Here is a 144,179-nt window from a genome sequence, read left to right as displayed (position 1 = left end):
TGTAACCCTCTAAGGGGATGTGGTAAGGCCGAACAAGCAGAAGTAGTAATCCGTTGGAAAGTGTCGAGCTTGATTGGCCGTACTTCGCAGAAATTTTGTGAGCCAAGCAAGATTATGAGGCATCTAAACGGATGACATGAGAGTACGGATCGTTGGTCGTATTAACAACGACAGGGCCTTTGGTCAAATTGATAACTTAAGCAACCTTACATACAGTTCCGGCCGTTCAGCCATCTCCAACACATTCAATTCTCAATATGAATTCGTCCTTCCCAAATGAAGTCGAACCTACTTCTAAAACGGAATGTTGGCCTACTAAGACCTAATTGTATAATTACGCTGTAGGGCACAGTACAGGGTGAGATGAAAAAACTGCAATCAACTTCAGACTGGTGTCATTTCTAAGCCACTCGTCCGATAGCTGTTAAAATTATACTTTCCAGAAAAAAAGTTATTCCTGATGGAATTCAAGCGCGGTAGCGTGATTTCTTTATATTTGGCTGGAAAACCACAAGTAGGTATCGTTAGAGCACTCCAGCATTTGAATGTGAATAAATCTTGTGTGTCTCGTACCATCGCTCATTACCGTGATGCTGTTAGCGTAACCCGACGTCAAAGAAGTGGACGGAAGAAAACATCAGCGGAAATGGTTCGAAAAGTAAAGAAGCGACTTGATCGAAACACGCGTCGCAGTGGCCGAAAAATGGCTCTTGAGTTGAACATATCGCAATCTTCCATTCGGCAAATATTGAAAAATGAGCTCCGGGTAAAGCCATTGAAATTCCAAAAAGTTCAAGAACTTACACCGCAACAGAAAGAAAATAGACTCAAAAGAGCTAAAGAGTTGCTTCGCTTGGCCGAAAGTGGTGAAATGCAGAATTTGGTTTTCTCCGATGAGAAAACATTCCTTGTCCAGCAGTTTGTAAACAAACAAAATGATCGTTTTTATTTGCCAAAGAGGTCAGCTGAAAATGTGCACCTTCGGTTCACCACCAGAACTCAAGCGCAGGCCATAGCGATGGTGTGGGCCGCCATAACAGCCAATGGTCACTCTCCGCTCGTATTAATCGACCGTGGCATCAGAATAAATGCCGAATATTACCGCGAAAATATTCTGGAGGATGTAATATAGCCTTAGGCACGCAAACATTTTGGCAGCAGACCTTGGACATTCCAACAGGACTCAGCACCATCGCATTCAGCACGCGCCACAGAATTATGGTTACAAAATGAGGTTCCTCGCTTCATTTCCAGCGCATAATAGCCACCAATATCTCCGGATACGAATCCGTTGGACTATTATGTCTGGAGTATTTTGGAAAACAAGGTTGGCACTAAAAAACACCAGAGTGTCGATCACCTCAAACAAGCGCTTCACCGGGAATAGGCCAAAATACCGCAGAGCAACATTATGGCAGCGTGTGACGGTTTCATTGGCCGTTTGAAGGCCATAATTCGTGCCAAAGGTGAACAATTCGAACAAATCAAAATTTATTCTAAAGTTGATGCTATTTCCGACATTTTTTGCCTTCATTCAATAAAATTTAAAATAAATGTAAAAGTTATGGCTTTTGACTTTGTTGTGGTTTTTTATCTCAACCTGTAATGGCTCTTCGTGGGTTACAAGCAGATTTTCAGTGCCGCAGAAGCGTACATTTTGCTTATTTACTTACGCGCCTGAGATGAAAAGCCTCATCATTCATGATTATTTTTGATGAAAAATCATCTACTTCTTGGAGGTGATAAAGATGGCTTGAGCGTATATTAGATTTAATTGGTGGTCAGCATCTAACAGCTGATGCACAATCTGGACTTTGTACGGAAACATCTTCAAATCTTGTACCAAAATTCGCTGTATAGACCTTCAGTCGACGACCATTTGCGTGGCACATCGTCTGGTCGGTGGCGCTTCCATGACATCCTCGGCTACAGCAGCAATTTTCTGTGCAGAACGGATGCTTCGGGGTCTGACACACATCTTTTGTTGTGCCAGTCTCTTCAAAGCGAGCGTTTACACGTCGCAGTGTTTCACCAGTAGGCGTTGGACGGCCAGGAAATCTGCGACGAAATTCACATCATGCCAAAGTCACCGACTGATTATTGATCAAATCAATATTCCGTGTTCTGGAGCAGTGTAGCGTAACATTGTTTATTAACGTGAATTTTTCATGTATTTTTGTATTTTTACTACAAAAATGTCAAAACAGAACTGACAGTAAGGAGCAGTTGTAGAACTTATAGCATTTTCTCATAGAAGGATATTTTTTGCGCCCCCTTGTATGTACTTTGTTATGTCTAAAAAATATTATTTCGATGCGTTACAAACGGAATGACGAACTTAACATACACTCCATACAACGTATGGTGGAGGGTATAACAAGGAAAATTCGTGCCTATAACTTTTATATATTACACTTAGTTCCCCGATAATGTGTATCAATTACCCTATTTTGATACTATCCCATTACAATTGATATCTCTCTCATTCTAAGTTTAAAAGAATGAAAAACAATAAACCCTCCAACAAAGCCCAAGCCGCTACGTTCTTAAGAACCAAACACATTGTCAAGCACAATGGAGATATTTTCTTCAAGGCAACTCTCGCTCAAGCTCGAAGATAAACACCACAAATTCCATTCCAAATAATTGCAAAGTCATGAAACATCCAAGCTTCAGCTTTGATGATTTCAAAGAGATGCGATAGACGACATTATTGCCTACTCCTACTTCTACACCTCTGCGCGCAATGGCTTTTTGAGAGGAATTTATTAAAAGCTTTTGTTTTCACAATTTAAGTGAAAATAAACCAACAACAACTACAAGCCGTAAATGCCGAGCATTTATGTAATGCATCATGGACAGATATCGATCAACATTGATCGATTAAAGTAAACAGCAATAACAGGAACAACAACAACAACATTATCCCTAACAACCTCTAAAAAGGCAAAACAACCCAGCGACCATTGTTTGGAAACATCACTCAAAGTAAAAGTGAACGGTGGTCCCGTCCGTCACCAGTCGTTTTTCGTCCGTTCCCTCGTGTTCCCGCTTAAAAAGCTCCTCAAAAAAAAAGAAAAAGAAGAAATGTTCAGAAATGAAACCCGAAAAGAACGGCCAATGATTGACACATTGAGACAATGGGAATACAAGTGAGTGAATCTAATCCGAAGATAGGTCTATTCTGTCGCTCTGTCTGTCCCCACAGCAAATTGAATTGGAAGTACATAAATACTTTCTACTTATTGCCACCATTATTACAAAGTGCTCTGCCGCAATGGTAAGCGGCCAATGCATGAACAACTAACCAACAACAACAACAAAAGAGCCACTCAAATAACCAGGCCATGATAGATGGCAAACAAAGCATGAAATTAAACTACTTAAAGGCTTTTTCCTCTGAAATCATCAAAAAAAAAAGAGAAAAAAAAACAATTGCATACGATCGCTCTACGTTGCGCTGCGCTCAATCGCTTGATCGATGTATTCATCTAGGCATTTCATCGAAGTAACAAAAAAAATACTGATTTTAATAATAGAAATAAATTCCAATGTAATGTGACATTATGTCGTACAATGGAGTAAATACTTTGCGGTTGATGGGGGGTTGGTATGGCAAGGACGGGCAACATAAAATTCCCTTATGTCGATGTACAGGGTGAGATGAAAAAACTGCAACAACTTCAGACTGCTGTCATTTCTAAGCTACTTGTCCGACAGCTTTTAAAATTATTCTAGTGACAGCTCATTATTTTGTTACAAGCGTTCAAAAGCATTTTGGTGAGAATTTTCCAGAAAAAAGGTTATTCGTGATGGAATTCAAGTGTGATTTCTTTATTTCTGGCTGGAAAACCACAAGGGCCTATCGTTAGAGCACTCCAGCATTTAAATGTGAATAAATCTTTTGCGTGGTAGCGGTAGCGTAGCCCGACGTCAAGGAAGTGGACGAAAGAAAACAGCAACATTAGCAGAAATGGTTCGGAAAGTAAGGAAGCGACTTGATAGAAACCCACGTCGCAGTGTCCTAAAAATGGTTAGTGAGCTGAACATATTGCAATATTCCATTCGGCAAATATTGAAAAATGAGCTCGGGGTAAACCCATTGAAATTCCAAAAAGGTGCAGAACTTTCAGCGCAACAGAAAGAAAATAGACAAAAGTGTTGCTTCGCTTGGCCGAAAGTGGGGAACTGCCGAATTTGGTTTTCTGCGATGAGAAAACATTCGTTGTCCAGCAGTTCGTAAACAAACAAAATGATCGTGTTTACTTGCCAAAGAGGTCAGCTGAAAATGTGCACCTTCGTTTGGCCACACAGAACTCAAGCACCGGCCATGGTAATGGTGTGGGCCACCATAACAGCCGATGATCGCTCTCCGCTCGTATTAACCGACCGTGGCATAAGAATAAACGCCGAATATTATCGCGAAAATATTCTGGAGGGTGGACACGCAAACATTTTGGCCGCAGACCTTGGACATTCCAATAGGACTCAGCATCAACGCACTCAGCACCCGCCATCCAAGAATGGTTACAAAATGAGGTTCCTCGCTTCATTTCCAGCGCACAATGGCCATCTCCAGATACCAATCCGTTGGACTATTGTGTCTGGAGTATACTGGAAAGCAAGGTTGACACTAAAAAATTGCAAAGTGTCGATCTCCTCAAGCAAGCGTTTCGGCTGGAATGGACCAAAATACCACAGAGCAACATTCGGGCAGGACAGGCCATAATTTGTGCCAAAGGTGACCAATTCGGACTAATCTAAACTTATTCTAAAATTTGATGGTATTTCCGACATTTTTGCTTTCATTCAATAGAATTTAGAAAAAAAATGTAAAAATTATGACGTTTGACTTGGTTGTAGTTTTTTTATCTCACCCTGTGTCTTGACATCTGTTATGACTATTTAAATGTTTGACCCTCTATAGAGTAGGTACCGAAAAAATGGGTCAATATTGTCCATTTTGTATCGAACCTAAATAAATATGTTAAAAATATTGCGACGTGCCAGGTTTGGACTATATCGGTTACTTCCTTCACTCTATATGAGATATGTGATAATTTCAAGAAAATGTTAACATGTGCGTGAGGTGAGATAAAAATATTGGAAATCAGAAAATCCAACATTTTTATCCAATGTACCAGCAGAAAATGTCCGATCTCTACTATCTTTACAACAGACCTTGTGTTGATGGAAATATTGAGGTGTACCAAGTGCGGGGAGAGGTACTAGAAAAAGTGAGCCGATAGATCTTTAAACCAGAAAATGGATTAATAAAAATATTGTGATGTGTGAAATTTGAAGACAATCGGACTCTTAAATCACATTTTAGAAGAGTCATAATTATTCGACATTTTTTGCACTTTGTGGGGGAAATTGTCCATTTTCGCACCTTATCTAGCACTGATGCAAATATTCGGATTGGCAAAGTTGCACCAAATCGGGTTATCCTTTTTCTGTGTATGCATTAATTTTTTTTTTTTTTTTGAAAATTTCGACCTTTTATGGTTGAGGTACCAGAAGGAGTGGACCGATGAACCAAGTTCTGACAGACGGACGTACATCGCTAAATCAACTTCAAATGTCCTCAAACGGATTTGATCAAAAGAGACCTTGGGTCTAAAGCCGTTATTTCGATGAGGCACGTTTTGGCCGTATCAAATGATATATAGGTAAGATTTAGACTTTCGAAGACATGTAAAGCCATACGGAGAATTTTACGACAAATAATTTTGTAGACTATTTTGACTTGCTACAACTTTTAACCATATTTTCAAATATAGATAAAAAGTCCACCTTTCGAATCGTTTAAAATTTAACATATGCCACTAAAATAATCCTCGTAATTTTTTATGCAATATTGCTTCAGAAACTATATACCTAAAATCAAAGGATTCCAAGGAATTTTAATCCGAAAATTTGAAAAAAAAGAGGGGGAACTTGATCGCTCGATTTAGGTTATTTTTCGATTTAAACTTTCAAAACACATGTCTCTTCTTTTTAGCTCTACTTTCATAATCTTCTGGATTGTCCCCGTAATTATTGAAAAAAAAAAATAATTTAGCCCCAGAGTCATTTACCACCAACCGATAGCTGGAAAAATATTTTGACGCTGGCTTGTGTGTATTGACACAAAAACTTCGGGAAAGTAGTCTCACACCTTAGCTCACTAGAACTCGATCAATAACAAGAATTTCGCTCCGAATAAAGTAAGTACTAGGTAATTTTTGCAATTAACGGATTAGTTGGCGCTTTGGACCCTGAATGCACCTGGATTAGTCTCAGCCAAAATAAGTAGATTTTAGGCCTTTAAAAATCGATCTCTCTTTAACTGTTGGGAACATAAATATTTGTTAAAAGTTGTATATCCACATCAACAACTCGTCCAATTTTATTATTTTAGATATAATTCGTTTACCGAAGCCGATCTCACAATCTTTGGTTTTGTACGGGGGCGAGCATGGTCTGTACCCACATTAAATATTAATTGGTAATGAGAAAAATAAGTTATTATATTTTTAAGGTATAATCTATTATTTTAAATCTACTGCAGAATCTTTCCAAAGATAAGTATATGCAACTGATTCCGACAAGATTTTATTTATTTATTTATTTATTTTTTTTTTTTGGGAGACGGAGCCGTTTTCGCGGATATTTTTAAAGTCAGGGTCCAAGGTCCGTGTTAAATCCGAATATACTAATATAATTTGAAAGCTAATGAAAGTACCCTTCCAACAAGTGTCCATTGTAGGTCATATTATTTAAACAGTTCAGGAGTTATATCTAATTATCGATTTTTTTATAAAAACCCGAATTAGTCGAACAAGGGCCCATTAAGGGAGCCTATAAAATACATACATAAATCTTAGCTTACACTCCAACCTTTCTAAAACTTTAGAAATTTTAACATAATCGACTCTTCCGGGCTCAAACACCCATATCTCTGGATCCAAGAAAGATAATAACACATACTGTATATTCAAAAGGTTATAGTGTCAACTATAATTTGGTATATATTTTTGTAGACTCCCAAAATTGGTCCTTTTTCGGCTATTGGGGGATTTATAAAAAAATCTGGTCCAAAAAATCAATAATTTTGATACTATTTTCAAATGATATCGGTTATGATATGTAGGTCCGGCTCTAACCCGGGTCCCAATTTTTATTTTAAAAAATCCCAATTTTACTATCCTTGAGTTAAGTCGTTCCCTCCATCTTGTCCTCTCCACACACACGTTAGACCAGACTACAAATTTCCACTTCAGAAATGAGACCCCTTAAAACAAGTCACAATTTTCTTCCACAACCTTCCTCGTTTCGAAAAGTAATATGCAAAGCAACATCACATATCCATCTATCCACCCTTCCATCCAGTCATGACACATTGTTCCTTCAAAGATTTTGTAACGTTGTCTTTGGTGTTGTACAGTTACCGTTTCATCAACAACAACAACAACAAAAATCTGGTTAATTGAAAATTGAAAACAAAAACAACGGTGTTTTTGTAACGCCTTTTATTGCTTTTTTGGATGAAATTATGAAGCGAGCAACAAAAACGAAAGCAACAACCTCAACTTCCATTGAAAATATGAAACTGTGAAGGAACCATGAAAAAAAGTAGAGAATATTTCAATTTGATTTCAATGAAATGAAACGAAACGAAACACATGACTCGAAGAGACAATGACAGTCATCTAGCCAACGAACGGATTATAGACACCTACGCACGCGTACAAGTCGATTATGATTTGAAGTGATTGAAAAGTGGATGGTTGGTTGAATTGATGGACGAATCGAGACAAATATAAAAAAAAAAACAAAAAACAAAAAAAAAATAAACTTCAAGATGCTAGAAAGGACGGATGGTTGGATGGATGGATGAATTGAGAATTAATTCGTTACATGACACATTTGATGACTCTTGTCAAAAAGAAACTTCAACAATAACAACAATGTGTCAGAGAATTAAGTAGAGAATAGGAGGTGATGTTGTCCCGCACTCTATCTGATGATGGTGATGTCGCTGATTAGGTGCCACAACGCAGCGGTGGTTTGTGTACTTGAATAGCTCTTTAATTCTTCACAGCTCAAGAAAAGATGATTAGTTTTGTTGCTTTTTTGTTGGATGTTTTAATCCGCGCCACAAAGAAATATAGAAATCCATTGCCATCTGTCAATACTGAAATTAAATATTTGTTCACTTCAAACAAATATGGCAAAGAAGGAAGTGATTTTAATTTGATAAAACAATGAGAGCCATAAATAAGCCAAAGAATCAAATATTGCATATGTTGCCGATTTGCATCTAATACTTCTAAAAATGACAAACATTTTATTTTAATCCGTGAGGAGTGGGAGTAGAGATGGTCGAATGTGGAGGATTGACATGTATGAGAGCAGAATATAATCATGATTTTTTATTAAAGTTAAATAAGAACAAGTTATGAAAGGTTAATGGACTGCGACCATGTCTTACCCTACAATATTTTGCAGATCAAACGAAAATATATTCTGATAATAGCTATAATATCATATCGGAAGGATAAAAGGATCGGAAAATGTATCTGTCGATATTGTTAGGCACTGTATACCCTCAGCCGTATGCCGTATACAATAAAGTGAGCTTGAACTATTTAAGATCATTTCGAAAATAATTATATACCATATAAATATATAAATTTAAATATTATATTTTTTCTTTTTGTCCATTTTTACCACTTTATTCACATAAATATCAATTAAATCTAGAAATGTGCAGAGTTTGATTGAATAGCGGATTCCGTTTATCAAATATGTGATTATTATTTTTTTAAAATTTGAATACTTTGTGGGGAGGTACCAGAAGAAGTGAACCAGAGACGTACGCAGAAATGTGATTTAAAATCATTTTTTCTCAATTTTAACCATTTCGAAGAAGCCCATATTCATTTCGCCCCTTCGTACAATCCAAAAGTGAACCTATACAGTGTGAAATAAAAAAACTGCAACAAAGTCAAACGCCATAATATATATATTTTTTAATTTTATTGAATGAAAGCAAAAAATGTAGAAAATATCATCAAACTTTAGAATAAGTTTGGATTTGCTCGAATTGGTCACCTTTGGCACGAATTATGGCCTTCAAACGGCCAATGAAACCGTCACACGCTGCCCGAATGTTGTTCTGCGGTATTTTGTATTTTTTAGTGCCAACCTTGATTTCCAAAATACTCCAGACATACTCCAACGGATTGGTATTTCGAGATTTTGGTGGCCATTGTACCCTGAAAATGAACCGAGGAACCTCATTTTGTAACCATTCTTAGGTGGTGCGTGCTGAGTCCTGTTGGAATGTCCAAGGTCTGCGGCCAAAATTTTTGCGTTCCCAAGGCTTTAATACACCCTTCAGAATATTCACGATAATATTCGGCATTTACTCCACGGTCGATTATATACGAGCGGAGAGCGACCATCGGCTGTTATGGCGGCCCACACCATTTTTGCGTTCCCAGGGCTTTAATACACCCTCCAGAATATTCACGATAATATTGGGCATTTACTCCACGGTCGATTATATACGAGCGGAGAGCGACCATCGGCTGTTATGGCGGCCCACACCATTACCATGGCCGGCGCTTGAATTCTGGTGGCCAACCGAGGGTGCACATTTTAAGCTAACCTCTTTGGCAAGTAAACACGATCATTTTGTTTGTCTTCCTCATCGGAAAAAACCAAATTCGGCAGTTCACCACTTTCGGCCAAGCGAAGCAACTCTTTAGCTCTTTTGAGTCTATTTTGTTTCTGTTGCGGTGTAAGTTCTTGCATTTTTGGAATTTCAATGGCTTTACCCCGAGCTCATTTTTCAATATTTGCGTGCTACGCTACCAGTATCACGGTAACGAGCGATGGTACGAGACACAAAAGATTTATTCACATTTAAATTCTGGAGTACTCTAACGATAGCCACTTGTGGTTTTCCAGCCAAATGTAAAGAAATCACACTACCACGCTTGAATTCCATCACGAATAACTTTTTTCTGGAAAATTCTCACCAAAATGCTTTTGTAGGCTTGTAAACAATGTAATGAGCTGTCACTGGGATAACTTTAACAGCTATAGGACGAGTGGCTTAGAATTGACAGCAGTCTGAATTTGGTTGCAGTTTTTTCCTCTCACACTGTAAATGTTCGGTTTCCTTTAAATTTTGCCAGTCCCATATTTTTATCTGTATTATTTGAAGTAAAATATTTATCTGGTACCCTACACATGTTTCCACATTTTCCTAAAATTTCCACGTATCTCATATGAAGTATAGGAAGTAGAGGATATAGTCTAAATATGGCATCGGAACCTCCCCATGAAGGGTCAACAGTTCGAATAATAATAACTCAAGGCTGGGGGTACACATCTGTCGGCAAAACCGACTGATACTATTTAACTTGTTAATAACAATGTCTTTATAGGTTTGGAATGTATCGAATTCTACCTTCACATTATTCGTCTGTTTCAGATCTGCAAGAATGTAAAAGTTTTTACTACGATAACCGATTCTAAACCCTTTTTGTACCTCTTCCATAAAATTAAAAAAAAATCGTAAAAAGATAATATATTTAGAACTCATATTTACTGTTAGCCCCAAAAGAAAGATGTATATAAATACATGGTCAAATGTCGAGGACATATAAAGTCGCGATACCGACTAAAGCTTTTTAGCGGAAAACTGTACCATCTAAGTACTTTTCAGGTTAAAAGTCATCCCCTTATCATAGGCAAATAGTAACGTTATCATTCTGAATTAATCGAATGAGTTCGAATATTTTCTATAATTCAATGTAAATATTTTCGCACTGCAATTTTCGTAATAATCGTGCATGTTGTAATTTATTTATGAGATGCTGGTTCGGAGAACGGGCGGATAGGGGGGCTACTCAATAAAATCTCGCACAAATTAAGCGCCGTAATAATTGGCCACAGCCAAGAAGATTGCAATATTTGTTATTCGTCTACCGATATTTGAATATAGAACTTGGCGAGACTGCGAAATGGAGACAGACGACGACATACAAAACAGATAGCCTCGCTACCACACCTCCACCAATATTTTAACGGCAGCAGCAAAAACAACAACAACAACACCATTGACGTTGTCATTGTCAATACACCAATAATTGAAGCAGCAACAACAACAGACGACAACGACATGAGAGCACCAGTATAGCAACGGCAACATATATACATTCACACACACACTCACACACATATATACCAAGTTTACGCTCTGCTGCTCTTCGTTAAATATCTGATGTTGTTGTTGCCATTATGTTATGTTGTTTTTGTTCAGACACGACGACACGATGTTGGTTGGATCCAGTAGTGCCGTCGTTGTGGTGGATAGACAGACGGATGGATGGATGGTTGAGTGCTTGGTTGGTTGGTGGATGCATGCATAAGCAAACAAACAGACAAACACACAAAAATACTACTGAGTGGCTCATGAGTGTGTGTGTATGTGAGTGAAGAGAGCGTGCATGCGCCAAGTATATGATGTTGTTGTTGTTGTTTTATATGGGGATGGGGCTATTATTTAATGTATTTGACTTTATGTACAAAACGAACGAACGAACAAATGGACGGACGGTCGTTTGGGCCAGACAGACGAAATACAAATGGAGAGCCACACACCAACATCACCACCGCCACACCACACGGTTTGTTAGCTGGTGGCTGTCTGGCTTGACTTGGCTGGTGATGATGTCGTTGTTGTTGCTTCTCCACAATACACGATGGTGCTTCACAGGTCTGTTTGTCTTTTTGTTGCTTTTTTTCAGTTTCGTTTTCTTTCGTTTCATTCGCTGATTCCGCTTTAAAATTAAGCGGGCGGGTCTTCTGTAAATAACGCCAGTTACCAGTTAAAAATTGACTTTAAACGCAAAATGAAATGGAATACAACAACACGAACAACAGCAGCAACAGCAACAACAACAGTAAGTATGCGGGCAATGAAGCTCCCATGAAAAGCAAAAACAACAACAAACCTAAGGTGATCCGATGATAGCTTAGAATCACAGCTATGAACGAGGAACGCAATAGAAAACAATTTCTACGACGACATATTCTCTCTCCCCAACAACGAATCAACGTAACGGAAAATAACGCGTTCTATTCTTAAGGTCGTTTGCTTTTTTCTGCGATTGGGAAGAGTGTGGGAGAGGGGGGTAACATCATGAAATCATCCGGTAGATAATTTGTTTTTTTTACTCATTTGTTCTTCGCAATATTAATATCTGATGAAATATTTTTGTACAGTGGATTTGTGATCGAGTGAACCAGATTCAGCTCATAAATATAAATAAATTACTTTTCTTTGGGAGACCGTAAATAATCTTTATTCAAATCGAATTTCGAATATTTATTGAGTAGACTCTACTACATCCCATAAATACTGGAAGTTTTACCTCATAAGAAACAGGCGCACTGTAAACATCAGAAATTTGGGCTTCTTTAGTCATACTCCAAGAGATCTGTTTTTCAGATTAGAACCTTTTTTTAGGAACTTTTACTCTTTAAATAGAACTGTTCGAGACTTCAACAACTTTTTTTCGTACAAAAACATTTTGGTGAGAATTTTCTGGAAAAAAAGTTATTCGTGATGGAATTCAAGCTTATTAGTGTGATTTCTTTATATTTGGCTGGAAAGCCACAAGTGGCTATCGTTAGAGCACTCCAGCATTTAAATGTGAATAAATCTTTTGTGTTTCGCACCATCGCTCGTTACCGTGGTAGCGTAGCCCGACGTCAAGGAAGTGGACGGACAACATCAGCAGAAATGGTTTGTAGAATAAAGAAGCCACTTGATAGAAACACGCGTCGCAGTGGCTAAAAAATGTCCCGTGAGCTGAACATATCACAATATTCTATTCGGCAAAATATTGAAAAATGAGCTCGAGGTAAAGCCATTGAAATTCCAACAAGTGCAAGAACCTACACCGCAACATAAAAGTCGTGAACTACCGAATTTGGTTTCCTCCGATGAGAAAACATTCGTTGTCCAACAGTTTGTAAACAAACAAAATGATCGTGTTTACTTGCCAAAGAGGTCAGTTGAAAATGTCGGTTGGTCACCAGAACTCAAGCGCCATAACAGCCGATGGTCGCTCTCCGCTCGTATTAATCGAATGAATAAATTATGAATATTATCGCGGAAATATTCTGGAGGGTGTATTAAAGCCTTGGGCTCGAAAACATTTTGGCCGCAGACCTTGGACATTCCAACAGGACTCAGCACCATGGCACTCAGCACGCGCCACCCAAGAATGATTACAAAATGAGTTTCCTCGCTTCATTTCCAGGGCATAATGGCCACCAAAATCTCGGGATACCAATCCGTTGCACTATTGTGTCTGGAGTATTTTGGATAGCAAGGTTGGCACTAAAAAGTACCAAAGTGTCGATCACCCTAAGCAAGTGCTTTGCCGGGAATGGGACAAAATAACGCAGAGCAACATTCGGGTAGCGTGTGATGGTTTCATTGGCCCTCATTCATACCAAAGGTGACCAATTCGAACAAATCTAAACACATTTTAAAATTGATGCTATTTCCGACCTTTTTTGCTTTCATTCAATAAAATTGTAAAAAAATGAAAAAATATGGAGGTTGACTTTGTTGTTGTTGTTTTGTTCCCAACCTGTATATTTTGTAGGGTTATAAACGGAATGACAAACTTTATATATCCGCCATACTATGATGGAAGGTATAAAAAAAACTGTTAAAATTTCTTTCAGCCAAAATGTACCTCGTCGAAATACCGATTTTAGATTAAATGTCTCTTTGAACGAAATTAGGTAAAGAACATTTGGAGTTGATCTATTCTTATCCGTCTGTTCGAATGCCCGTCTGCCTGGAAGTACAGGATTCAGTCATGTTAATATTTTTATTAAAAAGACCAACTTTTTTGAAGTCTCTCCAAAGAGTTGAAAACTGCCAAAAGAAATAAATACTAAATGTCACAAAAATTATTTGATAATGGAATTTCTGTTGGGAAGATTATGTTTTCTTGATGATAAAATTGTAAAAAATATGAACTTCATATAAATGGCAAAAAAAAAAAAAATAGAAATCTGAAATACTTTTGTTGGGTGAAGTCTCGACGGAAAAGACAAAACATTTTTAGAAGGAATATTTTGAGGCAAAATAATACATATATTTTTTTATTAAATTGAGAAATACATATTTCGCAAATTGCTAGTTTTCAAATTCTTTAAGATCTGCACGAGAAATCTAAGCTCTTTAAGCTATGCACCAGGGATGTAGTTCTCTAAATAACTTTTCTGTAGTTTTTAGTTTATTTTACATGAAAAAGTCTTGATCTCCTGCCCAAATAGTTTCGATATGCATTCCTGTGCTTTTTTCATCCATAAATTATGACAAAAACTTTAACCAATTTTTAAATATCGTATTGGCTCTTCTGATTATTTTAGTACGGAAAAGTAACATTTCAAAGGTCAAATTCGCCCTTAACCTTGGGTTTGTATAAGAACAATTACCTTGAATCGGAGTCTAAATAATCTGAAAAAAAAACATATCTGTGAAAAATATTCATGATTCGTCAAATATACTTATCCCGCAGAGCAAAAATATGTATAAAATTGAATGGTCATCTCCTCACATTTATATTCACACAAACCCACTGTAGTGAATCTGTATCGACTAAAACAAGTTTTGACGCCTTAAGGAAATTGTATTCCATACCGGTAAACGGAAGTTGCCGGAAAAAAAGCATTGCCACACAAGAGATTGCTATCAAATTACGCACAAACACACACACACACATACGCTTACAAATACATTGTGGTCATTGGAAAATATTGAAGATAATGGCAATGTAATACAATCACATATCCGCTGATGAGAAAACATAGGCAATGAAAAGTTTATTATCTATATGATAGTAAATGTGATGAAGTTACTCCCGTCAAGGACCTTTAACATAGCGAGCATTTTTTATCAGGGCAACAATATTTTATTAGTTCAACATTAGAAATTTGATAATTTCGATCATTGATCTTTTAACATGTCACGTAACAATGATTGTGGCAAGCCTATTATCCCCGACCACGGCAACATCCTCTTGAATTTTTCTTTCAAGTGCAACAAAATGACAATTCACAAACGAACGGTACTTTCCTTTCGAAATTGGACGATAATCGATGAATAAACGGCCGATGGACGGACCGACCAACCGACTATCATTTGAACCGATGAATGCACTTTTTCTTGCATTTGAATGGATTTGCTTCTTTTTTTGTGTGGAACGATTAAACTTAAGCCGCACAACATCTGCATTTGTTGCTCCCCAAAGGAGGAGAAGCACCAGCCAGCACCATCAGCACACAGTGTGGCACGTTCACGAGCGTGAATACCAATGTGCCACCATTCGTGTTTTTTCTTTTCTTGTCTTTGGTTTGTCTCCCATGCCTCTATCTGATACAATTCAATGTTGTGATATATTTTTTTAATTAATTTATCATGACCGCAAGAAAGTCAGGCAGGCAGTCAGGTAAACAGTCAGTCAAACAACAAAAACACCAAGTCCAACGACAGCAGCAAAGGAAATCAGTGCGGTATTCAAGTCCTGAGGGTATTGTCTGAATACAAATGAAAAAGTGAGAAAATAATTTAGTTTGGAAAAAAGCCGAGTGAGTGGCAAGGAAATATGCAATGCATTTTGAATGCAATGTCGCCTTGTATAATGAAATTGATACCGTTTTTTTTGTTGTTACGCTGATGAAAATTAAAAGGATGTCCACGAATGGGAGAAATTAGAGAAAATCCATCTATGCAAAATCTCGGGGACAGGATAAAATTAACTAGATTATGAAGATCTTATATATGGTAGCTATATCGAAAAATGGATCTATATTCCAATTTTCTAGGAAGAGGTGTACGTGATGACGAACCAAGTTAAAACTATTACTTAAAAACTTTGAAAAAAGCCAAAAAAATCGTCTGTTTGCCGATAGATGTATGCCCTCAGCCAAAGTTCGATTTTTTAAATATATTTTGACTTCTGTTATGATTATTCAAATTGTTGAGCCTTTATGGGGTAGGTTCAGAAATAATCGGCCAATAATGTCAATTTTGTATCGGACCTAACTAAATAAGATATAAATATAACGACGTGATATATTTGGACTATATTGGTTACTTCCTTCACTTTCTAGGAAATAATTTTTTGAAAATGTGCGTGAGGTACCAGATATAGTCGATCCATTTTCATATTCCATCCAATGCAGATACAAATATTGGTATGGGCAAAATTACAAGAAAATCGAACACTTATATCCAATTGCCATCTCAAGTTTCTGGTTGAGTGAAATATTTAGATATAGCGAGTTGTAAAGAATCGCTAACTTGTTTCGCAAGTTTAATAGATTAAAATATTGAATATTGTGGCCCTTTGTAGGTGAGGCAGCAGAAGGGATTCGCAGATATGTACCATCTTCACAACAGCTCTTGTTTTAGCAAAAATGTTTGCCGGTGTGAAATTTAATGAGAGTTGGATGCTTATTTCGCTTTCTTTGAGGGTCTTGTTTTTCAAAAACATGAGACGGAGGTACCAGAAGTAAAGGTCCGATTTCTAACATCTCTCCAACTGATATTGTGTTGATGGAAATATTGAGATAAACCAAATCTGAATGGAATCGGATGTTAATTTCGCGCTTCATGGATATTCAAACTTTTGACCCTTTATGGGGGAGGTACCAGAAGAAGTGTAGCGTTATATCCCATCTATACATCAGATCTAGTGTTAGTAGAAATAGATAACAGAGATATAACAGATATAACAGAAATTTTGAAATGTGCCAAGTCTGAATGCAATCGCGTGTTAATTTCGCATTTTATGAGCTTGATGATTATTCAAATTTTTGACCGTTGGGGGGAGGTACCAGCAGGAGTGGACCGATTTATTTCATCTTCACGCAAGAGCCTGGGTTAATTTAATTTAATAAAAACATTGTGATTTATTATATTTATAAAAGTTATGATTTTTCAAAATTTTGACCCCTTGTGGGGGAGGTACTTGATGGAGTTGACCGATATTGTCCGTTTTCGCACCTGACCTAGAACTGATCCAAATATTAGGATTTGAAAAGTTGGTGCAAAATCGGATTATCCTTTCTCTTTCTGTGCAATAAAATATCTTCTTTGAAAATTTCGACCTTTTATGGGAAGGGTACTAGAAGAAGTGAACCGATATTACCCATCTCCGAACTCGATCTAAGTTTGATAATAATATTATGATGTACCAAGTTGCGACCAAATCGGATACTCCCTTCGAGAGTCATCGTAGATCGATTCCACATGTCCTGAATCGGATTTTGTTCAAAGAGACCTAGGGTCTAAAACCGTCATTTCGATGAGGCATGTTTTGGCCGTATCAATTGAAAAAAAATTGAACAGTGTAATATATATCATTAATAATTCTTATAGTATTAAAGGTTTTAGACTCAAATCTTTTTGAACGGTATCCCTTTCGAGTGATGTGGAGTCTTCTATCATGGCAGATTCTCATGACAACTGTCAACATTGCAAATCAAAATATTTCTGAGTTCGAACTTGGGTCCATTGCCTTTGGGATGTTTCCAACACAGGTCAATATTTAAAAGACGATGTGATACCTCCCTTAATTATAATACCACAAAAAGTGTCATACGTGTTCCATCTAAATTAAGGTTTAACACCAAGTTCGATGAAGTCAAATTCAGGAAAATTTGTCTCAATCCAGCCACGTCATACGGTTCGTCTGTTTATCTGGAAGAACTATTTCGAAATGAACTATTCGAGAAATGGGCTACACCTAATTGATTCACTTCGTATTGACCATTTCTAACATAGGGGCAATATTTTCAACCTTTTATAATAAATTTAAGTCAATTCAACGATGTCATGCCTAAGTGTTCCATACGCCATTTGGAGTTATTAAAATATGAGTGAATTCTATGGTTTTCAGAATTCTTGTTCTGTTTTCCTATATCTGCTCTCATTTTCGAGATATCCACAGGACTTTCCAGTTAAAATATGGAATTTGGTAAATTCGCACGATCCGTACTCAGAAGAATTCCCGATATATATATTGCAAACAGATGGAATAATTGGTGGTCCTTGTTGGTCCTTTCTGACATATGTTCTGAATTTCGCCAATTTGGTCAATTGTGAATATGGGTCTTATAGACTCACTCTCCCCGCTAACTTTCTCTCCTTCTGTCACTAATTTTTAAATAGATTTCAAAATAAATCAGCAAAATTATGTGTAATCCTAACTAAGATTACTTTGGTATCAAACCTTTTGTTCCATTTTACAAAATTTACAATAGTTTGGAAAAATATCCAAATTCGAGTACCTATTTCTCACCTAACTATTTGAGGAACATAGGACCTCAATGTCCAAAGTGAGCATTTCTTAATATTTTCACACATTAACGGAGGACAGGATTTGGTAATGTAATTTATGATCCACGTATATGATCGGTTACTGAGGATATTCAGATGATGGTAGAATGATGAGCAGAATCAGATCGAGGTGAACCGATTAAGGAATCTTTATCAAAAGTTAGAAACAAAACTGTCACATAAATAACCTCTCCACACAATGGCGAAGTATATCTGTACAAAAATATGAATGTCAACTCTAAAATGCTACATTAAAAAAACCCAATTTTGTCTCTAAACATACTCCTCTAACTAAGTTGTAAATCATACAGTTTATGACTTCACCCTTTTGGCCGACAAAAAAAAAAACGAAAAACAAAATCAAATCAAACGAATCCGCTCGCTGCTTCACATTCCCAATTGAATCCAATCATTATAAATTCAATGCAAATTAAATGTCCCCCAAACCAAACACTGGCTGGTCTGGCCCATTGCACTGGCAACTCAATCGCCAAAGCCAAGGAAGAAATGAAAGTCCTGAACTGTGGCAATGCGACGAACATCATTCGGTGAAGTAAATTAAACGACAAAGAAAACGAATGACAAATAGTTCGACGGTGTCTTATGTTTTAATAAATGATACCTTTCTCTTCACCCAACAACAAATATCACAATGACAACACTACTACTACAGACAGTTGAAGAACGAAGAAAACAAACAACAGAAACGATGCTCTCATCCAAAAAAAGAAAGAGTCCCTGTGTCCACTGGATGTCCAACATCCACGGCTGCTTTGTTTTTAATATTCAAAGTAACACCGTTTTGGCTTCGCTAAACATGGTCATAATGATGGGTTTCCTTAGCGTTTTTTGTTTTTTTATTTTGGTGTCAAAACACAGCAGCGACGCTAACAAACTGGATTTGTCCAAAAAAAAAAATCCATACCACGCGAACCACCAAACCAGCCAGACACCAACAACACATGAGTTGGATGTGCATAGAATCATATGTTGGCAATCACAGCCATGGATGGCTACAACCAACCAAAAAATAATAGCAAAAAATCCGAAAAGCCTCTCCAGTGAAACAGTAGCCGAAAACTTGTGCAAATTTCCATGACAGACATGGACATTTACGGACCACTCAAACAACACTCACTCGCTCGCTAACTAACAACTCTTGGTCATTGCGGCCCCCGTTAGTTTGTCATTCATTCATGTATTCATTCATGCATGTAACCATCACCCATCCACAGCCATCTATCCATCCATTCGTCCAGCCGACCATCGTGATTTTGTTCATTCACCACCACCACAGCACAAGTTTGGCCATTTGTGGTCACAGCGAAGTGATACCATTACAAATTTCAATGGAAAAGGTACTTCCACCAGTCAGTCGGTCCACACAGCTGTCAACTGTGCGGACGACCATCTATTAAATCTTCAGATATGTCAGTGGTGTTCGCATCCAGACTGGCGTCGCGGCACCGCACCACGATGATGACAATGCGCCTCCTTTTCCTTTGCCAAAGCGATGATGAAGACCAATGCTCCAAATAGCAAACCAAAATAGTAGCAGCCAAATGCCATAGATATACTCGTACTCCTTCAGATTTGATTGATCTTCATGTGGATCACTTTGTGGATGCCTAGCTGAAGTTTTGTGAACCCTTTTCGAGAAATGCTTTCTTTTTTCTTCCCTGCCCCTGTGGTGTTCCTTGATAGCTGCGGCATGTATCAATTGCCACTGTTGCCAGTGAATGAAGGAGAGGGTACTTTGGCATCTGACTAACTTTTAGTGACAGCTGACAGACAATGAATGACATGTTTAGGCTAAGCTAATGTCAAAGCACAGCAAAACATGCATGGTCAAAGGAAAATTCTAGCCACAGCACCTAACCCTAAAATGTTATATTTTTTAGGAGATCATCATTTGCGGGAATATAGATCAAAAGCAATTCATTTATCTTTATTTTCTTTCAATCTTCTTCATCCGTAAATTCTTTTCCAATAAAATTTAATGGAATAAAATTCAATTTAGAAATTAAAACAAAATATTTTTGTTTTTTTTTTTTTCTTGTAGATACTACTATTGACTATCATCCAATTTTTCGTATTTACGTCCTTCTGCAATCAAATGATCGACGCCGCTTAAATGAAACTCCAATCACAACATCTTTGATCCAACTGATCTACAAAAGTCAAAAGCATTCGAATTTTATGTAACCAACAGAGATGTTGTCAGTCGTGTAAATGTATGTGCGCAGTTGAGTACTGTTTTTTGTGAGTAATTTTAAAAACGTGAGGCAATTTTAAGTGTGTCTCTAAAAGAGAAAACATTTAAGTTATACTCTTTGCCAATACAACTGTACGGAGAACAAAGTAAATAAACCTGTCTCCCTAACAAACGATCCAAAGAGAAGCCCACGTGAAATGATTGTAGAGAATATATAAAATTAAGGTATGACAAATATAGACATGGTTCTCTGCTGGGTATGTTATTTGTTGCCTTCAGGATATTTCTTTCTTTAAATATTCTATGTCAAAATGAAAATTTGGACAAAAAACCGCGCTAAACAATGACCTTTTAGAGAAGCGAGAAGATGGGTATCTCCCCCACATATCACCAAATTTTTTAAAAGTAATAAGTGGAACGAAGTTCAATTATTAGTACAATTATTTTCAAAATTGTAGGTCAAATGCTTAAATGAAAAATATGGGATACATTTTCTGATGATTCCCCCACGAAGAGACACACCATTTTGAATAGGCATAAATGGTGAGATAAAAAACTGCAACAAACTCAAACACCATAATTTTTACATTTTTTTAATTTTATCGAATGCAAGCAAAAAATGTCGGAAATAGCATCAAATTTTAGAATAAGTTTAGATTTGTCCAAATTGGTCACCTTTGGCACGAATTGTGGCCTTCAAAATGTTTGCTTGCACAAACCTTTAATACACCCTCCAGAATAATTTCGAGATAATAATCGGCATTTATTCTGATGCCATGGTCGATTAATACGAGCGAAGAGCGACCATCGTTTGTTATGGCGGCCCACACCATCACCATGGCCGACGCTTGCGTTCTGGTGACCAGCCGAAGGTGCACATTTTCAGCTGGCAAGTAAACACGGTCATTTTGTTTGTTTACAAACTGCTGGGCAACGAATGTTCTCTCATCGGAGAAAACCAAATTCAGCAATTCACCACTTTCGGCCAAGCGAAGCAATTCTTTAGCTCTTTTGAGTCTATTTTCTTTCTGTTTCGGTGTTGCACTTTTTGGAATTTCAATGGCTTCACCCTGAGCTCATTTTTCAATATTCGTCGAATGGAATATTGCGATATGTTCAGCTCACGAGCCATTTTCAGCCACTGCGATGCGGGTGATACTACCAGTATCACGGTAATGGGCGATAGTACGAGACACAAAATATTTATTCACATTTAAATCCTGGATTGCTCTAACGATAGCCATTTGTGGATTTCCAGTCAAATATAAAGAGTGTCACTATCACGCTTGAATTCCATTACGAATAACTTTTTTCTGGAAAATTCACAAAAAAATGCTTTTGGACGCTTGTAAACAATGTAATGAGCTGTCATAGGAATAATTTAAACAGCTGTCGGACGAGTGGCTTAGAAATGACAGAAGTCTGAAGTTGGTTGTAGTTTTTTCAGCTCACCCTAATTCGCATAAAATTTGAATCTTCTCTTCGATTTCTCTTAACTTTGTCCATCCATATATTTCCACCGTTTACTCCTTTTGGTACCTGCCAGAAATGTCTAATTTGTTTTAATTCTACATAAATATTTTATTATTATTATTATTATTATTATTATTATTATTATTATAATTATTATTATTATTCTTATTATTATTATTATTATTATTATTATTATTATTATTATTATTATTATTATTATTATTATTATTATTATTATTATTATTATTATTATTATTATTATTATTATTATTATTATTATTATTATTATTATTATTATTATTATTATTATATTATTATTATTATTATTATTATTATTATTATTATTATTATTATTATTATTATTATTATTATATTATTATTATTATTATTATTATTATTATTATTATTATTAGTATTATTATTATTATTATTATTATTATTATTATTATTATTATTATTATTATTATTATTATTATTATTATTATTATTATTATTATTATTATTATTATATTATTATTATTATTATTATTATTATTATTATTATTAGTATTATTATTATTATTATTATTATTATTATTATTATTATTATTATTATTATTATTATTATTATTATTATTATTATTATTATTATTATTATTATTATTATTATTATTATTATTATTATTATTATTATTATTATTATTATTATTATTATTATTATTATTATTTTATTATCAGTATTTAAGACAAAAAATATTTTTGGCAGCGAATTTTGACAGTATTCTCCGATTTTATCACCTTTGTCGCAAATTAGGCGTATGATTGATAATTAGGTTTTGGTTAAGTATACGCTGTCAACATGAATTGAGTTTATATCCTAGTCATTCCTTCGTCGTTTAAGGATTATTGTTCCATCAGAGCATAAAAAGCCTTTTGAATCATAACACCCAGTTGAGGCATTTTCCGTCGACCTTTAATATTGCGTTTAGCTATTTCTCCCAAGTAATTCCAACTAATTCTCTTAGAGCCGTTCTCTTTACCATTTAACTCACAACGGTTTGCATTTGCCTCCTTCTCTTTTCCTAAATTAAATTCAACTGAGAAATTGGGTCTCACTTACTCTGTACTCTACGTTTACGTTTAAGTGAGCACAACTATTTTCCTCTCAAACTCTATGTATCTCTTGCAATTGATCTTCTCACACAAAAACAACAACAGCGACAACAACCAAACAACCGCACAACGACGATAAACAAAAGCATGCTACAAATACATGTTGGGCGGAAGATACTCCACCCAATTTCGGATGCAAAAAAGTAACAACTTTTAAATGGAATGCCAGCCAAGCCAGCCAGTCAACCAGCCAGCTACGTAGCTAGCAGGCAACCATCAAAACGTGCTCCAGCCACCTCTGTTGTCTTTGGCTGCTGTGACGCAGATGTGGCAGCAGACAACAGTCGAGCAGAGAGTTCGCCCCATAGTTGGCTGTTGGAGCAGCCAGCCAGCCAAACTGAATTACGACGACGAGACTACAAAAACAGTTAACTGAATAACTGAACATTCATGACTTTGGCTATGTGCTGTGTGGTGTGTTCCTCGTGGGGTCTTGTTGTTGTTATTGTTGGTTGGCTGATCGGTTTTGTTTGGTTCATTCATTCATTGACTAACTGCTGATGATGGTTTTGGGGATTTGTTTGTGGGGTAGCTGGGGATGGCTGGTTGGAAGGATGGAAGGAAGGAAGGCAACCAAAAGGGAGTAGTGGCTGGCTGACTGGCTGGCGCGCACAAATGTTTTGGGTGATTTCGATGATCTTTTTTTCGTTGTGTGCCAGCAAAAAGGATGGCTGGCTGGCTGGTTGACTGGTTGGCGGCTTGTAAGCTTCTGCCTCGGCTGGTAGAGCTTCTTAAGCGTTGGCGTAGCCATTGGCAGAGGCAGTACGTAGTATTAGAAGTTGTGTGGTGGTTGTTATTATTTTGTAATGATGCTGTGTTGCTGGAGATAGATGGATGGTTGGATGGCTGGCTGGTTGGATGGTTGGTTGGCGGGCGGTTTTGGTTGCGCTTGATTTGAATTGCTTGTAATTGTAACAGTTTTATATGTAAGTCGTCTGCTTGTGCTACACCTTTCCGCTCTCGTTGCAAACGATGATGATGGTGGTGGTGGATGGATGGATGTTGGAGCCGTGTTCGTTTGTTCGTTCACTCGTCGTTGTCTTCTTCAATTCTGTTTGCTTCGAATATTGTGGCTGCGGCTAACTTCTGACTTGAGATGAATAGAAGAAGGTTTATTTTTCGTCGTTTGTAAGCCATGATTGCGAGCGCGGCTGGTCTTTGACGTTGGCTGCTCTGCCATGACTGTGTAGGTAGGTAGGTCGGCTGCTTGGTCGATCGCTTTGTGTGTGCTGCAGCGCGCTCTATGTAGCTCCTCAACTGATATTCACTTCATAGTTGATCTCGTTCGGCATTGTCGTCGTTGTTGTTGTTGATTTTGTTGGGATGTGTGCTGAGTCTGTTTTAGTTTTTTGTTGTGTTTTTGTTCCAGTGAGTTTTGTATTTTGTTTGGGGTAAAGCTGAAGCGTTAAGATTGTTATGAATTCAGTACTTCATCACGTACCTGTAGAGAATGGTCGTCATTACGGGTTATAATCCAGTTGTTACACATTTTGTTGAACTTAGAAACCGAAAACTGTGGAAAACCTCTGCGCTTTGTTGCATTTGCATTGGAGTGATGAGTGTGGTCGAGTGCGCATCGAGTGAATGAATGAGCGTCGTGCAGGCAAATTTGCAATTGGTCAAAATAAAATCAAAACAAAAAACTGAAACAAATGTCAAAACCGATTCTAGGGGAAAAAAGTATTGAAAATTAAAAAACAAAAAATAATTAAAGCTTAAAGAGCGCCTTTCTTCCACCCTCTTTCCGGCTGCTGTAACAACAAACGAGAGTGAGCGTAAATACGTTCGTGTGTGACGGACGGACGAACGAACGGGTGGTGCAAATGATGATCGTGACAAAAATAAAGCGAGCACATTTAGTCAGTCTATCATTTCGCGTTTCATAAAGAGGATATTTAAAACGGATAAAGGCAAGAAGATTTCAATACGAAAAGAAGAAATAAAAAATATTCGAACAAAAGAAAAGGAAATTGAATTTTTAGTGGAGGACAATTAATTAAAATTTGCAATAATTAAAAAATTCTTGAAAATAAAATAATCCTCTTTTGTGGTGCTCTCAAACTCTAACCAACAAGTGTAAAAAAAGGAAATCGACCACAACAAAATAGTTCCCATGCATCTGAACCGGACCAACGGATATGCATAATAAACGCAAGAAACCCAATAAAGATTGCCGCCCATAAATAACGGTTACCCAAGTGTGCGTGTGTCCGAGTGTAACTTCCAACTTCCGGAAAAATATGTTTGTGACTCGATTTGCAGCTACATTATCTGCACTTAACAAACACATCTCAAGGATGCCCCTCTTAAGCTAATGAAAACTCCCCGCAACCCCCAACAGCCCATCAGCCCCATAAAAGAAACACCTGTAGTGCAATTTTTTTCATATTTTCCTGTTGAAGATTGTCCCCCTCCAGACATCCTATTCAAATAACTGCTCTTCAGCTCTTGTGAATCCGCGAGTGTTTTACGTTTTTCATTTTTTTGTTTTGCAAAAGCGGATATCCGTTAAATCATTCTCTCTATTCCTACAACACTGCTAAACACAAGAAAATATTAAAAAAAAAAATAAAAACAAACCAACCAACCAAGAAGGAAAGCACGAAAGAAAAAAAAGTTCACAACGAAACCCCAGTGAAATAGTGGTGCTATTATCATTACCGATAGTTATTGAATAATCAGGCTGAGGCTCCCAGCTCTCTTAAATAATTTATGCGGATATTTATAATTTGCATGTTGTGGAAAATTGATCGTCGTCAAGAGACATCATCATCAACATCATCTTTGCTGTCGTCTAGCTCAACAATAACAACAACCATCATTTTTCCGTTTACGTTCCTGTCATCCTCCACAATTCTGCTTTCTGCTGATGTTCCTGTTCTGCCCGGCTTCCATGAAAGAATGTAAGTTTTCCACACCTCTTCATCTCTTTATCGATTCCCCCGACGTCGTTCCATCACCCTCCTCATCGCATTGTATTCACAATTTGTTATTCCTCACTATAACGGTACATTTCGATTAGAAGAATTTAATTTTTTTATGCAAATTTTCCGTTTCAATATAACAATAACAGCAACAACAAACCGCAAGGGCGGATATAAAAACCGTGTTGGCTGGCTTTATGGAAATTATATCGGAATTTTGTTTTCGTTTATTTTTCCAACGAATCAGAGGGCATTTCGTTCTTCTTTTGTCTCTATGCGAGCATAGGTGTGAGTGTGTGCATGCATGCATGTGTATGTGTGTGTGTTTGGTGTTATGAATCTCCATGGATATGTGTGTGTGAGTGTTTATGAGTAGAATTTGAAATATTTATGGTGACATGGAATTGATGTCATATGTAAAATTGTTATGATTTGTCCATGAATATGTGTGTGTGCGTGCGTGTGTTGTCTGTTTGACAGAGGATGTTATAAATCTTTTTCATGGCACAGCTATGTGGAGCATGGAGGCAGTTCTTGGCAATTATTAAGAAGATATTTAAGGTTAGGTTAAGTCCTTAATCAATGAAGAGAACTTTGCTGCATAATTTGTTCGTAAAGTAAAATTCTAAGGGGAGTGAAGATTGTAACAAGGAAAGTCCCCACTCTCCTCAAATCAATAAAAAAATAGATAGAGATGCATTCTTTTATTAACAGAACTGTGACGTTTTCATAAGCTTAGGAGAAAACATATAAGTATATATTATTCTGATCACTCCAAAAAATAATATAAATAGACAATTTGGCTATGACAACTTTCCTTAATTCCTTGATGATATTTGAAGATACCGACCGAAATATTTAAAAAAAATTGAAAGGTCAAAAAAAGTATTTTTATTTGTTTATTTATTTATTATTATTATTATTATTATTATTATTATATTATTATTATTATTATTATTATTATTATTATTATATTATTATTATTATTATTATTATTATTATTCTTATTATTATTATTATTATTATTATTATTATTATTATTATTATTATTATTCTTATTATTATTATTATTATTATTATTATTATTATTATTATTATTATTATTATTATTATTATTATTATTATTATTATTATTATTATTATTATTATTATTATTATTATTATTATTATTATATTATTATTATTATTATTATTATTATTATTATTATTATTATTATTATTATTATTATATTATTATTATTATTATTATTATTATTATTATTATTATTATTATTATTATTATTATTATTATTATTATTATTATTATTATTATTATTATTATTATTATTATTATTATTATTATTATTATTATTATTATTATTATTATTATTATTATTATTATTATTATTATTATTATTAGTATTATTATTATTATTATTATTATTATTATTATTATTATTATTATTATTATTATATTATTATTATTATTATTATTATTATTATTATTATTATTATTGTTATTATTATTATTATTATTATTATTATTATTATTATTATTATTATTATTATTATTATTATTATTATTATTATTATTATTATTATTATTATTATTATATTATTATTATTATTATTATTATTATTATTATTATTATTATTATTATTATTATTATTATTATTATTATTATTATTTTTGGAAAACCTGTATCCTAACTACAACACTATGTGTTAGGGGTATTATAAATTTAATTGGGTTTGATGTAACACCTCGAAATATTGATTTTCCACATAGGAAAGTATATAAGGATCTTCCTATCTCGCCAAGACGAGTCGATCTAGCTATGTATGTCCGTCCGTCTGTCCGGCTGTCCATGTTAATTTGTAATCAAGCTACAGATCGCAATTATGAACCGATCCTCACAAAATTAAAAATGGAGGTAGGGTTAGGTTCAGAATATTGTTTTTGGAGATGATCGCATTTTTAGGGGTTGAAATGCGCCAAATTGGAAAGAAAATTTTCCTGATTTTGCAGTCGCTCTATAGGCCACAATTCAAAACTAATCGACACGGAATTTCGCATCAGAAGAGAGTTTAGGACAGGGAAGAAATCTAGCATTTTTGATGAGCATTGGATTATATTTAGCTGTAAAATCGACCACAACTTTCGTATGAAATTGTTTTGAATACTTAACAACACTACGGAATTCGTATATATTGGCCAAATTCTCCGGTTCAAAAACCTAAGGGTAACTTCTGGGCAGAGCCCTTTGACATTATTTCAAAAACGAAAACTTCCAAAATGGATTTGGATATAAGTGGACTTCGAACATATTGTAGTGTTGGTCAATACCCACATAATAATTTAGTAGTTGAAATGCCGACGGCAACAAGATGTGTGTCCAATGTACATATGTGAGAAGGTTTCTACAAACAAAAACAAGTCGTGTTTGATATATACTCTTAGTGTGGCATCGTTTTATGGGTGGATTAACATAAGGAATCGACCAATATATTTTCAACTCTCTATGTTAAATTTATGATTTTTCATATTATTAGAAATTTTTGGGATAGGTACCTGATCATCCAGAACATCCTTGTTTTTCAAAAACATTGCGATGTGCCATTTTTGACAGCCTTCTGATGCGTAAATTTTTTCATTCAGAGCTCCAAATAATTATTATTTTATGATTATTATTTTAGGATGTGGTTTACGTGATATTAAATTTTCCTGGTCATATATAACCGTGGCTCCGTATTTTGAGTATTTTTATGGCTCGGTTCGGATTTTCAAAAAAAAAAAAAAAAAAATAGTGGGCAATCACATAGTATAAAAAATATTTATATAAATATATTTGATGTAACCTCCATCGATTAGAAAAAATTTTAAAGTTTTAGACATTTTTTGAAGCCTAGTTAAATATAATTTATATCATAAATTTCAGGATTAACACTACTAGCCAAAATCTCCAACGGAATTTAAATAAGTCTTGGCACGTAAAGGCCATATATCCATTTTCAAATCAACTTACCTATAATTTGAGCGTTATAAGTTAACGTGGACCCATCTATTCCTTTTTAATATGCAAATTCCCTCTTGTATCGTGCGAGCTCTTTCGTGATTTCAACAGACGGACACTCGGTAGGATATGGCTAAATCATGATTTTCTTATTATCCAAATAGTCGGTTTTAATTTCGTTTTTGTTGTTTCTTAAAAAAACACGTTTAAATATAAGTAGAGAATAATATGTATACTTTATGGAATGCATGATATATATTTAGGAATGCCGAATTGAGACTGCTCTCCATTCTATGTTGAAGGGTACAATATAGTTCATTTTATACCCTCCACTATAGTATGGAGGGAATATTAAGTTTGTCATTCCGTTTGTAACACCTCGAAATACACATTTTCGATCCCACAAAGTATATATCAGCATAAAATTGCCATGTCGATTTAGAGATTTCCATCCATCTATGAAATTTCCATCCATCTATGAAGTTCCCAATGGGTACTGCAGTCTACACCAGAAAATTGTCTATGCAAGTCGAGGTCTTCGTATAGGTTCCATATATCAGTACATCTCTATATTCGGTATTTTGACGATTTAAAGTACAATTGTTTTAAATTGCGTATTTAAAGTTCGTAATGGATGATACATCGTGTGACAGAAAATTGTCTATGTAGGTGCAGGTCTTCGTATAGCTATATATTCGGTATTTTGACAATTTTAGCTACATTTTTCAACGGTATGGTCTAAAAATGCATACTAGAAGTTCTTCCTTTACCACCTAGAAGAAAAATGTTTATATTGGTCCACGATAACGTATAACCCACATAGAAGGGCCCCCCGATATTCGATATTTTGACAAATTAATGGACATTTTTTACGGGAGTTGTTTTAAATTTTGTATTTAGAGATCTTAAAGGGGATTACATCCTATGACAAAAAAATGCGAATGCAGGTCACGTCTTCGTATAGTCTTCATATAACGGTACCTCCATATATTCGATATTTAGATGATTTTAGCTACATTATTCCCTAGATTTTTTTTCAAGTTTCGTATTTGAATACGGTATTCGTATTCGTATATGAATGGCTTATGGCAAAAGTTGCCAATGCAGGTCTATGTCTTCGGTCCAAACGGTGGAGCGTATTCAATTCGGGTATTCGGCCTGGCCGTACTTACTGCTTTTTTCTTGCTTCTATTTGTTCATATACGCGGAAAATATGTAGATCGTACGACAAGGGAAAAAAGTATTTTCAATATTCTTAAGGTTTTTTTTTAATTCAATCAAAATTAAAACACTATTTTCAGGCTATTGTGCGTTTTAGAAAAGTAAAATTAGTTTATTCATTTGTTCTAAATCCCATAAATATATTGAACTAAATTTTTATTGCGAATCAGTATTTTTCTATGATTTTTGCTTAAATAAATCGATTTCATGTGCAACTTATTGTCTTCAATTCGCAATTTTTATTTTATTTCTAATAGTTGTTTATTTAACTAATTAGGTAGTAAGACGCATTTTTTACACTCTGCAGGAGGATGTTTGATGCATTATAAATCACTATAGACTAAAAGTATACCATTAAATACCCAAATACTATATTGTATTACCATTCACTCGTCGCTACTCCCCTCCCTGGTGTGATGATTGAAAAGTGAATCTGATGTTATTCAATTTGTTCAACATTTATTTCCTGCTATCGCATCTCAAGATCGCCGAACATTGAAATAATTCAATTAAATACACATGTGCAAGCACTAATTGTCCAAACTAAATGGGATGGTATTTATTTAATGAATTCATATCAGCGGGGCAAGATGGCTGGCAGGTGCGGCGTGGCGTGACGCCGCGATGTGATGAAGATTGCATTGCAAATCAGACCCTTTCCATCCACCAACCTGCCAGCCAAGGCAACTTAATATTGATGTTTATGGCAGTTTAATGTGATTTGTTTTAATTTACTTTGTTTGCCTTAAATTCTTAAATAGAGTGTAAATGAACATGATTTTAAAATACTGAACTACAATTTAGCAAATCAAGATGCAAATAATTATTGCCTTAGTTTTTGTGCATTTTTGAAAGTCTCTTTTTATCCGCATTGCAGTTAACAATTTTATTTCCAAGTTAAATTGTATGAGTTTTTTTTTTACAAATTTATTTTGTGATGGAAACATCGTTTAGTATTTATTTAATATCACTATCATCAACATCAACAGCCGAAGCAACAGTAACAACAACAACAACGACGGCAGAAGCAAATAATAGCAAGCAATTATATCAACTGAAAAATGAAGAGTCTATTAAGTGGCGTTAATTGAAGTTTGGCGAATGTTATTTTAATATGTTTGCATTGGTGTTGTTGTTGTTGCTGATGTCGTTGTTGTTGCTATTTCCATTTTTATTGTGTGTGCAAATTTGAATGTTTATGTTGATTAATATTGTTGTCATTTTTTTTGAAGAAGCAAACTGAGCGTCTGATATTTAACACTTAAATGAGGTAGAAGGGTTATTTTGGGCGTTTGTAATCCGGAGTTTAAAAAAAATACATATGTCAGTTAAAATAGTAATAAATGTTGCTCTACGGTAAGTTGCCTATCAAGAGTAGTTCACGTCGATTCCCGGAGATAAGGACCTTACTCAAAAAAAAAAAAAAACGCAGACGAGTTAGTCTGTAGAATTGGAGCACCAGAAGGTGTTTAACATCATTAATTTTAGACCAGCACAAATTAGACGTGATTTGATTGGAATATGCAGTACATCATGGATTACCTAATCAAAATATAGATTTAGACGCATAGAGTATATAACATGTCCAGACTTATCACGTGCTTATTCGCTTCTGACATATAGTAAACAAAGATGGGAAGGAGCATATACTGCAACATCCTTTATAATTTAGCAAAACAGAGTCTAGGACATTCTTGAGGGTATATTAACTTTGTTATTCCGTTTTTAACTCCTCGAAATACTCATGATTAGCGTAAAATTCTAAGGCGGTCCGTCTATCTGTCCGTCAGTTGTAATCACGCTATTTTTCAAAAATATTGAGATAGAAGGCTAAAAGCTTGCACACATGTGTATTTTGCCAGAAGGTTAAGTTCGTAAATGGGCAATGTCGGTCCATATTTTGTATAGCCCCAATCTAACGGTATCTTCCTTTTTTCAGTATTTTGACGATATTAGCGACATTATTCACAGGAATTGTTTCAAATCTGGTGTTTATAGTTCGCAAAGGTCGGTCTACGACTTCGTATAGACCACAAATAACCGTATCGCCCTTTTTTCGACATTTTGATGATATTAGCAACATTATTCGCCAGTATTATTTCAAATTTTGTATTTTAAGCTCGTAATGAGTACTACAATCTATGACGAAAAATTACTTATGAAGGCCCACATCTTCATATAGTCCCTATATAACGGTAAACCCCAATATTCGGTATTTATATGATTATAGAGACATTATAGAACGGAACTGTTTCAAATTTGGCATTTAAAGTTCATAATTGGTACTACAGTCTCTGACAAAAAATGCGAAAATGCGTATGCTGGTCTACGTCTTTGTATAGCTGCATTATAACAATATCTCCCTATATTCGGTACTTCGACAATTTTAACGACGACTTCATTTACCCCACTTATAACGGTACCGGTCTTTTTCGGTTTAATGATATTAGCGACATTATTCACCGGAATTGTTTTAAATTTCGTATTTCAGGTTCGGAATCGGTACTACAGTTTATGACAAAAAATTACTTCCACAGCTCTATAACGGTTTCCATTTAAACGGTAGTTTTTACTATTTTTTTTACATTTTTCAAGATCCTTCCAAGTGGTGGAGGGTATTAGAAATTCGTCCCGGCCGAACTTAGGTTATTTCTTACTTGTTAATCTTAAGTGCTAAATCCTGGAAAACAATCGAAGATTTCATTGATTACATAAAAGGTACGCATTTAGAATATTATCAAGCCTTCCTTTAATTGTAATATATATTGACCTGAGTTATGATTATTAAAAATTTTGATCCTTTTTGGGGGAGGAACCAAAGAATTGCGCTAATATTGTCCATTTAGTGTCTGTCTTATTTCGACGTGTCAGTTGTGGAGTATACAGGGTGAGATGAAAAAACTGCAACCTATTTCATACTGCTGTCATTTCTAAGCCACTCGTCCGACAGCTGTTAAAATTTTTTCAGTCATAGCTTATTATATTTTTTATAAGCGTACAAAAGCATTTTGGTAAGAATTTTCCAGAAAAAAAGTTATTCGTGATGGAATTCAAGCGTGATAGTATGATTTTTTATATTTGGCTGGAAAATCACAAGTGGCTATCGTTAGAGCTCTCCAGCATTTAAATGTGAATAAATCTTTTGTGTCTCGTAGCTCGACGTCAAGAAAGTGGACCGAAGAAAACGGCAACAATAGCAGAAATTGAAAGCGACTTGATCGAAACCCGTGTCGTAGTGGTCGAAAAATGGCTTGTAAGTTGAACATATCGCAATATTCCATTTGGCAAATATTGAAAAATGAGCTCGGGGTAAAAAAATTGAAATTCCAAAAAAAAGCAAGAACTTACATCGCAACAAAAAGAAAATGTACTAAAAAGACCTATGAGTTGCTTCGCTTGGCCGAAAGTGGTGAACTGCCGAATTTGGTTTTCTCAGATGAAAAAAAATCGTTGTAAGCTCTTTGTAAAAAAACAAAATGACCGTGTTTACTTGCCAAGGAGGTCAGCTGAAAATGTGCACCTTCGATTGGCCATCGGATCTCAAGCGCTGGCCATGCTGATGGTGTAGGCCGCCATAACAGCCGAAGGTCAATCTCCGCTCGTATTAATAAACCGTGGCATCAGAATAAATGGTGAATATTAATTGCGAAATTATTCTGGAGGGTGTGTTGAGGGTGCCGCAGACCTTGGACATTGCAACAGGGCTCAGCACCATCGCACACAGCACGCGCCACCCAAGAATGTTTACAAAATGAGGCCTCTCGCTTTATTTCCAGCGCATAATGGCCACCAAAATTTCCGGATACCAATCCGTTGGACTATTGTGTCTTGAGTATTGTGGAAAGCAGGATTGGCATTAAAAAAATACCCAAGTGACGATCACCTCAAGCAAGCGCTTCGCCGGGAATGGGCCAAAATACCGCAGAGCAACATTCGGGCAGCATGTGACGGTTTCATTGGCCGTTTGAAGGCCATAACTCGTGCCAAGGTGACCAATTTGAACAAATCTAAACTTATTCTAAAATTTGATTCTATTTCCCATTTTTTTTTGCTTTCATTCAATAAAATTTAAAAATTATAGCTTTTGGCTTTGCTACAGATTTTTTTTTATCTCACCCTGTACATAACCAAAGTGGAGTAGGGTCAAACAGTAGGCTCCCTATGAATATTGTTTTTTTTGCAAATCGATGGTAACTTTGCCTGTGCATTTGGCATATTCCTCAATTTATTTGACAAATCATTTAAAAAATGTGCCTTCCCACCCAAGTGATGTTGCTCAGTGTTACTTGTCTTCCACTTATCACATTTGTATAAAAATCTTCTAGTACTTAAAATGAGCTCTCTATGGACCACTTCCTTATCAAATGTATATGTTAGGGTTAAAAAAGGAAACTGCAAAAAAACTGTAGATTTAATTACCTCGTATTCCTCCTGAAAACGTTAGAAACAATGAATGATAGTTTATGAAAGCTTCGCTTTTATGGAAGTTCCGCACACTAAAATTTAGGTGTCCCAGTATAGAATGACAAAATTACTGTCACAAAATCTTGCGTTACAAAATGTACCAAAAAAGTCGTTTGATGGGTAACCACTATCAAGGTTCGTTTTAATGTCAACGGTTGTCTAAATAAAACGGCAACAATGATGATTTGTCATATATATATATATATATATATATATATATATATATATATATATATATATATATATATATATATATATATATATATATATATATATATATATATATATATATATATATATATATATATATATATATATATATATATATATATACATAATTTTTCATATAATATATAATGTTTCCCAGAGATTTAGAGAGAGAGAGAGAAGATGATAATACCTTCCTCGACTAATTCGAATCCCATTATTATTTAAAATTTATTAGAAGGGTATTTAGGGTCTGAAAAAAAATTTTGTATCCTTCTGTCACTTTCCAAATTCAAATACTCTTCTTTCTTATTCATATTCCCCTCCAACAAAAAATTAGGTCAACCATTCATTTAATAAAATTAAAAATTACAATTGCACAATTTCAAAATATTTTCAACGCTTTTGATATGACCTCTAGCTGGAGCTGCATCTATATCGAAAATGCAAGGCGCAACAAAAGATCTTGTGCGGATTCCGTTTGTAGGTTATATAATAAATATAAATAAAATATCAAGTCAATGCAAGCAGAAATATCAAAATCCTCTAAATATTGCATTAAATGCAATATCCCAAGCAACCACAACCCTCCCCACTCCTCCTCAGCTGCTCAACTACTCACTGCACTGAATATATCCATCCAATCAATAATCGATCGTGGACAAATGCAAATGGGCTCTGTCTTACTTTTCATGCTAATCAAATTCTAAATTCACAAAAAAAAGTGAAAAGCACCTTCGTACGTTCGCGTTTTGCGTTCACGTTCCTCGGAGACGAGCAGTTCTCAGGGTGGGCAGTGTGGGTGGTGGTGTGCAGGCAGCGTCACGGTGCACCATGACAATATTCACTGCGTCGGCGTCGCACCGATTTCAAAATGATGTTCTACTTGCATTGCAAATTCATTTCTTTCTTAACCTATTTATGTTTATTTATATTCAATTTGATGCATTTTGTGGGCCAGTGGATCGAATGATCGCCGCGGAAAGTTAGATTTTCTGTTCTCAGAGCGTTTGAAATGTGCGTCATATTTTTTATTGGGGGGAGAGTTGTTGTACGGTTGAGGAGGAGGATAAGGGGTCGATCTGTCATTTGAATGCCCCGGATACAATTCTTGGCGATGGTGGTGGTGGTGTAGTTTTGCATAAATCCAATAACAAATTTTGTTAAGAATTCGATTCTGCATTCAGATTTTGAGTTCTTTTTATTTAACTCTGAGGTGTTAAATTTCGTTTGCATTAACCAGCCGCCACATTTAATGGTTGTTTAAACATTTTAATTCCTAAATGGGAATTTCTGCAAGCGTTCCCTTCTACTATCACTATCATCCATCGCATTCCCTCTCTAATGAAGCTGCAAAAGCAAAGGCGTTTTTGGTGTCCGGTTAAAAGCTTAAACTTTTAACATTCCCCCAGTCGTTTTGCCGTTTCGTCATTTCTCCGTTTTTTTTTTTTTTTTGATGATTCATATCTTTCTTTCGAAATTGTTAAAGGCCAGGTTTTTTTAACGGATTCACAATCGCAAGTGCTACACATTAAATGGTCTACGAGTCTTTCACTCGTCGTCGTCCCCTTCCCTTGGCACAGCAGCGTTTAACCACTTTGTAAGGCAATTAATTTCAAATTTAAAAATAGTAAAACTATGAATGAAATTATTGTGTGTTTTTAAGCATTCGTTGTTGTTGTTGTTGTTGCTAACCGTGTTAGATTTGTTAACAGCGATAAGCACAACAAAATGATCTCGATTTGTTTTAATGTAACCACCTCTTCATTAAATGGCAGGTGCGTATTTTGGAGTTAAGAGGAAATGAGAGAGAAAAAAAAACAGATGAAGGGAAAGCTATCCGCTTTGGATAGGACTGAATCATGCTACAAAGCTTTATTTGAGCTAGTCTTCAATAATCCACAAGACCTAGGCACATGCAGTCTTAGATAAAATATACATAAAATTCCATTTGTAAATTTTGGAACAGAAGAAATTGTTTAAAAATCAGATGACAATTTCAGTTTGATACAGCGGACTGTGCGGTATTTGTCATTCCGTTTGCCAGACCTCCAAGTATTTTTTGGAGACTACATAAAGTACATATATGTATATCATTGATCAGCCTTAACTTCTATGTCCATCTAGAAATTTTCTTCCATCCACCTGTTGAAATCCCGACAGAGCTCACATTATATATGATCTTTGATATTGGTCCGAGGATGTTTAATATTGAATCGGGGCTTAACTCTAGTTTAGTAAAAACTCTTCAATTTTTTCGAAATTTTTTTCAGTGGTAGGTATTTTTACCCTGATCCCGGGAAACTATTTTTTGTTGGGGGACGGACCTGGGACCCCAGATTGACCCGAAAGTCCTGGTTCAAGACCCGACTAGACCCGGACCCAATTACCCGATATATACAATATAGATATCGTTGGAAAGCTTATGAAAACACCTATCCAACAAGTGGTCACATAATGGTTCGGAAGTGGTTACGGTTCGGAAGTTATAGTTTAATTATCGATTTTTTGGACCCGGAAGGACCCCAAAAGGATTAAGGGTAGTATTGAGATACGGAGAAAGTTTTCGAAATTTGTATTCATGTGCACGAAAAGTACTAAATGCTACTAAATTTGGTACAATTTCGATTTGGATGAACCGATAGGGCTGGAATTGTGAAATTTAAAAAGAGGACTACTATTGCATTTTAGGAATTAAGTTAGTTTTGGAAAATCGTACAAATGTGTACTAAATGATGCTAAAATTTGGTTCAATTTAAATTTTGGGAGGACCAATAGAGTTGGAATCCTAAAATTTGGAAATAAGATTGCTATTGGATGTAGATAGTTACGAAAATTTTTACGTATGTGTAATAAGTGGTACTAAATATGGTACAATTTGGATTTAGGTGAACAAATTTAGGTGAAAAATTTGGATTTTGGTATCCTGAAGTTAAGAAATAAAATTACTGTCGGAGTGTAGGATTGGGATATGGGGGAATTTTTAGAAATTCGTACTGATGTGTACTAAATAATACAAAATTTAGGTACAATTTAAATATTGGGTGAACGGGTAGAGTTGGAATCCTGAAAATTGGAAAAAAGATTTCTATAGGACTGCATGATGTCGTTAGTTAGGAAAACTTGAACTAAAGTGTATTAAAAGGTACTAAATTTAGTACAACTTGGATTTGTTTGGACCAATAGAGCTGGTATCCTGAAAATTGGAAAAAAAAAACATTACTGTCGGAGAGTAAAATAAGGATATGTAGGTAGTTTTGGAAAATTATACGTATTGTACTAAAATGGACTAAATTAAGTGAAATTTGTATTTGGGCGAACCAACCGGGTTGGAATTCTAAAATTCGGAATTGGGATTACAATGGGAGTGTAGAATTAGGGTATGTAGGAAGCTTTGGAAATTCGTACTTATGTATACCAAATGGTACTAAAATTTCGTACAAATTGTAAATGGGATGAATCGATGGAAATGAAATTCTGGAATTTTGGAATGAGAGTCACTGATGGAGTACGGGATTGATGCAGGAAAGGGTTATTGAAAATGTTCTAAAATGTTACTAAACTTCTAAATGGTACCATTTGGTATTATGTTACCAAATACTGCTGAAAACTTGAAATTTTGTATGAGAGGTTAGAAAAGTAGTTTAATATATGAAGGTTGCTTTGGAAATGTCTACAAAGTGAGGAAATTATATAAATGGTAATAAATTTGGAACAGTTTAATTTAGGGTGGACGGATGAAGTTTGAATTTTGAAATTTTTGTATTTGTGTCACTGTCTGTCTATCCCTGTGTCTGTGTTTGAGAAAAACGTCCTATGTTTGTACGAAAAGAACAAAATGGTACTAAAATGGGTGTTGAATGAAGGATTGGGGCTGAAATCCTGAAATTTAATATTGAAGCTGAAATTTGATTTGAGATCTCTCTTGGTATCTGGATTTAAGACATGGCAGTGGTTTTAGAAATGTGTACTATAATTGTACGAAATGTACTAAGTGGTACTAAATAGGGTATTGGGTGAAGGGAAATTTGATATATCACCATTGGTGTCTGTGGTTGAGAGAAGGAGCCGGTTTTATATGTACGTACTATAATTGTACTAAATGGTACTAAATTTGGTTATTGACGTACGAAAAGTGCAAAATGTTGCAAAATGTGCCATTGGGATAGACATAGAATTCTGAAATTTGATATCGAGATCACTATTGGTGTCCTTGGGGGAGAGAAGGATGTTGTTTTGGACATGACATCCAAATTCCAGGCATGTCGAAAACAACACCCTCCTCTACCCCAAAGGACATCAATTGTGACCTCTATACCAAATTTCAGAATTTTATCTCCATCCCAACGGCACATTTGCGCCTTAGCTGAAATTCTGAAAATTTATATGGAGGCCAATGTTGGTATAGAGTTTAGCGAGAAGGAGTTGGATCTGGGAATGCGTACTGTGATTGTTCGAAAAGTGTTAAATTTGCGGTTAAGTGAATGGGTAGAGCTTGAACCCTGAAAGTTGATATTAAGATCACCGTTGGTTTCCAGGATTCACATATGGTGAGACCAATTATTATCAAAAAACGTTGAAATAGTTTTGACCAGTAAAATGTTATGTGGAATTATTGTGCAAGGATTTAACCAATATGCTCTTCGGTAACGAAAAATACTAATTTTGGACTATCCTTTTCGATAAAGGAACAATTTCAATATAAATAAAGTGTTATCGAACTGGCGCGGCTGAGAAGTTATTGCGATGCTTGAAGTTTTTTTTGAAAATGTTGTCCAAGGAATTATGAACAACTTGTCCATTTTAATAACTAAAATGAACTTGTGAAACGAATCTAAAATTTTAGAGTGGACTTTTCGCTGACGAAGTAGCCGACACTTGCCAGTATATAATATACAAATTTCCAACTTCCACGAATACCCCTTCTTAAATATTTCTCAAACTAATGTTTGTTCGAACATTTTCTATGCTCCAATTCGTACCATAAACCAAATCTATTTTTAAAAAGGATGACTAACAGTCCGCTGATCTAATTTTTGAAGGCTTATTTCTGCGTCTTAATTTTCTTTTCTTGTTCGTCATCACGATCATCATGATCATCATCAAACATCATTTCGGTGTAATATTGGTTTGTCGAGTTTTATTTCCCACAATTGCACCGACAAATATTTCAGAGTTATGGATTGTGTGGCGGGTCGGTCGGTTGGTTAACTGCATGAAATCATGTGTGTAATAAACTTATCTGCGATTAGTGGTGGTTTAAGACCAAACATCAAAAACCGACAGACAGACAGCAAGACTGAGACAATTACAACAAAACAACAACAGCCGAAGAAGAAGAAGTCGAATTCGAAATCATAGCCATATAAGCAGCCGCAGCCGAGTGGAAGTTGCGGTAGCCGCCAAATACCGCTTCAATGCAATTTCAATTCGTAAACAATAACAACAACAACAACAACGAACTACGTAAACACCATTAAAATGATTTAACTTTTCCGGTTAAAAGAGCAATTATCGTCTTGAGCCGCTAAAACCAAGTCGAACAACAGTAGCAGCCGTAATAACAATAGCAACAACAACAGCACCAACAATTATTTGAACTACAAAATCATACGAAAAATATGTACGAATTTACAACATCATAATGTGGCTGGGCGGCAGAACGACGGGAGGGCGAGCGGTCGGTCGGTCAGTTGCAAGAGTAAAAACATTGAAATTACTTTTCAAAAATTACAACAACAGCAGCAACAACAACTGAAACATTAGTTGTATTAAAAGAAAACGAAAAAAAAAAGAAACTCAAGAAATAATGAAAATTTGTTTTTTGAAATTGAAAGGTTAAGCATTGGCAAATAAAGCGATCGACGTAACCGAACTTGCCCACAAAGTGTAGACGGCGACGGTAATCGTTCGTTTACGCACTTTCAGTTTCATTTTTTGGTTATTTTTTCATTGTTGCGGTTGTTGCTGGCTGTGTTGTTGCTGTTGTTATGAACGACATTTGGAAAATCCGAAAATAAAACCAAATTCCATCGAAATGACCCCATAAAACAAACAGAAGTTTTATTAGTTAATTAAATGCACTTGCCGACCGTCGCATGCCAGAATCATTGGACCATGGCTAGCCGCATTGAATGTGATGTAATAAAAATATTGGAAATTAAAAAAAAAAAACTTAATCCGACAGGTAGCTGGAGAGTGTAATTTTCGACTTCCATGTTTTGACTGTTTTATTGATGGCATATGGAGGATAAGCGGCGCATGTATGACACAGATTCGATAAGATGTTGATAAAATCATTATTGGCTGGAATCAAAATCTACAAATAGTAGTTTCGATCGCATCGTATAGACCTGAAGCTAAAAAAAGGATTTTCTCTGTGAACAATTCTTATTCTAACGGGTCCAGAAATGCTAAATTTTTTAAAAATATTTTCGACTTTTGAACCTTTGTAATATACACACAACTTTCAGGTTTTGACACTTAAAAATCTCAGAACACTTATTAGGAATAATGTTTTTGCGTTGCAAATGTTTAGAAAACCCTTTTTTTGTGCCTGACACATACTACCTTAGTCCATGGTTTGGCATCTAAACCCCCCAAAATACCACCTAGGAAAGAAGGGTCAATATAGTTCTGTGTTTTGATATCAACATTTCGGAATCATGATGCCACATGTAAACTAATTTACATTCTGGCATTTCGAAACAAGAACATCGAAACAAGAACCTCTAAGGATCCATCCAGGCAATGAAGTCTAAACATTGAAAATCCGAAATTTTAGATGGCCTCCGGGAAAAAAACTGTATGCAAAAATGTACAGCTTATATTTTGGCCTTATCAGAAGTTCGCAGAAATATTTGGACATTCCAAAAGGCCTCTTAGCCCTTAAAATTGTTTTAAAAAAGGAGCACATTGGAAAAATTTCCGCCAGAGGCTGCATAATGCATTACGGAATTACAAAATCGTAAAACAAAACCTCCTGCAGAATAATTACAGGCATAAGTCCCCGATTTGGCATTTAGAATCCTCCCAAAGGCCTATATTTTGACATTCTAGAATTAAGGTTCCCTAGAAATATATTTATTTATAGGACCAAGTAGAATAAATTTGTTCCAATAAAGTTCCGCATTTTGGCATTCGGGAATTCCGAAAGAATTCCTGGGAAATATTTACAGGTATAATCCACAGAATATAATTGTTGGTATAGGTCAACGTTTTACCATGCCGAAATCTCAGAAAGCCTCATAGGACAGAAATTCTCCGTTTTGTAATTCCGACAACCCTTAGAATTCGAAATCTCTGATGATCCTTTTGAAAGAAGTCTGGTAAGGTTCACGTATTGACAGCTCAAACACTCAAAAGTAAGCATACATACGCGATTTATTAATCCGGTATATTAGATGTTGTAGAAAAATTATAAGGCATTGGTCTAAGTTTCGACATTCAGAAATAAAAGATCTGCCGAATACTTGATTACATATGGGTCCACGATTAGCCATCTTAAAATCCGAATGAAAACTAATTTTCGGTATTGCTTCGCATTTTGGAATTACGAAAACTTTTTGATCTCTTGGAAACGATTTTTGCCATAGATCAGCTATGGACTACCGGAGAATCATTACCGGCATAGTTCTACGTTTGGCCGAAACCTCCGGAAACATCATATGAAATATATTGCTGGTGTATCTGAGAAACCCTTAAAACCCAATCAACGACAGGGTGAGATGAAAAAACTGCAACCATCTTCAGACTGCTGTCATTTCTAAGCCACACGTCCGACAGCTGTTAAAATTATTCCAGTGACAGCTCATTATATGGTTTACAAGCGTACAAACCATTTTGGTGAGAATTCTCCAGAAAAAAAGTTATTCGTGATGGAATTCAAGAGTGATTTCTTTATATTTGGCTGGAAAACCACAAGTGGCTATCGTTAGAGCACTCCAGGTAGCGATACAGGTAGCGTAGCCCGACGTCAAGGAAGTGGACGGAAGAAAACAGCAACATCAACAGAAATGGTTCGAAAAGTAAAGAAGCGACTTGATCGAAACCCGCGTCACAGTGGCCGAAAAATGGCTCGTGAGTTGAACATATCGCAATCTTCCATTCGAAAAATATTGAAAAATGAGCTCGGGGTAAAGCCAATAAAATTCCAAAAAGTGCAAGAGCTTACACCGCAACAGAAAAAAATAGACTCAAAAGAGCATAAAAGTTACTTCAGTTAGCCGAAGTTGGTGAACTGCCGAATTTAGTTTTCTCCGATGAGAAAAAAATCATTGTCTAGCAGTTTGTAAACAAACAAAATTATCGTGTTTACTTGCCAAAGAGATCAGCTGAAAATGTGTACCTTCGATGGGCCACCAGAACTCAAGCGTCGGTCATGGTGATGGTGTGGGCCGCCATAGTAGCCGATGATCGCTCTCGACCGTCGCATCAGAATAAATGCCGAATATTATCGCAGACATATTCTGAAGGTTGTTTTAAAGCCTTGGACACGCAAACATTTTGGCCACAGACTTTGGACATTCCAACAGGACTCAGCACCATCGCACTCAGCACGCGCCACCCAAGAATAGTTACAAACTGAGGTTCCTCGCTTCAATTCCAGCGCACAATGCCAACCAAAATCCCGGATACCAATCCGTTGGACTATTGTATCTGGAGTATTTTGGAAAGCAAGGTTGGTACTAAAAAATACCAAAGTGTCGTTCACGTCAAGCAAGCGCTTGGCCAGGACTGGGCCAAAATAACGCTGAGCAAAATTCGGGCAGCGTGTGACGGAACTTATTCTAAAATTTTATGCTATTTCCGACATTTTTGTTTTCATTCAATAAAATTTAAAAAAATGTAAAAATTATGGCGTTTGACTTTGTTGCAGTTTTTTTATGTCACCCTGTAAATATTTTCTATATTTTCTAAAATCAGTAAAAAATTTTAAATGTTCCAAATTTAATCCATGCCTCCCTTAAAATTGATGTCATTACTATTTGATAGGTACTGCAAACATCCAAAGAAGTTTTTGATACTCCCTCTTCTCTTACGCATTGTCATCGACGAATTTAGTTCAAGTTCAGTGTGCAGATACTGAAGGTATTCACTTTCTTTACAACAAATCACCCAATTTGGTTTACGGCCCCAATCATCACATCCATCCACCACCGCCATTAAAATAGATGCCCTCCAATGTTTATTCAAGCTCAGTGTTCGATACAGTTTCTTGTCACAATTAACAATGACAACAACAGCAAAGCTACCGCCACCAAATAAATTCAAACTTGAACTGAAAAAAAAAAAAAAAAACACAGCCGCCGCCTGACAATCAGACAAACATCAATTTCATTGCTTCTAAATGAATTTGCATTAAAACACGCAATGCGTGGTGAAGAAAAACGAAACCACTAATAGAGGCAAAAAACAGACACAACATTGTAACAAGACCACCGCAGCACTCAGTGATACCGCAATGCAAGCCCATTGATATTGCTGGGCCCAAAGCCCAAAGAAAAAAATATTTTGCAGATCATCCAAGGAAATAACATCAATAATCATAAATGATGGTAAACAAAAACAAAACCTAACCAAGAAACTTTAAAACGACATTCATACACATTTTCGGCTAAAGATCTGCTTTGGGGTCTAGCCCAGCTGCTAAATGTCGTTCCATTATTATTTCATATATTTTTTGCACACAATTCCGAAAGCCTTTGAAAAACATTCCATGAATGAATTCCATTTCGTACGTATGACCATCATTCATTGTGGAGACGATCCATTCATTCGACACACACACACACCGATATACAGTCGAAAGAAGGCAGGTACTCCCTCTTGAAGGTTAGCAAAGTCATAGACGCAGTAGCTTTAACAATCAAACCAAATCAAATGGCATAATGCAGATGGAAACTTTAATTAAACCCTCACTCATGTGGCTGTGGCTAAGTAAAAAAGAGCAACAACAACAACACATCGCCACCAACATCGACCAGATGAAATAATCAAATCAAAATTGGGACAATTTCCACGCTGCTGAACGACTAATCGCATTTCGGAACAATTTATTGATGATGGAATTGACCACGAACACTCACTCGCCATGCATGTGGCCACGGTCACCAGACCAACAAATACCGTTGTCCATGTGTTTGTGTGTGTATGGATATCCACAATTACCACTTCCACCCAAAATAATGATGACAACGCCAATAACAGCAGCAGCAACAACAACAGCAGCATCAGCAACAACATCTGTATCTAACACTTGACCCCTAATTTAATGTGTATTGACTAAGAAATCTTCATTCAGTCGAAGACTCACTCACCATCCCTCCCAGCTCGCACACAAACACACATACATACCCACCTCGTCTGTGGAGCACATCATTGCACACGAATCGGCCAAGACCAAAAATCAATTGTTACCGTTATTATGATTATCATTTTTTTCCTCTCGTTGTTACGGTTAGCACACCCGCTAAATATTTGTTTCGGTTTTTTTTTTGTGGTGTTTTCCGTTGTCGTAGGTTATTGTTTGGGTTGGAAACCAAAATGACGAGGGATGTTTAATAATTTGGTAAAAATCAATCTTTGAATTAGTGTCCACAAATATTTGACAAAAATTGGACAATACAATTAAATAAGTCTGTAAATATTGGGAAATTTTCCAGCCCCTCAACAATTTATTTCACTTATTCGATAAAGGGAAAGATCTCAAAGCTGACTTTCCTTGAGGGCAGAAGTTGAAGAGTCGACTTTGATTAATGGCATTGAAAAATCAAAAGTCAAAATCGAATTTTGCATCTGATAAAAATCGCAAAATCGATTTTAAGATCATAGATTTTGCAGTCGACATCCATACGCATCTATAGTTCCGGTCTTTCAGATGCGGCTGGATAAATACCAGACCAGACTAGAAAACTCTATCGAATTTGTACAAAGAGTGAAACTCACTCCAATTCGAGCAAGTGCGATACATGTCGATAATCAGGCGGCCCTTAAAGATGTCAAGCCATGTGCTATTTAATTGAGAGGCATTCTTGATTGCTTTGTTGGACCTCAGGACATAGGAACATAGTAGAAGATAAAGTGGCTGGTGAATTAGCATGAGGTGGTTCCAGAATATTGACCTACCCAATCAATGATAAGCTGATAAGTTATTATGCCGCCCACCTTAAAAAGGCTATCATCGAAGAAGCTGGCCAGAAATCTGACCTCACATGGGATAACAGTGGACCTGATCAGGTTGACTATGTGAGAATAAATAATAGGTAAAGACGATTGTAAATCTACTATGCGTATGTCCCACGTTATCAACCACGAGGCAAAGGCTATTTGGTAGGTGAGAGGTAGAAACTCTGACGTTATTCTTAGAGAAAGATCCCATTAAACTTACCTACAAATAAAAAAAATTGCAACACCTTCCTTCTTTTTCGGAATTAAAACTTTCTTGCTTAGTCTTCCGGGAATAAATGGAGTGAAGCAGCTATAATCCACTGTCTGAGCCTGCAGTACTTCCTCATGGCACTGGAAGAAACTTTGTTGATTCACATACTTGAGAGAGGTTGGCTACAGAAACTACATAGCAGTTATCGGCAAATATAACCTTTATCCGTAGATGGTGCCCTTCATTTTGCAGACTTAATTCGAGGTGGTTTAAAGGGGGTTGAAGAAGAGCCGATTTTAGTTTAGGACATGTCTATTCACTGCTATTGCACCACCGACGTAGTGAGGGTGGGCTTGGTGGCCAAGAGACTAAGAATTCCGAACAGAGACTTTTTGTGAGATTCATTTTATTTTTCTTTTTGAAGGAGAGGGAGTTTTCGCACTGTGATTGTTGTTCATACCCAAATCGCAAATGGAGCTTCGGCTTGATGTGGTGTCGCATTCTCAAGCGGGCGATGAAAAATTAAATGGCTTGGGAAGTGGTAGCATAGATTTATATACCCTCAGCCACGTGGAGCTTCGGCTTGATGTTGTGTTGCATTCTCAAGCGGACGATAGATTTGTATATCTTCATGGCTACAGAGGATATATATATGATTTAATACGGCCAAAACTGGATGGTGTGCACGATAAATCTCGAAGGGAGTATCCGATTGGGACCAATCTTGGTACATCGCAATATTATTATTTAACTTAGATTGAGCCCGAGGATGGGAAGTATCCTACCACTCCTTTAATTTAACTTATAGAAAGAGAATGGATCCTCCGATTTCGTTCAAACTTTTCACATCTTTATATTTGTATCAGTGCTAGGTAAGTTGCACAATATCGGTTTACTCCAGTACCTCCCTCACAAAGGATCAAAATTTTAAATAATCGCAAAGTTTATAAAATGTGAACGAAGAGTCCGATTACCTCCAATTGCATTCAGATTTCGTATATCAAAATATTTGTAACAACTCTAGATCTGGTATGAAAATGGGATGCCTCGGACTACTCCTTGTAGAGCCACCCCCACAATGGGTCAACATTTTTAATAAAAGAAACTCTTATAAAATGTGAAAGAAAACCCAAAAGATTTCCTATATCCCAAAACTGCTACCAATTCAAAAATGGAATAGATCAGACCACTTGCCCCCACAACGGGCCGAAATTGTGAATACCAATTATAAAATGCGGACTAAACATCCTATTATTTTCAAACTTTTTACCACCACAAAATTTTTAGTGAATATGGGATTTATGATACCTCCACTACAAGTGATCAGCTATTTGCTTTAAATTCGTGTATCTCAATATTTCTATCAAACGTAGACCCAATGAAAAATGGGATATGTTGGTCCACTCTTTCTTCTCCCCACAAAAAAGTTCAGTATAAAATAACATCTCAAAAAAAGTTGACTACTTCGATATTGTCAATATATTGACAAGTCTTGTAACAATTTGGTACAACTAGGTTGTCAAATTCCGGACATAGGGCTGTCTTCATCCATTTCCAATAGACATAGATTTTTCTCAATGTATTCACTACATCCCCCAGTTGGAATACCCACCTCGTTTTCCACAAAAAGAAATCATCAAAATTCAAATTAAAAACAATTGCATGTTTCCATGGGTTAAATGATATTTGTTGTTACTGCTGTTGCTGTTAATGTTATTGTTGTTGTTGGCGATGGTATTGAATAGATCTGCAACTATATTAACGCTCATTGTCGCCTTCGTCACCGTCTGCCAGTGTTGGCTTTATTGTCGTCATCACAGTCATTGTCAGATGATGCTATTTTGTTATTTATTTTGGTAATGGGAAATAATCTCAGAAAATTACTTTTTCAAAAAAAAAAAGAAACAAAAAGCAGAAGAGGGAGAAGAGAAGATGGGCGAAGGGTGGCAAAGAAGCGGGAAAACAAAAAAAAAAAAAAAAACTTTAAAATCATTGCAAATCAAAACAAATGAAGTTGTTCGCATGAATGTTGGGGCTTTGTTGGTGGCGTTTCTGTTCGTTTTTTTTTTCTTCATTTTTTCTTTGATTTTGGATGACAACGAAGAAAAACGTCAAGTGTTTAGGGGGCGACCTTGGACCATAAAACCTCCCATTGTTTGCCACAACACACAGAGAGCAAAACATAAAAGAAGTAACAACAAAGATGACAACAAAGAAAAATGATGGAAAAAACTGTAACAAAGTTATTGTTGTTGAAGGCAGCAGCGCGACTGAAAGATGGGTTTGGTAAAAACCGTCGTCAATCGCATCTCATGTGAGATAATTGGACTGTTGGCGGGTTTGCCACCCGTGGCTGCAAATTTTTTTGAATTTGTTATTCAATTTCAAGTCAATCGGGAAATGATTGATAAATTAAAAACCACTTGAAAACAGGATATTTTGTTACGAAATTATATACTATTTTCAAAAAAAAATCTATGCCGGACATTGCTGGGGCAAAAATTTGACCCAGATTTGAAGAAATTATCAAAATCATTCAATTAATTCTTCCATGGCTTTGGGTTATTTATTTTTCGCCTTATTAAATAAACATTAGATCAAGACTTCAAAACACCTGAAGCAGAATTTGTTTGCCAAAATTATGACAACATTCGGCTCAAGATTTCGAATTCCTTAAAAAAACCCAGTTTTTTTGCTATTCACGATGTTGCGGAATAATATAATGTAAATAATAATTTTCGCATGACACCAATGTCTGGCCAACAAACATCTTCACAATGAAAACCCATTAGTTCCTACGCCTCCCAATTTTTGAAATGGTAGCAGCTAAACAACCGGATGATGATTGATAGCACACACTCACTCACATACACACAGAAAATGCTGACTAACAAACAACCTCATAAACAAGAACAAGCACAAATCGATTAACAAACCACCTCTTAGCAATTACATAATTGACCTATGACCCAATGTCTGAGCAACGAGGAGAGCTAAATCGATCAGCCCCAGTAAATAAACCTACATTTCTTGGCGTCTATGCGGATGTGTGAGGCTAAGTTTGTGTGGTTGTGTTTAAATAATGCTCTCAATCAGCCGTTATTATTCTGAGTCGTTGTTGATCGTGATGTCAGATGAGTGTTAGAGGAATGTCAACAACGCCAATGAACCGTGTAAACAAAACCGGGTTTCCCCAAATGGCTAAACTCCAAGTGGGATTTTCTCAAAGCTTTTGGATTTTTGTTAAGAATTTTAATTTCCGATAATGGACAATTGTATAATACATTTCGAACAAGTTGACAAATGAACTAATTTTCTACGAACAGCGAACTTTATGTTCAAACAATTAACGGAAGAGGATGCGAATGAAAATAGGACGAAATAAAAACATTTGAATGAAAACGTTATTGGTATTTTATCTATTGTAAAAGATCTACAGAAAACATATAGATGGTATTCTAGATTAAAATACCTATATAAGTTCCAGTATCGAACTTTATTACACCCATAAGAGGTCTACTATTTACCTAACCTTTGAAGTTTGGTCGAGTTATTTCAAGAAAAGAATGATTTATATTCTCGGACCCAGTGCTTTGTTCTAAAATTGTGTCACAATGGCACAGAGCCTCTCTGTGGTGAAATTTTTTGGTACCCGATGAGAGATCCTCTGTGAAGAATGGTTTGTGGCTAAGCCTATGACCTGCTTAGTATGGTGGTATGGTATGATGAAGTATAACTGAGACAATAGATATTTAAGGAGAAACCAAAAAGAGTGTTGTAAATGATCAGGCGTGTTTTACTGATTGACTGGAGGTCATTCTTTGTACGATAGAGTATCAGTAGAAGGTCTGGAGGTCGATATGTTTAAAGGTGAGACCTAGTTTTCCAAAGCGGTGTCATTGATACTGGCACTAAGATGCTTGTACGTATCTATCTACAAGCGTGGCTTGCAGTTCTCTGAAAATAAAAACTGGTTCAAGCCTTCGGATGTGGAAATGCGGGAAAATTTGCACTAAAAGACCTTCTGCCGACAGTGTGATGTTGATTTTTCGAAGACAAAGTAGAGAGATGTTGACGTACACAACTTTGCACTAGTGTGATGAGGCAAGACGGGAAGCATGTTCTTAGGGGTCTCCAAAAAGTACTTGAGGACAAGGGGACTTGAGTTGACTTAAAAAGTAATTTTGTGTGAGTCCGTCTGTCCATTATATTCATATGAGAAAAGAGTGTCTTAGGGTTTAGGGTAGAAGCAGATTTTAGGCAGTAGTTCTTTAATCTCACTGAGTTTTGGATGTTTTGCTAAAGATATCTTCCGTGGTTGTCGTGTCAGCTATCAGTGAGGGTTTTTTTTTCTTGTATAGTATTGACCTTTACTACGGTCCCAGTGGACCCAAGCTGCATTCCTGAGAATAGACGATTATTTTTTTTTTATGAAAATCGCGAAATTATCTTTTGTAGCTGACTTAGTTGTGGGTCACAAATCCCGGGCTATTGGTAATCCAACGGAGAGTATTTCGGCCATGAGGCATGACCGGGAGTTATTTTCTGGTATTGTGAGAGTCAGTCACTGACAAAGTCATAAATGGGCTCAGGAACCTTTACTACATCAATGGTATCAAGTCAATCCACACCCATTGGTCTAGGTCACAATAGGCATTTGGGTCTATTGTGGTTCGAATGTGTAGTTGATTATCAGCATGGTGCCTGACACATAAAATGATTGAGTTATAGATAGGCTCCACTCCTAACGAAAGAGGAGAGCGAAACCTGATAATTGCGAGAGGATTGGACCTCAAATATATGTGTTAAAATGTGGAGCTCGACGTTCGGAGGAAATAATGTAATATACCGCATATATTATGTCTATAGCAGACATCCAGACGCATAAAGGTTTTATACCAATCGGAAATCTACAGAAATATATATGTAAAAGATATATATAGGGAGTCTTTCAAATACAAACAAACTCGGGAAAAATGTCTGTATGTAGCAGGCCTATAGAAAGTCGAATATTCTTAAAATACCTAGAAAATGTCCTCCATAGGTGAAAGAACTATGGATTTAGTCAAATTGTAGAAGACCTGAAAAGGGTCTTAAAATATAAAATATGAGTATTTTATATGTGTAAGGACCTTGAAGGCATCTGTGTAAAGAAGACCCAGAGAAGGTCCTTTACGTGGGGACAACATATTGTGTATTCCACATGTTAAGGGACGTTCTTCTGTAAACGGATCAATGGATCTTTAAAAGCAGGATGGATGAAAAATATGTATACAAAACTTTTTATAAATCTTTTAAATTTAGCTGAAAAGCCGTGATAGTCCTGTTAAAAAAACGCTGGGAGGTTTTCATTTTTCTAGAATTGTTATAACTGCAGAAAACCTTAAGAAGGTTTTCCCTCTTTCAACCCTCTCTATGCGATATTATTTTAATAACTGTTCCATAGGAAAAATTGTACCTGGATTCTATAGAGTGAGTCTACCCTTTAAAATTTCTTATTCACAAGCGTCGTTTCTTAATGCAAATCGTATTCTTTCTAAAAAACTCGGATTTAAAAAATCTCCAATCATCCACAACACCTCTAGTGCATGTCATATGTAACACATTACATCTTTACACATGTCTATCATTCTGTCTACTATGTGTTAAGAAAATCTACTCCCACACTTCTTGTGGAGGTTGTCCCGTTGAAATGCTAGAAAAATAGATTTATTACACACACACACACAGAAATCCTACAATCATCTAAACAAAGCTGCACACACATGTGTTTGGTGAACCCCTGGAAATTATTTCAAACCTACTCAAAAAATTCTTACAGAGGAAAAATGTGCTGTCATAAGCCTCAAACACACAGACACACACACGATGCCCAGATGCAGCACTCATCTGTGGCAAGAATATATATCACCAAATGTTGGCAAATTAGCCAGCCAGCCAGCAACAGCGGAAAGAACCAAAGAAGGATGGAGGCACATGTGGTGATGGTTGGAATTCTACAAATGTGCAACAACCTTCGTTGGTATCGATCTGCTGGCTGGCTGGATGCTGAAACTTCTGTTCACAGAGTTGCTGCTGAACCTAAAAGGCTCAGTTATTTAGGTCCAGTCCCAAGCAAAGCTCAATAAACGAGAAAGATAAACAACATTGATGACGACAGGCGAACAAGCGAACAGGCAGCCAGACAAAGCTCGCTCACACACACAAACACACACACCATCTCAAAATACAGTACATTAGTCACGTGCCTTTTATTTTGACGTTTATGAGCATCGAAACTACAATTGATTAACTTGGCTGTCGTTTTCCTAACTTCTTGTAAGGCTGCTGCTGGCTGATTGCCGGAATGGCATTGTAACCACATAAACTTTAAGACGGTTTTTCCATCATTTTCGGTAATTGAGCTTGTGTGAGCGAGTGAGTGAGTGAGCTTAGCTGCTGTTGACTGTTGTTGTTGCAGCATCAGTTTCAATTTCAGCTACAAAGTGCCTCAACGGAATGCCTGAATCAATGAATGAATGAATGAATACTGAAATGGTACTGCAGTTACAAACCACTAAATGACTGACTGACTGCCTGCATTGCACTGGCTGTAGGTCGGCTTTGCAGATATGTTGCCCACAATGCGTATGTGTTTGTGTGTGTGTCTGCGTCTTGGCCATAATTTTGTTTAACAAATGTTGCAGCAAATATTTCTTATTTTCGGCTTCTTTCCTCCTCAACCCAAAGACTGAAACCGAAATGTTTATGAGTGCACATGTGCGCCGCGACGCTTGTCATACATCTCGTCCAGTCAGCCAGCGAGCTAGGCAAGCTCAGCTTCCCTCAACGCAACCAGAGTGATAAAATAAAATAAATGAACTCTTAGTACTGACACTTTTTGGCTGCCTGCCACCTTGCTTCTGCGGTTATTTGTTGCCAACTGCCACCAGAGCAGCCGAATAAATTTTTCGTGCCATAAAACGTTATAGTTTTGTGGAGTTATACTAAATACTTGGGGCAGAGAAAAAAAACATTTTGGAAATAAATAAACGTATTTATAAGTTATTAAATATAATAATGGTCATTAGTGGCGCCCAACGAGAGTGGGCTTTGCGGATGGGATGATAATAAAAAATATGCATTTGCCAAAAATTCCAGAGATTTTTTATTTTATGCAACGATTTTGAACTAAGAAAAGGAATTAATATTTCCAAGGCGTGTAATAAAGAGAGGTCCCTGTTTTTGATATACAGGGTGAGATGTAAAAACTGCAACCAACTTCAGACTGCTGTCATTTCTAAGACACTCGTCTGACAGCTGTTAAAATTATTCCAGAGACAGCTCATTATATTGTTTAAAAACGTACAAAAGCATTTTGGTAAGAATTTTCCAGAAAAAAAGTTATTTGTGATGGAATTCAACCGCGATAGTGTGATTTTTTTATATTTGGCTGGAAAACCACAAGTGGCTCTCGTTAGAGCACTTCAGCATTTAAAGGTGAATAAATATTTCGTTTCACCTACCATCGCCCGTTACCGTGATACTGGTAGGGTAGCCCGACGTCAAGTAAGTGGATGGAAGAAAACAGCAACATCAGCAGGAATGGCTTGATCGAAACCCGCGTCGCAGTGGCCGAAAAATGGATCGTGAGCTGAACATATCTCAATATTCCATTCGACAAATATTGAAAAATGAGCTCGGGGTGAAGCCATTGAAATTCCAAAAAGTGCAAGAACTTACACCGCAACAGAAAGAAAATATACTCAAAAGAGCTAAAGAGTTGCTTCGCTTGGCCGAAAGGGGTGAACGGTCGAATTTGGTTTTCTCCGATGAGAAAACATTCGTTGTCCAGAAGTTTGTAAACAAACAAAATTATCGTGTTTACTTGCCAAAGAGGTCTGCTGAAATGTGCCCCTTCTGTTGGCCACCAGAACTCAAGCGCCGGCCATGGTGATGGTGTGGGCCGCCATAACAGCCGATGGTCGCTCATCAGAATAAGTGCCGAAACAATTTTGGAGGGTGTATTAAAGCCTTGAGCACTCAAATATTTTGGCCGCAGACCTTGGACATTCCAACAGGACTCAGCACCATCGCACTCAGCTCAAGAATCGTTACAAAATGAGGTTCCTCGCTTCATTTTCAGCGCCCAATGGCCACCAAAATCTCCGGATACCAATCCGTTGGACTATTGTGTCTGTACCAAAGTGTCGATCACCTCAAGCACGAGCTTCACCGGGAATGGGCCAAAATACCACAGAGCAGCAGTTGAAGGCCAAATTTCGTGCCAAAGGTGACCATTTCGAACAAATCTAAACTTCTTCTAAAATTTGATGCTATTTCCGACATTTTTTGCTTTCATTCAATAAAATTTTGAAAAAATGTAAAAATTATGGCGTTTAACTTTGTTGCAGTTTTTTAATCTCACCCTGTATATAAAGAAAGTTATAACAAATGGTACCTCTATATAAAATATGATCTGTAAGGGAGCTATCCTCGGATTCGATAGTAAATGTGGGTAAAACCTTAATAATTCTATGATCTCAAGTGAAAAACTGAAAAAACTGAAAATGCAACTATTCGGACTTACCTGTAGTTCAATATCCAAAATCATCTGAAATATAAATTGAATTCTGTTAATAACTTGGAGAATTAATAATTAGAATTATATTAAAGCTTTTAAGGTCATTTAGAGAATTTCCCTGTGATACAAATGTTTGAGATTTAACACTTTTAGCCAAAATGGAATACCTTATTTGGTACATGTTCTTCGTTCCTTTTTTCAAATCAAGAAATATTTTATACATTTTACGATTTTAAAATTTGTTAATTATGATCTAAGCAGAACTACCAACACTCGTTTTATGAAGGTCATCATTCCCTGGTAGATTCTACGATCAAACACAAAAATCACAACATCCAAACCTCACCACAATCCTTTGAAGATTTCAGCACAAATCGATTATGTTTAATTCTTTCGCTACTCTTTATGCCGAAGATAATGAAATTTCCGTCAAGGACGTCAATAACGAAACCTACAAAGTCAGGTGAATTAAAAAAAATCAAAGTATCTGTGCCACAAATTAAAAAACCTCTTCAAAAATTTAGAGAAACTCAAAAAAAAAAAATCGCCAACTGTCACTGGCACGAATGAGAGCTGGAGAAAGAAAGGCCATTATGAAAATGTACCTGTAGCCATCACAAGGTAACCATGAAACTAAATCATGGAACGGAATGATGGCATGATGGCCTGACAATGGCCTGGCATTCAGTCAGGCAGTCAGCCAGCCTGGCATTTCATCTATGATTGCCAAGTCATGTCCGCTAACGACAAGTGCAGCTCCACTTTATTTTCCAATTGTAGGCACAAATGAGTTGGACGCTGTAAATGTGGTTACTGTTATTATTGTTGTTGCTGCTGTTGTAGTCGTTGTCTTGACCGTATGCCAATCCTTTGAACGGAACGTGCATCTTTGGCAAATTCCATTGAAAATTAATACAATATTTGTACATTTACGAATGAATAGATGCATCAGCAAAGCCAAAGGGGGCGCCGAAAGAAATTCATCTCCCGCCTCCCTGCTCTCCATCAATACAAAAGAAGCCAAACGACCAAACAAACAGCAGCAGCACCAAAGAAAGTCTTGATGAAGTCACTGCTCACGGGAGAAAAGATAGATATGAAATGTCTATGAATTTGTTGTCAAATATTGAACGATGAACGACCATTGAGGAGCATATTTTGGTATTTCATTAGCGACCAACAAAAAACGGACAATGCTGATGGCTGTCAAACAAAAATTAAGGCAGACGAAGAGACAGACAGACAGTTAAGCAGCAAAGAAATTAAACTACGAAAAGGATGATGTTTGATGAATGCACTGTGGTGTTGAGGGTCGAAGACTGGCTAATATTACATGGGAATGGGAAATAGAAAAGGTCTTAAAAAAATGGAAAAAATCAGGAACTTGAGAGGAAAGTAATTATGTGAAGCTATATTGAAAAATGTTTGTTTTAGAAATAATAAGGTTTCCTAACAGGAAATCTAAAACTCGCCAGTTCCTTAAATATAAAACCTCGGTGTACTCCTCATATAATAATATAAATAAACTTAATTGTCATATCTCTACAAATATCACCAATATTAGAGTTTAGACATCAAATCGGACGAAGGCTATATAGATACATTCACCCCCTCAGAAGAAAGCCTTGTGGCAATTTCTTAAAGAAAATACCAAATCATTCATTCAAAACATTCAAGCATTATTTAAAACCAAGACCTTACCTACTGCTAAAAGACCATAACTGAAGACTAGGTTTAGAAAATAATATTTTAAAGAGGAACTCCTTCTTCAAAGCCTTCTACAAAGAAAGAAAATTCCTCGTCTAAAAAAAAGACGATCTTCGATTATTCCAAGAGAAAACCAACTGCAGCTCTTCAAAAATATTGAAGTCTTTTTAAGCTACGAGATTTTTGGGGTTTTAACCCAAAGAGATCTTTGGGTTTGATTAAAGAAAATATTAAGACACGAATTAAGGCCTTCAGAGAGCCAATGAAACCGTCACACGCTGCCCGAATGTTGCTCTGCGGTATTTTGGCACAATCCCGGGGAAGCGCTTGCTTGAGGTGATCGACACTTTGGTATTTTTTAATGGTATCCGGAGATTTTGGTGGCCATTGTGCGCTGGAAATTAAGCGAGGAATCTCATTTCGTAGCCATTCTTGGGTAGCGCGTGCTGAGTGCGATGGTGCTGAGTCCTGTTAGAATGTCCAAGGTCTGCGGCCAAAATGTTTGCGTGCTCAAGGCTTTAATACACATTCCAGAATATTTTCCCTATAATATTCGGCATTTATTCTGATGCCACGGTCGATTGATGCGAGCGGATAACGACCATCGACTGTTATAGCGGCTCACACCATCACCATGGCCGGCGCTTGAGTTCTGGTGGCCAACCGAAGGAGTACATTTTCAGTTGACCTCATTGGCATGTAAACACGATCATTTTGTTTGTTTACAAACTTCTGGACAACGAATGTTTTCTCATCAGAGAAAACCAAATTCGGCATTTCACCATTTCGGCCAAGCGAAGCAACTTTTTAGCTCTTTTGAGTTTATTTTCTTTCTGTTGCGGTGTAAGTTCTTGTAATGGCTTTATCTCGAGCTCATTTTCCAATATTTGCCGAATGGAATATTGCGATATGTTCAGCTCAAAACCATTTTTCGTCCACTGCGACGCGGGTTTTGATCAAGTCGCTTCTTTACTTTGAGCAATGATACGAGATACAAACGATTTATTCACATTTAAATGCTGGAGTGCTCTAACGATTGCCATTTGTGGTTTTCCAGCCAAATATAAAGAAATCACACTATCATGCATCACGAATAACTTTTTTTCTGGAAAATTCTCAGCAAAATGCTTTTGTACGCTTGTAAACAATATAATGAGCTGTCACTGGAAAAATGTTAATAGCTGTCGGACGCTTAGAAATGACAGCAGTCTAAAGCTGGTTGCAGTTTTTTCATATCATCTGTATTTTTCTATTCCTCTCAAATCAGGGTGCATATGCGTTGATCGTTTTTGAGTGGGAGTAAAATCGAGCTGGAGTAAAACGATCCGAGTACTCTTGAAAGGAAAAAAATAGGTTGAAGTGCATTGTCTTCAATCTCTACCAACAAAGCTTATGATAGGGTTGTTGCACACATACAACTAAAGTGTGGAGCAATCCAGCTCGCGAGAATATTTCACTCGTAAATAAATACGAGCAAGTTTGAGTTATTCTTATAATGAGTAGTTTGATTTAGGTCTGTGGTAAGCTTAGTCGCAAATGTAAGCCTTAAGTGATGCACGAGACTTTCGGGTGCATTTCTCTTGGCTCGGGGCAATCAGGTTACCATTGTCTGAAAAGTACTCGGATTGTTGTCGGCTGGGAGGTTTGCGGATGAATTTGTCTCGGCTCATATGTAATGTCATCGGGTTGATTTCGGCTCGGAGGTAATTGAGAATATTTCACTCGTAAATAAATACGAGCAAGTTTGAGTTATGCTTATAATGAGTAGTTCGATTTAGGTCTGTGGTAAGCTTAGCAAATGTAAGACTTAGGTGATGCACGAGACAATCGGGTGCATTGCTCTTGGCTCGGGGCAAACAGGTTGGCATTGTCTGAAAAGTACTCGGATTGATGTCGGCTGCGGATGATTTTGTCTCGGCCCATATGTAATGCCATCTTTGTCCGGAGTTATTTGGGTTGATTTCGGCTAGGAGGTAATAGAGTGATTTTTTTTTTTTTTGGTTAGTGATGTTCGTAGTGTTGCTTTTGTCGTTAGCTAGTTCGGTTGTTGTCGGAGGCATTCGAGTTCATGATAAATCAAATGTGCAGTCTAAGAGGCAATCTGTGAATTGTTCTCTTCTTGTTGGATTTTCTCTTGGCTTGGAGGTCGACTTGAAAGTAATTGATTAAATTTCTCTCAGCTCGAAAAAATTGGGATTGATCTCACAGCTCTCTCTAGAAAAGGGCCAGGCAAAAGCAGGCGCGCGTAATTTTCTTCACGCTCTCAATCGCAGCCATTGAAAAACAATGTAATTAGAGAGTAGTAAAATTGGGAGAACATAGAACTTCTCCAAAAAGTCCAATCTTCTGATTGAAATTGCATGTTTTTTAACTCTCAGGAGATTCAACTGTATAAATGAAAGTATTCAGACCTTGTCATCTTACAAACATTTTTCCCACTGTACACTCTACTTTGAGTAGGATGCTGCCAAACTCGCTGATGTTGATGAGGACGATGACAAAGACCAGGTCTGTCTCGTTGTTGTTGTTGCTGTTTTTGGTTTCATTTTACGTTGGCTGCCGGTCGACCGATCGTTCGGTCGTTGGCTGTTTGCTGATGATGGTGGCGATAAAACAACATAACATTCAACACTTTGCTTAAAACGAAATTAGTTTATTTACGACGGTCTACTCCTCTCCAATAATTTGGCATCATTGGAATGCCAAATGACTCCTTGGCCGCAGCTGTGCCGGAGCAGGCGAAGTGAAAGTGCTCCAAATTTGCCATCGAAGAATCGAAATAAATGCAGAAGCCAAAGCAGAAGCTACTGTATAATATTAGAGTGCGGTCAATGGTGGGTCTTTCGGTGGTGGTGGCTGATGATGATGGCGGTCGTGTGTTGGGGAGGCATGGATCGGCGGCAAGACTACCATGGCTCCTTTTAGTAATCTCCACATTATTAAAGCCATATTTTAGCGATGATGTTAAGCACTAGCACACACACACACTCACATTGACATCTCAGGCCCAGACATGTTGTGGAGTAGTAGTAGTAGGTCCCCTTCGGAAAACAATTGCCGTTCATGGGGATGAGGACTAGAGTTTTTTTTTTCATTTTTTGGTTTATTGTTTAATGTACATTGCCCATTGCTGGATTGGATTTAGTTGTGGTGTCCATTGTGCTTAGCTCAAATGAAATGGTGCTGCTCTCAAAATGTCCACCTTCTTGGGTTCATGTTTGTGTTGTTGGTGTACTTCATGCATACTGACATTTCTTGGACCATGTTTCGTTTCGTTTTTTTTTATTTCAACTTTTTTTGGTATTCCTTTGGCTTGCAGCTAACAACATTAACATCATCACCGCCACAATTCCAAAGAGCGGCACAATAAAGCTGAACGAACAGCAACTACGAAGGAGTAAAAGTAGTACTGGGGGATGGTTGCAAATACTTTTTTTCTCCAACCACACGTTTCTAAGCCAACGACAACAACAAAAAACCAAAGCCATTGATCGGTCATTTATTTCTTTGTTCCACATCCACATGGAGGAGGCACAAGACATGGCTAGGAAAAAAACACAACATACTACCACCATCGCCACCACCACTCCAGTCCAATTTTAATTCCGAGCAACAATTTCGAACATGTGGTGGCTTCATTTGATCCGCTCATCGCATGGTCGCGGTCGTGTGTGATGCTGGGTTGTTAGACGGTTTATCGTTGTTGTTGTTGCAAAAATGCATCTTATCCAACACATTCACCATTTGAGCTGTTGTTCCGTTTTTTGTTGGGCTCCCCCTCTCGCACATCACCCCCTTCGTATTGGCATTGTTTCAAACATCATCCTTTATTCGTTTTTTTTTTTTTCTTCATCTCTTTAACTTATATGGATCACCATTTTTTTCTCCAGCTAAGCTTTTTCTTAACCATTACACAGGCCTGGACATAACATCCGCATGTCCACCATTACGATCCAACCATTCATTTAACTGATAACGTTCAGTTGGATTTAAACTAGCCAAAGTTAACAGCAACCCACAACCGTGGCTTCCATTTAAGCCAACTACAAAAAATACGGCTCTTGCCACCGCAGCCATGACCACCACCAGCAACCATCACATTGTCCGCATCATCATCTCAGCATCGTCAGCAACAGGCCAAAAATTACACAGTCTTAAAATGCTACAATTTTTCCCAATACTCGACTCTAAAATTGATTTCTCATTTTGTGGAAAATTTGTTAATTTTCTTTTGAAAAATATCTACCTTTATCTGATCTGCTACGAAAAATGGGTTCGCTTTCAAAGTTAACCGGGCTTTATGGCCAGCTTGTGTAGTACAAAGAATGTTAATTATTTTTGTTTCATAGTAAGGCCAAGGTGGGAGGAGCGAGTGGTAGAGAACAGCATATTTTTAATTGGAAAGGATTAGAAAAACGACTTCTAATGGAAAGAGGCTTTATAAAGGGGTTAAAATTAAAAAAAAAAAAAAACAGATGTTTGAGCAGTTTCTCAATGCCACCTGGTACAGGGTACTTTAAATGGGAAGATGTTCCAAAATGTTGTTTGTGGTATAAAATAATTTATGTGCTGTATACCCTACCATTTCCAAATTCTTGTAATCTCCAATATTTACAAAGTGGACAGAAATTTGTCCCAATATGTACCACCTATTGAATGAAGAAGATGTGGAATAATGTAAGAATAATTTGTAGATTGACAGTATGAAATTCTCTTTTTGTGCTTATTTCAAAACCGATTCTGCTAAATTTTATTAGTAATCATATCTGCTTAGAATATGTTCATTCAGTTTGTGAGAGTAAACCAATGTCAATTCTTCAAATTTTGACCTCGACTTCCGTTTTTTTTTTTTCTATCCTCTATAATGGCAAAATTCGCCATTCGTAAAAGCCAGAAATAGGGTACGAAATTCAATGTAAAATTTAAATAGGTGAGTCAACTTTTGCCCGTGGTAAAAATCATAGATGTTTAGAGAATTTGTAATTTTCGTATGAACCAAAAAAGCCAGCCATAAAAGTGTTTCAGTTTTGATTTGTGTGCCCTCATACATGGTATCAGGGTATAATACAGAGTGAGATGAAAAAACTACAACCAACTTCAGACTGCTCTCCGTCCACTCGTCCGACAGCTGTTAAAATTATTCTAGTTTACATCATATTGTTTATAACAATATAATGAGTATATAATATAAAGGCGTACAAAAGCGTTTTGGTGAGAATTTTCCAGAAAAAAAAGTTATTCGTAATGGAATTCTAGCGTGATAGTGTGATTTCTTTACATTTGGCTGGAAAACCACAAGTGGCTATCGTTAGAGCACTCCAGCATTTAAATGTGAATAAATCTTTTGTGAGTCGTACCATCGCTCGTTGCCGTGATTCTGATAGCGTAGCACGACCGTCAAGGAAGTGAACGGAAGAAAACAGCAACATCAGCAGAAATGATTCGAAAAGTAAAGAAGCGACTTGATCGAAACCCGACAAAAAATGGCTCGTGAGCTGAGCATATCGCAATATTCCATTCGGAAAATATTGGAAAATGAGCTCGGGGAAAAGCCATTAACATTCCAAAAAGTGCCAGAACTTACACCGCAACAGAAAGAAAATAGACTCAAAAGAGCTAAAGAGTAGCTTCGCTTGGCGAATGTGGTGAACTGCCGAATTCGATTTTCTTCGATGAGAAAACATTCGTTGTCCAGCAGTTTGTAAACAAACAAAATTATCGTGTTTACTTGCCAAAGAGGTTAGCTGAAAATGGGCACCTTCGGTTGGACACCAGAACGCCGGCCATGGTGATGGTATGGGCCGCCACACCTCACCATCAGAATAAATTCCAAATATTATCGCGAAAATATTTTGGAGGGTGCATTAACGCCTTGGGCACGCAAACATTTTGGTCGCAGACCTTGGACATTCCAACAGGACTCAGCACCATCGCACTCAGCACGCGCCACGCAAGAATGGTTTCAAAATGAGATTCCTCGCTTCATTTCCAGGGCACAATGACCACCAAAATCTCTGGATACAAATCCGTTGGACTATTATGTCTGGGGTATTTTGGAAAGCAAGGTTGGCACTAAAAAATACCAAAGTGTTGATCACCTCAAGCAAGCGCTTCGCCGGGTATGGGCCAAAATACCGCAGAGCAACATTCGGACAGCGTGTGACGGTTTCATTGGTTTCGAAGGCTATAATTCGTGCCAAAGGTGATCAATTCGAACAAATCTAAACTTATTCTAAAATTTAATGCTATTTCCGACATTTTTTGTTTTCATTCAATAAAATTTAAAGAAAAAAATTAAAAATTATGGTGTTTGACTTTGTTTTAACTAAACACATTTTTCAAATTTTTTTAAAATAATTTTAGTTCTAATTTCCACCCCCCGGAATTTTGAGTTCACATCTATCGAAAGAAATTTAATTGCGAGTAATTTAAAAATATCTACAACGGAACATTATTTTATAGAAATTTGTATATACATACATTCTGAATCTATTCCCTAACTGAGCTCAAATGCTCCTAACTACTAACGACTATGTGACAAAGGAGAAGAGGTAGAGAGTATTGAACATCTACTATGCAGATGTCACACATTATCCAAGAAAGCCATAGGCTATTTGCCAAGTGGGAGATACAAACTCTAACGTTCTTTTCAGACATAGATCCCATCATCATTTACAAGTTTGCCAAAGGCAGTCTTCTTTCTATAAATCCTTTCTCGCTTCTATATCTCTCCTTTCCCCAACAACTTTGTTCTTCCCAGGATAAACACAACGGTCCAATGGTCTCCAAAGCACTACGAAGCAGTTTCCGAAACCCGTGTAGCTGTGCATCCTTATACTAAACCAAACCAAACTCCAAATTTCGGTAGCACATCTATTTGAAGGAAATCCGTTTGATCTGTTACTGTCTTTATCAGACAGAAGAGGATGACATGAAATAGATTTCTTCCAAATAGAAACATCGAATTTAGGGATTACATTTAGAATAAAAACACTTCTGTAAAACTTCTTATTTACCAGGTGTGGAAGATTCAAGGATGAAAATCATTCTTGGGTGTTCAAAGCATTGTAAATTGGAAGGTTGACCTAAGTGAGTTCTCCACCACAAATATTCATCGCAACCTGTATCACAAACCTTGTACTAGAAATGTAAAACTCATAGAATTACTTTTGCAATGTCAAAGCTCCCATTAGTCATTCTTTGTAATGCAACGGATAAACTCACCCATTGACATCTCTTCATTTTTTCTTCGCTTTGACATTTCATTTAAATAAATAACGTAAATCGTCTAAAAAAGGTGGAGTCGCATTTGCAAATGCAAATTTAAACATTAATTAAATAAATAATTGTTTAATAGAACGTCGATCTGGGACGTCTCTCGTGATGTCAATCTTCTCGCTAAAAGAACGATGGCAGATAACAACCAATGTCTTTTTCAAAATCAAAGAATTCCACTCAACACTTAATTCAATTATATCTTCACAATTAAACAAAACAACAACGACAAAAAAACGAAAGCAATCATTATAAAAATTGTCACCAATATTGGCAAATTATAATGGCCAGTCGGACGGACAGTGAGCGTTTTTTGCATTTATCTGCAATTGCATTATTGACATTATTAAAACTGGTCTGCGCTCTGGTCGATTCGATGCGATTCGGGTCTGGTCTGCTTTGGTCTTGTAAAACAAAATTATTATTTCTTTTTTTTTGCTATTGGGTGTAAAATATAAACGAATGACATGTGTAACAATTAATTTCAAATAGAATTGAATGCCTGCAAATTGTCTCAAATAATTGCGCATATACATGCATGCATATCAAACATACACATATGTATTATATGTACATGTGTATGCATATATGTGTGTTGTTACAGATGCACTCCAATGTAGCTGATGCAGTATCTGGGAATATCAAATCTTTGCGTTTGCGTTTTTCAATGGTCACAATTTCCCATAACATTTAATCTTTATCTTTGCAACAACACCAACAGCAACAACAACCATACTAACAGCGATGACAATAACAACATCAACAAAAAAATCACACACAATTTAATACATCATTTTATAATCGAATCGAATAAAATGAATTCTTTCAACATATTTTTGCATCATTACACACACGTCCATCCAGCTATTCATGTTTTTCTATATGTTTGCATGTGTGTGTGTGAGTGGGCTTCGCATCGACTCTTGTTCGAAGTTGGTGAAGTTATTTGATAAAATGTAGCGAATATGTACAGTATTATGATGAGTCAATTGAGACAGCTTGAGATGGCTAACTCAAATCTGCATTTTCCAAAAGGTGCCCGTCCAAGATGGAACGGCTATAGCTGAAGCATTGTCATTTCTCATTATTGGAACCTGATAGGTCCACAATTTGACTTTAAAGTTTTTAATATTCGGCAAGCTTACACGTGTAAATATTTTTTTAGATGTAAATTGTAATATTTCCGCGAGCGAATATACTCGAAGAGTAGGAGTTTTGCTCAAATTTGTCCCTCATTTATATCCAATTTTTTTCGAAATTTTCACCTCAGGTTTCTGGTTGAGAGAAACATTTTAGATATAGCATTTGTAACGAATCGCTGACTTGTTTCGCAAGATATGACAGATAGAAGTATTGAAAATTGTGACCCTTTGTCGGTGAGGTGCCAAAAGGGGCTCGCAGATACATATCATCTTCACAACATATCTTGTGTCAGCAAAAATGTTTTTATGTGTAAAATTTGAAGAGAGTTGGATGCTTATTTCACTTTCTTTGAGGGTTTTTTTTTAATTTTGAATCCTATGTGGGGGAGGAAACACAAGGAATGGTATGATCTCTACCATCTTTATAAAAGATCTAGTGTTGGTAGAAGCATTGAGATGTGCCAAGTTGGATGTTAATTTCGCCTTATATGAGCTTCATGGGTATTCAAAATTTTAACCCTGGGGGACGTACCAGAAGGAGTGAACCGATGTATCCCATCTTCACACCAGACCTTGGGTTAATACAAATATTGTGATTTATGTAATTTGAAGACGACCCGATATTTTTTGATTTTATGATCGCTTTGGTTATTCAAAACTTTGACCTTTTGTGGAAGAAGTACCAGAAGGAATGGTCCGATCTCTACCATCTTTATAACAGATCCTGTGTTGATGGAAATATTGAGATGCACTAAGTCTGAATAGAATCGGATGTTAATTTCGCTTTTTATGAGCTTCAGGGGTATTCAAAACTTTTATCTTATGTGGTTTAGGTACCTGAATGATAGACCGACATATCCCAGCTTCACAATATATCTTGTGTTAGTAGAAATAATGGGAAGTGTGAAATAGGAAGAGAACCGGATGCTTATTTCGAATTTTATGATCGTTTTTGGTTATTCAAAACTTTGACCCTTTAAGGGGGAGGTGCCAGAAATAATAGTCCGATCTCTACCATCTTTATAACAGATCTAGTGTTGATAGAAATATATTGAGATGTGCCAAGTCTGTATGGAATCGCATGTACATTTCGCGTTATATGAGCTTAATGAGTATTCACAATTCTTACCCTTTGTGGAGGGAGGTTCCAGAAGAAGTGGACCAATATATCTCAGCTTCACCCCAAACCTTGGGTTAAAAAAAAAATATTGTGATGTGCTTAATTTAAAAAGGACCGGATGCATATTTCGGATTATATGATCGTTTTAGGTATTCAAAATTTTAACCTTTGTGGGAGAGTTACCAGAAAGAATGGTCCGATCTCTACCATCTTTATAACAGATTTTGCGTTGATGGAAATATTGAGATGTGCCAAGTCCGAATGGAATCGAATGTTAATTTCGCGTTTTTTGAGCTTCATGGATGAACCAATATATTCCATCTTCACAGCAGATCTTGTGTTGGTAGAAATAATGGGATGTGTGAAATATGAAGAGAACCGGGTACATATTATGGATTTTATAATCGTTTGGGTAATCAAGACTTAGACTCTTTGTGGGGGAGGTACCAGATGAAATGGTCCGACCTCTACCATCTTTATAACATAATTCGTGTTGATAAAAACAATATTTTCGAGTCTTATGAGATTAATGGATGCTCAAAATCCTGACTCTTGGTGAGGGAGGTACCAGAAGGAATGGTGCGATCTCTACCATCTTTATAATAGATCTTGTGTTGATAGAAATATTGAGATGTGACAAGTCTGAATGGAATCGAATGTTAATTTCGCGTTTTGTGAGCTTCATAGATATTCAAAATGTTGACCCTTTGTGGGGGAGATACCAAAAGGAGTGGACCGATATATTCCATCTTCCACCAGACCTTGGGTTAATAAAATTATTGTTGAGTGTGTCATTGGAGGACAATCGGACTCTTACATCACATCTTATGAGAGTTATAATTATTCAAAAATTTTACAGTTTGTAGAGGAGGTACTTGATGGAGTGGGCCGATATTGTCCATTTTCGCACCTGACCTAGCACTGATGCAAATATTAAGATTTGCAAAGTTGGAGCAAAATCGGATTATGCGGATTATTAAGGAGAATTACCAGAAGGAGTGGATCAATATTGACCATCACATCCGAACTCGATCTAAGTTTGATAATAATATTACTATGTAACAAGTTTGGACAAAATCGGAAACCCCCATCGGGAGCTATCGTGCGCACCAACCAGACAGACGGACGGACGGACGAACATCGTTAGATCAACGCCAGATGTCCGATAACGAATTTAGTCCAAAGTCCTTATTTAGTCCTAGGGTCTAAAATCGTTACTTCGATGAGGCACGTTTTGGCCGTATCCAATGATATACACCCCTCTATCTATATGGCTGCTGGTATAAAAATCATAAAAAAAACAACTAAATCGGGTCTAGCGTTTATGAAATATTAAGAAGTTAAAAAGTCTCCGTCGGTTTTGCCGATTATGACTTATGTATACCCTCAGCCACTGTTCGTTTATTTAAATATATTTTAAATTGCGTTATGATTATTTAAACTGTTGATCCATTATTGGGAGTGGTTCCAAAAGAGTGGCAATTTTTTTCCATTTCGTGTCTGACCTAAGCCTCATATGAATGTGCCAGAATTGGGCTATATTGACTACTTCATTCACCTTTACATGAGAAATGTATTAATTTTTGGAAAATTAAGAAACATATAGTGGATCGAAGCATACCACTTCATCTAATACTAAAAATATATTGGGATGTTGGAGTGGCCCGATATTTTGTATTTCCACACCTGACCTACCACTGATACAAAGTTTTCACAAAATAGGATAATCCTTTAATAATCCTTCCTTGATACGTTTTGGCCGTATCAATGATATACACCCTCTCTAGCCATATGGCTGAGGGTATAAGAATCAGATAAATTTTATATTTATTATTATTTTAGGACTGTGAAAATACCCCCAACCGATACTGTACTCCCAAGCTGTTTCAATATTAATGATGCATAGTTAAGCTTGCGATGTGAGGTGAAGTAAAGTGAAGTGATATTATGACTTATTAACACAACATGAAACATCGATTATAAAAAAAAAAAACAGAAACAGAAGAAATATGAAATAAACGATGTGGTCGCTCAGCTATGGATGATGGTGTGGTCTGTTGGTCTTGGTCTCTCAATGTCCATTGCAGTCGAATGCCATCCAATGTGAATAATGAACAACATGCCAGAGCTGGAGTTCAAAAAGATAACAACATGAAATGCATGAAATCAAAATTGTTTGATCTATGATCTGCTTTTCATCTTTTCTCGCTGCTGCCACATCTGCCATAAGCATAACAAAAATACAATGCAAAAACACAACCGACAATCATTACGTCCAAGTTTACACAGGTCAATTAAAAATTAAAAAATTAATAAAGATCATCTCAACATTTTACCGCACACATCATCGCCATCAACTTTGCCGCCACCACCACCATCGTCGTTGTGCAGTAGCTCCGAAATTTTATAATTATATTTGTATTTTTATGCTTTTACAACACATCATCGTCCGACAAATGCGGTGGCAACAGTTCAAACAGGTCCTTGCCATAATAATAAAAATTGTAACTCCCTCCCTCTCTCTCCGTTTCTTCTTTTTCGGGATCCGGGGGCTTGTAAATTTAGAAGATGCAGAAAATTTTTCTTTTATACAAAATTGTGATGCGAAACCGCTTCTGCAATACGCTGTTACATTGCCGAGATTGCATTGCAATGACGCTTGTACCAAAAACAATAACACCAACAACAAAGACATCCAACGAATGCGGCGACCACATTGTGTGCTGGCAATCGACCGCCGACCGACTGGAAAAGCTAAAACATAATTTTTCTTTCGTCGAGATGGGAAAGTGTTCGCATACATAAATTGATCGAATTTTACGATTACGTTAATATATGGCGAAGGAGATGATTTTTTTTTTTTGGCTTATTTTGATGTTGCCTCACTTCGATGTGCCGAATGCAGCCAATGATGGCATAAGATGGACATTTTTATAGCAGAGGGAAAAAACTGAGTCGGGGTGCCAATAGAACTGACTGTCCATCTGATGTAATCACGCTAAAGTCCAAACGGCATGTAATAGAAAGCTTAAATTCTGCATAGAGTTGTCTTTTGTTTGTAGGTTGTTCAAAGATGAGCTATGTCGGACAATTTTTTAAAAAGCCCCCATATAAATGTACATCTCTATAACAGGACCAGTGACTATATACAGGGTGCGATAAAAGAAAGTGCAACAAAGTCAAACAACATAATTTTTACATTTAAAAAAAATATTGAACGAAAGCTAAAAATGTCGGAAATAGCATCAAATTTTAGAATAAGTTTAGATTTGTTCGAATTGGTCACCTTTGGCACGAATTATCACCCTCAAACGGCCAATGAAACCGTCACACGCTGCCCGAATGTTGCTCTGCGGTATTTTGACCCATTTCCGACGAAGCGCTTGCTTGAGGTGATCGACACTTTGGTATTTTTTAGTGCCAACCTTGCTTTCCAAAATACTCCAGACACAATAGTCTCACGGATTGGTATCCGGAGATTTTGGTGGCCATTGTGTGCTGAAAATGAAGCGGGGTACCTCAATTTGTAACCATTCTTGGGTGGCGCGTGCTGAGTGCGATGGTGCTGAATTCTGTTGGAATGTCCCAGGTCTGCGGCCAAAATGTTTGCGTGCCCAAGGCTTTAATAAACTCTCAAGAATATTTTCGCGATATTTTATTTATTTTGATGTCACGCTCGATTGATACGAGCGGAGAGCGACCATCGGCTGTCATATCGGCCCACACAAACCGAAGGTGCTCATTTTCAGCTTTCCTGCTGGAACTGCTACTGGACAACGAATGTTTTCTCATCGCAGAAAACAAAATTCGGCAGGTCACCACTTTAGGCCAAGTGAAGCAACTCTTTAGCTCTTTTGAGTCTATTTTCTTTCTCTTGCTGTGTAATTTCTTGCATTTTGCGGAATTTCATTGGCTTTACCCCGAAATCATTTTTTAATATTTGTCGAATGGAATATTTCGATTTGTTCAGCTCACGAGCCATTTTTCGGGTACTGCGACGCGGGTTTCGATCAAGTTGCTTCTTTACTTTTCGAACCATTTCTGCTGATGTTGCTGTTTTCTTCCGTCCTCTTCCTTGACGTCGAGCTACGCTACCAGTATCACGGTAACGAGCGATGGTACGAGACACAAAGGATTTATTTATTCACATTTAAATGCTGGAGAGCTCCAACGATAGCCACTTGTGGGTTTCCAGCCAAATATAAAGAAATAACACTACCACGCTTGAATTCCATCACGAATAACTTTTTTCTGGAAAATTCTCACCAAAATGCTTTTGAACGCTTGTAAAAAATGTAATGAGCTGTCACCGGAATAATTGTAACAGCTTTCGGACGAGTGGCTTAGAAACGACAGCAGTTTGAAGTTTGTTGAAGTTTTTTCATCTCACCCTGTAGTGATGCATGAACCACTTCATTAATGAATTAATTCGGACCGGATCCCAGTCAATTGATGCGCCGATCCACATGGTTGGGGCCAACACACAACAGTCGCCATTTTATGACTCACTTCTGTGAAAAAACAGATCTCAGATCTTTAGGAAAAAGTTTTTCCAAAATGGAGAATTTTGACCACAGTCTTCATTTATTCATACCTCTGAAATTGTGATGTTTAAATAATATTTGTGGTTTCAAAGTACATGCTTCTTAAAATCAAAATCTACAGCAAATCCTCAAAACATTTTGAAGTAAATTCTGAATTATTTTAAATGCCATACCTATTGTTGTTGATTTGGAATCTTCGAGACAGTATAATTAATATTGGAACCTTTGGAATTACCTACAAGGACATCGGCCCGACATACTGACGTACAGAGAGACGGGACCATGGTAATTATTTAGGACCAAAATATAATTTTATAACTCCCACACGCACACACATTGGTGTGGGGTATAAAAATCCATGTCAATTTGCAACCCCCTTTACACCATACTAAGTTTAGTTTATTGATTAAAAGATTCCTTTGATTTTGTTTCGGAATATCAATGATCACCCCTGACATGGTTTTCTTTTTGCTGTAGTATATTACATTGTCTCAGGCCGGACGGCACTTATTTTTCATAACATTTATCGTTGACACTTTTTCTTAAATATTTAACCAACAATATTTGAGAGAAAAAAATGGTGTTTTGTCTTGTCTCGTTCATGTCGTTTAGCACTGATTTTTCAAGGATTTGCATTTTTTGCTAATGAAGTGTTCAGATGCATGAAACAATGGCAACAATTAAGATGTTAACATTGTTGTTGTCGTTTATGTATTTTTTTTTTTTTATTAATTTTCTGACCTCACATTGCTCCAGATTTGTTTGAAAAGGGCAGGCACTGGCGAGTTTTGAAGTTTGTGTCTTAAGTCTTTTGTTTTGTTTCAGCGAGAGAAGGAGAGAGAGGGACAGGGAATGAGAGAAACAATGCAATTTGAATACGTACAAATAAGAACCGTGACACGGTGTTGTGAAATAAAATGTAAGAATTATATTTGGTATAGGTCAGAACTGATCTGGGCTGTATAAATTTGACGTTTTGATAGATTACACCGTAAAATAACCTAAATAGAGAGGTAAGTTTCCGCCCTCTTTCATATTTTTTGTAATTTTCGTATCAAGATTCCTTGAAATCCTTGAATTTTAGATACATATGGTTAAAAAACTCCCTTTGAACGGGGTAGTTAGAAGTCAATATATTCTTCAAAATGATTTGTCCTTGGCGACTTTAAAAGTTCAAATCTTACCTAACCGCCAGGAATTCATACATATTAATAAGACATTTTAAGGTTATATCCGAACTGTGTGTGAGTTTGTGGAAAAATCGCCAACAAAGCATCATTTTATAAGGATGAAGTCAAAGATAGAACTATTTTTCATGAATTTTCACAGTATGGTACTAATGAAAAGAAATCTCTATTTTCATTACACATTCTAATATTTACATCAGTGCGAAAATAGATAATATCGATCCACTCCATCAAATACCACCCCCCAAAAAAATTTTAAATAACTATAACTCTTATAAAATTTGATGTAAAAGTCCGGTTATCTTCAAATTACACACATCACAATTTTTTTATTAACCCAAGGTCTGGTGTGAAGATGGAATATATCGGTCCACTCCATCAAGTACCTCCCTCACGAAGGGTCAAAATATCAAATCTTAAATAAGGATTCCATTGTTTTCAACTTTCGAGTATCTCAATATTTTTTTTTTTAAGATCTGATCGAACTAACCCTCTTGTACCTCCCACACAACAGGTTAAAATTTTGAATAATTATATATTTCATGGAGTGCAAAATAAGTTCCCGATTCTCTAAAAATAAGTTCCCGATTCTCAATATTTCTACTTACAAAAAAACCGTTGTGAAAACTACTTCTGGTACCTCTCACACAAAGAGTCAAAATTTTGAATATTCATGAAGCTCATAGAACACGAAATTAACATCCGATTTCATTCAGACTTGGTACATCTCAATATTTCCATCAACACAAGATCAGATATAAAGATTGTAGAGATCGGACCATTCCTTCTGGTAACTCCCCCCACAAAGGGTCAAAAATGAGTAACCAAAACGATCAAAAAACCAGAAATAACTATCCTCATCCTCTTCTCTTCAAATTGCACACATCAAGATGGAATTTGTTCGTCCACTGCTTCTGGTACCTCCCCCGCATAAGGTTCAATATTTGAAGGTCATAAAACACGAAATTAACATCCGATTTCAATTAGACTTGCTACGTCTCAATATTTCCATAAACACAAAATATGTTATAAAGATGGTAGATATCGGACCATTTCTTCCCGTACCTCCACCACATAGGGTTCAAGGTTTTAGAAAAAACGCCTAAAATAAAACTCTCTTCAAATTTCACATATGTGAAGATAATATATATCTGCGAACCCCTCACCACACAAGGGGTCACAATTTTCAATACTTCTATCTGTCATAATTAGCGAAACAAGTCATCAATTCTTTCTGTCAATCAGATATCTGAGTTGAATATGGTTTCGCATAAAATTGCGTATAAATGTTGGAGTTTCTTGTAATTTCGCCCCTACCAATATTTTTTATCTGTATTAGAAACACTTCTGAAACCGTTTCCTTCCCTGCCTTACCCCCTCGTAAATATTACCATCGTTGTTTTTATAAAAACAACGATAATCGGATTTAGCCTGACCACTTTGCAACAACGAAAAATATTAAAAATTACCACATCTCTCACACAAAATGAGGGAAGTAACCAATATAGCCCAAACCTGACACGTCGCAATATTTATTTCATATTTACTTAGGTCCGACAAGAAACGGACAATATTGGCCCATTACTTCCGAACCTACTCCGTAGAGGGTCAACAATATGATCGAACATTGGCTGAGGTTATACATCTGTCGGCAAAACCGACTGATACTTTGCAATCCTCGGACTTTTTTGTGTGGAAGCCTGAAAGAAATATATAAAATTTCGTTTGAGGCGGGGGGCTACAAATTTGATATTTTTTTTAAATAGCGTTTCTTCACAATAAGGACTCCAAATATGGCGAAATTAAATGACATGGCAAAAAATACCTCTTTGGTGACTCGCTTAAGGGTTAAAATTTTCGACCAAAATATTCCTGGTATTTTTATCTGCAATATTGCCGAAGACAATCATTTGAACATTTCCAAAAGTTTGGAAGAGGGGGGAACTTGCCCTCTCTATTTAAGTAACTGTGCGATATAAACTTTCAACACGCCGATACACGTGTTTTCTTTTAAGCTCCTCTTTCATAAAGAGCTGGATTTTCCCCGTAATTATTGTGTGTGTTCCACAGTATTATTTGCCAAGTACCTTAAATTATTAAATAATTTAAAAAATCTGCGAGAAAAATATTCAAATTTTGATATTGGCCTACGCAATACATGTCCCACAATCTTAGTCACAGATTGAGATCTAATCAAAGATCTTTCCATAGCAAAGAGTGTAAACTGAAAATGTATAGTTTTCCCATCTACGAAAGTATTGAAAATATGTATTTCCCAATATACATCAAATTCATACGTCCCTGTGCTCGAAAAAAATTGTTGGAAGAGGACAAAGTGTTGGCGCACCATTCCAGCACTTCAGCTACTTGGCTTATCTTCAACTATAACTGGCTACCTAAGCAAACAAATGGCCAAGCAACCTGGATAACTTATGCATGGATGCAATGGCATACATGTGGCCACAGCAACAGCAGTAACAACAACAACGAGAAATTGTAACTGTTACAGTTTGCGACATTCGTCGTTCATTCATTTTATGTTACAACAGTCAAAGCTTGTTTTGTTTTGTGATGTCTTTTTTGCTGATGCTGTTGCTGTTGTTGTTGCCGTTGCTTCTCCGTTTGTGAAAATTGAAACAATTTCCGATGTCACTCTCACTTTTTATAAACAACAACAACGACGACGATGACGACAACAACATAAACCTCATCACTTACAGCTGAAAAGTAAAACACAAGCGAACAAGCCAAAGAAAAATAAAACAAACGAAAACCAGAGCAGCAACAACACCGGGACATGCAACAATTGCATAGCTATAATGCTAACAGTTGCAACACTTGTTGTTGTCCACTCAAGAGCCATTATATTGGCCAAGATAGATTTACAACTATGCGCCATCACCGCTGGCGCTGCCGCCGCTGCCGCCAGTTGACTTGCAGCATCCCAAACACATCTAGCCCGCAAGATGAGCTGCTGCAAAAACAGCTGCTTTGGCTGGTTAAATATGTAGCCATGGACACCCGTTGCAGCCATGGCTGTTGCATCTTCAGCATTTTCCAGCAACACCATCGCCAGCACCATCCAACCACTGGCTGTTGCACTATTTCGGTTTCGATTTCATTTAGAGTCGTTGATCAGCCTAGAAAGAAGCTGTAGATAGAAATGCTTGGCTTTGCTTTACTTTACTTTTTTTCTTCTCAAATCAAGCCAAACAACCACTGAACGAACCGACGAACATCTGCATCACTTGCAGTTGCAATTGCTTTCGCACTGTGCAATCGTTGTTGTTGTTGCTGGCTAGCCAGGGCAGTTTTCCTCCACTCAAAACACTTGCAAAAGAAATGAAAAACCTCAGTGGTGTTGTTGTTGTTTTTGATCCTGTTATAGTTATGTTTTCATTGGCCGTCCGTCCACTGCTCTCGTTCACTCTTTAAATGGTGAGTTGTTTGAAGAAAACCAAAAAAAAAAAAAAAAAAACGAAAAAAAAAAGATGCTGTTGCCGATGCTGATGTTTTGGTCGCTGGCCGTTTTTCTTTAGACGCTGATGTAACAGCCATCAAAACACGGTTTAATTTTCCATTTCAGTACATGTCCGCACGTACACTGCCGGCCTAATGAAATGGTATGGTGTTGGGGTTGCTTGGTTGGTGTTGAGGTTGTCTACTTTGCTTTGAACGCATGGAATAAAAAATCAAATTGAATTGAATTAATTTCAGAGCCAGTCGATTCACAATCAATATAGCCCTGATGTGGCTTTTCGTGAATTAGAATAAATTTTATTTGGTTTAATTTGTACATTTCATTATTTATTAAATTTTTTTTAATAACTGATTGATTGACTCAGCAACGCCCAGACTAAACGACTAAAGCTCGCATCTTCAAATTTTGCCTCTGGACTAGTATTGAGCCGTAAGGGCTATTTAAGGCTGGGGTTTTTGCGGAATTCATGCGTTGAAGCACAGCTTAGATTTGCTCGCGAGCGGAAGTGCTCGGAGATTGTGAGTTTTGTAAGAAATGTAGCCTCCATGAACCAATATTCGGAATGAACCAATATTGTCCATTTCGTATCAGTCCTAAGTCTGATATAAATATTACAACGTGCCTGATTTGGACTATATCAAGTACTACCTTCACATTTTATGAGAGATATATTTAATTATTCAAAATTTTGACCAACTGTAGGATAGGAAGGAGTGTACCGATATGTCTCATCTTCACATCAGATCTTGTGTTGATTGTAATGTTGAGATGTGCGAAACTCGAAGAAAATCGGGTGCTTATTTCGAATTTTATGAAAGTTACAAATATTCAAAATGTTGACCCTTTGTGGGGGAGGTACTTGATGGAGTGGGCCGATAGTGTCAATTTTCGCACCTGGCCTAGCACTGATACGAATATTATGATTTTCAAAGTTTGAACAAATTTGGGTGATTCTCTTGTTCTATTTGGTAAATTATTTTCAATAAAAATTTTAGGTACCAGAAGCAATCCCCGAACTCGATCTACTTGTGATTTGTTTTTGATAATAATATTAAGATATACCAATATTGGTAGATCGAATCCAATTGTCCTGAAACGGATTCGGTCCAAAGAGACCTAGAATTTACAGGGTGAGATGGAAAAACTGCAACCAACTGCAGACTGCTATCATTTCTAAGCCCTCGTAATGGTGTGATTTCTTCATATTTGGCTGGACAACCAGAAGAGGCTATCATTAGATCATTCCAGCATTTAAATGTTAATAAATCTTTTGTGTCTCGTACCATCGCTCGTTACCGTGATACTGGTAGCGTAGCCTGGCGTCAAGGAAGAGGCAGGAAGAAAACAGCAACAACAGCAGAAATGATACGAAAATAAAGAAGCGACTTGGTTGAAACCCGCGTTGCAGTGGACGAAAAATTACTCGTGAGTTGAACATATCGCAATATTCCATTCGGCAAATATTGAAAAATGAGCTTAGCCCACCGCAACAGAAAGAAAATATCCTCAAAAGGGCTAGAGTTGCTGCTCTTGGCCGATAGTGATGAACTGTCGAATTTGGCTTTCTTCGATGAGAAAACATTCGTTGTCCAGCAGTTTGTAAACAAACAAAATTATCGTTTTTACTTGCCTAAGAGGTCAGCTGAAAATGTGCACCTTCGGTTGGCCACCAGAACTCAAGCGCCGGTCATGGTGATTGTGTTCGCTCTCCGCTCGTATTAATCGACCGTGGCATCAGAATAAATGCCGAATGTTATCGCGAAAATATTCTGGAAGGTTTATTAAAGCCTTGAGCACGCAAACATTTTGGCCACAGACCTTGGACATTCCAACAGGACTCACCAACATCGCACTCAGCACGCGCCACCCAAAAATTGTTACAAAATAAGGTTCCTCGATTCATTTCCAACGCACAATGGCCACCAAAATCTCCGGATACCAATCCGTTGGAGTATTTTGAAAAGAAAGGTTGGCCCTAAAAATACCAAAGTGACGAACACCTCAAGCAAGCAAGGGCTAAAATACCGCAGAGCAACATTCGGGAAGCGTGTGACGGTGAAGTGTGTGTGAAGGCCCGAATTCGTGCCAAAGGTGACCAATTCGAAATCTAAACTTTTTCTTAAATTTGATGCTATTTCCGACATATTTGCTTTCATTCAATAAAATTTAAAAACAAAATGTAAAAATCTTGGCATTTTTTGTTGCAGTTTTTTCATCTCATCCTCTATATGCAGGTGCACGTCTTCGTATAGTCCATACATAACAGTACCCCCCTTTACTTCGGCATTCCGATGATATTAGAGACGTCATTAACCGGAAATGTTCCAGTGTTCGTATTTGAAGTACGGAATCGGTACTACAGCCTATGACAAAAAATATGGCCCCATTTAAGAGATATTTGTCGACGGATTTTTTTTTTTTCAATTTTTAAAGTTCCTTCCAAATGGTGGGCGGTATTAGCCGCTTTTTTATTTGTTTCGGATATATTTAGAAATTCATTTCAACAGACCTTCGATAAAAAAAAAAAATTTATGTGAAAACAATTTCATCTATGTTTAAAAAAGGATTTCTCGAGAGGAATTCAATCCTTAAAATAATGCAGAGAATTTAAAAAATTGTAGATAATATTTCCATTTCATTTATCCCGATTCATAGCCCCAGCGGCTGTTGCTCCATATCATTTATATTAATTTTATAGTGACATTTCTGCTTTCGTTCAAAACACATTTTACTCTCGTTTTTCATTGTTGCAACAGACGTCCGTCGTTGCTGGTGTTGTTGTTTTTGTTGCCATTGTCGTCCGTTGCGGTTGATTATGCACATCTATTAAAAAGTGTACCGCTTTAGTTTTCATTTCGCTTCTTTTTATTGTTGTTGTTGGTGTTGTTGTGATTGTTGGCTGTAAGTTGTTGCATGGCACGCTGACAACGATGTGTTCAAAAGTGGTCGCATTTTGTCTCTTAGCCATCGTCATCACCGGCATCGGCCTCAGCATCTCAGTATCATTGTCGTCGTAGTGCAATGGACCTCAATTGGAAATGTTTGCGGTGGCAGTTTATGTTCGACGGTTGACAGTTTTCACAAAAAGACTGCTGGCGTTTGTTTTTCTTTCTTTTTGTTTTTGTTGTTGCTGTGTAGGGATTAATGAAGTGGACTCGCCGCGGTGGGCATCTGCATAGAAGACAAAAACTAAGTCGAGCCAGCGAATTGCCGAATTCCCACTTTTCACCAATGGGGGATTCAGTGCAACTTGGCATGGTGCCTGTCAGGCTATGATGTCTTACAAGGAGTCCCAGAGAGTGGTGACAGAGTTACTCGGTTACAGGAAAACAGTTTTTTTCTTCTTCTCCTTCTTTGAAACGAGACGAAACATTTGTGTATGAAACAAAAGCACAGTTGATACATGTGTTTTGAAAGGAAAGATTGATTTCAAATGGCTTCGGATTTTTTTGTGGGTTTATTTTATTAAAAAAAAAATAAACATCAAAATGGGGTTAGAAACATAGCTGCTGGAATGCGGACTGAAGTTTGTGTCTTAAGTCTTTTGATTTAAAAAGTAAATCAAATTGACTTGGGGTAATTAATTTCAAAAGAATGTAATTCATTTCGGAGCTGGATTCATTAGGAGGCTCTTTCATTTCTTGTGGTATCGGCAATTTTTCGATCTATTCAAAGATGGGAACGAACATCTATGACAGTAATTAAAATGAAAATAAACACCTGCTAAAGTAAACCTACGCTTCCTCTTATTATAATTTATTGGGAAGCAGATGACCCATTCAAAGGTCAACACTTTACTTTCATTTTTGGAAAAAAAGAAGAAAAGAAGAGGAAACATTGCCATAAACAATAAAGAAAATTAATGAAAAAGAAGCCAGTCATTTTTTAGAAAGGAAAAAAGAAATTCAAGCCAGCATCCATTCAGTCGGCCAGTCATCCGACAAGCAGGGCAATTGCATATGATTAACCAAGAAAACTGTTTCAATTTCAATTATAAACAATTATTGTAGCAGTCGGAGGCAGCAGCAGCTAGCTGGCTCATCAGCGAACGCATTGTCATCAGTTCAGGGGACCAGAGAGCTTTGGGGTCAAGCCAAGTAACCAAGAGCAACAACCACCACCACCATGGCACAATCGGTTCGCCAACAAAAACAACGATTGTTTCACAAATTAAAAGAAAACAACAACTACGTCAACGAAGAAAACAACAACAACTACATGCAGATTAACAGTTGCAATAACAACAACGAAAGTCCCAGCTTGGTTGCAGATGCAGATTTTCTTTGATTGTGTTGACGATAGTCATCGTCGTCATCCTCATCAGATCTGATGATCATAATAATGAAGATGAGGACAACGATGATGATGATGCTGGTGATGGTGATGGTCATGGCGACAAAATTTAAATCTGTGGCAAATGCAAAGTTGATGATGATCATGGATTGCGTAGACAATCAGATCCAGAGTGTTTTCTTTTAGGCAAACCAAACAACACAAAAAAAGTTAATTGAAAAGATTTTTTGTTGTTTTTTTTTTTTGTTTCTTAAAGTTGTTGTAAGCTTCAAGCATGACAAAGGTAATTTCAACTTTTACTTTAAGTTGATCAGACCGCAATTGGTTTTGGTGTGCTCACTGCAATGGACGAACAAATGAATGAATGCTCTTAGATTGTTCATCGTCCAAGTGTTTTTGGTGGATGAACGGATGAATGCGTTCGCTTTTGTTGATAACAACATCAACACTGTAATGGTGGCAAACTTGTCACCGCCTTAGCGGTTTATTAAAAATTATTGATGGTATACAAGTGGTTAAAGAAAATCAAAACAAAGTTACATATCCAACTGAAAAACAAAAGCAGAACGAAACAGACTATATATTATTTTACACCACTGAGGTAATCTAAGAGTTTGGTCCTTTTCGAAATTGTCCACTTTAAAAGATAAGTTGCTTTTTTGCCCTAAAATGGTCAAAATTTGTTTGCCGAAATTTTTGCCGAAAAAGCCAACAGCCACTAATTCTGGTTATTTCCCAAAAATTCAAAATTTTCACAAATCCGAACTTTTAATACCCTCCACCATTTTGAAGGATCTTGAAAATTTTCAAAAAAAAATCCGTTGAAAAATATCTTCCAAATGCAACCCCTTATAGGGGAGGGGCTATACGAAGTGTGGTCTTTCATAAATAATTTTTTGTTATAGGCTGTAGTACCGATTCCGAACTTACGAATACCAAAGTTTTAAACAATTCCGGTGAGTAATACCGCTAAAATCATCAAAATACCGAATATTGGGAAGTACCGTTATATGAGGGCTATGCTAAGATGTGGAACTACAAAGGAATTTTTCTGTCATAGGCTGTAGTACCTATAACGAACTTCAAATATGAAATTTGAAACAGTTCCGGTGAGTAACGCCGCTAAAATCATCAAAATACCGAATATCGGGAGGCACCGTTATATGGGGGCTATACGAAGATGTGGGCCTGCATAGGCGATTTTTTCTCATAGGTTGTAGTACCTATAACGAACTCTTAATACGAAATACGAAAGTTAAATACCACCATTAAACCGATGGGATCCCATTGAAAGCCCGATGTTCTTTCCGGAGAAGAAGGACCGAAAGCAGTTTCTTCTCACAGGAGAACAGAAAGTATATTCGCACAAGGTCCTCTCAGGGAAGGGGTCTTATCCTGAAAGAACGCAAGATCTTCTCCCAGAAGATCAGAAGATCTTTTTTAAGTTGTTTTCGTTAAAGAACAGAGCGATTCTTCTCAAAGAGCAGAAAGTTTTCTCTTCGAAGAGCGGAAGGTTTTCTTCTCGAAGAGAAGAAGGTCTTATCATAGAATAACCGATAGAAGAGCACAAGGTCTTCTTATAAAGGGGTCGAAGGAATTATAAAAAAGGAGTCGAAGAACTTATCGTAGAAGAGCCGAAGTTCTTCTCATGGAAGAACCGAAGAACTTTATATATAAGAAGTGGAATGCCTGCTTAAAGAGGAGCCGTAGGTCTTCCCCTCAAATGAATTCTCAAAGAGCCTAAAGCCTTATTTTTGAAGAGCAGAACGTCTTCTCATGGGAGAATCGAAAGTTCTCTCCTCGAAGAGCAAAAGGTATACTCGTAGAAAAGCCAAAATTTTACTCGTAAAAGAACCGAAGGTCGTCTTCTAGTAGATCAGTAGGTGTTCTCATAGAAGGCCGTCGGACTTTTCATTGAGAAGTCTTCTTCTTGAAAAGCAGGAGGTCTTCTAAGGGAAGAGCCGAAGGTCTTTTCTTCGATGAGGAAAGGTTTACTCGAAAAAAAACCGAAGATATCCTTCCAGTAGATAGAAGATCTTCTCATAAAATGACTTCTCATAGAGAAGAGTAGAAGACCTTCTCATATTAGAACAATAGATAAGTTTATGGTAGAACCGAATATATTCTTAGGAAGAGCAAAAGTTCTTCCCCAAGAATAGCGGAAGGTCTTCTTCTAGAACAGCAAATGGTCTTCCTGTAAAAGAGAAGGCGGTCTTCTCGCAGAATAACACAATGTTCTTGAAGAGTAGATGGCCTGCTCAGGTCTCTCACCAAATAGCAGACGGTCTCATAGAAGAACATAAGGTCTTTTCACAGACATATAGCTCTCTCATGAAAAGAAAAATGCATTCTCACAATGTAAGAAGTAGGAGAATATGTACGTAATCTCCTGCCATTTTTCACTCAAGTCGAAAGTATGCCATTGAACCCAAATTGCGAATCCTTTTATACGCATAATTATTTATAGGCGCATATTCCACCACTTCAGTTCACTTTTCGAAACTGTAATCCCCTTCCAAAACAAAATATACAACTTTAGCAGTAATAATCCTTAAAATTACACAATTTATTTTTCGATTTTTTTCTTGGTAAGAGGAGGGCAATTTTCCCTCTTAAACATCTGCTTTCAGAGATAATCTACTTATGGTCAAAACATTGATAATCTCTCTGGCAATTCATAACAATTATTTTCACTGGAAAATATGCAAAATCGAATGAAAACTTGAACTGAGGACCACCAAACAACGACAAAGTGAAGGAGCGGTGAGGAACGGGGAGCAGAGATGCAAATTGACAGTTGTATTTTCTGGTAAATTTAAATTTTCAATCGATATGATTTCCTACGTCAAAAGCGTCCAACGGCTGGCTTGGATCTTTATGAAGTGCGAAAAAAGACCTGTTCCAGTTGTTGTGGACGTTGTTGGCAAGTCGCTGTTAAATTGCCACGAAAAATGCTGCCAACACTTAAATCCTTGAGACTATCAATTACCCATTGGCCGCCGACACAGGCGAAACACAAAACTGAACTTAAACTATTGGAAATTTTCACAGAAATAAAAAAAATCCTAAGACACCAGACCGACGACCATTCATCATAATTTTCATCACAGTTCATTTTTTCATTTTCCAAATGTTTTCATTTTTTCCTTTCTTTTTGTTTTTGTTACCATTGACTGGAAAAACTGTAGCCAAATTTAATCTGAGAGATAATGACGTTCGTAATGACATAAATGATGATGATGATGATGATGATGGTGAGGATTTGTGTCGAAGACGCTGAGAGAGAGACTATGATTTTTGGTAGCCGCTTTAAAACCTTGGTAATAAGAGTGATTTAGCACAATTTTCACTTTATTACTGTTACTGTCAATAATAACAGATTTGAGACAGTATCTTTTAACCCATACACTTGACATTGGGTCGTTGTGGGTGTTGTTTGTAAACTGTTCCACTTGGAGTGTCATTTTGTGGCCAAAATGTGCCTCGTCGAAAAAATGTGCTTCAGACCATATGTCTCCTTGGACAACATATGTTTCATTTGAAGTATTTTTTACTGACTGGTACGCACGTTAACTCTCGAAGACAGTATCCGCTTCCTTTCATATTTGGAAACTTTTTTTTTATTTTTACTACATGTATCGAGTTTCCGAAAGACAAATGAAAATGTAATATTAAACGAAGGGAGTACTCAAAACAATTCAAACTTGACACATTAGTAGAATAATGTCAGGTACGAAAATTTATCCCACAGAGGGTCACATTTATGATTAATGAACGTAAATCAACGTTTGTTGATATTCAACCTTCACACTTCTCCATATTTTTGCCTATGTGAGAATGGAGAAAATTGATCTTTTATTTTTGGTTCCCTTCTTCTGTTACATCACCGCTCCAAATTTTTCAAAAACCCTATATTTTTCTCAGAACCCTATATATTACCTTGGAAATTTTGCATTGACTTCCTCATTCTGGCGCCTCTCCGAAGAAGGGTTATGAGTTATAAATTTTATAAAATTCAAAATTAATACACAATTCGCTTAAACATTTCCAACCACAGCATTTTTATCAACACTAGATAACCCTCCCCACCCTCTTTCTTGTACCTCCTCCTCACAAAAAAAGACCATTTTCAAAAAAGGTGAACATTCTCATGCTAAAATGACAATTTGAACCACTCCATCTGGTCAATAATGTTAATGATCGCAACATTTACAAAGTGCCAAATAATTATCTGATTTGCAAATTATAATATTTATCCTAACAGAAGATCTAGAGTGAAGTTGAAGGATACCCTCAAAATCCCTAAAATTTGGGGTCAAAATATTTGCGAAGGTTTTGTTGTAGAAGTACTAAATGGATTCTCATAGAAGAGCCTAAGTTCTTCCCATGGAAAAGCGGAAAGTATTTTTTTAGAAAAGCGAAAAAAATCTCCAAGAATAGCAGAACTTCTCCCACAGAAGAGCAGAAAGTCTTCTCCCACAAGAGCGAAAAGTTTTTCCCCAGAAGGGCAGGTTTTCTCCTAGGAAAGTAGAAGTTATTCTCCCAGAAGAGCAGAACGTCTTCTCCAAAAGGACAGAAGGTCATCTCCCAGAAGAGTATAATGTTTTCTCTGCTAGAAGAGCAGAGGGTCTCCTCCCAGAAGAGCACAAGGTGTCCTCCCAGAATATCAGAATACCTTCTCTCAGAAGAGCATAAGGTGTTCTACCAGAAAATGAGAAGGTATTCTCCCAGAAGAGCAGAAGTTGGTCTCCCAGAAGAACAAAAGGTCTTCTCCCATAAGAACAGAAGGTCTTCTCCCATAAGAGCTTCTAAAAAAGCAAAATTTCAAAAATATATTCCATTTTCAATATCAAACATGTGGAAAATTTCAAAGTTCTACCTTTTTTCAACAAACGTGCCTAATCTTCATAGGATTTTAAGCTAATCTTCCAAAGGGAATGACAAATGTAATGTTTTATGGTAGAAGTTATATAAATTTAAAATTAGGGTCCGATCTCTTTAAATTTCTCATATCTCGATATTTCTCTATATATTACGTCTAATGTCTCCTATTATCGGTCAACTCCTTGTGGTATATCGCCGAAAATTACATATAAGCTGAGTCAACATGAAATCAATGGTTACACCTATGAAATCTATGGCTTTGCACATCGCAAGCCTACTGATATATTTTAACTAGTTCTATATGTTCAAGGACTGAATCGAGGCCGAATGATCCTCTATATTTAAGCAAGAGTGTATTCTCAAGAGCACTCCAGCTAATCTTATAAATGGTTGAAAAAGTTGAAACGCATCGGCTTAGAGTCCCCAATATACATATATCATGTATACATATCTTATCCTTAACTAAAACTTCGAGAGGACTTAATGTGATTTCCCCATGTTCTCTTTAATAAATTCAATGCAACACAAGTCTCCACAAGTTTATGGGTTAAAAGTGTGACTGCATTGGATGATGGTAATGACTTCAATAAATTTAAAAAATGAAATCTTCAGTTTTACGGTCATAGTTGACCCTCATCATTTTGAAGGGCAACAAACTAAAAAAAAATTACCATTAGATTGTAACCACTACCACCACCACCTGAATGGCCACTCCACTCACAAAGCGAGAGTGACAAACAATTGTCATCATAACTAAAATAATTATTATTATTTTTATTAAACAAGCGGAAAGGAAAATAAAATAAAAAAAAAACTGTATCAGAGAAAAAATGAAAATCATTTTCCCTGCAATTGGCCGGCAGGCCCGGACGAAGATGGTTATGACGATCGCACTGCTGATGATGGTGATAACCGATGCCACACAATGAGTGAACCCGTTTTGTGGTCTTTACGACTCTTTTTTGCTGCTGCTGCTGTTGCCGTTGGCTGGAATCAAAATATAAAAATTTCTTTATAGGTTTTTGCTACAGTTTTTATCGGCTGACTGGCTAGCTATCTAGCTTCCCCGCCGGTCCCCCTCCTCCTCTTGTGGATTGTAAATATTGTCGGTTACATTTGTCCACCGTAATGATTTTGTGGCTAGATGTGATGTTTCAGCTTTAGTTTTGCTACACTTCGTCTTCATCATTTGCTTGATTTGTTTTGATGTTTACAACTGGATGTCTTGGCTGGTTGACTTCTTTTTTGTTGCTGCTGCTGTTGTTGTTGTTGCATCCAGAGCTCTATTTACTACGTAATCAAAAATTGAATGCATAAAAAGCTGGACGGTGGACAAGTCGAGTAGTATGCCTAACAATGCAGTTAGTTGGTATTGCTCTTGTTGCTGCTGCTGCAGTCGATGACGATGATGATGATGATGAAAACAACAGTAACAAGCCAACAAACACACACACAACAACAGCTACAACAACATCAATTGCAAAAGCAGTGAGAGTGAAAAATGACGCAAAAAAGGAAAGCAGATCATAGTTGTCACATTAATAAATTTTTCCATTGACGGACACGAGGTTGACTGCAAGAATTTCATGAAAAATTCTTCGTGATGTATGGAAATTGAAATGAAAATTAAGTTAGACTTGGCCAAACTTGTAAAGCCCTTCTCTTTTGGGGAAATATAAGAGGTCGACGAATCGGTTGTCTTCCCCTAAATTCCATAGACATTATTGCCCATACTGAAGCAGAAGTCCATTTATTTGAAAAATATGGCTGGGACCTTCAAAATTCCATTCCAGGATCTGACCTGCAATAATCATTACATTTCAAAATATACAATACAGCTAGAACATTTGATAATCCTTACATCGAAAGTAGCGGCTTTACAAAAAGAGGAAGTATTTTCAAGGTAACTGCATAATTCATAAGGAAACCTGACTGAAACACCAAACGGTGACCTCTACAGGAGGACTTAATATTATGTGGGGGCTAACATATCGAGAGGTGCTTTTCCCGATGTGACAACTTGGTACATCATAATATTTTTGTCATACTTAGATCGAGTTCGGAGATCGGTCCACTTCCCCACAAAAGTCGAAATTTTCAAATACAATATCTTGCTTCTTAGATATAGATAGGATCATCTGTTTTGGTTCCAAATTTACAAATCCTTATATTTTCATCAGTTCTAGATCAGGTGTAAAAATGTCCAGTCCACTCCATCAAGTACCTCCCACACAAAAGGGTCAACATTTTCTAATATTATAACTATTATAAAATATGAATAAAAAGTCCGATTGTCTTCAAATTACACGCATTTTAATATTTTTACCAGCACAGAATCTGCTGTGAAGATGGGATATATCGATCCACTCTTTCTTATCCCACAGTGGGCCAAACTTTAAAGAAAAAAAAAAACTATCAAATATCTCATATAAAGTGAAGGAAGAAGTCAAAATAGTCCAAATCTGACACGATATAATATTTATATCAGACTTATGTCAGATACGAAATGGAAAATATTGGCCTACTCCTTCGTAACCTCTCTTATGAAGGGTCAACAGTTTGAATAATTATAACGCAAGTCGAAATATATTTAAATAAACGAACATTAGCTGAATGTAACTCGTTTATCTAGCCCTCGTATCCCTATTTCCAACCAAACCAGCTGTAATTTAATGCTTCGGTTTCTCAGTGGTGAGTTTTCCTCCCCGCAAAAAATATTTAATAAAGCTATGGTCCTCACTTTTGAGAGGATATGAAATTCATGCTAAACATTGTTATGTTTGCATCAAACTAATTCTATCCAGCCTGATAGGACGATCGAGGGATGCTTTTTCTTGCACTCGTCCCTAATGTAAAAAAAATCCGCTGTCATGAGGACTGCAGTTCTCTGGGCAGTGTTCTGGCATTTTCAAATCAGATATTAACCCTAGGAATACTGAAATAGTTCTTTATGGGATTTTTTGAGCTGCTACAGAATAGCTTTTTCTAATTCTAGGGAGAAGTATATTTTGGAGATTCTTCACTGCGGATAACTTTATTTTATTACCCACAGGCTTCAATAACAGTACCCATCCCCATCCTTTTTCCAGACTTCGAAAATATGAAGTTGGCTTTCGACTGGTTGAGGAAATCTGGAGTTTGCTGTTTCAGCGTAAAGTAACGATTATTTAAGCGAAGTTATTTTCTCCCTTCGAATCACTGATGTCCTTTACTCTTTGTTCAAGATCGAATATGCCGTAACCGTTGTCCACAAATTACTACTTCCAACTTCAATGATGCCAAACTTAATATGATCCGGCTACATTTTGCGTATGGCCTAAACCCAACCGGTTTACTTCCATTCTCAGTCTCTCTGATCGAACCCCTACCCAATTAACAATTTTCGATTCGAACAATGTTATTCTCAAACCTGAGAAACCTTTTCAATCAGCATGGACATCTCCCCTTGAGTTGAAAAAACATGTTTTAGCATAACTCCTCCATACCAAGTCCTGATATCCTACAAAAAGTAGTCTATGTTTGATCCTGGTTCGCTGGTCACTGGTTGAAGTGTAGGATGCATTAAAGTCACAACATCGTTATCTAATTATGTTTTCCAGCCGATCTTTATCATTTATTTTATTCTTAATCCAAGTTCCAATTCTCGATTTGGTCAGGTTTGACGAATATAACTTTCACACACTGATTAAGGGCCCAAGCTCGCCAACACTACCTTGCGATATTGATGGCATTGATATTCATTTTACATCAAATTTTGAATTCAACGATCAATTTCAATCCCATATCCAAGCAACCATATCCGGTTAATAAAATGGTCCTCTCAATTCACTGTTCCTTAATGGAGTTTCGGTTAAAAGCACAAAATCCAGTCAAAAGTTTTACAAAATATCGAAAAATCTAACACTCATATTATGAACTGCTACACACTATTGTTGTGTTTGTTGCTAGTTAAGGGCACTAACAATTTCATTTCATTAAAAGCTACCATAATTCTGTTACTACCTTACAGAAAGAACACCGTCACCGTTTAAATGACCTTAAAAACGCAAATGACAAATGTTTTAAAACAATTACGATTACGACATAACCTCAACTCAATTGTGGGCGGAGGAGGGAGAACACACAAAAATTCCGTTTTTCAAGAATTTCAACAACAATAATTTGTTAAACAAAAGGTTCTATTGTTTAACTAGCGACAGAAGAAAAAAAAACAAAATTTGTTCAAAATATTTTCCGATGGCCACGGCATCAACCGTCAACGGCATTTTTTTTAGACGAGCTGCAACCCAGAAACCCTAAATACACAATTTAACACTGACAATAACAGTCGACGGTAGTCGACAACGACAATCAAGCAACAAATGGCCGCCACGAGTTCACCAGGAATCCCACAGCACAGCAACAATGGTAACAATGCCAGCCAGCAGCCGCATCAACTGAAGAACACATTTTTCCGAAACCAAATTAAAAAACTGTTTAATTTAACAAAACTGAGAATTGGGTCTCCTCCATTCAAGAAATGAAACAATGTTCCACTTGAACGGCCTTTGAATGGATGGATGGCTGATATGAAGAAATATGTGAATTCTTTGGAGGGTTATGTTGCAAAATAATAATGGCTTGGAAAACTAAAATCTGTGTGGGATTTTTGTGGAAAAATGGTATATATTTTTTGTAGTCCACTTTTTATGGTAAAATTTGTGAGTTTTCTTCATCTCTCCCAAAGAACTATGTGACTCATAAATTATGGAAAAGAACAATTTGTAAAAATGTCAAAAATTGATTTCAGTCCTTGGAAATCATTCTACTATTTTTCTCGACCAAAATTGTCAAAATACAGGGTGAAATGAAAAAACTGCAACCTACTTCAGACTGCTGTCATTTCCAAGCCACTCGTTCGATAGCTGTTAAAATTATTCCAGTGACAGCTCATTATATTATTTACAAGCGTACAAAAACATTTTGGTGAGAATTTTCCAGAAAAAAAAATTTAGTAATAAATCTTTTGTAGTCTCGTACCATCGCTCGTTACCGTGGTACTGGTAGCGTAGCCCGACGTCAATGAAGTGGACGGAAGAAAATAGCAACATAAGCAGAAATAGTTCGAAAACTAAAGAAGCTACTTGATCGAAACCCACGTCGCAGTTGTCGAAAAATGGCTCGTGAGCTGAACATATCGCAATATTCCATTCGGCAAATATTGGAAAATGAGCTCGGGGTAAAGCTATTGAAATCCCAAAAAGTGCAACAACTTACACCGCACCGCAACAGAGGGAAAATATACTCAAATGGGCTAAAGAGTTGAATCGCTTGGCCGAAAGTGGCGAACTTTCTCCGTCTCCGATGAGAAAACATTCGTTGTCCAGCGGTTTGTAAACAAACAAAATGATCGTGTTTACTTGCCAAAGAGGTCAGCTGAAAATGTGCCACCAGAACTCAAGCGCCGGCCATGGTGATGGTGTGGGCCGCCATAACAGTCCATGGTCGCTCTCCGCTCGTATTAATCCAGCGTGGCATCAGAATAAATGCCGAATATTTTCGCGAAAATATTCTGGAGGGTGTATTAAGGCCTTGGGCACGCAAACATTTTGGTATATTTTGGAAAGCAAGGTTGGCACTAAAAAATACCAAAGTGTCGATCGCCTCAAGCTAGCGTTTCGCAGGGAATGGGCCAAAATACCGCAGAGCAACATTCGGGCAGCGTGTGACGGTCTCATTGGCCGTTTGAAGGCCATAATTCGTGCCAAAGGTGACCAATTCGAACAAATCTAAACTTATTCTAAAATTTGATGCCATTTCCGACATTTTTGTTTTTATTCTATAAAATTTAAAAAAATGTAAAAATTATTGCGTATGACTTTGTTGCAGTTTTTTTATCTCACCCTGAATTATATTCATAACAGATCTTGTGTTTCCAAAAATGTTTGTATATGTGAAATTTCAAGAGAGTTGGATGCTTAGTTCGCTTTCTTTGAGAGGTTTGTTTTTCAAAATCTTGAACCCCATGTGGGGGAGGTACCAGGTGGAAATGGTGGCCCGATCTCTACCATCTTTATAACAGATCTTGTGTTGATGGAAGTATTGAAATGTGCCAAGTCTATATGGAATCGGATGTTGATTTTGCGTTTTGTGAGCTTCATGGATATTATTTTGACACGTTGTAAGGGAGGTACCAGAAGGAGTGGACGGATATGTTCCACATTCACACCACACCTTGCCTTAAAAAAATGTGTTTAATTTGAAGACATCGGACTCTTACATCACATTTTATAAGAGTTATAATTATTCAAAATGTTGACTCTTTGTGGAGTGGACCGAGATTGTCCATTTTCAAGCCTGACCTAGCACTGATGCAAATATTAGGATTTGTAAAGTTGGAGCAAAATCGGATTATCTTTTCTCTTTTTGTGTAGTTAATTATTTTATTTGAAAGTGGACCGACATTGCCCATCTCCGAACTCGATCTAAGTTTGACCATAATATTACGTAGTACCAAGTTTGGATTAAATCGGATACTCCCTTCGAGAGTTATCATGTAAACCAGACAGCAGACAGACAGCCGGACGGACATCGCTAGATCGACTCCAAAAGTCCTAACACGGATTTGGCCTAGGGTCTAAAACTGTTATTTGGTTGAGGCACGTTTTGGCCGTATCAAATAATGGATACCCTCCATGGCTGAGGGTATAAAAATTAAATTGGGAGCAGCATCGCTCAAAATATAGCTAGAGTTTGCTCTAAGAGTGTAAATGAGTGGAAAAAATATGATGAGAAGTGTGTGGTGGTATACACTTTCGTAGAAATACAACAAGGGTATGGAAAAATACTAAAAAAAGTAATCAGCAAGAGTCGAATCTGCTCGATTTTGCACCAATTTTATAAATACGCTCTCTTCTGTTCGAAGAGTGCTCAGCTCGAATTCGAGTTACTTTAAATCTATGCACAAATTCGAGCGATATACGCGTCTTATTTTTTAACTCTACTTGCACAGCGTTATGTATGATCTTGCAAAAAATTTTAACCCCTAAGCCACTATATACGATTTAAACCCTGTTGATTAAGTAGTTTACGACATATTATCTTGCGTTAAGCAAAGTGTCGAGTTTCCAATCAAACTTTAAAATGCAAATTAGACGTTCTTTAATACATGACACTTTTTGTGTAAACGAGCGACATATAGCTTCTTGCTCGACCTTCTTTTTAAGTTCTCGTCTTAATATATTTTGTAATATTTGTTCTTAAACTTAATTGAAATGAACTAGATGTTACAAACTTTAGATTTTTATCATTAAAAACAATTTTGTTAAACATTTAAACGGTTAATTTCGGACCGTTAATAAGGTTAATAACAGCACAGACAATGGCTGATGTGGCCTCTACGAATATTTCGATACTTATTTGTCATGACACTCTTAGTTTTTTTTTTTCTCCCATTTGTTTTTGTTCTTGCATCCGGTCCTTGGGAATTTTTCTCATCATTGAATCAATTGCACCAAAAAGAAAAAAAGACCAACTTTGACTTTGTAACCGCAGCCCAGATTTCATGCTTTATTTCCATATTAATTTAGCTGAAATAATTCGTCTGTGCTTATCTTTGGGGAAAAGAAACTGAAAACTGCTCAATATTATTTCACGCATTATTATTAGATGCAGCATTTGCTGCTACCGCAGCAGGCCGGACACCAGCAGATACATCAAAGCAATCATTTGTTGTTGGCAACAGAAAAATCACAGCATAATCTAATGTCGTTTTTTTCTTTTCTTTTCCAATGCGAAATAAAATGATTGAATGATGAATTTAAAAAAATGGTGGTAAAGCTTGATGAAGTAGAAAATGGGTTAGCAGCCAGTGTACGCTGTATTTTGCTGAAGGTTATCAGTCCTTGTCAAACTACCAATGAACATTAACATTAGTTTGTCGAGCAAGTGACCAAAGCCAAGAAAATGAGCCATTTTTTAGTTGGATCATTAGGCAGGACCACAATTAAACTGGCAGATATGTTGAGAGACAGACATCTCACTTATGAAAACAGACCATATGAATAAATAATTCCAACATAATTGTCTCTTTTAAATATTTTTATTTACTCAGAATCAATAAAATACTCAACAAATGTTTAATATATTTCAAACGACACTCCTCTTTCCAAAAACAAAACTCAGCGGAAGCTGTATTTGATTACTGGCTGTGAATATTGTAAAACATAATTGTTTCAAACGAACAACAACAACCGGGTATTATTTTTCAATGTTAAATCGAGGAGGGCGGGTATTGGTATTGGAATTGATAACTGTTTTCATCGAAACAATTATTTGATTTTGTGTCAAAATATCGATTCTATTTTCAGTTTTCACTTTTGTTTGATTTGTTTCCCTGCTATAAAACTATAAATACAATGTTCTGAAAGTTGCACTAAAAGCTGACTTAACCTCACTTCATTCATTCATAGCAATGGAGGTCATCAGAATATCTAACAATTTTATTATATTGAAATTGGGTATTTGAATTACATTTTGAATTCTAATAATTTGAATTGTTATTTATATGAGAAAATAACATATTTCTGAAAACAGTACTTGATATGCCGTATTATCTTCTGACAGCAAATGTTTAACATTAAAAGGCTTATTTTTCGAGACAAAAAAATGGAAACAATGAGACAGGCCATGCATTCTCCCGAGGATGCACAGTCAAAATATTAAGAAAGAGAGTCACTGTCATGGAAATCAAAACACCATTTATACCCTACACCACAAGGTGGTCAGGTAATTATGTTTGACCCAGGGACGGACCCTATTGGAGGTAATCGGTCAAAATTTAGATATATCTCCGATATATACCTCTGTCCGATGTGCCTTTTATTGTGCACCAAATGTGTAATATCAGCCCAAATAGCATAGCACATACGACCAAATTAGGCCTGAAAATAAGTATGCCAAATTTGATCGAAATGGGTTCAGATATAGCTCCCATATATATTGTTCTACCCATTTGTTATTATTGTCCTCCGCAGTAGTATGCACTCTGTAACAACGAAATACATTAAATACTGCTCAGAAATACCTTTGCCAAATTTTATCGTGATCAGTGAGATGAAAAACTGCAACCAACTTCAGACTGTTGTCATTTCTAAGCCACTCGTCCGACAGCTGTTAAAATTATTCCAGTGACAGCTTAGTGAGAAATTTCCAGAAAAAAATGTAAGCGTGATAGTGTGATTTTGTATGTCTTGCTGGAAACCACAAGTGGCTATCGTTAGAGCACTCCAGCTCCAGAATAAATATTTTGTGTCTCGTACCATCCCTCTTTACCGTGATACTGGAAGTGTAGCCCTACGTCAAGGAAGTAGAAATTTCCAGAAAAAAATGTAAGCGTGATAGTGTGATTTTGTATGTCTGGCTGGAAACCACAAGTGGCTATCGTTAGAGCACTCCAGCTCCAGAATAAATATTTTGTGTCTCGTACCATCCCTCTTTACCGTGATACTGGTAGCGTAGCCCGACGTCAAGGAAGTGGACGGAAGAAAACAGCAACATCAGCAGAAATGGTTCGAAAAGTAAAGAAGCGACTTGATCGAAATCCGCTTCGCATTGACCGAAAAATGGCTCGTGAGCTGAACATATCACAATATTCCCATAGGCAAATATTGAAAAATGAGCTCGGGGTAAAGCCATTGAAATTCCAAAAAGTGCAAGAGCTTACACCGCAACAGAAAGAAAAGAGAAAACATTCGTTGTCCGTTTACTTGCCAAAGAGGTCAGCTGAAAATGTGCACCTTCGGTTGGCCACCAGAACTCAAGTGCCGGCCATGGTGATAGTGTGGGCCGCCATAACAACCGATAGTCGCTCTCTACTCGTATTAATTGTAATAATCGACCGTGGCATCAGAATAAATGCCGAATATTATCGCGAAGATATCTGCACACGCCACCCAAGAGTGGTTACAAAATGAGGTTCCACCAAAACCACCACCAAAATATCCGGATACCATTCCGTTGGACTATTGTCTCTCGGGAGTATTTTTGAAAGCAAGGTTGGCACTAAGAAATACCAAAGTGTCGATCCCCTCAAGCAATCGCTTTGGGCAAAAATACCGCAGAACAACATTCGGGCAGCGTGTGACGGTTTTAATTGGTGATAATTCGTGCCAAAGGTGACCAATTCGAACAAATCCAAACTTATTTTAAATTTTGATGCTATTTTCGACAATTTTTGCTTTCGTTCAATAAAATTTAGAACAAAAATGTAAAGATTATGACGTTTGACTTTGTTGCAGTTTTTTGTCTCACCCTATGAAAGAAGTATGTCAAATTTGGTTCAGATATAGATATATGGTAGCCATATTGTTATTTGTCTTCCACAGCCACGATATGCCCTCCGTAACAACGATTTTAGAGGAAATATATCAAATAAAACTCAGAAATACCTTTGTCAAATTTTATCGACTTCGGATCAGATTTGGATGTAGCTACCATATATTTTTTTATCCGAGTTAAAGTTAATTGTAATAATACAAGCCTGAATTTAAAAGGAACAAATATCTCGGCAAATTTAGTAGAAATCAATGCAGATGAGAATATTCCTCTCATATAATAGTTACATTGGACTTTAAATTAAATTTGGACTCAAAATTTAACTTTAATCATATTTGGTATGGCTTAATTCTCACAAATTCCCCATAAAAACTTTTATTTGTTTTGTGAAGCTATACTAAATATGCAAAGAGGTGTAGGATATCATAAAGTCGGCCCCATCTGACTTTATGATTTTCTTTACTGGTTTTATCTGTGGACTTTTTTCCACAAAATTCGAAGAGTTTTTCACTTTCATTTCATGTCTTTGTATTCCCTTCCTCCTAAGAAGAGATCATATCTTTAAACCCGCCGATTACAAACATTACTTTATAATTATTATTTCTAAATGTTTACAAACACAACAATGTGATTAATTATATATTTTTTCACTTCATTTCAGATCTTCTCCATCAGACATTACTACATTCAGAACAAACATTCTGTATTAGATTTGCAAATAAAAGACAAACTTTCAAAACATCTGGCAATTGAAAAAATCAAAAAAAAAAAATTCCACCACAACCGCAGCCAACACCCGCACAACAAACAAATCGAGCCCAACACGCTGACAAAAGGAAATCTTTTGAATGCCGCAGTTTCTGCACGCCATCGTCAACTTAGTATGAGAGAAAAAGATCATTCTCCAAGAAAAATGCTTCCTAGCCCCAAACAAGGGTCGGTCTACCCGATTTTAGGCTCCATGCCCTACAACAGCAACAATTTCAACTCGAATGTACCTTATGATCTGTCATCGCCTGCACGCAGCAATAGCTCGACGGCGGCCACAGCCCTTACCACCGCCCTAACAGCATTGTATCAAACTCAAAAAGATCTGAAGAAGGAGAGGAGGCGTGGCCATGTGGATCAACCCTTGGACTTGAGATTGGCCCATAAAAAGCATGATAGTGGCACGGCAGGTGATGGCGGGACAGATGGGGACTCCAACACCACCGAAATGATGGAGGATGAAAATAGCAATCTGGTAATGATAACTAGCGGACAACTGGACAAGTCTTGTCACAACTCCGAATGCAACAGCAATACCAACACGAATTCTCGGGTCCTGCAAGATGGTGTGGCTGGCGATAAGACAGTGGATCTTCATTTGTTGAGTGAATTGAATAATAACAACAACAATTTCCTGCTGCAAAACAATCAAGCTCTGCAAGAACAGTTCGAAGCTCTGAACAGCAAAAAGATGCTGAGGGTGTTGAGGGACCAAGCCAAATCGTTGCCAACAAATCTGGAACAACTGCCATTTCCCGTAACGGCCCTACATCCCACTCTACTCGAGACCATAGCCAAAGCAATGCCTCCTCTGCCCTACCGAAATCTCTTCTTTTTGCCTCGACCAAATCAGGCCAATAATCCAGCTGCAAATGTAACAAATTTCCCGTTTTTCTCCTCGCCACCGGCCGGTAGTCTAGGTAAGGATGCGAAAAAGAATACCACAACTGTAACGGCGACGACCACAACGCCACCCATAGCCACAGCAGATTCTAGCATGACAGATCTTAAATTTGATGTTGCCGCTGCCAGCGCCAATAGAAATACCCTTACCGAAAGCCTGGCCAATTCGTTGCTGCTCAGTCAAAATGGACCCACGCCCACCACCACCCCAAGCACCGGTGCCTCGGGTGCCCCACACTATCGCCAAAAGAGACCTGCGGTTAATCGTTCCAATGCTCCAGCCGGGGCCAATCATCTGTACAAATCAAAGGACCGTTATACGTGTAAATTTTGCGGCAAAGTATTTCCCAGATCGGCGAATTTAACCCGCCATCTGCGAACTCACACGGGCGAACAGCCCTACAAATGCAAATACTGTGAACGTTCCTTTAGCATATCGTCGAACCTGCAACGACATGTGCGCAATATTCACAACAAGGAGAGACCCTTCAAATGTGAAATTTGTGAACGCTGCTTTGGCCAACAAACCAATCTCGATCGTCATCTGAAGAAACATGAAGCCGATGCCGTGTCAATGGGTCTGGGTCTCAACGAACGCATACGTGGTGGTCTACGTCGTTTCTGTGAAAATCCTGCCGAGGAATCTTATTTCGAAGAGATACGCTCATTTATGGGTAAAGTCACTCAGTTGCCGTTGAATTCAGCTGGCGCTGCGGCGGGAGCTTCCAAGTTGTCACTGATGGATCATAGTACAACACCGCACTCTGAACCTCATTCGCCGGGTCGAAGTTCATCGTATGCCCCCTCTGATCCCGACTCAACGGCCAGTGGTCTGCGTATTATCATTAAGGATGAGCACAGTAATCATAGTAATCAATCGAATGAGCAACAACAACAACAACAGCAAGGTAATGATCCACAACAACACCAGCAATCTGGGCCTGGTGGATCGGCACCATCCACACCGCCTCCTAGGAACGATGGCCACCGAAGTAATCAGGGCTCCCCGTCTACAGTATCGAATATTCAAACAAATAAACTAAGTCCTTTTGAATCGTCGCCCAGTAGAGAGTGTTCGGCAACAACCTAACATTGAATGAAAATCCGTTGGTTAATAGATTCTTAGAAAGGGTATTGTTTGTTGACGATTTTTTCCATTGTTGGGAAAAATAATCTTAACAAAAATATAAACATTTGGTCTGAAAGAAAATGCTTCCAAAATTATCCAAATTGGTGTCTCCTCCCAATTTTTACAAAAAAGTACATGTTGATAACCCAGCAATGAAATATCTGACTCTGAAATAAAGATCCCCAACTCACAAACAGAGCATTCGTTCACCGTGTTTAAGTGTCTTCTTACTATGTCCTATTTTCTAAAACAATTAATTTATGTAAATATAATTTGTTTCAATTCCTCTCTTGCGAAGAAAAACTCATACTTATGTACATTGCAACAATACACGCAAGAGTTAATGATTTCTAATGAACTAATTTGAACATCATATCGTTTGTAAACTATTTACAATTCGAATCCTTCTATTTAAATGTTACTCTCATTATTTACGTTTACGATTTATTGTAAATATATATACGTTTAATAAAATCTGTAAGCATTCCTTCAAAATGTATTTGTGTAAGTTCTACAAGTTGTTCATAGAGTAGTTAGCTTGTCATTTCATAAAATAAGATAAATTCCCAATGTATGTAACTTTGTAAAAAAAAAATTATTAAAATAACAAAAAGAATACTTATAAATGCATTTTGTATGATAAAGAAATAAGAGCAGAACAGCAATTAGAAACGTATTTCAATTGTACAACAATATATGTATTTTTGTCTTTTGTTTAATTAAGAATTAGGTAAAATGTTTTATTATTGAGAATTTATGTTTTATTTCTTAAATAAATGTTTTTGCAAAAATTAAAATGATTCATTTTATTTGCATTTGGATTGATGGGGATTTAGGCTGGATGTGCGACAAGTAGGTCGGAACTAAGAGGGGAAAATGAAAGTTACAAAGTGCAATAATCATAAGCTACATAAGAATATATCAACAAGTAAAATAGTATCAGTCGGGTTTGTCGACAGATGTATACCCTCAGCCTTGAATTATGATTATTCAAACTGTTGATTCTTTATGAGGGAGGTTCCGAAGCAGTTGGACAATATTGCATAATTCGTATCTGACCTAAGACTGGTAAAAATATTACAGCGTCCCAGATTTGGACTATATCGACTCCATCCTAAACTTAATATGAGATATGTGCACATTTTTGGAAAATTTGGAAATGCAGGGTTAGATGAAAAAACTGCAATCAACTTGAGACTGCTGTCATTTCTAAGCCACTCGTCCGACAACTGTTAAAATTATTTAGTGACAGCTCATTATATTGTTTACATTCGTACAAAAGCATTTTGGTGAGAATTTTCCAGAAAAAAAGTTATTTTTGATGAAATTTAAGCGTGATAGTGTGATTTCTTTATATTTTGTTGGAAACCCACAAGTGGCTATCGTTAGAGCACTCCAGCATTTAAATATGAAAAGTGGACGAAAGAAAACAGCAACGCCAGCAGATATGGTTCGAAAAGTAAAGAAGCGACTTGATCGAAACCCGCGTCGCAGTGGCCGAAAAATGGCTCGTGAGCTGAACATATCGCAATATTCCATTCGGCAAATATTGAAAAATGAGCTCGGGGTAAAGCCATTGAAATTCCAAAAAGTGCAAGAACTTACACCGCAACAGGAAGAAAATAGACTCAAAAGAGCTAAAAAGTTGATTTGCTTGGCCGAAAGTGGTGAACTACCGAATTTGGTTATCTTCGATGAGAAAACATTCGTTGTCCAGCGGTTTGTAAACAAACAAAATGATCGTGTTTACTTGCCAAAGAGGTCAGCTGAAAATGTGCACCTTCGGTTGGCCACCAGAATCCAAGTGCCGGCCATGGTGATGGTGTGGGCCGCCATAACAGCCGATGGTCGCTCTTCACTCGTATTAATCGACCGTGGCATTAGAATAAATGCCGAATATTATCGCGAAAATATTCTGGAGGGTGTATTAAAACCTTGGGCACGCAAACATTTTGGCCGCAGACCTTGGGCATTCCAACAGGACTCAGCACCATCGCACTTAGCACGCGCCATCCAAGAATGGTTACAAATTGAGGTTTCTCTCACACAATGGCCTCCAAAAACTACGGATACCAATCCGTTGGACTATTGTGTCTGGAGTATTTCGGAAAACAAGGTTGGCACTAAAAAATACCAAAGTGTCGATCGCCTCAAGCAAGCGCTTTGCCGGGAATGGGCCAAAATACCGCAGAGCAACATTCGGACAGCGTGTGACGGTTTTATTGGCCGTTTGAAGGCCATAATTCGTGCCAAGGTGACCAATTCAAACAAATCTAAACTTATTCTAAAATTTTATTTTTTTTTTTAATTTTTTGCTTTCAATCAATAAAATTTAAAAAAAAATTTAAAAATTATGGCGTTTGACTTTGTTGCATTTTTTTTGTCTCACCCTGTACAAACTGTGTATACGTTTTGACAGAACATGGACACTAAAAGCAAAAAATTAATTCATGAGGTAGCTTTATTCCTCCCCTCGTTATTGTACCGTGGTCCCACGTCCACATATGTAACTATACGTCTCCACTTCTATAAATGAAAATACATTTCTAAAGTTTCCTACCACATTGACAACTTAAAAATAAAAATTATTCGAAATATAAAAACATTGATTCTTAAATGGATATAAAGACGTTACTTTTAAAGGGATTATCTTCGCAGAAACCCATTAGGGCATGCCATCGTCTTTTAATCGAGAACAAAGGGTATGTAATAAATATTATAGATATTGGTTTGAACAACTTCATCACACTTCGCTAATATTTCAGCTATACAATAAACTTTCAATTGAGCGGAAAATATTTGAAAATAACAAGGATAAAACGTATTACACAAAAACGCAAAACATTAAAACAAAGGATCAGATGGAGGCAAAAATTCCACCAACGATATCGAAACAAAGTGAAATCCTATTTGACACGAAAACTAAATGAAGACTTGCTAAAGGAATTGACTGATGCAAACAAAATTCGAACAATAGTACTGCAACGTAGCAAAATTGAGAAAATCAACATAGTGGAGACGGTAAAAATATGCAGGGGCACAGAAACCAATATGCCTAATACAAAAGCCAGCATTGGAATACAAACTGCAACCCGAAAACAACAAGTCAAAATGGTAAGCAATTCCACTGAAACAGAAAGAACAATCTGTAGGACATCTGGACAGCAAACTTTAATGTATAATAAGCGAAAATCCAGCTCTGGGCCAAAACCTTTTCCTCCACTACGATATTTCTCATCAACTGGTACCCAAACTGAGTTGCAGACCACAACATGTGGCATTCAATGCAAATATCGGACGGTATCCGTTGCTATTCAATCTGATCAGTTGGCTACTGCAGCTGCAGGTATCCAAGTTTATAGCAATAACCATGAGTTCAACAAATCCCCAGATGTTCCTATCCAAAATTGTAGCGGGAAATTACCGGAACAGGAAATAATGATTTACATGTTAAATGAAATAGGAGAACTTGTAATAAATCAAAACGCATTACTAATTAATAATTCCAAATTATTAAATCAGATAAGTGAACGGGCAACACTTCACAGGAAAAGGTGTATTATAAGGTATGTATAGAGGATATGATAAATAGGCTATTGCTACCTAAATATGTACGAATATATTCACAGAACGAATGGTATTCTGAAACGAAATAAAACTACGCCAAAATGTTTGATACGAAAACGAAGCAAGTATGTGATTGACAAAGAAAGGGAACAACTTGATTTGAGGTAAAAATGATGCTCCTATTCCAAGATGCTTTAAAAAAAATAATATTACTCTTATCATTAGCTCAAAGTCAACACAAACTGATAAAAGGCAAATTGCCGCCAATTCGGTCGACAATTGTACCCAAACTTCAATGGATACATATCTAAAAAAATCATGGTTTGGTAGAAAAGCAAATAAATTCAATTGAAATTTTTCAAGAACTGTTTCGATGAAAAAATCAAATGCATCAACCAATTATTTCACTTACCTTCCCAGATGTCTTGATGTCTTGTATTCTGATTGGAAAGTAATGCGCCCAAATGAAAATGTTGATTGATGTTTTAATGTCTTGATTTTAAAATGTTGCATGTGTTGATTGAAGATAAATATTGAAATCTTGATTGATGCTTACAGTGCTTGGAATTGATGATTTGGCGCCATTGGAATGGGTGATTGACTTATAAATAATATTAAAACGCTCGTATGTTCTTTCTTTTGTTTGTGGTTTTACTATTTTTTTCTCTTCTTTCTCCTTGTGAATTCATTATAATTTGCTTTTATAATTTGGCTTGTTGTTGTATTTGTTGTTTGTTTGTTATTCTTAGTAAGTATCATTAAGTTTAGAATGTTTTCATTCTCTGCTTCTTAATATTGAGTAAATTTTAAAAAATTAAATTTAACTACACAATTAACAAAATAAAGTCGACAGCAGACACGGCACACATACGTCGTAAACACGCTCACTAACATTCATCATTCTCAGACTCGCTCTCTTAGGCTTAATGCATTTTTAACGGAAATGTTTTATGTGGGGGCTTTATTTCCTCTAATGTGGAAGGGAGTTCAAGAACAAATCATACCAGCGATTTACCACCCCCGCCACCTCCCCCACTGGATTTTGATTTGTTGCCACCTTTTTTGGATGAAGAATTATAGGACTTGTCGGAACCGGAACTTATGTTACCTGTAAAGTCAAATAAATTAATGTATGTATGATGTTGAATTTAACAAATTTATTTACCTTTGTGACCTGAAGAGGATTTCTTAGAATTATTATATGGATGTCTACTGCCACCCTTGTCGCTGTCATAGCCAGCCCGTCTTCTCGATTCCCGAGGACTGGGTGGTGGACTGAAGTCGGTTTCTGTGTCATAGGTGGACATAAGATCACGTTCTGTGCCATAATTATAGCGGCTATCTGTGGGTGAGAGTGAACGATATGTTCGTGGTGGTGGTGAGTATGTGTGATGACGATGCCACGAATTGTTGCTTTCGTAATCCAGATAGTCATCATAGTCGAGTAGACTTGAGCGTTGTGGAGGCGGCGGTGACATGATACGTCCCAATGGTGCTGGACGCATCTCACCTGGTGGCACGAAAGGAGGTGGGGGCGGCATTCCCATGAATGGTGGAGGTGGTCCCATGAATGGTGGCGGTAGGAATGGTGGTGGTGGCATTCTGCCTAACATGGGGGAGCCCGGAGACTCCATGTGTATGGGAGAGGGGGCATTTGCTAAATCATCACCCAGGCCTGCAGGACCAGCTGAAGGTTCTAGAATGAAAAACGAATTCAAACGAATAAATATCCATAATTGTTTGCCATTTACTTACTATTGGCTTCATTAACATTGCCACCAGCTAATGCTGTCAATTTCCTGCGTAAAGCTGTGGCTTCTGCCCTAGCTTCTTCGTACCGTCTATCCGATTGGCGGGCTGCCAACCATGTCTCGTGGGCACGATTTTCAAGCGTACCCGTTTGGGCCTTGTGCGCTGCAACTTGAGCTTCAATTTCAGCACGCAAGGCATCATTTTGAGATCTATTTAAAGTAAAAAATTGTTCACATATTTTCATTTCAGATATTAAAATAAAGCATACTTCAATGATTGTATTTCCTCTTGCATGGCCGTTAAACGTTCCACAGTTGTACTAGTTTCACCTTGCTGCTGCAACCACATGGTTTCTTTTAGGCTCAGTTCTCTAAAATGGTTAAAAATATGTTTATTGTTAAATAATAATAAACACGATAGAGTTTGTCATACTTTTGTAACTGTGTCTCTTTCTCCTTGAAGTAATTTGACAATACTTCCAGACGGGTTTGAGCTTCCAATTTGTCCTTTTCCGATTGATTAAAGTCTTGTTTAAGTTTTTCAACCTCAGCTGTTGCCACTTGCAATTGACTCTCACATACTTTTCTGGCATCCTAGAAAAGAAAAAGGGTAATACTAGTTCACGGAGAAAATCTTAGCATGTAGACATTACCAATTCCAATTCCAATCGTTCCTTTAGTGACACGTATTTCTTCTGGGCATCTAGTAGTTCAGCTCTAGTATTGGCGACATCAATAACCTGATTGATATTTACATTGGGATCCTTTTTAACATTCTTCAAACATTCCTCTAATGCCTGAGAAAAAAATGACAACATTATGAATTAATTCAAAGAAATAGAAATATAAATGTACCTCCACTTTAGCCAGACTGGTCTGCCACTTAGTGTGCTCAGCCTCCACCTTTGCACTTAAATCTACAATTTCGTTTTGTAGGCGTTTGATTTCGAAATTCTTGCCCTCCAAAGCAGCGGTGATATCCTTGTCAAAATCATTTTTAATTTCGTCCAGCCGAGTGATTAGACTGCCTTTTTCTGCCTCTAGCTCATCATTGTCCCTCTGAAGATTTGAAATTTGCGATTCATAGCGAGCATTTTGTTCAGCTATCAACAGTTGCAATTCACTATTTTCGCGGCTCTTTTCAGCCAAACTGGCATTGATTTCCAAAATCGTATCTGCAATAATGTGGCTAATAAATAGCGGCATTGATTGGTAGTCTCTTTTACTTACTTTGTTGTTCATTCAATTGCTTCTGTAATTCTTCCACACTGCTTATGATGCTTTCGTCTCCAGTCTGATTACTCAACAATTCTGAAACTATTTTATTCAATTCAATACCGGCATCTGCAGCAGCTTCCAATTCCTTTTGCAATGATGTTATCTGCTCTTGCAAGCGAGCCTTCTCCACTAACTCTTCCTCCAATTCTTTTTTAATCGACAACACCATATCGTTGGAGCCAAACGAATTATCCTCAATGCTGGACAGCTTTTGCCGGGTCGACATTAAGTTGTGCTTAAGAATGGAATTTTCTTTGTGGGATGCCAATAAACTACTTTCCAATTGATTGAGTTTGGAGAGTAAAGCACCCTCACTGCTGCTGTTGCAGAAACAGTAATAGCCAAAGACGAAGAACAAAGTGGTGGCAGCAACAATCGTTAAAAATGCCAACAAATCACTGATTTCCAAGACTTTAGAGGCTAATGCTTGAACAAAGGTTTCCATGGTGAATTCAGTGGTTATGAAAGATCTGAGAGAGCACGTACATGTTTCTTCGGAATGCGATGCAGTTTTATGTGACGAGTGTGGACAGTCATTGGGACCCAACTTTTCGCAAAAACTTTCATCTGAAAATAAGCAAAAATAAAATTGGTAAGGCCAGCGTCATCTTACATAAAGTAGTTCGATGATTTTAAAATAAAACTAAGTCTTTGATGTAATTAAAAAGAACGACTAATTTTTTAAAAGATAAGAAATACACAAAAACAGTTTTAGTGTCTAATATATTGATAAGACCAATAGGTTATGACGAAGCTCTTATTGCTCAATTATTATTTCAATTTAAATGACTAACATTGAGACATCCCATACAATTGTATTATAAATTTAGTGGACAAATTGGTTGTGAACCTTTTTAACTTCAAAAAATTTAAAACATAAATCATTTACATACCTTCTTCGTTGTTGGTCTTATATAATGAGTTTGGCTGTTTTCCACCCATATCCGGATACAAAATCTTCTTCAACTCATTGTCATCCATCTCTGCAGCTGGATATTTTGGTTTTTTGTTATTGGGCAATATATTGTTAACGGTATCCATAATCGTTGCAAATAATCCCTTATCTTTCTTTTCAACAATATCATCATGATGATGTGATGGCGTTAATGAAGGTAATGATTTTGGTTCTTCCTCATTTGACTTAGGGGCTTCTGGCGTTACTATGGGCTGTAGAGGCTCAACATAGCCCTGACCTTGAGAAACGTCATCATAATAAGAATTGTCAACAGCTTGAGGTTTAATTGTTGACACCTCCGGCTCACTGGCTATAGGAGTATCGGTAATTGTTGTCTCCGGTTTAACAGTTGTTGTTTCGTCTTCATAGCTCGTAGAATGCTGCCCATAATAGTCAAAATTTGGTGTTTCAGTAGGCAATGAGGGCTCAGTTGTGTGTTGATAATAATCATGTTGAGACGGCAATGGTGTGTTGGATGACTCGACATTGGGATAATGTTGTGCGGGATTTACATAATCATTAGTATTTTGTTGTTGATAGGGATCACTGTACCCAGGGGGTATAGCGGTACTAAGCAGAGGTATTTCAGTTGGTTGTAACACGGGTTCTTGGTGGGGATCTACATTGGCAGGGGGGTTTTCTGGGATAGGCATTTGTGTTGAAGTTGGAAGTGGTGGTTCCTGGTTTGTTGGTGTTTGGGGAGATTCGGTTACATAGGGAATGCCTTCTGTGGCAGTTGTGGGCAATGGGTTTGGGGAATTAGGAATTTCGGTGTTAGCGGTTACCTCCTGTGTATTGTGTATACTATCAATAGCTATTTCCATTGGCATTTCGTTTTGTACTTGATGCTCACTTACGGGTTGCTCACTGGTGTTTGGAGAACTAGGAATTTCGGTATTAGCGGTTACTTCCTGTGTATTGTGTATATTATCAATAGGTATTTCCATTGGCATTTCGTTTTGTCCTTGATGCTCACTTACAGGTTGCTCACTGCTGTTTGGTTCACTATCATTTGAGCTAGGTTCATCTGAAGTGATTTCAGAGGTTGTATTCTCAGGAAGACTTTGTTCATTCGATATGTTGGTAGCATGGAAAATATCTTCTTTTTCTTCTTTGTTGGCAGTATTTAAGGCTTCAGTGGTGGGGGTAGAGGTCTTAGAGGAATTCTCCTGTTTCAATATTTCTGCATTCTTATCTTCGATAGGAACTGTTTCTTGATGTTGTTCTTTTGAATTTACATCCTCTGGTGTTGTTTCATCACCGTGCTTTAAATCAGATTGGTGCACACTTTCAACACTTGGTTCGGTGGAAACTTGTTGTTGTTGTTGTGTTCCCTCAGTAGTTGAAGCAGCACCACCATCCACTATGCTTGAAGCAATAGTTGTAGAGTCCGATGAGTTTTCAGCAACATTGTTGGGGGTTTCAGGGATTTCATCAGTCTTTGTTGATGTATTCTCTGTTGAAGAGGATTCAGTAGTATCTGCCGGATTACTTTCCGAGGTCTCCACGTGGGAATTAAGTGGGACTGGTTTCATCGGCTCTTGGAATAATTTTTCTTTACTTTTGGTATCATCATTATCGATATCTTCATCATTATCGATTTCATCATCATCATAATCGCCTATTTCTCCATCATCATCTTCCTCGGACATTCCCATGGTGGAACCCATTGTTTGCTGTTCATACTCATCATCATTTGATGTGGGAATTCTAGTTCCATCAACAACTATTACATCTTCCTGGACTGGTGTTGCAGTTCGTTGCGGCAGTTCCTCGCTGTTACCAGTAGGACTACTGTTTATAGCTTCCTCTTGAGAACTTACAACCGCGTCATCTAAAGAAGCTGTAGGCGTTGTAACTTCCACGCTTACTTCAGGTGCAATTGAAGTTGGAGTTGCAGGAACTAAGGCCTCGGGACTACCAGGCTGAACTACATCTACAATATGTTTAAGATCCTTTTCTTTAATAAGTATCCGTTCCTCCCTAATGTAATCCTTAGGTGCATATCCTTCACGTCCATTTACCTCAACTCCCCACAGGGAAGGATTGGAGCCAGCGCTCTTCGACTTGATGCGTATAGGCGCATTGATTTGAAACGAAACCATTCCCACCTCTCCCGCTCTGTAACTAATTTTCCCCTTGCCCAGTGATATGATTTCTGAAAAGAAGAAAGAGAAAAAAAGACATAAGAATTGCCACTTTTCTAACTTGGTCACTTTTAGCGATTACACACCAAGGCAAACCCCTTTCACTTACCTTTACATTTTTCATCGGCACACAGCCGTTTATCTGAAAGTCCATAGGCTGTGCCCCAAAAAACTAGGGTAAATACTAACGTCAGTGCTAATAAATTCGTTGTTGGTGCTTTGGTTATTTTCCACATTTTGCATTGCGTTTTTCGCCACAAATATAATTGCTAGAGACAAAACTATTCACTTTTTATTTGTCTTGTGTAAATTTATAATTTTTTCGTTCGCCACATCACACATATAAAAATGAGTTTTTATTTGCAGAGTTGCCTTTTCTCGTATGTCAGTGTTTGACAGCTAATAAGTACTGAATACCCGGTACCTATTAGTGGTGGCAATGGCACGATGATTACTTTGTTTTCTAGAGCTTTTCCAAAGCGAAAGCTTTCATTATACAGGTCAAATCAGAATAGGTTTTTTTGGCACGTTCACTCTGCTATGGATGGGTCTATGTTACCACTTTGATTTATATTTTCGACGAACTATTTAGATTTGTAGATAATAACATTCATTTTCTTTTGGGCTCTATTAAGGCCTTGACATATTGAATGCTATATGCCTTGTCACGCATAATCGATAAAACAACCGTAATAAACTGTTTTATCGACACTGAATACAAAAGCCATACATGAATCGAAAATATTGAAGTCACTCAAATCTAAAACGTTCAAAATATTAATTGGTCTGTTTTAGAACTGCAAGAATGTAAAAGTTTTTACTACAATAACCTATTTTCCTTTAAGATATCGAAAAAAATTGAAAATAGAGGAACAGGAACAGTAAACTATTCCATAACAAGTCATAAATCCTGGGCAGTTCTTGAAAAACGATGAAATATGTTTTCGAGCAAAAGTTGAGTGGGTCAAAAATTACAATTGTGTAATTGAATATTCTTCAATATCATCGTGCTTGGAACAGTTTTCTATTCAAATGCACCATTTACAGTCATACAGTAGTTCATTTTTTTAACATTTTAGGTTTGAGTGACTTCAATATTTTCACTCATACCCCTGAAACGACACAGCTGCATCTGTTGATTCGATTTTTTCGGAAATAAGCGATGAGAGCATTCCGTTTCATATATTTTCATTTGCCTATGCACAAATATTTATACCCTACATCACATAGTGGTAAAGGTATTATGTCTTTGTGCATTTGTTAGTTACATGGAGAAGGAAGCGAGATAGACCGATACATACTTTTGAGGATCATCGTAGACTCACTTTCTGAGTCGATTTATACAGGTCAGTATGTCTGTCCGTCCGACCATGTATTTTTGTGAACAAAATGCAGGTCGCATTTATTATCCGATTGAGATGAAATTTTCCAATCAATATTTATTTTGCCCAAGGGCGAACCCCATTGATATTGGAGATAATCGGATTAGATTTACATATAGCTCCCATATATCTTCAACTGATTTCGGGTAAGTTGTGAACAAAATGGCCAATATAAGTCCAAATGACCTGCATTTTGGTACATCCGACCTAATTCAGTCTAGAAGCAAGAACATCAAATTTGGAGAAAATCGGTAAAGATATAGCTATAGCCCCCATCATCCGATGGTGCTCAAGTTCCTTATATTTGAAATATACACCGCACAAGAATGATATTTCTTACAAGCTATTTGGTACCAGATATCAGATACAGCCCAGAAATACTTCTGTCAAATTTTATCAAGATCGGTTCAGATTTGGATATAGCTCCCATATATATTTTCAACAGATTTCGACTTTTAACTTTTCCTTGCATTAACGTTTGGGAACATGATATGTCAAAAAAAATTTAAATGTTTTTCAAAATCGAAGGTGGTAATGATATGCATTTGTTTAACAATTTAACATAATTTAAAAAACTTGAATAATTTTTCCTTTAAAAATTTCAGTTTCAAAATTGGTTTGACAGTTAATTGTCATGTGTAGGTTGAAATAACCTTTGGTTGAACATACAATGTTTGGGACATAGGACTTTTGCTTGCATTACAGTTATGAGGTCCGCAAAGAAAATTTCGGCGTGTAGCAAATGGAATGACCAAAAATATGTTTTCCCTTTTTATAACGGTGTTAGGTGCAAAGCTGCTGATTCAATATATTTTTGCTGGGTATGTATGAAAAAAAAATATCTCACTAACACACATATTTTTGAGCATCTTCACATCAATTCGTGGTGATGATCATTAACTAATTGCAGGCAAAAATCTCTCTGGCGTTATATTTCTCATTGAATGGTGGAGCAAACTGAGAGAAGGAGAGCCCATCATCAGACACGCAAAAAATGAATAGCACTGGCAAAGACAATCGATCGAATTTATTTCTCCTAGTTTTAATAGTCTTCAGCATTTTAACGGGAAAGGTTGTCGGTGCGGTTGATTCGCGTGTTTCGGTTTTAAGACAAAGTGAAAGGAAAAAGTACGTTGTATTTTGCAATTTTCACAAACGAATGGTGGACAAAAAATAGTTTGTCAAAATACTCACACACACTTGCAACAATAATATTTCCTCAAACACATCGCTGCGCACAGCTGTGGAGATTTTCCAAAAGCTAAACATAAGTGCTGTGGTTGTTTTAAATGAAAATGGACGGCAGTTTATAAAATTGATTAAAGTAAAATTAGTTTTTTTTTTTTATTAATTTTCTTCATAAATTCGCTGGTGTGATGCAACGACAAGCGACGCATTGCAATGAGTGTGTAAAACGAAAATAGTTTTTTATATTTATTTTTTTTTACTTTTCTATCGCCCTCTCTGTTGTTTATTTACATAATAAACTTAACACAAATTACAAATGATGTGTGCCTGCGTGCGTGTGTGGTCGGCAATTTCTTTTTTTCTTCAAATGAAATAAAAAAAAAGGGGGGGGGGGGGGCAACAACAAAACCGCGTTATCGACCAAATGTGTGCAGTGTGACCGAAATTCTTTAGCATTGACTTTGAGTGTAACAAGTGGCCGGCCGGGTCATCATCACAAATGTGTAACATATATTAGCGATTTGAGTATAAGAACCAATTAACCAATTAATTGTGCTACATCACTTTCGTAATCATAGCTGAATTTTCTCAATGCCTTGTCAGTCTTAAATATTCTAGTACCTATTTGAAATTGTATAGAGGAGTTGTTTTACGGCATTTTCTATTACTATTTAATATTGTAAAAACTAAAGTGAGCACTGTCGATCAAAGATAAAATAATAAATAAATTGCCACTCTCGCCGGCTCAAGGTCAGCTTTTTTCGAATGTTGAACGAAAAACTTATTTGTACACTTGAACGTAATACGCACTTTGAAACCAATCAAATTAATTGCAACTTTCATTTCACTTACTATCAGTAGGGTATCATTTTTTTGCAATTACCGATTTGCATGTGTCTTTAATTGTTGACAAATTACAATATTGTTGTAGACCCACTTTAAGGACCAGGGTATACCAATTATTTTTATTTGGTGTGCAACATTTCTAAATACGAAAAAAACAAAATTTTTCGAACGCGATTTTTTGAAAAATTTTCAAGATTTTGTCGCCTATTTTAAGCACGTATTTTCCGATTAAAACTAATCATACGTAGTCATTTGAAGGAAGTCGAACACATTTATCTAATTTTATGCGAAATCATAAATTTAGATAAATACCATATTCATATCAGATTTCTGGTTAAGAGAAATATTAAGATATACCAAATTGTAATGAATCACTGACTTTTTTCGCAAGTTATGACAGATAAAAGTTTTGAAAAATGTGGCCCTTTGTGGGTGAAGGGGTTTGCAGATATATATCATCTTCTTCAGATCCTGTGATAGCAAACATATTTGGATGTCTGAAATTTGAAGAGGGTTGAATGCTTATTTCGCTTTCTCTGAGCGCTTTGTTTTTCAAATTCTTGAACCCAACAAAGTCAAACGACATAATTTTTACATTTGTTTTAAATTTTATTGAATGAAAACAAAAAATATTTGACATAGCACCAAATTTTAAAATAAGTTTAGATTTGTTCGAATTGATCACCTCTGGCAAGAATTATGGCTTTCAAACGGCCAATAAAACCGACACACGCTGCCCGAATGTTGCTCTGCGGTATTTTGGCCCATTCGCGGCGCAGCGCTTGCTTGACGTGATCGACACTTTGGCATTTTTTAGTGCCAACCTTGTAAACATTCATGGGTGGCGAGTGCGATAGTGCTGAGTCCTGTTGGAATGTCCAAAGTCTGCGGCCAAAATTTTTACATGCCCAAGGCTTTAATACACCCACCAGAATATTTTCGCGATAATATTCGGCATTTATTCTAATGCCTCGGTCGATTAATAAGAGCGGAGAGCAACCAACGACTGTTATGGCGGCCCGGGTTTCAATCAAGTCGCTTCTTTACTTTTCGAACTATTTCTGCATATGTTGCTGGGGGTGGTACAAGAAGGAATGGTCCGATCTCTACCATCTTTATAACAGACCAAGCCAAGTCTGAATGGAATCGGATTAACATTTCGTATTTCATGAGCTTCATGAATATTCAAAATTTTTTAACCTTGGTATAAACTTTAACGATTTTAAACAATAATAAATTCAAAACAGATATACATCGTTACTTTTAGAAATATTATTTTTGTTAATGTTATTTCAATCGGTTTTTGGTATTTTCGTGGGAATCGTTTTTTAAAATATATTAAGCCATAGTATTGTCACGATTTAAACCACATTTTCGGAATTGTTTCAAATTTTTTTTTTTTTTTTTTTTTGTTCGTAATGGGTACCACTTCCTATGACAGAAAATTACCTATGAAGGTCCACATCTTCGTATATACCTCTTATAACTTTACTATTCTATATTCGGGATTTTGATAATTTACTAAACATTTTTCAGCGGAATTTCTGCTGATTTCTCTTTTGTGACGAGCTTAATGATCTGAAATTTGCAGTGAGACTTTATCACGCACTCATCATTATGCGACGCATTTCGCTGTTTTGATACGTTTTCAGCGTTACACCTTTTGGGTTCTGTGTACCTGATCCAGTTAGATTAAATGGAAAAAGCTATGCCATCATCTCAGTTCTACTTTTGTACGTGCCGTTGTAATAACAATCACCCGGCTTGTTATCTTGAAAGGAAAATAATTTCTCCCGCTTACTTTGTTGTTTGCAATTGTAAAATTATTAGTTATCTGTGAAAATACAACAATAAAAAATAGCTTTCACGTAACAGATTGCCTGCACATGCAACTATTCCCCTCAAGTTAATTCAAATTTACAAATTGAATGCACTTGAAAAAGTTTTACAGTTGTGCACAGTTTTTTTTTTTTTTTTTTTTGTTTTTCGTTGCAAAATATTTAATCGTAGCTAAATGCCGTTATGGCGTGCATTTTAGTCGTAATTAACATTATTTCATGATTTTCCTGAATTGTCTCCCAAAATGGATTTCGATTCGAAAAAGCAAATATTTGAGGAATGGATAGCATGTGAGCTTTCAATCTGTAAAGAGTGATCAATCAAACAGTTATGAGTTAAACTAATATAGGTGTATGTATTTATATAGAGAATAAAAAACGTCAGTTTGGGTAGTTACAACTTTCGTATAAAAATATCGATGTTTTACGGATAAATGGATGATAGGTTATAAGGAATTCGGATAAGAAAAAACACATGAGTAACTAAAAGACCATTTTGAAAACAGAGATACCAATATTATCATAATTTTATCCCATCTTATCCGATTTAATTTTATTAATATATGTGTATGTATTTTCCATTAATTAATTTATTGGTTTCTAGGCGACAAAGTTAAGAGCCAATATTTGCTGTAAATTAACAACTCAAAGAAAACTTCTTACGAGTACATTTATATTGGTCACATTCGCCAGATAGTAAATTTTATCAATAAAAACTTGTATGTGTGTAAGCACTAATCAATTGGTCACTTCATCACTAAGTAGCAACACGTTTTACTCACATGCAATGCTTAATCAGACTAAACAAGAAATCAAAAAAACAAATGCCCACCATGACACAGCAAAAAAGTGCGAAAAACATCCGAATACAAACAAACAAAATGACTACAACAAATTCCGTTATAAAACTAAATTTCAAATCGTTTCAGTTTTAATGAACCACAACTGTTTTTGAGCACACGCTTACCATAACCATCGCCGCTGCCATTCGATCATCAAGCAATTCCAGATGTTGGCTACAGCTCTAATATGGATTGCGGCTTTACTAGCTGTTATTGGTCCCCTGCCATTAACCGTTGATGGAAGAAGACATAATTTAAAGATTTTAGGTCTGTTTCCCCATCCTGGCATCAGTCACTTTCACTTCTTTCATCCGATATTAAGAGGTCTGGCGGAAAGGGGACACGATGTCACAGTTGTAAGTCATTTCCCCGACAAAAGTCCACCAGTGGGTTATACCGACATACCATTGACGGGAAAAGAAACATTAGCAAACAGTGTGGATCTGAAGGTAAGTTTCTTGTATTAGTGTGTGTATTGTGGTATGCTGTTGTGATGTTGTACCTATCAAACCATAACCTAAGACAAAGCAATCCAAACATATTAAAGAAACAAGTAAAAAAGCTGTAAGTTCAGCCGGGCCGAACTTTTAATACCCTCCAGAATTTGGCAATCTTAAAAAAAACGTTTAAAATTCTGTTAAAATCTTAAAAATACCGAATGTAGCCGTTATATTAGGGTCTATACGACGACGTGGACTTGCATAGGTAACTTTTGTCATAAGCCATTACAATATGCATATGCGAAACTTGAAATTGGTGAATAATGTAGCTAAAATCTTTAAAATACCAAATATGGGGCTATACCAAAACGTGGACCTACATGGTCCATTTTCAATAGCAAAAGTCCTGCAGACATAATGTAAATTCGAGTAAATTCAGACCGACATACGGACGGGCATCGCTAAATTTACATCGAATTTTATGCTGATCAAGAATATATTTACTTTGTGGGATCTAAAATGTATATTTCGAGGTGTTACAAACGGAATGACAAGTTTAGTGTACCCTCTATGATGGAGGGTATAACAAGTAATCAAAGGCTATAGTCCTGCGGTGTCGACCATGTGATACCCTACAACTCTATAATATATTGGAAAACCTCCTTCGGCCCAAACATATTTACGACTATTATTTGAAATAACGTAATACCGTCCCGCACAAATGTTGCCTTTTATATATATGATATATGAGATTGTATATATTTTGCTATATATTCGATATATGAGCATCTTTGTAACGGTCAGAAGTAACACTTTCGTGCATTTGTGATTTCGCCACGATTTAAAATATTCGCGGTTTAGTGGAAATTGTAACAGCCGATGACCAAACAAAATGGTAGATGTCTGACCAGCCCTAAACTCTAGCCCCATGCTATTGGTCTATAATTGCGATCTGAAGAGCAATTGCAAAATCAGGAAATGTTTCTGTTTTTGGTCCTTTTCAAGATCGACTCAGCTCGGCGAGATTGAAAGATCCATATATAGTTTTCTATGTCGGGAACCAATATTTCGATGTGTTACATAATTTTTGGCCCAATCAAACTTATAATTCCTGCACCACATAGTGTTGTAGGGTATAAATATTCATTTGTTTATTTTTCTTTTTCTTATTTCCATAAGTGATACAAAAATCGTCTATATCTACAGATCAATAAAAACCATCGTTCATAAATTAATTGCGATGAGCTTTACGTCAATAGGCAAATATATTGTATAGTTGTAAGAATGTCATTAGTTAAATTATTTTTAAAAGACCTCGACCTTACGACCTTACTTATGTCATAAAGGAGTCACCGACATGGGCATATACACACTTTGTCCAGAACAGCTAAGTATTTCTTCCTATACATTCGCCAATTCTTTATTTAACTTACTTCCTACTGTTTTTTAAATCGCTCTTGATAGCGATTTCATGATCAGCAATTTTCAATTTTGTTCACATGAAAAACAGAACACGTTCATTATTCTGAGATCAGCACGTTTCAAAATGTCATACACTGACAAACTTTTCTTTTAATTCTGTCACCATTTATTTTATACCTCATTGAACTTTGCAATTTTACAAGTCATACTTTTCATGTACGGATTTGTATATATAAAATATCAGAAATTTACATTTAGAACTAGACATGTGATCCGTTTAGACATCTGCCCAGAATTTAAAATCTGTTCATATAATACCTATCACGTTTTCAGTTCGAAATGCGCGTTAAATGGGTAGAGGAACCTGTGAGTAAGTTGGAAATCATAGTCGCATTTTTATTGATCTCTGACAAAATGCAGTTAATTTCCACGTTTAATTTGTTTAACAACACATATTTTAATGCAAATTCACGTTCTGCTCTATTTTGGAATTCTTAATCTTTAATATGAACCTCTTTCTTATCACCTTATAAATACGTTACAACTTTATCAATGACTTGCAAATATTTCGCATTTTCTCTTCTAGGTTTTTGAAAATCGCCGTTTCTACAATCACTTCCTGGAGTTCTTCTTACTTTACGAATGGGGTAAGGAGGCATGCAATCACACCCTTCGATCAGAAGCCCTCTACAAAGTTATGCGCCAAAAGGTACGCTACGATGTTATATTGCTGGAACAGTTCAACTCGGATTGTATGATGGGTGTGGCTCATATGTTGCAAGCTCCCGTTATTGGTCTCAGCAGCTGTGCTATGATGCCGTGGCACTATGAACGCATGGGTATGCCCATCATACCTTCTTATATACCGGCATTGTTTTTGGGACAGTCCGAAGATATGTCTCTGGGTGGTCGCATTGCAAATTGGATTAGCTTTCACGCTTTGAATTTAATGTACAAGGTGTTTTCCATACCGGCAGCTGATGCCTTGGTCCAATATAAGTTTGGTCATGACGTGCCATCAGTCGGTGAATTGGTGAAAGAGACAACCTTGATGTTTGTGAATCAACATTTTTCGTTAAGTGGAGCAAAACCGTTGCCACCCTCGGTAATCGAATTGGGAGGTGTACACATACAGAAAGCTAAACCGCTCGACGTTGATCTACAAAAGTTTTTGGATAACGCTGATAATGGTGTGGTGTTCATAAGCTGGGGCTCTATGATCAAAGCTGAGACTTTACCCGTTGCCAAGCGGGATGCCATAGTAAGAGCGGTCAAACGTTTAAAACAACGTGTAATTTGGAAGTGGGAAAACGAAACTTTGGCCAATAAACCCGATAATATGTACATAAGTAAATGGCTGCCGCAGAGGGATATTCTCTGCCATCCGAATGTGAAGGTGTTTATGACACATGCAGGTCTCATGGGCAGCTCAGAGGCAGCATACTGTGGTGTTCCTGTAGTGGCAACACCAATGTACGGTGATCAGTTCCTAAATGCAGCAGCAATGAAACAACGCGGCATGGGTGTCGTTCTTAACTATGAAGATATCGATGAAAACACGGTTTTGAAGGCCATTAAAAAAGTCCTGGAAAAACAGTAAGACTTCAAGAAAGTTTTATTCTATACTCAGACTGCAATTAATATTTTTTTTGTATGTTTCAGATATTATGACAATGCCAAAATGATCTCGTATGCCTACAAACATCGACCAAACACAGCCTTGGATACAGCTATTTGGTGGGTGGAATATGTGGCCAATACTGAAGGAGCTCCTTTATTGAAATCCAGCTCCACATACATGTCCCGTTTTGTCTACTACTCTCTGGACGTTTATACCGTTTTGGGATTGGTTGTTCTTACTTCAGTCGTTACATGGGGACTACTGATGCGCAAATTAAAAACTGCCACACGTAATAGAGGGACAACTAAAGTTAAATCGAATTAAATTCTAAAACTGACTTCATATACAAACTAATGTTAGGATTGTTGTGATAACTCCCACTCACATTCAGCAGAAGTGACGATTTTTATACCAAATTGGACTATTTAAAAGTTTTGTAATATCTGACCCATACTAATCAAATGCAATATGTATCATTTTTACTAGAAAGAAAAATTTATTTTGCAGAAAGCACCACGTAATGCCTTTTACGAAATTTGTTATTATAGTTAATAGATTTTTTTAGTTTATATATTGTTGATAATTATTAGGTAATAAACCGTTTAGTTTGTTAGAAAAATTTGAAGTTGTTATTATTTGCACTCATTAGAGAGGGTCATAGTTCTCTGTGACTGAAAAAACATAAACGATTTGCCATAGACTAATGATTATCTAGAAAACGGAATGTTGGTATGCAAGAGCGTATTGTGCGCCACCTGCATAAAAAAAAACAAAACTAACTTTCCGTTGTCTATATTTTCATTTGTATATGCTATGGTTTTGTAACCAAACTAAAAACCGCTATTGTGATTGAAAACCACCCATACTGTCATAATTTTTGTTTACGTTTTCACATGCTTAATTCTTCAATCTATTTTTGTATTTCATTTGTTATAGAACATGAAACAGAGGCTAGTCTTAATGGGTGACCCATTGCATAGGGCATCGGTGTCAAACATGCACCTTATTTAATACACCTTAAATGTCAACATTTTTAAATTCAAGTCACAATAGTGAATTTTGACATTTACTCAAGTAAACAGACAACAGCGCCATTTGCGTGTTGAAAAGTAACGCCGATAAACACTAAACAAATCGTGAAAATATAAATTGGGGACATCGTCTCTCAAAGAGCAAAATAATTCCACACTTGACAAAGGCACTGCGGCTGGAGTAGTACCATTCCTGGACACATTCTACATTAAAAAAGTTCATTCCCAAAAAAAAAAAAGAAATATGGCTAAAACCCGTGTTTATGTTGTTGGTGTTGGTATGACCAAGGTAAGTTAGTAAATTTCGAAAATGTTGCAAATCTTCGGTGCATAAAACGAAAAACAAAGATACTGATAATGAAGTACATTAGCTCCATTGAACTTTGATCTGTACTTAATATTTACAAAAATTGTTCGTGTGGAATTGTTTTGATAATTATTTTAATATAAATTCCCCTATGACCAGAGGTCGCACCCATTAACATCTGTGGACCTCTCCTGCGGCTTATGTGTGATTAGCCAATGTGTATATAAAGATAAGAAAAGACATCCAAAAATAGTTGCCTATACCTACTAGTAATCTCTATTTCCAGATTAACTTTATCTTAAGTATCGATGTTACTTGTGATTTGGAAAGTTCAATGTTCAACATATAAATTTATTTGTGAACTTTAAAGCTTTTATTTATATTATTCTTGTTATGTACACATTTTCTATGAAGTTGCAATCCAAAATTTTTGTAATAATATGGAAATACATTTATATTGATGATTGTTTTATTATTTTTAGTTTGAAAAACCTGGTCGCCGTGCTGATGTTGATTATCCCGATTTTGCTAAGGAAGCTATTACCAAAGCCTTAGCTGATGCCAAAATTTCCTACAATGAAGTACAACAAGCTACTGTTGGTTATGTATATGGTGATTCTACATCGGGACAACGTGCCTTGTATGAAGTTGGCATGACCGGAATCCCCGTCTTCAATGTTAACAACAATTGTTCGACTGGATCCAGTGCCCTGTATTTGGCTAAACAAATTATTGAATCAGGAAATGCCGATTGCGTTTTGGCTTTCGGTTTTGAGAAAATGGAACGTGGTTCGTTGTCTGCTAAGGTAAGACCTAAAGCAAAAGAAACAGGCGAAAATTTGAGGTATTCCAATCAGATTGGAATACATTTTCAAGGTTAAAAATGTATTAAAATGTTATTTATTTCATTTATTTAGAACATAAAATCCTTCACGGCCTAGATAAATATATTACAGCTAATAATCTGAAATCAACATTAAATATATATCATTTGTACCCCAGAATATATTAATCTATTTAAGCAAAACCAAAAAAAGTAATATGGGGTTTCAGTGAAATACTTTGTTCGGTGTTCCTTGTTCATGTTATGGAGAGCATCTGTTAAAACTGTAACATGTTTAAAAAATTTTTGTCTAAATCTATTAGCCAATTATTTTTCTTAACAAATGTCCAAAATTGTATTCAGTGTACATCATGTATTCCTTGTTAGGCATCTACTACTAATAATTTATACATTTCAGTACTTTGATCGTGCCAATCCCATGGAACGACACATTAGTGAAATGTCCGAATTAGCTGAAATTGGACCTGGACCAATGGCTGCTCAAATTTTCGGCAACGCTGGCAAGGAACATATGAAAAAATATGGCACCAAACCTGAGCATTTCGGTAAAATTGCCTGGAAGAACCACAAGCACTCCGTCAACAACCCGTAAGTATATTTATTTTTCGTTAATTTATGGCAATACAAATTCCACATCAGTTCATTATAAAGGTCTTTCTACACATTCATATCATTGTTAGCTTATCTTATCGCAAACATTCCCTGACTACACAAATTCCAGTTCAATAAAACCTAATAGAATAAATTATGCATTTCTAATGTATTCTTTCTAATCCTTTCTAGCTATTCCCAATTCCGTGATGAATACTCTTTGGAGCAAATTATGCAATCACCTGTTGTGGTCGAGGGTATTCTTACCAAATTGCAATGCTGTCCTACTTCAGATGGTGCTGGTGCTGCAATTTTGGTTTCCGAAGCCTATGTTCATCGTTTTGGTTTAGAAAACCAAGCCGTTGAAATCGTTGGCATGGAAATGGCCTCAGATCCTGAATCAACTTTCAAAGATAAATCTCTCATGAAAATTGCCGGTTATGACATGACAAAAATGGCTGCTCAACGTTTGTTCGCCAAATCTGGCTACAAGCCCACTGATGTTCAGGTTGTTGAATTGCATGATTGCTTCTCAGCCAATGAATTGATTACCTATGAAGCTTTGGGTCTTTGCCCCGAAGGTGGTGCAGGCGAACTCATTGATCGTGGTGATAATACCTATGGTGGCAAATACGTTGTCAATCCCAGTGGTGGTCTTATCTCAAAGGGCCATCCTTTGGGTGCAACCGGTTTGGCCCAGTGTGCCGAATTGTGCTGGCAATTGCGTGGTTTGGCTGAAAAACGTCAAGTCAAGGATGTCAAATTGGCCTTGCAACACAATTTGGGTCTGGGTGGTGCTGTAGTTGTTACTCTCTATCGTTTGGGTTTCCCCAAATCAGCTGGTGTCGTTAATAATTTGACTTCTGCTGCAACCCATCCCACTGGAGAAGGATTCAAGGTTACACCACTCTTGAAGTTGTTGGAAGAAGAAATGCAAAAAGACGAAGAAAATCTTATCGAAAAGGCACGTGCAATTTATGGATTTAAGGTCACTAATGGCCCAGGTGGCAAAACCGGATTCTGGGTTATTAATGCCAAGGAAGGCAAAGGCAAAATCACCTATAATGGCAAGGAAAAATGTGACGTTACATTCATAGTTTCCGACGAGGATGTCACCGAATTGATGACTGGTAATTTGCCACCCCAAAAGGCTTTCTTCCAGGGCAAAATTAAAATCCAAGGAAACATGGGCGTAGCCATGAAACTGATGAACATTCAAAGCGCCGCTCAAAGCCGTTTCGAAACCTTGCGTGCAAAATTGTAAATATTGAGTAAATGTTATTTGTATGAAGTCCATGTATGGAAATAAAAATGAAAGAGAACGAGGTGATTGTATGTATTTAGTAATAAGATATATTGTGAATATTCCATTTTATTTTTGTTAAATAAACTTTTTTATAATGTAGAAAACAATTTGTGACTCTTTTTTAAATAACTAAACTGCATGCTACGTAATAAACAGCTATGCACCACCTGTTAAAATTATTTCAGTGACAGCTCATTATATTGTTTACAAGCGTACAAAAGCATTTTGGTGAGAATTTTCCAGAAAAAAATATTCGTGATGGAATTTAAGCGTGATAGTGTGTTTTCTTTACAAGTGGCTATTGTTAGAGCAATCCAGCATTTAAATGTGAATAAATCTTTTGTGTCTCGTATCACCGTGATACTGGTAGCGTAGCCCGAGTGGACGGAAGAAAACAGCAGCATCATCAGGAATGGTTCGAAAATTAAGGAAGCGACTTGATCAAACCCGCGTCGCAGTGAAAATAGTCTCAAAAGTGCTAAAGAGTTGCTTCGCTTGACCGAAAGTGGTGAACTAATTTAATTAATCGATCCTGGCATCAGAATAAATGCCGAATATTATCGCGAAAATTTTCTGGAGGGTGTATTAAAGCCTTGGACATGCAAACATTTTGGCCGCAGACCTTGGACATTCCAACGGAACTCAGCACCATCGCACTCAGCACCATCGCACTCAGCACGCGCCACCCAAGAATGGTTACAAAATGCGGTTCCTCGCTTTATTTCCAACGCACAATGGCCACCAAAATCGCCGAATACCAGTCTGTTGGACTATTGAATATTTTGGAAAGCAAAGCTGGCACTAAAAAATACCAAAGTGTCGATCACCTCAAGCAAGCGCTTAGCCGGGAATGGGCCAAAATACCGCTGAGCAACATTCGGGCAGCGTGTGACGGTTTCATTGGCCGTTTGAAGACCATAACTCGTGCCAAGGGTGACCGATTTGATGCTATTTTTTTGCTTTCATTCAATAAAATTAAAAAAAAATGTAAAAATTATGGCGTTTGACTTTGTTGCAGTTTTTTTTATCTCACCCCGTACATTGTGGTTGAATTTAAATTCTGGTTAATGGTCAGGAATTCCGTTGGTTAAATCAAACAGCCAAAATTACAACTACAGTATGATTATTTATTTATTTATGGTCTTAAGACTACTTCTTAAATATGTTTGTGTATTATACGCTATGCCGTTTAATTCTCACTTATATCTCTTCTTGTTTTGACAGTGAGATAATATATATATATATATTTATGTTATATATCGTGTGCTTCAAATTGATGTTATTGTTTTTTATCTGTTTCTCTGCGATATATATATGTATTCACTTACATACATATTTGTTCTGCTATCCATTCATTGTCTTATTGGTAAATAATAAAAGTTTGATTTGATTTTTTGTTTTGCTGGCTGATTTGTTTGTATGTTTGAAAAGTGCAAAATATATCTGAGTGTGTTTAAAAAAATCCAACACAGTGAGCGATGGATGGATGCATGCACCCACACATCGACAACAAGCGATTTTGCTAACTGATATCTGAACCATACAAATATATAACGTATTTATATTGTTTATAACTTTATGGACCTATTATGTATAATTATATAAGTGTACATTGTTATACAAAATTTTAACACATATTAAAAGAAATGTGCCATGTTGTTGATGTTATGGGTGTGTATGCGTATAGCTTTGAACAAATAACTGTGATAAGATGACTTCAAAGTATATTGGATTACAAGATCTAATGTTTAAGTAATTAGAAATCGATAAAAAGGAAACGAGTTTTAATAAATAAAAGTGTTTAGTTAATATGCTGCTTATCCAACGTATATACCATAAAATAAATATGAACAAATTTTAATAGTTGGACAGGAAATGAAAAGAATGATTAGGATCATGTTAGTGAAGCATAAACTTGAGATAAAATACAATATGTCTAAAATATATATTTATGTACATACATAATTCTATAAACAGTAAAAACTACAAAATGTTTTATAGGATCTGAGGAAAACAAAGGAATATGGAACAGTTCTAGTTCAGACAATGCGAACACAATATAATATTTATATTGAATTCGAAATGAATTACCCTTCCAAAAGTATTTGGAAAGTTATGGCTAAACTAAAGATTCATTTTCCACCAAAAGTTGGCGAATAAAAACCAATCTTAATCTTGTCTCAATTATACATAACTTTTCAATTGAGACGATGATGATGTATGCCCATTGAAGTTCAAAATGTAGTCCTAACAAAATTTACAATTAACTCAAAAAATATTTCGTTCCCTTTGGCCGGATCGATGGCAACTCAATGCAAGGAAGATGTATAACTTATGGACGAAGATGACGAAGTACTACTGCTACTTGATGAATTGGTGCCACTAGTTGAACTGCTTGTTGTTCGACTATCCATGCACGCCAATATGGAACTTATGAGATCCGCCGAAGATTTATTGTGCTTATTGGAGGAAACTTTTGAAGCACTTTTTTGAGATTTCGAAGGGGTTCCTGATGAAGAGCTACTTGATGAAGAGACTTTTGACATCTTGATGGCTTTTGCATCTGTGCTGTGTGTGGGGGGTGGAGGTGGCGGAGGCTGTGGAGTGTGTGTGGGAGGCGGTGGTGGTAGTGGTGGCAAGGGAGGTAAGGGTGGTAACGGTGGATAGGTTTGATTGGAACACGCCACTGCTGTTGTCATTGGCATTGTGGTGGTTTCAATTTCTTCTGATATGATCACTTCCTCCTCATGGTCTACTACCAACTGAGGTTGTGATAGTATGATATCGTCAACTATGCTCTCTGTTGTATGGGGAGGTACAAGGGCTTCTTCAACGCTTATAATATTGTTTGGAGGAGCAGGTGTTGGTGATGGAGGGGAAGTTATGGTAGTAACTTGAATTGTGGTGGAGGTAGATGTAGATACAATATTCGGCAATTGGGAAGATGGTGCTGCGCTATTTGCAGGTTGAGGTTGTTGAAAGCTGCTTAGATGGGTTGATGATGCTGATGTGGAAACTTGTGGAGGAGGAGGTTCATCGGAAACTATTTGTACTTGTATTTTTATTTCTGGTTCTTTTTGATTTAGGCTATTCACATAAGCCTCTCGGTGTGTGAACGGCGTGGGAGGTACTAGAGGCATAGGTAATGCAGGCACTATTGGTTCTGGAAGTTTAACCTTATTACTGGGTAGATTACTGGAATTTGCCATAGGCACCACAGTGGTGGTGGACAGATTTTTTGTTGAGGTTGTTTCACTACTTGTTGCCACATCGGCGGAAGTTTTGTGCTTCTTGGGAGTCAGCGAAGAAGTTTTAGTCGATTTTACAGTACTACCTTCATCTTTATGTTTACGTTTCTCCTTCTTCTCCTTCGCATGTTCACCATCATTTGTCTTTGATTTTTTCGGCTTCTCTGTCTTGTTTGGTGATGGTGCTATTGTTCCAACTACTTTGTTTATCATATTATGTTCAATTACCATTTTCCGCATATCAATTTTGGGTTCCTCTTTCGTTGACTGTTTCTTTTTTGTTGGAGTTTCTGGATCATCTTTTACAGCGGTGGTAGAGTCATCGGTTCCACTCTCACTGGACAGGCGACTACGACTTTCCATGTCAATAAGCTTCTTCGTTTCTGATTTTTTAGCTTTACCCTCATGATTACGTTTGCAGGGGGTCTTTTTCGTGTGACTGTCATCATGAGAAATGGGATTTGGTAGAATTGTCTGCTTCTCTTTGTATTGTGGAGGTTCTGCCAATACTGGGTTGTTCTTTTCATTGATGACCTCTTGACCCGGATAATACTGACGTAACCTCAAGTGCCATGCTATAGAAATAAGAAAAAATATGCTATAGCTAAAAATAGTTTGCTTAGATTTCAATCTATTTACCAACACTGGTTACAGCCGTCACAGTTCGAAACTGGTGAATAATATTGCGTGGCAAAAAATATATATCATTGTCACACAATTTAATGCGAGCATAGCGTATGCCATCACGACGTAGCTGGTTTAGTTTGGCGTCTTCAATCCACTGTACGCATTGTGAAATTGGAGGCTCGTGCAAATCTAATTGCAATGTTCCCACAAGTTGGTTAAAATCTTGAGCTGCAAATGCCACCACATCTTTGGTAATGCGATTCTGGGTATAAGATTCGCCTCCATGGACGGCTTTGAGTATACCTAAAATGGTAATATAAACAATAATAATCAGATGCAGTTGTTGCTGAAGATCCGAAAATAAGTCAACGGCGTGACAGATAATACGCATCCAAACTTACCAACAGCTGCAGTTGTAATGCGTTCATGCCCATGGCCCACATGATCTGCATGAGCTTTAGTGCGATCTTCTATCATAGTTTCACGAGCCTCCGAGAGACGTGGTAAGTATTGCAAATTTCGTAATTCATTAATTCGTGTCCTGAAAGGCAAAACTTTACTGACACGAAATTTCATAAATCTCATTAAGTTACCTCTGACGCTTTAATGGTGTTTTGCTATTCAGCTCAGCTGTAGGCACCAATTGTTCGCCGGAACGTATCCATAGAATTGGACCATCGTTCGACAGTCGAGGATCAGTTTGTAATATTGAATATGGTCCCCAAGGCATGGTCTAAAAGAAGTTAGTTAATAGAGATATATTAAATATTATATTATTACTGCTTTAAATGTTACCTTTTTCAGGAAGGGATTTTCTTCTATTCTCCCCAATAAATCGGGAAAATATCCACCGACTTCTTCATGTACTTTGCCTACCAAGCTAATTTGATGCAGAGGCCCATACCGAAACGTCCCCTGAGAATAATTACGAACAACCTGTAAAGATGCAAAAATATTTCATTAGTAATCTGTATTGAAGAAATTCAATCTTTGTATGATGTGTTACAATCGATCAAGTTTCTATTGTTTAGAGTGGGTGCAAACTAACCTGTTCATAGTACTGTGCCATTGTGCAGGTTTCTATGTCTGAATTTCTACCCAAGACACCTGCCTTAACAGTGAGTGTTGAATAATTTTCTGCCATATGCTGCAATAAATCAGGCAAGTATCTCGCCGCATCGTGTACAATACCCATTACATGGTGTGCATAGCCTTCTTCATCCTCTGCAAAGCAAACTTCAAAGAACTCATCCACCAGTTCATCCATTTCATGTGGAGGGAGGTCTTTAATTTCATCTTGATATAGATGCACAACGGAAGCACCACCATTCGGATAAACTTCGACTTCGAAGTATTGTCCATATTTAAGGTGTTCAAGTCCAGGCGGCACACGATTATTGTTGCGACTGGTCCGTGTAACATTTGGTTGGGGTGGTGGCGGTACATATTGTGTTCCAACACTGGCACGTCTTATTTTTGAGCGTTTGTAACACCTAGAGCATTCCCGACTACTACGTGACGAAGACGACGATGAATTGTTTGCAGAAGATGACGACGATGAGTTGTGTTTGTTAGACGACGAAGAAGATGAGGACTTGTGGTTGTGATGGTGATGTGCATGAGAGCTGCTACCAGATGAGGATCTTCTTGAAGATGTAGCTGACTTCGATGAAGATGACGTAGACGAAGTAGTGGAAGGTCCCGGCACTGTGCCTCCACTACCTATGGAAACAGTGGAATGATTTTGATGTTGCGCACTTTGGTTGTGAATAGAAATATGTGATGTCGAGTCTGTATAATGATGGTTTGTGCTTATATTTGAATGCTGCACCGCCGTTGTTGACACAAATGGTGTTTTGTGAGCTGGCGAGGGCATCATAAGACTTTCCATTTTCAGTTGATTTTCTGTTAGTTTTGGTAACGTCTCCGCTTTTATAGGAATTTTTTGGCATAAATCTTGTTCCGATGTAGTTGTCTCTGAACTTAAAGGTTTGACAATTGGTTCCGATTTTATTTCTATTGCACTTGATAACTTAGAAGGAATTTCTTGCTTGATGTCCACAGCAGATTTCGTTATTTCATCGATCAGAACTTTTTCGTGGAGTTTATCTTCCATCTTTGTTACTGCAACGTCATTAAAATTTAGTTGTCGAGATACTTCATTTGGTGTTTTACATGTACTACTTTTGACTTCAGTAGATTGTTTTATTTCCTCTTTGATAGATATTGGAGAAGCATTTACAGCAACGGTAACAGCTGGAGTTTCCAATTTGATCGCTTTGAAGACATCTTTGGCATCCTCTTTTTTTAGGGCGACATTCCCCTCATTTTGATTCCTTATTTCTTCCTTTTCTTTTTCCATTTTTTCTTCTTTACTGTTTGTTATGGGATAATCGCGTACATTGTTTTGGTTATCCTCTTTTAATGCATCACAAGATTTTGTTGTATCATGTGTATCACCAAGATTTGTTAATGGGAGGTCTTGTTCTATAGACTTGCCTTTCTCGCTCTCCGCTTCGCCCATTATATTTAAGCAATTTAATTTGAATCCACTGCTCTGGCTACATCTGCTACTTTCTGAACTTCTCCTACGACTGCTAGCTTCTGATGTAGATGCCGAGGACAATAATGCAGCCTACATTTTTAAAAGTAACCAAAATTATTTGAATTTTAAATTGTTAAAAACAATCTTACTTTATCCTTGTCCAACGACGGATCCTTAACTGGCGTTGATGTACTGCCGCTCGCACCATTTTTAGTCCTTGATTTTTCACTATTATGATGTACATCCCTGTGATGGTCACTTGAAGAATGAGGTTTCGACTTTGATGAGCTGCTTCGTTCTGAAGAGCTTTTCGTAGATTTGTCCCTACTGTGGGAGCTATGTGATTTGTCTCGATCGCCTTTGTCTTTGGACTTTTTGTAACCGTCCCTTTCACGATCTCTGTCTCTGTCCCGTTCTCGATCCCGGTCTCTATCACGGTCACGATCACGATCCCGGTCTCTGTCTTTCTCTTTTTTCTTCTTCTTGTGTGATTTGTCTACAAATATTCAGTAAAAATCAAGAAAATATTCATTAGTGACTTCTATATTTGGCTTACCTTTGTCACCGCTTCGTTCCTTGGACAAGGCATTGTTATCCTCAGATGCTGTCGTTAATGATTTTGCCGACTTTGAATCTATTACTTGTCCTTTGGAAATATGTCTCCCTTCTTTGTCTCGACTACCTTCGTTGGATCTCTTTTGAGAATTTGTATCACAACTCCCATCTAATCCACGAGTATCTTCTGCTTTTACAGCGACTTTGTCTTTACCACCGGCAACATTTTGAATATTTATTTTGGTATTCGTCGCTGACTCCGCTGCTTTTGTTTGTTGCTGCTTCTCCTCTTTTCCATCGCTCGTGGTCAGTTGTTGTTTTTGCTCTTGCTGCTGCGACGTAGACGACGTCACCTGAGTTTCCACAATATTCGACATTGCGCGCCACTTCTTCCCTACGACGTTTTCGTCGGCACGTAGTAAATGCGTCAAACACACAACTAAACCTTTTGGGATGGCAAGCTTGTTGGTAAGTAAGTTGGTTATAAGTTATGTACCAAAGCAAGCTAGCAGCGAAAAGAATAAAAAATCGATTTATTTTGACCGCCTCGGTCTCAACGCGGCATATGTATATATAGCGCGCAATTTATGACCGATATATTTTCTTTTTCTCTTTCACTGGAATTTTTCACCAAATCTTTGTTCCGTCCATTTGTTTTTGGCTAAATTAAATATTTCCACTTTTTTCTTTGTAATACATTCTTTTCTTCTGCGTCACAATTCTTTGTTTTTCATCACGTCCACAAATGCATCGCGTTTCATTCTATATATCGAAAGTTAATTGCTGTACATTTTAATTCTTATTTTATATATATATTTTTTCAATATTTGCAATTAATTAGTGAATTATTTTACTTTTTAATTTTTGCAATTCTATTTCAACGCGTCGTCCATTTTACTAACACTAGGGATCCATAAGTCGACTTTCGGCTAAAAATTCACAAAACGAAATTACCAATGGAATAAAGACCAAAAAGGAATTAGCATATAGAATGGTGTTCAAAACGGAATCAACATCTGAAAAAGACGTATAAAACGGAATGGATCGCATAGAACGAAGGTAAAATGGAATTGAATTTAATCCTCGTACGAATACTAAATTTATTTTAAAGTGGGTTCACATATCAATCTTTATCCGTGTTCATTCCGAAAATTGAACACTTAAAATGGATAATCACGGTTTATCCATGATACCATGAAATCAAGGTTGGACACTAATCGTTTTTAATTTATATAATTTGCCTGACATAACATGCAAAATTAATTTGTACTTATGTGTGTTCTTTTCAATCATATGAAAATTGCTGTCGTATGTATGGAAAAAATGTGCCCTTTAATAAACAACTTGTTGCATTTGTTTTGATATTAATTCTGACATTACAGTCCATATAGGCAGCCCTTTTACTTGCAAATTTTCCAACTTAGTCTACCTTCTCTTCATTGTACCATGGTTTAATCCAGATAAAAATCTTGTATGTAAATGTGCTAAGGTATTGATTGTAGTTTGAGTTCTAAATATGTGCTGTTTCATCGAAATGGGTACCTTATTCATTTGAATTGAGTATGCATGTAGCTGCGTGGCAAAATCGATAGGTAATCCATTTGACGCAGATGAACACAAAAGAAAAACATTTGGTAAAATAGCAAACAGGAATTCACATTTTGTCAGATTTTTAAAAAGTGGTGTTACACCCTATTATTACGCCATGCTGCTACTCTTTTGTTGGCCAAATATTGCGTTTCTAGAACCCTTCAGATAGAATTTTTCGATCTCCTAGAACCCTTTAGACGGAAGTTTTCGATCTTCTAGAGTGAAATGTGAGTAGTTGTGAATTTGATGCGATTTGTTGAGATAGTTGATTAAAAAGTAATGTGTTACACAATTAAATTAGTATGTGCCCTTTGTCTTATGATAATAGTTCCCAACGAGAGCAAACAAATTCTGGGAATATTTCCGCATTTTGGATACAGCCATTTTAAAGTTTTCTATCCGTTACTACGCAACTTAGCCGAAAGGGGTCACAATGTAACGGTTATCACACACATTAAAAGTCCCGATCCACATTTGGCGACATACGAGGAGCTTCTTTTGGAACAAATGGAAGTTGTTAATGTGGTTCCCCTGACCGAATGGATGCCGAGAACATGGAAAGGTCTAATTGACGAATATGTGGGTTTGCATGTAGAGGGTCAGGAATCGTGTGAGCGTCTCTATGAAAGTGGCTACATACAACAAGTACTCCAGCGTCACGAAAGGAAACCATATGACATAGTTATTACGGAATACTTTAATTCAGACTGTCAATTGGCAGTTCCCTACCTAATGAAAACGCCAATTATTGGCTTGAGTAGTTGCCTCTTGATGCCCTGGTACTATGATCGTATACTCTTGCCAGATATTCCATCATTCGTTCAATCTGAATTTATTGGATTTGCTACACCTCTAAATTGGCAAGAGAGACTAACAAACTTTTTACAAGCAAAAGTCTTATCGCTTTTCTATCGGTAAGTATTGTTTTGAAAATAACAAATTAATATTAATTAAATACTTTTATTCTAGCTATCACACCAACCGTCTTGACAATGAATTAATACGTCATAACCTGAATGTCACGGTTGATGTCAATAACATTGCACAACAACAGACTGCTCTTGTATTTGGTAATCAACATTATTCATTGGCTGGTATACGTCCACATACCGAGCAATTTGTTGAAATTGGCGGCATTCACATCCAGGAAGACAAAGTCCACGAGAAATTATCACCTACAATTGAGGAGTTTTTAGACAAGTCTAATGGAAAAAGTGTCCTCTTCATTAGTTGGGGTTCCATGATTCGCGCTTCTACTATGGAAGCGACAAAACTTAACACCATATTTTCCGCTTTGGAGAAAAGTAAAGCTAGGGTTATTTGGAAATGGGAAACCGATGACGTTCCAATAAAAAATGAAAATTTTCTTTTTGTTAAATGGGCACCACAACTTTCGTTACTATGTAAGTATGACATCGATTATAAATTGTACATTAGTTACCCTGATGAGAGATATTTATTAGTCATCGGCAAATTTTACAACTCAAAAGTGAATTTTGAATGTCAGAAAATGTCTGGCTATTAAGTAGACCAGAAAAAATAGGCTTTGTTCGGCACGATCTTTAGCAGAAGGCATCAGTAAAATATTTTTTAGAAATGCATCATTTATTCACCATTCTTCATTAACGTTTTTAAAGATTTATTTAACTTTATTTTATTATTTCTTTGAAAATAACGTTATTCTCATTGGGAATTATACAATTCGTCAGGTATTCAATAATCAGTTTTTTTTGTAATCAAACAAATTTTTAGTTTTTTAAACCACTAAAACTAAAAACACCTCTTAAAGCTAACTCAAGCTAACAAGAAAAGTAATCTAATAGTAATTTGTAAACCAATAATTTAGGTTAGGTGTTAGATCCGTCTTAAAAAATGTGTATGCATGTTGTGTCTGGAACAGGTTAGTTTAATGTTCTGTCCTTAAAAGAACAATTCGTCTTTTCTCTTAGCAAATCGTTACTAAGTAAATTTTATTGAAAAAGATAACGCACGGAGCTTTTTTTATATTCTGAAACTTTCAATGATTTTCATATAAATTAACACTTTTCCAGGCCATCCTAAAATAAATCTGTTTTGGGGTCATGGAGGACTTCTAGGAACTACAGAAGCTGTCTATTGTGGCAAACCAATGATCTTAACCCCAATTTATGGTGACCAATTTGTTAATGCCTTTGCTGTACAAAATCGCAAAATAGGAATAATTTTAAATTTTGAGGACATCAATGAAAAGAATTTGGACAATGTCTTAAAAGAAATGCTAAAAAACACAAGGTACGTCAATACTCTTTTTGTTTAAAAAGTGGTAATGAAAATGTTATTTTTGCAGATATGAAAGAAACGCCAAAGGACTATCCAACATATTTCGTGATCGTCCGAAAAAACCCCTGGAGACGGCGACTTGGTGGGTTGAACATATATTGGAACATCAACAAGCACGTGAAGTTTTGCATTCACATGCTGTACATTTGAATTGGTTTATATACTACTCGTTAGACTCGATTTGTATTATACTGGCAGCGCTTTTTGCACTGTTATTATTTTTACGATATGTTATAAAAAGTACTCTGCAGTCATGCACAAAAAAAGTAAACAAGTTGAAGAGCCAATAGTTTAAGCACTTTTAAACTAACTTTTAAAATAAGATATCAATGTAAGAGCTCTCTATTGACGACATGACAATGCCAACGAAAATGTTACAACTTCATCAGTGAAATGTACTTAAAAGTGATGTAATGTGCCTTCTATACAATAGTTGCAATAGTTTTCAAATATAAGATAGTTTTATTGTACATAAATATGATTTAAAATAACTTTTTTTTTAATGAAATGTCTTTTATGCGTAGATCTTAAATTGCAACACATTTAAAGTTACATTGTAATAATTTTGATAAAGTGTTTAAGAATCATCAATATCAGTGTTTTGAATGTTCTTACACCGGGGCCAAAGTCTGAAAATGTCTGGCTATTAAGTATACCAGAAAAAATAGGCTTTGTTCGGCACGATCTTTAGCAGAAGGCATCAGTAAAATATTTTTTAGAAATGCATCACTTATTCACCATTATCAAAAAAATTTCGATCGAAATGAATTTAAATTGACCTGTTATCTGGTATTAATTGCAAATTTATCTAGAAACGACTAAATATCGATTGATTAAGTTGAAAACCTGTTGTTTCTATCAAAATTTCCATTTTTGTCAATCGAAATTTTTCTATATCGGGTACAAGAATTTGACCTCTATATTAACACATACAAATTGACTTCCAAGTTAACTGGCATTGAGTAATGAAAGTTCCTTACCATAAAGTTAATTTTTGTCCAGCGCTTACGTGTTAACGAAGAATGCCTAATGTATGTCTTGACAAAGGCCTATATAAGGTAGGACAAGAACACTACTATTGATAAAAAAATAGTTTTTTTTGTACACTGCCGTGATTTGACTTTTTGAATTTAATTATGTATTTTGTACGGGGTTACTGGTCAAACTTATGAAGGCCTGCGTCCTGGCCTATTTTTACTGTATTCGTTTTATAATATTTGCTATTGAATTTCCTATTACTTAAGGAACTTGTAATAACAAAAAAATTAAATTCTGATACACATTGCGTCGTTCTACATCTAATTTGACAATTTGATAAAAACATCCAACCATGGTACAATGAAGAGAAGGTAGGCCAACTTTGAAAAAATTGCAAGTATAGAGGTCTACCTGTTTGGCTTGTAATGTTAGAATTAGTATCAAAACAATAAAAAATCAAACAACTTGTTGCATTTATTTTGAATAAATAATTGAAAGCCGCGATAACTGAATGAAAGGTCAACACTTCTTTTCAAAATCATTATATAGGATTTTTTCGCTACAAAAACTCTAGATTTTGTCGATGCATACGTTGAAATAAACATTTTGAAAACACCCGAATTTGAATGTTTTCTGAACAATTTTTTTGTTATTGAAAAGAAAACACATACATAAACAAATAAAGATGACATATTAAGCCAAGAAAATAAAAAAATTAAAATCATATGGTGTCATAGCCCTACCTTGATATCATTGTACCATGCATCCAACACTTTTATTCTTGTAGGACTGAGACTTTAAGAATGAAATATTCAAATTCACATTTTTGAACTCAAATAAACATAAAAGAAAAAATAACTTACTATAAAAATTGTCAAATCATGTTATGTCTCACTTAACTTTGTATAACTTTTTAGATTAGCAGTGAGTCACATAACTTTCTAGCTTGCCTCATTTCTCCTTGAACACTAGCATTGTCATTGCATGAATGTCATTAACAACTTTTTATTGATCAGTATTTGTAGGAGTAAAATTTTAGTGAAATTTTCCAAACAATTGATTTTGTTTTGTTCTTTTTAAAATTAACAATATAAAATAAATATACAGTAGAACCTTAATAGCTCATTCCATCCTTATTCAAATTAAATTAATAATTGAATCTTTAGTTTTGTTGCTATCAATTAAAAAAATCTACAATTTGCAACAATTAGCCGATACCATGCTGATTCTAATTATTGAGATTCTACTGTAAATAACAGGTTTAAATCATTAGCAAAAAACTCCATATAAAAATACCCACCTAGAGCGCCAGATGTTTATTCGTTTTATGAATGAATTGTTTTGTTCTGGCCAACAATTTCAAGTTATTCATATTAAAAACTTATTTGAGTATAAATAGGTACAATAATTTATTAATTTTTATGATATAAATACATATACATATTTGCGAAATATTTCACTGTCAAATTGAACTTTTTACTCGTCATACTCTTCATCTTCCAAATCATCTGTGGCCGTTGGATATTTTAGTTCTTTTTGTGGTGGATTGATGTTAAAAGTCTTTACATTTGCTCGGGCCGTACCATTGTTGGCGCTGGCATTATCCCTATACGAGGGTGCTGGAGAACTTTTGATTGGGAATTTTGGCGCTGTAGACTTCGATGTATTGACGGCAGTATTTCCTCTGCTGTTGAAATTGGACGACCTTGCATTGGAATTTGTATTGAAGTTGGGATTATTTTCCGAACGTTCTCTTTTGAGTGGAACAATACTGTTGCTTTGTTCATAGCCCGCCGAACAGTAGTCATTACATTCGTCCATTGTTTTAAAATTATTATCATTGCCGGCACATCCGCCCCAATAGAACATGGTACATTTCATGCGTCGAATATCGAAGTAGTAGCGTTGTAATTTGGCACGACAATAACCGAAATCCATGGGTTGTAGACAAGTTTCTGGAAGACCTTGGAAACAAAATCAAAAATGTATTATGTCACGAAAATATTTATAGCGAAATTAAATCACAATATTGCATTTTTGGGATCACGGATCAGTTTAGGCAAATTAGAAAATTAATGAATATAAAACACATCACTTTAAAATCAAATAATTATGCCAAAATTATTTCGTTATATTAAAAAAAAAGAACTTTCAAATTTGCTACATTATTCGTTTGAGATTGCTTACCTTCATAACGATCGGGTCCATATAGTCCCACAGCACCTTGCACAAAGTTGTTCTGTGAGAAATTCACCATAAATAACAAAAGAACATGGAGCAAAGAGGCTCTGGTTAAAATTTCCATTTTTTCCGAAAAAAGCGTGGATGTTTTAAGTAATGGATAAATTCACTTGCGCCCAAGTGATGGATTGCGCTTGGTGGCGTTGCAATTGAAAACACTTTTGCTTAATTGTACGCCTAACAACTTAATACTGGGCTAATGTTGTTGCCTGATAAGTGAAACCTGCAGTTTTCACTGTTTGCGTGGTGATGCTGATGCTGTTGGTGGTCAGTCAATGTTCGAATGAATGGCTGCCAAGCGATTTAATATTACTCACAAAAAAAAACTTTATGGACAACTCGATTTTGTCTTTGGCGAGGTGGTGTTGGTAGTGGCGGTGTCGGACACGGGGTATTTTATAAATGCTTTCCTCTGAGGGGCACTGAAGTAGAACTGAATGACTGACTGATGTTACTGATAATGGAAATTAAATGCAGATCTTGGCAAAAACGTTGCTAGAGAAACAAATAGAAGAAGATACACGAAATTTGCAATTTTTAATTGTTCCGCTTACAAAAGAAATAATCGTTTCTGACTGGGCCACCGTTTGCCGGCGCTTCTGCGCGTTAATTCAAAAATTCAGATTTTCAAAAATACCTAATGTCTGTGTTTAGATGCTTGATTGCGTTTTGGCACTTGCGATCGCTTGAAGAATTCAGAATGAACTGAAACTTGGCTATTCAATTTTGGAATTTGTAATGTAAAGAAAAAAATTGTTGTTGAAATGAAATGCGAATTTATAAACACAAAAATTCTGCACTACTCCAATATACCTTGTTTTTGTATTTTTTTCTTCATCGCTAATGGTGGTGTTGTTGTTGTTGTGAGAGTATGACTATACATATGACTGTCTGTTGCCGTTTAATCTGATATAAACAACAATCTTTAAAGTCCCTGTTGATGTTGTTGTTATTGTTGTATGGGTGTTCACTTGTTGCTGCTTTGTCTGCCTGTCTATCTGTCTGACGGCCTGTCTTGCTTACTTTGGCTGTAGTGGCAAGCATGCGGCGTATTTAAAACCAGTCCTCTTTGAGTCGATCTTTTTTATTTTGCTCTGTGTAATGCTTCTCACCTTCATTGGGTTTTTAATAAAAATAATTTTCTATGAAACGCACTTAGGGATGTCAATCAGAGATGATTGAGTTGGATTGTAAGCCATTCTTTCAAGGTGTCGGGTGTCAGGAGACTTTATACAGATCAAATTAAGCGTGTTTGCAAATAATCGGTTCTATATAATATGCCTTCAGATTTGTAGGCTATAATGTACATACGTATATTTGTTGATCTAAGTGAAAATATTTGTTCCAGCAACACCGAATACGTAAATTTTTTATAGAAATTCAGATCCCTCTGCTTTTTGATGTGTTTCGATTTTTTTAGTAAGTTGGGGGTGTTTTTTTCCTCTGATTTTCGTTTTGCAACGCCTGATGTATTGCTCTGACAGCTCGTTTAAACGATTTCATTCTGTACATTAAATCCATCGATATTATATACAGGAGCTACATCAAAATCTGAACCGATTTCAACATTATTTCGAAAATTTATTTTTGTACCAAATTCCGTAACATACTCCAATTTTCATTGATGTTGGGGATACATAGCGTGGTTGGTGCATCAAATACGCGAAATCCGCCAAAATCTCAACCGGTTGGGCAAATTTATTTTTGTACCAAATTCCGTAATTTATTCCGAATTTCATTGGAATCAAACATATATATCGCGATTGGTGCATCAAATAAACGAAATCGATCGAAAATATTTATACAGGGTGAGATGAAAAAACTGCAACTTTCAGACTGCTGTCATTTCAAAGCCACTCGTCCGACAGCTGTTAAAATTATTCCAGTGACAGCTCATTATATTGTTTACAAGCGTACAAAAGCATTTTGGTGAGAATTTTCCAGAAAAAAATTATTCGTTATGGAATTTACGCGTGATAGTGTGATTTCTTTATATTTTTGCTTTCATTCAATAAAATTAAAAAAAAATGTAAAAATCTCACCCTGTACATATCGTGTTTGGTGCATCAAATACATGAAATCGGCCGAAAATATATGTGGAAGCTACATCCAAATGTGAACCGATTTCAATTTGTTACAAACTCCGTTACACATTCCAAATTTGGAGAGTGTATCTGTAATCAATCAATAGATGCATATAAAATCTAAATTGTCGGGAGGTACCTCCGATTCTGATGCAATATCTCCGGTTCCAAGTGGAATTTCAAAAATTTATATAGTCTATGTTACTTTCAGACGATGTTGTAGCATCCTTTGAAATTTTCAGGAAAATTGGTGCAGCAGTTTTCGAATCCATAAATTACAAATAAACATACAAACATTTTCCCCTTTTATAGATATAGAAGAAGAAGATGGATACTATTGTATTATGTTCAAAATTGATTACTTTTTAAACAATTTAAATAGCTACAGTATTCTAAAATAAACCTCAACACTTCAGACATCAAAATTTGCATACCTAATTCAAGTATTTTCCTCATGCCGTTCTTGAAATGTGCCGGTTGCGTTTCGAGTGTTTTCGATGAAGCGAAAAAATGTAATTAATAACCGAAAACTAAATGTTCTGCAAGTGTGTGTATATGCTCTACATTGAAATTTTCATTGGATATTATTGGTTACATACAGTGTGAGCATGAATTAATTACGATTCCGCCAAGTGCGTTTAGTTTATTTGCATTTACAACAACAACAACAGCAGCAATGGATAACAAAACTGTTAGAATTATAAGAAATCCCAATAGAAATATTGTCAGTTATTTGTTAATAGAGTTGCGCGTGAATGTTTGACAAATCAAGTTCATTTGCGATCCCACTCATGCGCCATGGCTATTTATTTATTTATTTTTTTTCGAGAAAGTTATCTCTTCCATAGTAAGTATTTCATATCGATAGACAAATTGCCATATATACTTGGATATTCATGTAGTATATTGACAATAAAAAAATGATCCGCAAGTTTTCAATATTATTTGAAGCATATACATAGACCGTTTGTAAAAATTATTTGAATTCGGTGTTGAGTTGAATATTATTTTATGTTAACTGTTATATATTAAGCTTTGAAAAATAATTTATTCGTTTTAACAAAAGTTGAAATTGATTATTAAAAACAATATGAAATGCAAAATATATTTTTATACATTAAAATTAGGGTAATTTGGAATTAAGGAATTTAGTAACCTGTCGTACACAAAATATATTTTTATACATGAAAATTTAAGGAATTTTGGAAAGGAAAAAATAATTTTGGTCTACTTTATATGTTTATGTGAGTATAAACTTAGTTTCTATTCAGTTACTTTATCTCGTTTCAAAAATGCGTATCAAAATGTGTTATTCCTAAGTACTTGTCATCAATTAATATCGCAAGCCTTGCACCCACATAGCCCCGTTCAGCATATTGCTATTTTAGTTGTTTACTGTATTATAACATATAAGTGGGAGGACATGTGCAATAAGTTTAGTTAAAACTATTATAGTCTACTCTATTTACTTTCCTTCATTTCACATCTAGTAAGACATTAGAGTGGTTTTATCCGTTTATGGGAAAAATGATGTGTTTGCTTGTGATCTTACGTGATGCAATTGGCCCAACTTTGAATTGCTCCACAACATGAAGAGAACCAAAGATTTATTAAAACACTATAGCAAAATGTGTAGTAGAATAACTTGTTTTTTTATTATGGAAAAGGATAATATTTAAAAATAAAATAATGTCAAAATTTAATTTATTATTTTAGTCATTGTTCCTTTGGTTAGTGGGCTTAAAATATGTGATAATAATTAATTTAACAAATAAAAAAGCAGTAAGTTCGGCCGGGCTCTCCCCCATTTGGAAATTTTCAAAAAAAAAGTGGAATCCGCTAAAAATTCTGTTAAAATTTTAAAAATACCGAATATAGCCCTTATATTGGGGTCTATACGAAAACATGGACCTGCAAAGGCAATATTTGTCATAAGCCATTACAATATTCAAATACGAAACTTCATAAAAAAAAATCCCGTGATTAATGTAAGTAAAATCATCAAAATACCGAACATAGGGAGAATCCGTATAGAAACGGAGCTATACGAAGACCTGGACCGTCATAGACAATTTTCTGTCGCAGGCTGTAGTACATATTACGAACTTTAAACACGAAATTTCAAACAATTTCGGTGGATATTGTACGTAAAACCGTCAAAATAACGAAGATAGGGGGGTACTGATATATGGACCTGCAAAGACAATTTTCTGTCATAGAACCACTACGAACTCTATATACGAAATTGGAAACAATTTCGGTGAATAATGTCGCTAAAACAATATATTGGGAGGTATCGTTATATGGAGAAGGAGAAGACGGGTCTTAGGCTGTAGTACCCATTACGAATTTTATTCAGATTTTGATCAAAAACACAGATTTGTTTACAAATCTCGTTTAATTTATTTTTGTAGCATTTTTAATTTTGTGACATTGAAGTGACAATTTGAGATTCAAGAAAAATATTCAAAACAGTACTCGATAAATATATTTTTTCACCTTGAATTTACGTAGTATTACCCATCGTCGTTCGGTTCGTGGTTCGAATATTAAAAGTGCGCAGTAAATCGATTGTTTTCATCTATTTCTAGGAGATATAAATAACACAAATTTTATAGCAAATGCATAAACATTAAAAAGTTAATTACGCCAAAATGCATTTTATTGTTTTAATGGAGATAAAATATTTTTTTTACAGAAGCAATTGTTAATAAAATAAAATAGAGCTTTAAAATAAATATGACTTTAAAAATGAGAATATTTAATATATACTTATGTGTTGAAAACAAACCTAAGTTGAGGTATTATACGGCTTTGAACGGAAAACTGAATTGTTTTTTTTTGTAACTCTCCTCAAGTTGAAGAGAGTTGGTAGCTTTTTGTATATTTTTAATTGCTAATCTTTCCGTGATATATTTTAAAATACGCCTAATAAATTCTAAAAATTAGTAATATATCATTTTTGGGGAACATCTTCTGTGAGGCATGCCGAATTTAAATGAGCTGTTAATAATAACATTAATTTCCGTGAGTTGTATTTTAATAATAAAAACAAATTGCTTTAAGTTTTGCTGAGTCGATTGTTTTTTACCCTTCACAGTGACGAAAATTGAATCCCTGATAAATTATGTAAAATTAGAGAGAGAATACATGATTTTATAGCAGGGCTGTAAACCTGTTCCGAACCGAACCGGTTTTGGATTTCACACAATTTTGTTTCGAGTTCGTTCCGAATTTGGCATCAAAAACGGAACCTTGTGCAGAGTTATTTTCTGAACCAAACCAAAACCACAGAAACAAAAGCCGCCTGAAAAACCATTTTAAAAATAGAACCATGATATTAGCGTGAACCACTGAACCGAACCAAAAGTGGTTTCCAGTCTTCTTTTATAGGCTAAAATATCTATCTGTCTGCCTAGCTTTGGATTTGAAAAGTGTATATCTCACAGGAAACGAATTTGTTAATCTTGCAAAAAAATAATTCTTCCATGTTAAATATAGAATAATTGCCCGAAAGGTAGCCATCTGTGCCATCTGTTTCTAAAACAAAAACACTTAACATTTGACATCCGAAAGACTCGATCGAATTTGAACAAAGAGTGGAACTCTCTCAAATTCGAGCGAAATCCTTCCTGTGAGCAGAAAAATAATCGAGCAAACTTAATTTTTCGATGTCGCTTCAATAGAAGCGAGCAAGTTTTCCTCGTTTTTGAGTGGAAGCAAAACTAGTTCGATATCGAGCAGAATGTACTTTTGCTGAGTACTTTTTTAGTTTTTGTCGTACCGTTGTTTTACTTCTATGTGCTTTTTTCCGTACAGATCACACCTCTCTTCTACAGTACACATCAACATCAATATCGGTTTGCTGTTACACACACAAATCAACAAACAAAATATGTTTTTCTTTTGAGCTATTGCTCTCACTCTAATTTTTCAAACAGGAGTGGTTCCGGAGCGCTGCCATACAAAACAAAAGAGCGAAGAGTAGACCTCCGTAAAAAGCTTCCACTCTTCGAGCAATCTTGCTCGGGAGCAAATTTCGCACTCGTTAAAAAACACATTTTTCCATTCTTCAACTAAAATTGTGAATAAAAACAAATAAAAGGCAGCTAAGTTCGACCGGGCCGAACATTTCTTCCCCTCCACCATTTGGAAGGAACTTGAAAATTTTCAAAAAAACTTCCGGAAACTATCACCTACCACTGAAATCTGTTATATGGAGACTATTCGAAGACGTAGACCTACTTACGAAATTTTTTGTCATAGGCTGTAGTACCCATTACGAACTTCAAATACCAAATTTGAAACAATTCCGGTGAATAATTTCGCACAAATCATAAAAATAACGAGTATTGGGAGGTACCGTCATATACATACAAAAATGTTATTATAGGCTGTAGTACCCATTACGAACTTCAAATACGAAATTTAAAATAATTCCGGTAAATACTGCCGCTAAAAGCATACCGAATATCGGGAGGTACCGTTATATAAGGGCTATACGAAGACGTGGACCTATATGGTCCATTTTCAATACCAAAAGTCCTGCAGACATAATACACAAATTTGTTAAATTTTTATGGACTTACTTCATTTCGTTCGGAAGCTGCAGTGATTTAAACAGATTTCGACATAGAATTTTATGCTGATCAAGATTATATATAATTTGAGGGGTCTAAAATGTATATTTCGAGGTGTTACAATTCAATGTTCCGAAGCGTTGATACACCTACCTGTATTCTTTTACCATGTGGAGAACGCTGACATGGTTATTATATTCCAGAAATATGATGTTGCAAACCTTATGACAAAATATTGCATGCCAATCTTGTTCCGTCTTAACTTAACAAAAAGAGAAAACAACTAAAAATATTTCTCTGACAAATTCAAGTCATGTAGAAAGATGAATATTTGTTTTTTCTAATGACAACAGTTCTTTTTAACAACAAATTTGGCTTGCTGTTGATGCATTTTTATTTTGCTTTTTTATGACTCATCGGAGTATTGTGGGAGATGATTGGCACTGAATAAAAACCATTAACCAAAATTATTTATTTTAGGTAAAGATAGTTGGGAACTAAAATTTATAGATTATTTTTTATTCTGTCGATCTTTAACTTTCCCTTTTTTGTCACAGAACGATCTTGTTGTAGGGCATCAAATCGTCTGCCTACACCTAACGTCCAATTATGTTGTAGACTGACTCATATATATCTAGTTTTCGGATGCCTGGCTCGTCTTAATGTTTTCTGCTCCATTAAAATTTAATTAGGTATATCGACTATTTTTATTTCCGCACATTGTCTTCTGAACGTTCTTTGCCATTCTAAAATACGCGTGGCTGTGGTATTTATCAAACCTATCTCCCCATTCCCACTATAAATGCGAAACTGAAAACCAGTTTAGTTTTGGTATCTTTTTTTCGTTTTTTTAATAAAATGTAGAATAACAAAAAATAAAAAAATAAATGAAAACCGAAAAAACACTTATCAACTACGTAATAACATTAAGAAAAAAATATTTATGTAATGCTTAATTCAAAAATTAATGGCAACTGGTTACATTTAGGCTACAGTTCCCCCTTTGTGCCTTTTACCGCCTTTAGCTTAGAGGCATGACTTTTCACACTCTTCTTTGGAATTGAAGCGATTGTTATTGCCATGACAGCCGCCATAGAAGAATGTTTGACAAGATTTCGATTCCGTATCGAAATAGTAGGACAAATCCGCTTTGCGACAGGGACCCACATCCTTGGGCAGAGAGCAATCTGTGGATGATGAAATCGTAATAAATAAATTGTTCAACAGGTGAATCCCCTTTTCTACGAACCTGCTTTGTCAAAAGCGTTGGCTGAAGCCAAAATTACAACAATGATGCTGAGAATGACCAACATAAACTTCATTTTGCAAATAGTTATTGGTTTTTGGTGTCTGCTTCGGAAGAAGATACAATTTAGAATGATATCGCTGAATTGATGGGGGAGTTACTTTTATACTCACGACACATCTCCGGCAGCAAGTAGTTGTTAAAAAGGGCCCAAACGGCCTTTGGCAATGACGCTTATTAGCAACTTTTTTGTTTGTCTGTCTGACTATTGAATAGTGTTGTTTGTTTTGGTGTAGCCATGGCAGAAGATACCGATCGGATATAAGGTAAGGTAAGATGCAAAACTGTGACGCTACTTGACCAGGCAAAATTTAAATGCCTTTTATAATATGAATGAATGGCAAGATGCAAAAAACCGCCAATAACTTGGAAACCCAAGGGTATACCCTTGGCTATCCACTTGAGGATAAGGAGCTTAAACACGCCCATTTATTTCACTGCACTTCTCAATGAAGTGTTGCAGCAAATATAAGAAGTGGTTAAGACTCGTTTTGTTTATATAAAAATATTGTTTTGGCAATCTTTAAAGGTGTCATTTAAGCACTGGACATAAAAAATAAGACAAAGAAAATTTAAGCCATTTTTTGTTATTGACCCGAATTCAAAGAGACCCGAAAAAGTAGTAATCATTGTTTTAGGTTATATCATAATACACTACAAGGTATATTTAGTAAGGTATAAGGGTTTAACAGCTTTTTATGGGTTTGGAAGTGGGGTACATCGGTCCTTATTATACCCTCCACCTTGAAAAGGAGGGTATATTAACTTTGTCATTCCGTTTGTCTGTCTGTTTGTTGAAATCACGATACAGCCCACATTATTTGATGTAGAGCTTCAAAATTTTTATTCTGTCTAGAATGGTTGGTATTGAAAATGAGATATATCCGTTCACGTTTTGATATAGCCGCCATATAACGGTACCTACCGATATTGGTTATTTTTGCACGGATTTGTCTAAAAATTGGTATTTGTAAATCATAG

At 36.4% G+C, this 144,179-nt stretch overlaps 7 protein-coding genes across 9 annotated transcripts; 3 read left to right on the top strand and 4 right to left on the bottom strand.

The window, feature by feature from the left end:
* Positions 1 to 24,729: 24,729 nt before the first annotated feature.
* On the top strand, positions 24,730 to 97,733 carry LOC105262523 (sal-like protein 1). Its single transcript, XM_059121282.1, has 2 exons — positions 24,730 to 26,173; positions 95,631 to 97,733. The coding sequence occupies exon 2, from the start codon at positions 95,853 to 95,855 to the stop codon at positions 97,728 to 97,730; it is 1,878 nt and encodes a 625-aa protein (XP_058977265.1). The 5' UTR covers positions 24,730 to 26,173; positions 95,631 to 95,852; the 3' UTR covers positions 97,731 to 97,733.
* Positions 97,734 to 101,966: 4,233 nt separating this feature from the next.
* On the bottom strand, positions 101,967 to 107,737 carry LOC131801997 (transport and Golgi organization protein 1-like). Of its 2 annotated transcripts, XM_059121281.1 has the most exons (11): positions 107,577 to 107,737; positions 106,178 to 107,478; positions 105,259 to 105,700; positions 104,318 to 104,932; positions 103,943 to 104,262; positions 103,741 to 103,884; positions 103,521 to 103,681; positions 103,357 to 103,458; positions 103,092 to 103,297; positions 102,502 to 103,032; positions 101,967 to 102,444 (listed from the first exon to the last, which is right to left on the bottom strand). In XM_059121281.1, the coding sequence occupies exons 1-11, from the start codon at positions 107,701 to 107,703 to the stop codon at positions 102,335 to 102,337; spliced, it is 4,059 nt and encodes a 1,352-aa protein (XP_058977264.1). In that variant the 5' UTR covers positions 107,704 to 107,737; the 3' UTR covers positions 101,967 to 102,334. The 2 variants fall into 2 exon arrangements, with proteins under 2 accessions (XP_058977264.1, XP_058977263.1); XM_059121280.1 differs by having other exon boundaries at positions 105,259 to 107,478.
* A 1,768-nt stretch (positions 107,738 to 109,505) lies between these two features.
* LOC101899999 (uncharacterized) lies at positions 109,506 to 132,600 on the top strand. The gene is made up of 12 exons (XM_005192046.3): positions 109,506 to 109,670; positions 109,760 to 109,977; positions 113,651 to 114,012; positions 116,012 to 117,021; positions 117,088 to 117,367; positions 118,867 to 119,190; positions 119,626 to 119,816; positions 120,012 to 121,079; positions 129,963 to 130,604; positions 130,660 to 131,093; positions 131,742 to 131,961; positions 132,017 to 132,600. The coding sequence occupies exons 3-12, from the start codon at positions 113,731 to 113,733 to the stop codon at positions 132,297 to 132,299; spliced, it is 4,734 nt and encodes a 1,577-aa protein (XP_005192103.2). The 5' UTR covers positions 109,506 to 109,670; positions 109,760 to 109,977; positions 113,651 to 113,730; the 3' UTR covers positions 132,300 to 132,600.
* Positions 118,164 to 121,232, top strand: LOC131801996 (sterol carrier protein 2-like). The gene is made up of 4 exons (XM_059121278.1): positions 118,164 to 118,366; positions 118,867 to 119,190; positions 119,626 to 119,816; positions 120,012 to 121,232. The coding sequence occupies exons 1-4, from the start codon at positions 118,322 to 118,324 to the stop codon at positions 121,081 to 121,083; spliced, it is 1,632 nt and encodes a 543-aa protein (XP_058977261.1). The 5' UTR covers positions 118,164 to 118,321; the 3' UTR covers positions 121,084 to 121,232.
* Positions 122,232 to 129,034, bottom strand: LOC101899659 (uncharacterized). Its single transcript, XM_005192044.4, has 8 exons — positions 128,102 to 129,034; positions 127,695 to 128,041; positions 126,049 to 127,635; positions 125,796 to 125,936; positions 125,594 to 125,733; positions 125,402 to 125,541; positions 125,013 to 125,303; positions 122,232 to 124,948 (listed from the first exon to the last, which is right to left on the bottom strand). The coding sequence occupies exons 1-8, from the start codon at positions 128,475 to 128,477 to the stop codon at positions 123,435 to 123,437; spliced, it is 4,536 nt and encodes a 1,511-aa protein (XP_005192101.2). The 5' UTR covers positions 128,478 to 129,034; the 3' UTR covers positions 122,232 to 123,434.
* A 1,768-nt stretch (positions 132,601 to 134,368) lies between the features above and the next one.
* LOC101899329 (tissue factor pathway inhibitor) lies at positions 134,369 to 135,963 on the bottom strand. Of its 2 annotated transcripts, none has more exons than XM_005192042.4 (3): positions 135,866 to 135,963; positions 135,175 to 135,723; positions 134,369 to 134,951 (listed from the first exon to the last, which is right to left on the bottom strand). In XM_005192042.4, exons 2-3 carry the CDS (start codon positions 135,290 to 135,292, stop codon positions 134,464 to 134,466), a joined length of 606 nt encoding a protein of 201 aa, XP_005192099.2. In that variant the 5' UTR covers positions 135,293 to 135,723; positions 135,866 to 135,963; the 3' UTR covers positions 134,369 to 134,463. The 2 variants fall into 2 exon arrangements, with proteins under 2 accessions (XP_005192099.2, XP_011296075.2); XM_011297773.3 differs by having other exon boundaries at positions 135,783 to 135,954.
* Positions 135,964 to 142,530: 6,567 nt separating this feature from the next.
* LOC101898980 (protease inhibitor) lies at positions 142,531 to 143,300 on the bottom strand. Its single transcript, XM_005192040.4, has 2 exons — positions 143,142 to 143,300; positions 142,531 to 143,079 (listed from the first exon to the last, which is right to left on the bottom strand). Exons 1-2 carry the CDS (start codon positions 143,212 to 143,214, stop codon positions 142,919 to 142,921), a joined length of 234 nt encoding a protein of 77 aa, XP_005192097.1. The 5' UTR covers positions 143,215 to 143,300; the 3' UTR covers positions 142,531 to 142,918.
* Between the last annotated feature and the right edge of the window lie 879 nt (positions 143,301 to 144,179).

Source organism: Musca domestica, unplaced genomic scaffold (genome assembly GCF_030504385.1).
Source record: "Musca domestica strain aabys unplaced genomic scaffold, Musca_domestica.polishedcontigs.V.1.1 19, whole genome shotgun sequence".
In the NCBI taxonomy this organism is placed as follows: Eukaryota; Metazoa; Arthropoda; class Insecta; order Diptera; family Muscidae; genus Musca; species Musca domestica.
This window is presented reverse-complemented; position numbering and strand designations above follow the sequence as displayed.

Coding starts and splice junctions, on each gene's coding strand:
- LOC105262523 (XM_059121282.1), top strand. CDS start 95,853: ATGAGAGAAAAAGATCATTCTCCAAGAAAAATGCTTCCTAGCCCCAAA.
- LOC131801997 (XM_059121280.1), bottom strand. CDS start 107,703: ATGTGGAAAATAACCAAAGCACCAACAACGAATTTATTAGCACTGACG. Junction 103,298..103,356: donor GAGGAAATACAATCATTGAA/GTATGCTTTATT, acceptor TACTTTAAATAG/ATCTCAAAATGATGCCTTGC. Junction 102,445..102,501: donor ATCCTCTTCAGGTCACAAAG/GTAAATAAATTT, acceptor TTGACTTTACAG/GTAACATAAGTTCCGGTTCC.
- LOC101899999 (XM_005192046.3), top strand. CDS start 113,731: ATGTTGGCTACAGCTCTAATATGGATTGCGGCTTTACTAGCTGTTATT. Junction 117,022..117,087: donor AAAAAAGTCCTGGAAAAACA/GTAAGACTTCAA, acceptor TGTATGTTTCAG/ATATTATGACAATGCCAAAA. Junction 119,191..119,625: donor GTGGTTCGTTGTCTGCTAAG/GTAAGACCTAAA, acceptor TATACATTTCAG/TACTTTGATCGTGCCAATCC.
- LOC131801996 (XM_059121278.1), top strand. CDS start 118,322: ATGGCTAAAACCCGTGTTTATGTTGTTGGTGTTGGTATGACCAAG. Junction 119,191..119,625: donor GTGGTTCGTTGTCTGCTAAG/GTAAGACCTAAA, acceptor TATACATTTCAG/TACTTTGATCGTGCCAATCC. Junction 119,817..120,011: donor AAGCACTCCGTCAACAACCC/GTAAGTATATTT, acceptor AATCCTTTCTAG/CTATTCCCAATTCCGTGATG.
- LOC101899659 (XM_005192044.4), bottom strand. CDS start 128,477: ATGTCGAATATTGTGGAAACTCAGGTGACGTCGTCTACGTCGCAGCAG. Junction 127,636..127,694: donor CGTCGTTGGACAAGGATAAA/GTAAGATTGTTT, acceptor TTAAAAATGTAG/GCTGCATTATTGTCCTCGGC. Junction 124,949..125,012: donor GACGGCTGTAACCAGTGTTG/GTAAATAGATTG, acceptor TTATTTCTATAG/CATGGCACTTGAGGTTACGT.
- LOC101899329 (XM_005192042.4), bottom strand. CDS start 135,292: ATGGAAATTTTAACCAGAGCCTCTTTGCTCCATGTTCTTTTGTTATTT. Junction 134,952..135,174: donor TGGACCCGATCGTTATGAAG/GTAAGCAATCTC, acceptor TTTGTTTCCAAG/GTCTTCCAGAAACTTGTCTA.
- LOC101898980 (XM_005192040.4), bottom strand. CDS start 143,214: ATGAAGTTTATGTTGGTCATTCTCAGCATCATTGTTGTAATTTTGGCT. Junction 143,080..143,141: donor CAACGCTTTTGACAAAGCAG/GTTCGTAGAAAA, acceptor CATCATCCACAG/ATTGCTCTCTGCCCAAGGAT.